Here is a 121,896-nt window from a genome sequence, read left to right as displayed (position 1 = left end):
AAATTATAGTGATTACTTTTTGTGAGATGGATCTCTTATTTGAGTCATCTATGAAAAAATATTATTTGTATGATAAAATATTATTTTTTATTATGAATATCAATAAGATTGACCTATTTAATAGGTAAAAATTCGAAGACCATCACAACAAAATCACCTCTTTGTTAAAACTGTATTTATGGTAACCATATCGTATTTTATAATAATATAATACAAATGAGGTTATAGTACAGAGGAACACAGATATTTTGTCACTTCCAATTACGGGGAGGAGTATGATAGTAACCAGGCTTATGGTTGTGTCCAGGTCCTCCATTCTCAGTGTCACCACTTCAAAAAATCTGTCTTTCAACTCCAAGAAACGCCCCTTGTCCACTCTGAATCCATCGCTTCGATCCCAAGGTTCCAATGACAAAACCCTTTAATAATTATTGAATTTGACAATTATCGATTCCAAGATTGGTTAATCCGTCTAATCCGTGGATCAGGAAAATATCGGGGCGCTTATTTGAATGTTTCAGGGAAAACCAACAGGTTGATATTTGGAATTTTCTCGAGTATCAGGTCCTCAATGAGTTCTTCCATGTCACGGGTTTCATCTGAGAAGCAAGTGGAGAGAATTTTGGAGGCGAAAAACGATGATCATGGAGGTGTGATAGTGGAAATGACCAGTGAGCCCATGGATCCCGGTGTTTTTGCTTCTTTACTCAGAGCTTCGCTTTCCCATTGGAGAAAAGAGGTATATTTGTGCTGAGCTGCTGAGTTTGAGAAATGGAAACAAAATTACTGAATCTTCAATTATTATAATTTTTTTGACGAAGCTTGGAATTTTGATTGATTTGTTACTTGAGTATTCAGTGAAGAGCTACATGTTTGCGTGGATATGTTGTATTACAAACTTCCAATGCGTTGCTTCTTTGTTTCTTTGCGGTGGTAGAATAATGAAGTTTTTCAGGAAGGAAGGATTTTAATGTGAATTTCAATCCTTTTTGTTCATTTATGGACTTAAATAAACATCTGTAGAACCTGATAAAATTATAGTCCCACGTGCTATTTTTGCTGGTATATGCATGCGAATAATTTGAGCACGCGTTTAGTCGATACCTCCAAGAGAACACTGATATGTGCGACGGTGGAATCAAGTTAGTAAATGCAACTATAAATCAAGTTCTTCAGATTTTTGAAAACTTTCTCATATAATTATATGTTCCTGGCAAATATTTCTTCTCCCCAAGTCTGGCTTGAATTCAATTCTTTATTCTTTTGCCCTGTATTTGTAAGTTGTTTGGAGTGGCATTTTGGGGGAGATTGGCAGGTTAAAGTGAAGTGGGACGCAGGAATCAGGATTGACTTCAAAAAGGATAGTGGTTGCCTTGGGGATAGATTGGGTGAACGTGAGGCTACTTTTTTGGTTAGCCATTCAGTACTGAGATCGTGATGCCTCATGCACGACTTAAGTAAATATAACCATTTTGAGATGATGGTTGTTTTCTTAGGTTGTTTTGTTAGATTTTACTTAAAGGGAGAGTTCATTTTCACCCGGAGATTGAATGAATGATATTGCAGGGAAAAAGGGGTGTGTGGATTAAAGTGCCTATTGATCTTGTTAATCTTGTTGAGCCTGCTATAATGGTAAGTTCTTATGTAGTAATAGTTATAATTTTTCTTTCTTTTTCAATTAACAAAACGCTTCATTAATTTTTCCATTCTTTGCTATCATTGACATCTTGTGTTTCAGGAAGGATTCTATTTTCACCATGCAGAACCTAGATATTTGATGCTTGTGCATTGGCTTCCTAGTAGTGCAAATACTCTGCCAGCTAATGCCACACATCGAGTGGGTATTGGTGCATTTGTATTGAATGAAAAGAATGAAGTACGCCATAATATAATGTTACTATAATGATTTTGCTTCGACGCATGATATCATTTCAACTTTTTTGGCACACCATTTACATCTCTTGAATGTATTAACTTGCATTTTTTGAATCAGAAAGGTGCATGTGTATTAGGAATTGTCAATTAGCTTGAAGCAAAGATAATGAATTTTTTACTATAATAATTTTGCTTTGACATGATATTATATCATTACAACTTTTTTGCACACCGGTTAAATCTTTTGAAAGTATTAACGTGCATTTTTTGAATCAGAAAGTGCATGTGTCTTAGGGAGTTGTCACTTAGCTTGAAGCAAAGATAATAATTTTTTTAAAAATCAGATTTTACTTGATTCATTCAAACATATGACTAAATCTGAAGAAAATTTCCTCTTTGCTCCGAGGATGACAAATAGAAATTTGTAAGAAGGAAATCCAAGACTTAATACCTGAGGGGGTTACATGGTGCCGCTTATATGAGTAGCTAGTGGTGCTGATTTTTCATTTTTTCCCTTTGTCCCGTGAACAAATCCTTTTATCATGGCTTATGCTTGTGGGTCGTGGTGTACATTGATTATTTGTTGTACAAAAAGCATTTGTTGCTGCTGCTTGAGTGGTAAAAAAGGTCTCTTTTCTTAAATCTCTGGAACCCAAGTATCGGCATCAAGGGACTTCGTTCAACTTATATGAACAGAACCCAGAAAATGGAAAAACTGGATCTATGATGTTGGCCTTTCATCACATATGAAATATCAGATTGCATGAATGAAATAGGTTTTGCTGTTCTAGACTCACCCTCTTTTAATCTACACACACAATTCTACCCATGCAACATGAAACAAAATATATACACTCTTTTCACACTTAATTGCAATCCTATACAGGTTCTAGTTGTTCAGGAAAAGAATGGCAGATTTCGGGGATCAGGGGTGTGGAAATTCCCAACGGGTGTTGTTGATGAGGTAGGTTCAGATGTCCAGTTTGTCATTTTCTAAAACAGATGACTAAATATGAAACCTCCCGACAAACATTATCAATCTTTCTTATGTTCACAGGGTGAAGATATATGCGATGCTGCAGTCAGAGAAGTAAAAGAAGAAACAGGAGTAAGAACAAATTGGCCTATATCTTTTAAAATGTGATGTTTGACCAATCTTTATACATCTAATTGTCTATGCTCTTCTTCACTCCTATCCTGTTTCAGATTGACTCAAAATTTCTTGAAATTCTAGCATTGAGGTACATCTTTGCTCAAAATTTGTACCACTCTATGATGAATTTTACATATAGGCCACATTTTATTTTAAACATCCCCATGCCAAAAAAATTTATAATTTGATACTGTGCTTGTTGCTGTAATCACTTGTGTGTCTAAACTTCCTCTTCTGTATTCTTGAATATTTTCTATTTTGTGTTGTGTTGCTTTATCTTGTAAATTTTATTCTATGATCCCCCAGACAGAGCCACAAATCATTTTTTGGGAAATCAGATCTTTTCTTCGTTTGCATGATGCAAGCACTCTCATTTGAAATCCAGCCGCAGGAAGCAGAAATAGAGGCAGCACAGGTTTTCTTTGAGTTGTCATCATCCAAGAAACCATTCAGTTATACTAGAAACCATTAAAATATACTGTTCTTATAATCTCTTTAACATGTTCCAGTGGATGCCATACGAAGAATACACAGCTCAACCATTTGTTCAGAAACACGAGCTTCTTAGGTACATTGCTGATATATGCCGACAAAAGAAAGAAAAGGGCGACGAAGGATACTCTGGATTTTCTCCTGTGCCTACGACAACGGGATTTTCTGATAGTAAGGGCTGCTTGTACTTAAACAGGTATGACCTCAAAATTTTATGATATCAGGACTCGACAGCTATATATCTAATTCGTTCAACAGATAGTTTAGTCAAATTTGTAAGAGGGCCTTTGGACTGCAACGAAAAATTCAGTCCTGCGGCATGGTAAAGTTTATATATATATATTTCCGTGCATAAATGTATTCATTGTACTAAAGTGCAACTCAGAAGCTGAATCTAGTGTCGAATGCAAGTCGTCGGAAGAAGTAAGGTTGTGTTTGAGCAGAATAATTTATATTTACCAGAAAGATTTGATAGATAGAGCTCAAATTATTTCCATTTGGGTGGACTTAAATCCAGTATAATGCTTTGAATGTACCCACAAAACATCCAAATAAGCACAAAGGATTTGAAACGTGAAATAGAAATGGTTTGACTCGAAATTGGCTCGATCCAAACGCATCATTACATAATTGGTTGGCTACACAGATGGATGATTTCAAGAAATTCTGAAAGTCGATTAAATGCTTTGAATGTGTCTTATTTGACCTCGTGAAGTAATTCATGCAGTGCATTTAATAACTATCGATATAGTAATTCTTGTGTATTATGATTCATTCTCTATATTTTTGATAAAGTCTTTTTTCCCCCCTCAAGTTTGAAATCAAGGATTCTTTCGGAACCAAGAAAATGGCCATCCATTTGCTAATCTCAAATATTCATGCCTGAAACAATTTTCACTGCTGCATTTATTTGTTACTTTTCATAAAGTTCGAGAGACGTGGATATACGTGATATTCAAGTATAGTTGGATTTTTATTTTTAATTTGACAAACCTCAAAGATGGCGGATGAAATTAACCTTTAGGCAAAAACTTGTGTGAGACTATCTCACGGGTCGTATTTTGTGAGACGGAACTCTTATTTGGGTCATCCATGAAAAAATATTAATTTTTATGTTAAGAATATTATTTTTATTGTATATATTGGTAGAGTTGATCCGTCGACAAATATTCGTGAGACCGTAGAGACCTACTAAAACCTTTATAATTGTATTCTACATGAACTCTTAATACGAGTTTGATAATAACAATAATCGTGATGGGGTTACAATGTTGGTCGGGGTAAGAAGCCAAAACACGCTATCAAGTATTTACAAGCTCCTAATCGTACTCTATAGAAAAACAACAAAAAAGCAATTTCAAACAGTATTTGATGATTAAATTGCGGACCCAAAATAAATGAAAACTTTTGCTCTTTTGGCCCCCACCACTCCATTTTTTTTCCCTTTCCCTAGCCTCCCAATTCCGTCAATCTTTTTTTGTAGCCTTTTCATTGTGACAAAGACATATAACCACCCATTTCACAATCAAAATTTTCACTTCCATCTTTACTTTGCTTGATTTTGGTGGGGTTCGATATTTTAGTAGGAAAAAAAAAGTATCTTAACATTTTTTGAAAAAAAGTATCTTTGATGCTTACATTATGGAGATGAAAGTAAGTCTCGAACTCGAGATGTCTCAGTTTAAGGCACAACATGTCATTTGAGTCAAAAGCTCGCTTATTTCGATATACTTAGTCGGGTTTTTTTAGATCAAATTGCTTGATCGATTCAATATCCGTGGATAAATCGATGGGTAGGTTCAATTATTTAAGATCTTGATGAGGTTTGTTTCATATTCTATAGCCAAAAGCAAAGATAGTTGTAGAAATTCACCTTTATTTCTTGACAAGTACAAGCATCTATAACACCGTAATTTTATTTTTTCCAATCCAAGTGGTCAAGTAATTTTTAATCCAAGAATTGCTCAACCTGTTCCAAAATGACTTTCCACATCTTAATTTCATCGTTTTTTTAAAAAATTGCCTACAAAACATAAGATCTATTTCTATCAGGTCTCAATTTTTTTTTTATTATTTTAGAGATCAGGAAAGTTGTTAGAAATAGATAATTTATTTATTTGAAAATCTCAATAACTTGAGCTTCAAGTTTCTTACAGAAATGGTGTAACTTAATATAATAGTTTATATAAACACACACATATATATACACCTTGTTTCTTCAATTGATATCTAACAAATTACGATCCAAACACTCAATTTTCTCCATTCAAGGGCAATCACGGTAAAAAAAAAATATTTTTTATTGACTTTGTGGACACCGCAAAGACGTCATTTATCTATTTGACATGTCAAAATTGTACGTTTCTCATGTAAACATGAATTGTGAGCATCATATCGAAATCATAATTAATATAATAATTTTGAAAGCATTCGCGAACTTCGTATTTATTGAAATAAAATTTTGAAAAAAAACTGTGATAGAAGTCCATGCCACCCTATTTGATATTAAGATACCAAATTTGAAACGAGATTTTGAACCTAAGACTCGATTATACTATATCAATGGCTTACGTTCATTTGACATCATCATCTCAAGTTTGAAACGAAATATTAATTCGAAAAAACTCTGATTACAACTCTGAATCTTCCAAATTTTTTTTGAAAGAAACTGTCCATAGTCCATACTACTTGTGATGAAAGGAGAGGGAGATGGAATGGTGTGACCTGCATCCCCCATTAAACCCACACGGTCACACCGGTTGGGGCCCTTCTCTTCCTCACCACTCGCCCCACTCTCTTTACTTTCATCATCACAATAATTATTTAATTTTAACAAATGGGCAAACCCAATACTTAACAACGTAACACATCTCCGAACTCACAGGACAAGATTCATTACACTAGAATACATGATTAGATTACAGGAGAAAAAGAGATGATATGATATCACAACCCTTCCTCCACTTTCTTGTGATCAACAATCAAACAAAATACTATTTCGTACCACCAAGATTCCAGTAATTAATCAGGGAGATTCATCAATTAAATCTAGCCTACCCACCCTTTCTGCTTGCCTTCTTTCTCGCTTTCCTTCTCTTCGGCATGTTTTGTACTGGGATTCTGTTGAACTGGTATCCGTGAACATAGATTCTTGTCGGGGGGAGTTCGTGTTCTTCTGTTGTGTTTTTGCAACAAGAAGGATAGCGTAATGGGGAATGCTAATGGAAGGGAAGAGGGTGGAAGTGACGGCCCATCCGAGGTTGAGGATGAGGTTGGTGGTGGTGCGCAGGTTAGCATGGGGGATCAATTTGGTGGGCATGTTGGTGAGTTAATGGGGCAGTCCCCCCCACCAAGTCCTAGGGCTTCACAATCTCCCCTGATGTTTAGACCGCAGGTCCGTATTTTCTCATGGATTATTAACGAAAAAAGAAACCTTTATGTTTCTTGTTATCTCTGAGTTACGAAAACTTGTTCCTATTTGCTCTGCGGAGTATAAAGATTGGATCTTGTGTTTGAATCGAGCAAAATCTGTGATTTTGAGAAATAGTTAGAAATTTTATCTCGTTGGCTATGTTGTGTGGTGTGTTGGTGATTTCCTTCAGCCTCAAATACTAGCTTAGATCTGCAGTCTTTGATGGTTAGAATTTATATATCTTTTCCATCTTGGGTGAATAATTTCTTCAGATTTGTAGTGTTGGATTATTATTATTTTTTATTTTGATAGGCGCTGTGTGTTCATTGAAATTTGATGGAAAATAATAGTCGGCTATTAAGGTTCTTTAATGTTAAAGGTCCTTAATCACGATAGGTCGTTGTTTTGTGCACAGAATTTGGAAGAAAGATTAAGTGAATAACTGGATGTCCTTTCAATCAGTTGTTTTTTTTTGTTTGAAAGTAACTATCCCGTATGAATTTACATCCATCAATTAATGGTTGCATACAATTCTGTCCCAAACTTGCAACTACTGTTCATGATATTTTCAGTCTGTGTTGGTTCTCGCTATGGCAAAGAAATCTCTGTATTTGTTTTCCTTATTCGACGCGACTCCACATATTTCACCCAGCCAAGAATGCTGGTTTATAAATGAAACTATGCGGTGTGCAGCTGTTCAATTTAACTGCACGATGTCTACCTTAAAGAGATATGTCTTATCTGTAATTTCAGATGCCAGTGGTTCCTTTGCAGAGACCTGATGAGTTGCAAATCCCAAATCCTTCATGGATGCAAACTAGCTCAGTGTACGAAGACATGAATAACGATCATGGAATTCCGACTATGATTATGTGGAGCTATGGAGGCAAGGAAGTTGCTGTGGAGGGGTCATGGAATGATTGGAAAACCAGGTTAATTTATTGTCTTGCATATGCATTATTAACTAGATCTTTAATATCTTAAACAAATTCTGAATCCTTGGTCTTTATTCAGGGAGCCATTGCAGAGATCGGGGAAAGATTTCACCATAATGAAAGTACTTCCTTCAGGATTTTATCAGTACAGGTTCATTGTTGATGGGCAATGTAGGTATTCCCCGGAACTGCCATGTGATCAGGATGAATCTGGGAATGCCTATAACACTTTAGATTTGCAGGTAACTACTGTTTTCTTTTATTGACGCAGGCGTTGGAAACTTTTTACTTTCACAAGAACTACATAATTTATGGGAAAGACGTTAGATTAAAAAATGCATAGACTTCTTCCATGAACACGTCTTAGGTATCACTGATGACTGACTTGTGAATACTTTTGGCATCCAATGTGAATGAGCTCTACAAAGATAGACATTGATGGCTGAACTGTTGGATTACCCTCTTCCTTCAGTTGCTTTATTACACGTGTTAGCCTCTTCCGCCCATAATAGGTTACCAAAACCATATAACCTTTTGTCAATCCAAGCACGAAAATTGAACAATTGACTGTATATATTTTAAAGGAGTATATGATGGCGCTTTGTGCTTAGAATTGAAAGTTTTTTAAATATATTTTACTCATTTCCTAACTAGCAGTTCCTTTCCCTTTGGTGAAGAGTGTAGCATTTTTTATTTGGGGCATGAAAACCTGGCTATGGTTAGAATGCACCTCAGAATCTGATCTATACCTTGACCCGGTCATTTCCTCAAGAGATGATGGTAAAAATGAAGTCTAGTTTACAGTCACTGATTTCGTATCATTTTTATATCATGTATTTGCTTCATACATCTAATTTCAAGTTTGAGACTGTTCCAACTTCCAAAGCTACAGGAAATTCTACCCACAAATGGAATATCATGTTAATTTGAGCATGCTTCACTTGGTGGGTTATCTAATGGGACTGCATGCTTAATTCACCGTAATCTGTCAAGTACAAATTGAGGCATGCGTATTTAACTAGTGTCTGTCTAATGGAAGTTCAGAGTTGGTGGAGAATCTAATTGATAATCTGGAGGAACCCCACCATGGTAACTTGTAAATACTAGGAACACTGCTTAAAATGAAGCGCAATTTGTAAATTTGTGTTTCCGCATCTCTGTGACAATGATACTCACCTTCACATGGATGTAGAGCATTTCTTTTCTCTCTGTCCTTGGTCACGCAGAAGAGGAGTGTGTGGTGGCTAGCACAAAAGAATTTAGGAAAATTCTAGTCACTGGGATATTATACCATTTTTTAATACTGCAAGAGATCTGGCCCCCTTCCCACGGCTCCCCCCCCAAGATATTTTGAATTTGCTCTTTTGTTTTGGGGTTTTGTAACGATGTTAATGCTGAATAAATTTCTGAAATATGAAATAAATTATTTCCTGTAGTTTCTTCAAAACAGATGCTTTCCATGACATACCGCCTAACTCAACGATAATCTTCAATCATCGCATCATCTTGTGTTTATGCTTAATTTTATCAATTTATGTGGATTGCCTTGGTTTGTTTATATGGAATCTCCAATGTGCTGCAGGATTATGTCCCAGAAGATATCGATAGCATTTCTGGTTTCGAACTGCCTCAATCCCCAGATGCCAGCTACAACAACGCTCAACTTGGTCAAGAGGATTTTGCGAAGGAACCTCCATTGGTTCCTCCCCATCTAAATCTGACTTTGCTCAACGCTCCATCCCCACAGTTGGAAATTCCACCTCCTTATTCGAGGCCTCAGCATGTGGTGCTGAATCATCTTTATATGCACAGAGACAGAAGCCGGCCATCGGTGGTAGCACTTGGTTCTACAACTAGATTCCTTTCCAAATATGTGACCGTGGTGCTTTACAAATCCATACAGAGGTAAAAATTTCTGTTAAATGGACATCAGTTTTCATCTTTTACTGTAATTGATATAATCGACAGAGATTTGCCAGGCTTATTAGTCATGTTTACTTTGTGAACAGCCATTAGAGGGAACATTAGAAAAAATATGTTTTGACATGCACTTTTTTGGGTCTTAATAGTTTCTCCTTCCTATTCACCCATCTCACTATTCATGTTAATATTCTGATCCCGAAGATGTTCTGCTCTCATAGTTCCTAGTTTATCAAACTTACTGAAACTCTGATGTTTACTTAATTAATTTCGGTGAATCAAAAAATGCCGATTGCCAGTACAAATTATTGACCCATGAATGCACCCAAACCCAAATGACAATGATAGATCACACGACAGAACAATATTTTAAGGTAGCAAGTGTACTCCCTTGTGATACTTGGCCGGCCAACCATCGGTTTTCCTGATGTCATCCTCTTATCATCATCTTCTTCCTTCATTTTGTTATCCTTCAGAATCATTGGTTGTTTACCCTCTCTTATAAACACATTCACCTAGCCATGAAGAATGCATTCCGCAATCATTTGTGATATGTGCTGTCACAGATTCTACCCCTCAATGCGTAGCTGAAGCAAGCTCTACTAATTCAGCATATATTGATCAAGTATTTAGCAGCGTCGGGAGAAACAATTTACCTCGAAATCTGCGCTGCAGTTAAAATTTGACAGAAAAGCTTCAGCTAATTGAGCCCTTGTTAAAGTATATGCCAGACAGTTGAGTTTCAGTGGTGGTTTATCTCCTCCATCTCGAGTCATTGTCTTTGATTGTTTACATACACAATGTAAATTTCCATCTGAGTCATTTCCAGCAAGAGTAAAAAACTTCGAGCTTTGATCCCCTGCAAGTGTAGTTTGAGTTTATCGATCGACTGCTCCGTCAATATAGTTTAGTAATCAAGTTGCTGATTGAGTCGAGCTCGGCGGAGTTGGAGTCGAACTCGGCTCATTCTTTCAAACACGATTAGTTGACAGTAGTGTCAAAGGCAAAGAAGGCCGCCGCAGGCTCATTTCTCTTCTTTCTTTTCCACGTTTACTAATCTGTTGTTATATTTTTTTTATCGATCTTCCGCTCCTCTTCCTCCATGTTTCCTTCTGGTTTCTTCTCCTTATTCTGACGCAAAAAATTAGCTACAGAACTGAATTAGATTAACTATTACCCCAGAAAGAGGAATATGACTCATTTCACCATATCAACCTTTAAAATAATGGGGTGGATTCAAAAGTTTTGAAATCGAACCAAACTGACTTAAACTGTAAAATCAAACCAAACTGCGTGGATCAAACACAATACAACATAATTCGACCCAAAAAGATGATGATTTTAATTTGCAATTCAAAAATGTATGACTAGTTGGGCCTCCAAGTCATAAAAAATTTACCTAGTCCATGCACTGAAATCCTCGGCCAACACCAGCCACTTTTCATATGTTTCGGTTATGTCCTATGATTCACTTTTCTTTTCTTTCTTACATATTCATCCGTACTTGGAAAACAAAGGCATTCTCATATACTTTCCTTACTTAAATTTATTAGAATCATGGTAAATAATAATGTGGACGAAGGACAGTTAAATAAATACGGGCTGGCTGTTCAAGTTGAATTCGGAAATTATTAATATCAGATACATAAATACGGACAAGACTGACATGAACTATGAGAGACAAGTGCCACTAAGTTTATGAAATTTGCGAAGATCCCTACAAATATGGAATACGCCTACAAATCTACAAAAATCATGAAGAATTTAGGAAATCTCCGGATGTATCCGAATCCCTTAAGATCCCATGCGGATAGCTACATAACAAATCATCTATATGAAGAAACCTTCCTAATTAAAGACTTTATCTTACAAGGCAACATGTCCTTCCCATATCTATAAATATCTCTAAATCAGCATTAGTAATTTTCACTCTAAGTATTGCCCGAAACATTGACTTAAGCATCAGACGACGCCTCTTAATTAACTCTTGTCTCCATCCAACCCACGCTGTGAAGAAAAGAGGATTTTGCTCACCGTATAGAATCCAAGGTAACTTTTATTTTCATTTTGATTTTGATTTTGATTTTGATTATATCAAACATCTATTTTTACATTCATGTATCTCGAATAAATGTCTGTTGGATCGAAATTAACTATTTATATGGTTTCAATTTTAAAATTTTCCGGTTTTGATATGAAATTAGAATCAAACCATTGCAATACGATTCCATTTGGTTTGGTTAAATTAATTCAAGTAAAAATTTATTTTTGAAAAATGTCTTGAGTTAATAATGAAATAAAGATATTACTACGAGGCAATCAGAGTTATTAAATTTAATATTTGATAATTACATTACAAAATAGTATACGAATATCCAAGTTTTATTTAAAAAATAAAGATAGGGTTAAATTTAATTTCTATATATTTGAAGCAGTAAAACTTATAATTGATTAATTTATGTTTCCAATGGTTCGATATGATTTCTACTAGTTAATTCGGAATCGAACCCACCCGTAAGCCCTCGATCCATCTTTAGATTTGTCGCCAAATCTAAAGAATCTTAATTTATCTTACAATAAAAAATCATATCACACACAGTATCATTTTATTTCTATTTATTATATTTCTAAATCAATCATTCTTTTTATCGTTTACGTACTAATCATTCGATAATCTCATCCTCATGAGATACTTCATATTTGTATTCCCTCGGATACCATCCACGTCAATTTATTGTGTTTACAACAAGAATTCCTACAAGTTGACTCTCATTGTCTTGGTCGTGGACTCGTATAATTTGGCTGTTGAAAGCGAAGCTCTAAATTATATTCCTTCTTTTTTAATATAATATTTTTTAAATAACTTATCTTTATTCGTGATACAATTTAAACAATTGGGTCGATATCATATCAATTTTTGTGTAACGTGCGACGTGCTCGTACAACACAACTTTATTTTCTCAATTTTATCATCTCTTTTCATTTTGTTCGTATTAATACCGATTTTTATTTCGTGGCTCGCACCTATTTTCTCCGTGTCTGCTGCAGAGGTCTCGGTCAGCTCTAGGATACTTCAGATAGTAGTCAGCCATGGGAGAGAAGGTGTGCAAGTTTTTACCCCCACAGTGCTTGTTTTGCTTGTATAATATAATAATTAATTGAATGTTGATTGATTTTGGATTTACAAGTTGAATGAATTTTGTCCATTAATGGATGATACAGGTGACAACGATGGTACTCACGGTTAATCTCCAGTGCCCTCGCTGCTACAAGGAGATCAAGAAATTCCTCTGCGAATTTCCCCGTAAGTACTATTGTATCGCGCACCTTATTTCTGACGCAAAATTAAATATAATATTGAGATCTGACAAAAGATGATAACCAATCGGAGATCTCCATGGATTTATTAGTTTCATCAAAATTCTGGATTTGTCGGCGGCCGCCGTTGTTAACCATGAGTCTGCTAATTCATTTTTTTTATGCTGAATTCGCAAGTTTCTGATTAGTTGAGGAAAAAAAATTACAGATTTGTTCATAAATTATTTTTTAAAAAAAAGTTCAAATTCCAATTGCAAATCGATTTACGATAAGTTCAAGTCGTTGATCTCCCGGTGTTCTTTGATACTGGCCAAGTTTCTTGAAAATGTGAACCTGAGTTGTTTTACGCTATTGTGAAATTTTGGACAAGAGAAATTCGGAATCAGGTGTACGATGAAAAGGTAAACACAGTTACAGTAACTGTGGTGTGCTGCAGCCCGGAGAAAATCCGGGACAAGTTATCTTACAGAGGTGGTAAAGTCATCGAAAGCATTGAAATCAAAGAGCTCCCAAATCCCGAAAAGAAGAAAAAGCCCGATAAGAAAGAAGCCGGGAAGCCGGAAGTGGTTGTGGTGGAGCCCGAAAATCCGAAGCCCGTTGTTGGAAGGCCCAATAAGCCCAAAGAAGCTCCGAAAGCAAAGGACCCTGAACCGGTGACCGGAATTCCACCGGTTCTTCCCCCGATGGCTTACTACGGACCGAGTTACCACGGATTTGGTGGCGGGGTGCCGTGGTACAGTGGGTACGGAGTTCCGACGCCGCCACAATCGAGTTACGACGTTAATTATGGATACGGGTACCCGAATCAGTATGGCAGTAGGGGCCCCAATTTTAGCAGGTGTGACGACTACTTTAGTGAAGAAAACCCTTCGGCTTGCTCAGTTATGTGATGCTATTAATTATTAATTTTACATATTATTGTTGGTGAATTTGCGATAAATTCTGTACTCGTGTTTCAATTACAATTGAGTATTTATGTATTATTTTTCGTGAATTAATATCTAATAAAATCTTAATTTTAGTTTCAGTTCTGTGTTGAACATTTTTTTTTGTCTTTCTTATATTATTTATACTGATACATAAATATTATACATAAACATCATCACTTAAATAATAATTTTTTCCAATTAATATGAATAATAAAGTTTTAATTTTTATTGAAACTAATAATTATTTGGTTATATATTTAAAACAAATATAATCAAAATAATTGTTTGAATTATTTGTTATTAATAATTTTTTCTTATAATTAATTATATTCTCATCTAATTTTTTTTTATCTCTTTATATTTTTGATTTAATTAATATTTCAGTGAACTACAAAATGTTATATGATGTAACAAAACATTTTGGCAAAGCGTTCAATTCCCAATTCTTTGATGGCCAAGGTGGTCCTAAAAGGAAGGTATTTTAAACGGTTTGATATTATGAAAGCTGAATTGGGTTATAATAAATACTTTTTTTGTTTGGAGAGCTATCTTTTGGAATCGAGATTTTATTGGTAAGGCTTATATTGGAGAGTTGGGATGGTCAGAAGATTCCGGCGAGCTTAATTAGATCCATGGATTCCGGCGAGCTTGGATCCATGGATTCCGGGAATTCAAGCCTTCAACAGTCACTTCAATTCTATTTCTGACCCGAATGTTACAGGTGGCTGATTTTATTACTCCTTCGGGATATTGGGACGAGAATGCTATTGGCAAGAAATTTTCGATTCATGAGGCAGAAGCTATACTTGAGAACTCTTTAAATCGCCATTGTTGTGATGATTTTCGTTATTGGTGTTAGAGTAGGTGTCTGGTAAGTCAACTTGTGGCTCGGGCTTTATTTACTATAATGTAAAACAATCTTTATTTTAATAATATTTTACGATTTATTCGATTATTATATTATACTTTATACGTGTACTCATGCAAGCTGCATAGATAAAGTCTTTGAATGTACAATAGATACCATGAGGTCTGCCTCTCAACGTAAAACCATGAAACCCATTAGGAAGTGTATCGTATATTCTAAACAAGTTTATAGTCGAATCACCACTCTCTCGGGCGTTTTCCTGTGGTAAAGAAGGTGAAACGCTCTTGGACCAAACTTTGTGTTGGGGGAAATCAGGAAATCGGGACTCTCATACATGTTATTTTTTAAAAGAAAAGAGCGTGTGTATTTTACCAATTTGACCATTAAATCTGACCCAAAATTATTTTCAATTAATATCGTATTTTCACAACTAAAATGGTATTTATTTTTGTTTCGATCCTTCGAATACAATATCTTCATGTTTTGATGATATATATATATATATATATGTATATATATATATATATATATTGATACCATAGCCCGGGTTGTGTCCGAGTCATGAACGATTCTTGTGCCCGGGGCATGGACGACCCAGGATACTGGATGGATGGCCAGAATCAGGACAAGTCGGCAGGAAGGGTTCATCAAGAGCCGGGCAAGTGAATGCCCGGGACGTCTCCTCCCCGGGCCACCGGACGCCCGGGCTCTCGTTCAAACTCCCGGGAACTTTCTACCCGGGCCACCTCGATATGAGCACCGCACTCGAGTATACTAGCAGAATAGGATGTGGACGACTGTCTCATCTCTGACAGAATATAGGGTGTGATTAGCCGTCCTACTATAACTAGTAGGTACCACGGAGAACGAGGTCATCATTACTTCTCCTACTATAAATACCAGGTTCTATCTTTACATTTACATTCATTCATTCACACCAATATCACAACCATCACTTGGTTATATTGGTTCTTGGCTTGAATTATTCACTGACTTAAGCATCGGAGTGGTCACGCCGGACACCCCTCCGGCGCCCATCCACGTGGTTACCTTCTTGAGTGCGGGAAATCCTCTCCGCCCGAGGAAGAAGCTTCTGGTTCAGATATCTACATTGCTCTTATTTCCTTCATCATTTTGATAGCAGATCCGGTGGAACACCCGACCCTGCTCACTCATTTTACCAGGATCGCATCATATATATATATTTATTTATTTATTTATCAATATGATAAAAAAGTAGTTGTATATTTAAGTTGATAATTATTTATTATAATGTAATCTTTAAATAAATATAATTTTTTTAAAAATTAATCAATTAAATAAATTAAAGAATTTTGAAAATAAAATGTTACCTAATTAATTCTATTAATGATATTTGGACTTAAAAACAATTTAAGCTAAAAATTAAAATTGACTTAGTTTAATCATGCATCAATTTGTCAATTTATAAATATCTATGTATCAATTAAGTCATTTACAATAATATATGTTGTCAATTATTAATCTACTAAAATTAATTTATTTTTTCAAAAATGGAGTATTTAAACCTATATATTTTGAGGCTAATATAAATCTAATTTTAGGCCTAATGATTTTCTTGGCGTCCGACGCATTTCATCTCTGTCAGCTCAGCTCCTTCAATATGTGTATTTACCGCTTTACTCGTTCAGACACTAAACGCTAATTAATTTGTCGAGTCTCTCTATGTGAACTCATAATTTTAATCACAAACACACACACAGTGTTGGGTGCAATAATTGTCCCTGTTTGATAGAGCGATCGAACCGTGATGCTTGAACTGCTGTGCGGTTTAAAATATTTGAGTTGCACCATTACCATCAGCTATATCTTTTGGTAAAATGGTAAGCACTCGATCCCACACACAGACACACACACACATATATATATATAATTTATTATATTATAATTATAAATATATAACATATATACACAAGTAGGTCGTAAATGTAACAATCTAGTCTGAACAAGTAGGCAAAAAGGATATCTACAATTGCTATCAACAACAATAAATACAAATTCGGGAGCAATTCAGAGCTGCGTCCCAGTTTTCTATACGCATGCTGCTACTATAAATTGGTCATTATCACACCAGAAATTAGCATTTTGGGGAAGATGGTTTGTTGAATCAGACATAACGAACAATATTGTTAAGTGTTAAGAGGAAAGAATTTTGAAGATGAAATGTTTGGTTGCTCTTTCCATTATTGTGTTCTCAGGTACCTATATATGATCATTTCTCTCCTTCTTTCATTATATATCATGCATAATTAATTCTGCCCACCACGTTTTTCTTACAAGACCAGTACTCATTGTTGTCTAATTATACCATGAATTTACAAGAAATTATTACGTCCGTAAAGTTGAGATTTTCCTTGATGGGATGTGTGTTTGGATTGTGATCTTTTGCTATTTCTTCAAAGAAAAAGAAAATCTTCGAACATAGTGTTGTTGCAGTTGTGGGTATTGATGGTGCATTTAAACACTCTGATAATGAAGCTTGCATGCAAGAACCAATCTTGTCCAGTGGAATTCATGACGCAGTCGTGGCCAGAAAGCTAGTCACTGATTACACTGGTAATTAAATATATCACATATATATATAGAAATCAACTTTTTTCCTCGTCAAACTTTATATATTACGGCGCAAATTAAAATGTTCCACATTTAACGACCTTTCATTTGCTTCTTCTTTTAAATTATATTTAATGGAAGGGAATGATGGAGCTGGTACCATAAATCGGGTAGGGGAAGGGGAACCGTCGTGTTCGATGGATGACATCCTCGTTGACCAGGGCGCGACGGAGCCGCTTCCCAATGGTATACCCACGTATACGGTGGAGGTTCAGAATGCTTGTGTGAGTGGTTGCAGCAATATCTCTGACATCCACCTTAGCTGCGGGTGGTTCAGCTCTGCCAGGTTGGTGGATCCGAGCATATTCCGGCGGGTTGGATACGACGATTGCCTTGTCAACGGCGGAGAGCCCCTCAGCCCTGGAGAAGCTCTTTCTTTTCAGTATGCCAATACTTTCATGTATCCTCTTTATGTATCATCCGTAGCTTGTTAACTATATATATATGTGCACGTGCTTTTTAATATATAATCATGATTCAGCTTGTTTCGGTCGTGTTCGTAGAACCAACTCCCCCGACAGGGACGGCTGTTAGCACACATGCGGTCAAGGCTACCCACTTCGGCGGATCTCTAACCCAATTTTTTTTTAAAATCTAACGGTGAAGAAACAACATAGAAAATTGATTGAAAATTCCAAAAGCATCTAACCAACCGCTTGTCTTTACTAGATTAAAAATAAAACTCAATTCGATATTGTAATTACCGAATTGAACTGGATTATAACATAATTTGAATAATATTTTCTAAATATGTCTCTTGTGGGACGGTCTCATGAATCTTTATCTGTGAGATGGGTCAACCATACCGATATTCATAATAAAAAGTAATATTTTTTCATGGATGACCCAAATAAGATATCTGTCTCACAACATACGATCCGTGAGACCGTCTCAGATAAGTTTTTGTCATATATTTTTATATATTTTCCAATAACTATGTATATAAAAGGTTATTTATTTGACAAAGTAATTAAAAATAAATATTTTACTAAATTATGGTTTCAAATTTATTTTCAAGCAACTCAATGGGATTCAACGTATTGATGTAAGATTCAGTTTAGTCATGTGTTAGTCAAACATTTTTGGAGTTAACCAAATAAAATCGGACCAAGTACTCTAGATTGATTTGATCCAATAAGCATCCCTAATTAGTGCAAATAATTTAATTGAAGTTTATACACATTCCTACTCTCTAAGAACCTATTTGCGCCTAAGTTTATTATAGCATTGAATAATAAGTACTCATATTAATGATATTTATGTACAATCAAATTTATATAATAATTTTTGCAACACACAAAATTCAATACAAGAATTTTAATTTATTAAAATCTTGTTAGAAATAACCGATATCAAGAATCATAGTGCACTTCACATGCACTAACAACGAATCTAAGGCTATGAAAACACAAAGAGAATAACGATCTAGTTACGTGGTTCGACTTTGAATAACCTACATTCACAGAAGAATAAAGCAGCGTTCTTGTATTAATATAACCGAGAGTTTAACAAGTATATAACCGAGAGTCAAAGGTGAATTACAATTGAGATTATTCCCTCAACTGCTTCGACTCTCTCCCTCTATGTGGCGTGTCCTCTCTTTGTATCTTTTGTCAAGTGATCACAATGATTAAAGCCGAAGTCCTGAGACTGAAATTTGCGGAAGCTTGTATTCCTCCTTAACATAAAAGATCAGAAAACGATGAGCGCTGATCAAACTAACTGTTAACATTGAAATTTGAACCTTACTCAACCCCAAAAGTTAGCTCAAGAGGAGGATTGTCCAAGTACATATATGCAATTCTCAGAAAATTTATCTAATCGATGTGAGACGACTAACATATACTAGGTCTGCATTAGTTAATGAGGTAAAGACATTTAAAAAAAAGCATGCAAAAAAACCGACTTTCATTTAAAGCAAATGACTAAAAAGAAAATTACAACGAAGACCAGGTTCAACCATGGTCATATATATTATATAGGCAATGGCCCGCCACAAGTATTCTATTCATGATGTGGGGAATTATAAATTTGGTCGGTTATTATTATTATTATTAATAATTAAGGTTATGCTTGTCTAACATTCAAGACAAATGATTAAGGAAATTATTATCAGAAGTGGCAGAATCTTGGAGGCTGGACGCCGTCTTAAAATTTCAAATAAAATATTATAATATGGGACGTGTCTCTCTAATTTTCTTGATGGCCCAATCATGTGTTTGCGATATACCCATACTCCTCCCGTAATGTTATGAAATTTTAGTTGTTTGATTATTAATGTATGGAGTAGGTCTCTTGTGAGACGGTCTCACGAATCTTTATCTGTGAGACGTGTCAACTTGACAGATATTCAAAATAAAAATAATACTCTTAACATAAAAAGTAACACTTTTTCATGGATGACCCAAATATGAGATCCGTCTCACAAAATACGACCCGTGAGACCGTCTCACACAAGTTTTTGCCTAACTGTGCATGAGTTCGTTTTTATTTATTTATTAAAATTTAGTAAGATTTAATGAGGTTAGATTATGATGAGAATTATTCCTCGAAAAAACTAACTCAACATAAATATTTTGGGAGAAAATTTTGAAGAATTGAAATGTATTTGGTTAAGACTATTATTTTGTTGTCAAAATTAATTTAAATTTTGTAAATACTGTAATTTACTTTATAATATAATCGTAGAGACCTACACATATTAAATTTTGAGTTACCATAGTAATTATGTTGGCTTGTGTTAATAAACAATTAAGAATTGTTCTGCATTATATCTTAGATTGTGGTAATCACACCAATTTTTAACCCAGAGAATCAAAATGTATGGGTTGAAATTTGAAAATACTTCTGGAATTAAAAGTTATTTGATGGGTAATGATCCAATTTAATTGTTCAATTCATTGTTGATGTTTAAATTAATTATAAAGGCCCAAACCTATTATGTACTCCAAAAAAATATATAAACAGAGGATGATTCTCATTAACACTCTCGTTATTTTATACTTAGGCTCTTTATCTTTCAGATAATATTTTTAAATTATTTTCTTACTTGAGTGTTAGAGTGTATAGGACAGACAAACCCCGACACTTCTGACTTTTGTTTATGACGCAGGTGATAACCCACAAAATTTTATTTCCTCTAGCTACTTGGATCCGCTTACGAGCTAACTGGAATATCGGTTTACGATTACTTGAATCCGTTTATGAACCTACAGGGTAGTCCGGATAATCATAATTTTTGGTTACCTCATTATTATTATTATATAAATAAAAATAATAATAAAGCTGGATATTTTATGCGAAAAAACGCAGGTGTTTAGTCTGTACTCCATACTCTGTATTGGATTTGGGCCAACAAAAAAAATAGAAGAAAGGAAAAGATCTCAATCTTAAAATCGTGTTTGAATCTCTTCCATATGAAAAGAGCGCTGTCGGTGAAAAACGTCGTTTGATCGACGCTGTCTGCCTAATATTCTAATTTCAAACTAATTAAAAGCGCGAAACCTATTTTGAATTTTCAGACAGCGCCCCAACTAAAATCAAACCTGCTACAAATGTTCTTCTTCCCTAAACTCTTACGCCCTAATCAATTCCCGACTGGATAGATTTCACGAGAATGGCTTCAATCAAGCCTGCAACTCGCTACTCAAATAGCTTGAACAGCTCCACAAAATCCGACCCCTCATCATCTGCCGAATTCCCTTCAACACTTGAAACCTCACGCGCCCTCACAAAGAAAAACAACGATGCTGGGCCGGCCCAGTTTAACATCAGCTCCATGGTTAAAAAATTGTTAGAGAGCAAGAAGGCCAAGAATTTCAGCAGGAACACAAAGTTCGTTGTGGCTGCGGATTTTTTGGCCGATGATTTGAAGAGGAACGCGAAAAGGGATACTGGATTAGGTGGGCTACACAAGAAGTTGTTTAAGGGATCACCATCATCATCATCTGCCGGGGCGAAAAGGGGAGAGCAGAGTTCGAGAAAGGCTTTGACTGAGGTGAAGGAGAATACAAGGACATTGGCGATGGTGCTGAGAAGTGAGAGGGAGCTTTTGAGCTTGAATAAAGAACAGGAACAGCAAATTCGAGAGATTAAGTTGTTGTTCGAAGAGAAAAACCTAGAGGTAAATTTCAGGATGTGATTATTTTCTGTTGAATTGATCGGGATGAGTGTGTTAAAAATTTTAAATTCTTATGGGATATTTGAGATCTCTGTTTTTTATCCAGTGTCAATATTTGGAAGTGAATGCATCACCTCTCATTATATTTAGACTTTTTGATAATAAGGTGATCATGCGCAAGAAATTGCTTTCTTGTTGACCAGAAATGACCTATTTCTCACGGCATTCGGTTTCTTACCTTTTCATGCTCTAAAGCCACACCATTCGTGTTTGATCTACTGGTCTGGGTTCTTCACCCTTTGCAGAAGTTGGTAACTAATCCTTGCTCTATTATTCATGCCCTGGGATTTTGTATGCTCGAATTATTGATATTCGACTTTACTAGTGAAGTTTATTCGTGTTTGGTGATCAAAGAATGGTATGGAGGAGTTTTGGTATCCTAAATGTTTCACCAAGAAATAATCCAGTAACCACTTCGGATGGAGAGTTTTACTAGATTAGGTCCATGGCTTTTCTCTATTTGGAGTTTCCACTTAATAATAATTATGTTCATTATGGTTCTCCGACTCACTTCTATCTGTAGGTGATTGCTATCATGGATTAACTCCATTTGATATTGTGATCCTTTCATGATATTGAGATGGGATTTGTATCTGTTTGCTGTTTTGATATCCTTTCATGATAAGTCTTGTGTTCATCTCATTCATTCATTTTGTTTGGGATTTTTAGACTAATTTCCCCAAGTATCAGAATGACTGCAGCTTTTGTGATGGTAACACAAGGAACGGTTCAAAAACAAAAGACTTTTATGCCTGTAGCGGATGAGTTTCTTTGTTCTACTTGATGTGAATAGGCAATTTCTGAACTCCTGAACACATTTGGAATGTGTAGCATTTTCATTGAGTGAAGATCCTAACACAAAATGAACACTGTATTCTCAAATTGCAATCATTTCAACAATTTCTCATTTGAGTCTTGGACACCTGGTTAATGTTTACTAGAGAATGCTCCTTATGGGATTGAGCTGTTTTATCTTTCAAGTTTAATAAAAGTGTAAATTTCTAGGTTGAAAAGCTGAAAGATTTGTGCTTGAAGCAAAGGGAAGAGATAAAGTATCTGAAGAATACAGTTCTTTTCACCGATGTCACAAATTCTCAGCTTCATGGCCTTTTGGAGAAACAGGGTACGGAACTTAAACAGGCAAAACAACTCATTCCAAGTCTTCAGAGGCAGATTACTTCACTAACTGGACAACTGCAATATCTTGCCGAGGATCTCGCCGAGGTAGCCTTAAGCCTTTGTGTTCTTGTTCTAACAAATGTCAAAGACAAAAGTTTATCTCCCCTGATCATAATTTTGTCATTGATTTTGGAGAAAAGTTTCGGTAGTTTCAAAGGACTGATCCTTATCTAGTGGTGTCTAAATTATTTTTACTACCATGGTGTAACCTTTTCGTCCTTAAAGTCTTCTGATGCCGTGTTTGATGCGTACACACCTTTGTTGTAGAAACAGATAAATTTTGCTTCTATATTGTGGATAATGCTTCACTTGTAATTTCTTCTGGTCGTAGGTGAAGATGAACAAATATTCTTTGCAAGGATTAAGTGATGATTATTTCAGTTCTCCCAGGACTCCGTCATATGATCAAGAAGAGACAACTAATTATCTGGTAAAAACCATTATTTAACTATTGAATCCAAATTAGAAAGTAATGATCCCTATTCAAGAACATCATAAATGATAGAAGTTATGAATCTACCATTGTTTTCTTGATTATTGGAACGTTACTGCAAGGCGAGGTTTTTCTATTATTTCTTGGATATACTAACCAAGGCCTGGCAGCTGGCATAGAGAATACTGCAGTCCATAGTTTTTTTTAAATTTGACAAGCTATCCTCCATTGACCAGTTCGATCAAGAATTTAGTTCTGGGGATTATACAACACCACAGAGTCTAGATGGCATGTTTTTGGAGGATATAAATCCCTGCCTCACCCCTTGTTATTCCAAGACAAAGTCCAAGGTATCCTACCGACTGTACCACAAAAGTTTGGCTTCATAATTTTATGGCTTTTCTTTTTTTATGCTTAAACTAGAAAATGATTGAATCTCTTGTAGGAATTAGATATTACAGATTCCCCTGAACGTAGCTTATCTAAACAAAAGGTCCAAACGTCTCACCAAACTGGTTTTGTTACTTGTGCAACAAAGCTTTACAAAAGTTCCGAATGTTGCCAATCATCCAAGACTGGAAATGGTTCAATCCGTACAGCTCGGAGGTCTGATGAAAGTAAAGGCATTTATGGGAAGCAAATGCATCAGAAACTTTTCTGATCTGATTCTGCAGAATTTTGGTGGTGCAATTAAATCCGGCTGCTGGTATTGTGTCATGCTTCGAATTCTTGAACCTTCTCTACATTGGCAGAACATAAAAACCATTTGTGTGTAATGAAATATACTGGCAATCATACAGAAGAAAATGGTTCTGATGTATGTCATTTTTGCGTATATAAGACTACATATATAATAAAGTACTATACTTGATATATTGTGGCGTATGTACTCGGTTTATACTTCCAATTTTCCTTCAATTTTTTTTTGTTGAGTTTGTGTTTTGAGAAGTAGAAGGTTGCTTTTATAGATCTAACAAGGCTCGATCCCCAACTCGTAGTTGGCTGAATAAGTCTTACATGGTTCCAAAGCTGTACTAAATAGGCTGCATCAATCGATTAATATCTCTCATTGAAAAGTTTATTCATAATCTGATGATTCTTGAATTGTAATATTGGCAAATCTTAAAATGTATGTCAAGTTGTTTTTATAAAAACCAGTGCCTTCATAAATAGAAAAATTAAAAATTTTAAATTTATTAATTAGTGATGTATATTATACTAATATTTCTTTAATGTAATCTGATGATATCTATTAAAGGTTGTGACTTGATTTATGGTGTGTGTGTGTGTGTGTGTGTGTATATATATATATATATATATATATATATATATATATATGTTATTAGCACACGCATCCGCCAGATTTGACTAGGATTCCACCAATCATACTTGATTTTATTACAAAAAGAACAATAAAGGACAAAAACAATGCAAGTTGAAGTTGTTCCCACAAGAAAAAGTCGATCTTTAACATCGTTGATAATAAAAGTAAGAACATTTTGTATCTACCGCATGTAAAAGAATTCATCTCGAGTTGTTTAAAACAAACAGCAGTCCAAAATATAGATTTGGTATAAAATATGTATCTTGTGATACAAATGTATTTTAAAAAACAGTGAATTTTATTATAAAAAACAAGACAATTTGATAAGTAACCAATAATTTGTGGTGGTACCATAGTTTTGAATTAATTCGTCCTATTTTTGCATTCAATTTCCCATTAAAAAGGTTAAGAAGAATTTGGTTATCATCTCCTTTCTTTTTCTTTTTCCATCCAAAGAATTTCGATAAATTTTAGAGATGGTTTTATTTTTATTTTTTTAATGATAGCCTGTGAAGACTTTCATGCCCGTAGCATAAAAAACGTGCGCACAATTGTGTAGCTTCATGGAAGCCGATATAAAGACGACTCTACTCCAACATTCCACAATTTTTGGCAAACGCGGGTTTTCCAACTCAACAACTTTAAGCTAATTTTTCCATGTTCTCACTCTCTCTCTGCCTAAGAACGCCTCTCTCACGCGCGCGCTCTCAGAGTCAAAGAGTCCGAGGAAGTTTTTGGGTATGTGAGGGATTATCTCTGTGTATCAATATTGTTTTTTTAATCTTTTTGTACTGAGTTAAGGAAGCATGTGATTTTTAGTCATATCTCCCAATTAGGCTAATTTTTGTACTAAGGTAAGGAAGGAAGCACGTGATTCTTGGAAGCATGTGATTTATAGTTATATCTGGTGGGTTTAATTTAGGAATTAATAATTGTTTGCCTTTAATTTGATTTATTTGTCTCACCAAAGTTTTGCAGTTACGGATATACTCACCACTTCAACCTGAAGAAGCTGTTTGCAATTATTTTTCTTTTCTTTTGATTTTTCAGGTTTTTATCTTTCTTGGTTTCTGTTAAGATTGCTTGCTAAGCAAAGCATAAATATGATGCACAAGCTCTGAAAAATGTTTCTACACTTAACACTAATATTTATGCCTTGCAGGTGTATTGATACCTTGTTTTTTTGAAGCAGATTTAGCATCCACTCTCACTCGTTGATAGTGGAGGTGGCTAAATGAGATATTTTGTTTGTCAAAATGGTATCTCACTTCTAAATGAGATTCTTCAACTCCATAAACCTTGTTCAAGTCACTGATGCAAAATAAAGTTTTGATTTGAAGTTTCTGGGAATGAAGGAGTCCCGGGCACTTCAAGCATCAGCCAATATCTCTAAAGTCAACAATCAATCTATGGAGAAAGTCAAGCCATCACGAGTTTCAAATTTTCAGGTTTTGAACAATGATTCGACTCAGAGCAAATACGGGGGAACTGATGTTTCATCTCCAGCTTACACTGAAGAATTCTTCACTTTGGAATCAACACCAGTGACTGGAGATTCTGTCTACAATTCGTCTTCAGTTGTAAGCGTGTCATCCTACAGAAGTCCCTTTTCTCCCCATTGTTCTCAATCATATGCTTCTGATCTCCTTCAGCATCACTCTTGTGATTATACTTGTGATTCATCGTTTAACGGGTCCTCTGTGCTTTACAATGAAGAGAAATTGGTGCATGCACCGTGGATGTTGAAGAATGATTTGATAGGACCTGAGTCTGCTGATGGTGATGATATTGGCTCCTTCAGTGGTATGGCGACACAACCTTTGTCCTCCACAAGGTACGATAAAATCCTGGAAATGGCTGTCCTCATGGACCTGAAACAATTGCTTGTCACCTGTGCTGAGAGGGTATCAGAAGCTGACTCAAACTCCATGTACGAAAGAAGATTGGCTGTATCAGCTGCAGAAGCTCTCATGGGCATGTTAGGAAGAAGGGTGTCGGTATCGGGTGACCCTTTACAGAGACTTGGTGCATACTTATTGGAAGGTCTCAAGGCAAGATTGTTGTCCTCCGGAAGCATAATTTACAAAAAGTTGAAGTGCAATGAGCCGGCAAGTTCTGAATTGATGTCATACATGCACGTGCTTTATGAAATCTGTCCCTACTACAAGTTTGCCTATGTATATGCTAATGCTGTGATTCGGGAAGCAATGGAAAATGAAAGTAGGATTCATGTCATCGATTTTCAGATTGCACAGGGAAGTCAGTGGGTTTCTTTCATTCTATCTCTTTCTAGACGGCCTGGGGGACCTCCTTATTTACGCATTACAGGTGTTGATGATTCTCAATCAGCTCATGCTCGAGGTGGAGGACTCGAGCTAGTCTGTCAGAGGTTAGCAAGTGTAGCTGAAGCATGTAGAGTACCATTTGAGTTCCATGGTGCAGGTATATCTGGATGTGAGGTCCAGTTCGAGAATCTTCAGGTTCGGCAGGGGGAATCTTTGGCCGTGATCTTTCCTTACATCTTGCACCACATGCCAGATGAAAGTGTTAGCACTACAAATCATAGGGACCGCCTCCTCAGACTAGTTAAGAGCCTTTCACCCAAAGTCGTCACCCTTTCTGAACAAGAATCCAACACCAACACTTCCTTATTCTTCCAACGATTTCTCGAAACTCTAGATTATTACTCAGCAATTTTTGAGTCCATTGATGCTGTACACTCCCGAGATGACAGACAACGGATTAGTACCGAAGAACATTGTGTGGGGAGGGATATTGTCAACATAATTGCTTGCGAGGGAATCGACAGGATGGAAAGGCACGAGCTTCTCGGTAAGTGGAGAATGAGACTTTCTATGGCTGGATTTTCTCCAGTCCCGTTGAGTTCTTCAGTTAGCACCGCCACAAGGGAATTGTTGAGGGATTATAGCACAAATTACAGGATAGCGGAAGCCAATGATGCTTTGTATCTAGGATGGAAGAACAGAGCATTATACACTTCTTCTGCATGGAGGTAGTAAAATAATGCAGCAATTAAGTATCTGTATTTGTACTGTTCTGTCTATTTTCCAATGTTTTTCCTGGGAATTAAACCATGTGCTGTTTTCTATTTACTAGAAATGGGGGACATGCGATTCTTCATGTGTAATACATTGTACACACCAATAACGATGATATATCTGTGTAACATAAATTGTAATTTAGCACTGAGATTAATCAACATCTGGTTGACAATGTAATTTATCGTGAATCCCATTTCTGTAAAGAATAGAGCTCTACAGTACAGATTCCATATCCATTATTACTTCTAATTTTGTTCCCATTTTTCAAATGATGAACAATGACATAAGTAGAGGTGACATTTGGTGTGAGGATAGAGAGAGAGCATTTAACCAAAGACTCATGCCTTGCCTCCAAAATCATGTTTAGTTATATTATATAAACTTTTTACAAAAAACATCCCAACTTATTTTTTCATGATCTTAAATAATCCTTTTACTTCTAAAGCGTATGCGCAACATTGTGACATTGCCCTCTCGTTGAATCAAGCTTTGCTAGCATGACTCGAATGATTGGGAGAGTAGAGGCCACCGATTTCGTAGTGTTTTTTTTAGCATAGTTTCATAAATAGTTTAAACTCAATAATTGTAGATAATTTTTTCAAGGAAGAGTATCAAGATAGAGTCTACAATTTGAGTTTAAAAAATAAAAATAAAAAACCCAATATATATATGTATGCATATATTAGAGTTGAAATTCATGATGGTGCATATGCATCAAATTTATTATAAATTTGTTCTTGGCGATGACACAACTTGCGTGCCAAGGATACATACGATAGACAGGAGCATCCTTCTATTTACAGCCATAAATGAATATTGACCATTTTCTAGCAACTACCAATGTTTCACCGAACTAGATCTGAATTTTGGTCTTCTGTTTTTTTTAAAAAAAATTTAACTACTGTGACATATGAAATGCCAACAAAATCATATTTTGAATTATGTTTCCAAGCTGCACGAATTATAAAATGAGAGATCAATTGATATTAAAACATGATAACACCATTCTCACCTATTTTTAGGATGTGAAGAATCAATCTCCGCAGCCAACACAACCTTTCTTTTTTTCTCTTTCACACCACATTACTAAATATATTTTTATCTTTGGCAATTCCATCAAAGACTGAATTTTGGTGAACAAAGCAAACGAAAAAGAGAAGAAAAGAGAGGGCCATTAGCCCTCTGCTTCTCTATCTATGCATCCTATCAGATCTTGAATTCAACAAACTTTTCTTCTGGTATTTGTTGTTTGGGATTTTAAGTTCATATTTTCCGAGGCGTTGATCTTTTTTAGTCGTTCATAGTCAAAAGTTTGAATCTTGAATGAATTTTCAGGGGTTCTGGATTGTGTGTGCTGTTGGTTATCGATCTGTTTGAGATTAGATGGTCTCCGTCTGAATCAAAATACACCCATTTGAAGTCGGGGAATTGCCGGGTTTCTGTTGTAATTTGTTTTCTTGAGGTCTGTTCGTTATTCAATCTACATTTTCTTGTTTGTATTAATTGGACTTCATTGCTTTGATGGCCGATTCTATATGGAGCTAGATATATGAGATACCGTAGCTGGATTGTAATATGAAATAGGACGGTGTCTAAATTTACTACACTTTCTCGTATATCCATTACTCGCTCTTAACTTTGTACTGAGTGCTACGGTTTTGGCAGTGATTCTTTTTGGTGATATTGATGATACTTAATTAGATGTTTTATGTTGCTTGGGTTCAATTTAATGAGTTGTGGATTGATTGAGCGGAATATTGTATGCAGGTGCGTAGAAAATGGAAATGGATTCCGGAAAACTGTTCATTGGTGGGATCTCTTGGGAAACCACTGAAGAGCGTCTGACAGATTATTTCCAAACTTTTGGTGAGGTGGCGCAAGCTGTGATAATGAAAGACCGGATCACAGGTCGTTCCCGTGGTTTTGGCTTTATCGTGTTTGCCAGTGCTTCTGTTGCTGAAAGAGTTTTAAAGGGAAGGCATATCATAGATGGCAGAGCTGTAAGTCATGTATCTTCACATTTGGTATAGCATTTGTGAATTGAATATTGTGTTGCAATTCATGGTATTAGTTTTGCTGAGCTTTATCAATGTTCATCAGGCAAGCACATAACCTGTATAGGTTTGTACTTTATGAAAAAATTGTGTGCCAATCTGAGTCAAGAGTGGAATTCTTATAAAGTAGCATTTCGTATCAGTAGATTGGTGAATATGTGAATTCGTCAATTACTATAATATTTTAAATTCATTAGATGATTCACGAAATTCACAAGTGAGATATACAGCTTAATTACCTCTTGGTACAAAGATGGATTCTTTTTATACAACACTTGGTGATTGGTGGTGCTCAACTCTTCATAGAACTTCTATATAATGAATTTAATCACTAGGAACTTTGTATGTTCTGTGATATAAATGGAACTTTGTATATATTGTGATATAGACGAAGTTTTGAGTGCACGAATCTTGGTGAAGTTAGTTGTTTGGGAAAAGAAGCTCTAAAAGCCTTTGGCATCAATTGTTGCTTTATTTTCTTCGCTTTCTTTTTGGTTTTCTCAGTTCTTTGGGCAACTAGTTAACAGTTGTTTCTTACCGATAATGATTCCATTATATGGTTCATTAAAGCATGATTTGAAGTGTAACGAGAATTAATGATGGAAATTAATTGTATTAGCACTGATTCAACATCCATCAGAATCAAATTTTTATGGTGTCATTTAATATTTTGATGAGTAGTGTTATTTGCATTTTGTTTGTGTTATATGCACCCTACTCATAAAGTGGATTTATTCTTATATTCCTCATAAAAGAGGAGTGTGAATAGTACCAAATGAAGTACAATTAACATTAGTTTTTTTTGACACCACTAAATTTATGTTCTTGTTTTCATTCATCAGGTAGAAGCTAAAAGGGCCGTACCTAGGGATGATAATCAAAATTCTACAAGAAACAATAGTGGGGCTGTTCAGAGTTCACCTAGTCCTGCCCGCACTAGAAAGATTTTTGTTGGAGGTCTCGCTTCGACCATCACAGAAATTGAGTTCAAAAGGTACTTTGACAAATTTGGAACAACAACAGATGTCGTGGTGATGTATGATCACAACACAGGTAGACCTCGAGGATTTGGTTTTGTTACTTACGATTCAGAGGAAGCAGCGGATAAAGTTTTGGCTAACACCTTTCATGAACTCAATGGAAAAATGGTTGAGGTTAAACGGGCAGTTCCTAAAGAGTTATCTCCTGGATCAACACGTAGTCAACCAAGTGGCTATAACTATGGCCTCAATAGGCTGAGCAGTTTCCTCAATGCTCATACACAAGGCTACAATTCAAACTCTGCAGGAGGCTATGGTATGAGAATGGATGGTCGGTTTAGTCCTGCGACAGTGGGCCGAAATGTGTATCATCCACATAGCCCATCAAAATATGACATAGACCTGAATTTAGACATGGGGTTTGGTTCGAACTATGGGGCAATAGGAGATTCTGTTAATGGCCATGGACGTGGAGTGCTCTCTCATTATACTGGAAACTCAGACAGATTCAGTAACTCCATCGGTGGAAACGTTGGAATTTTTGGGGATATGTGGGATTTTTCTCATGTTTCAACACAAGTTGAAGGAACTGGTTCTTTGATAACTGGAAATTTGGGTTATGGAAGTGGAGAGAGAAATTTTGTTGGCAGAGAAACCAACATTAGAAACAATGGAGGTTATACGGACTCGACGCAGTCATATTTTGTCACCAATAATTTTCGCGAGGCAGGGTTGGAGAATATATATGAGGGGGATTCATTTTTTGGAGACCGGGGTGGGCGTTTGTTACCCTTAGAGCTCGAGGGTTCTAGCTCATTTAATTATGGATTCGAGACTAAAGCTCCAAATGTTACACCTAAGAATTCAATTGGTTATGTCGGGGATTACATTGGTGCTAATCGCGCAACTAGATCAAATAGAGGTACTTGTTCCCTTTTTTAAAATAAACTCCTATATCTGCTATGCCGTTGCACTTTTCTTGTTCACTCCATTTTACTGACAACTATATTTGGAACTATTCCATATTCATTGGAATGAAAACGGTATATTCGATATGAATTGGAAAAACTACAGCTTTATATTTCTCGACCTGCAGAATGTAGCTGAAACTGTGGTTTTGTGGCTTACGGATGGTGTTTCATTTTTAAACAGGAATTGCAGCCTAGGGAAAACATCGAATGGATATCTTTTTCGGTGTAAGATAAATACAAGATAAGCAAAGTAGAGGAACAAGGGTTGCACCTGTTCCTGGGTGACATACAGGACACTGTTTTTCTATATGAGAATTCATCATCAGCTTTCTGCTAAAGATTTTGTGCTGAGATCCAAAACTCGAGCTTTCCATATAGTTTTTATTTGTTGTGAATTTAGTTTGAAATGTAAAATTGAATTGTGGAATACATCCTACTGGTTAGCTAAGTTTGCAGTCTATGCCACTGCCAGGTTTCTTGTCTATTATTTCTACGTAGGTGAGGAGTATTCCGATTTCTTGATTGCTCTGTCTCTGCAGTACAATGTTTTTCGCCGAACGACTTTGATTTTGACATATAGCAACTGAATGATGTGCATAACAGAGATGCAGTTCACTCCCTAATTAAAATTTTGGGTCCTTCCAATTCATGAAAATGTAGGCTAATCTTCTGCTACACAAATGCAAGTTTACACGTTTCCCAAACAAGTGGGATGGGATCTAAGGGTTTCCACCACCCGGGGAGCATAGAAGATTCCCTCGTCCTCTGTATAAACATCGCCATTGTGAACCACGCTAGGAAAGCCAATAAACTTGAAGATTGAGACCTCGAATTCCTCGTCAACTGTATTTTTCGCATTCAGAAGGTTTTTTCTGGGCGAGATGTAGAATTACTGCATTCTGGTCATATTTTTAAGTACACAACTTAAATCATAATGGCGTTTGCATGAAGAATACTAAACCCCCGTTGCTGAAAACCTTGATTACTTGTTCATTCTCCAACAAAATTTATCCCTCATCTCGTGAATTATAACTCAGCACTAGCATGAATCCCACAATGACGCGAATTCTCGACTCCAGGGGCAATCTCCAATGCAGAACAACATTTGAATCATTATTGTGTCTACAGTTAAGTCAATGAAATATATCAAAATTATATGAGTGTGAGTGTCATATTAGCGATATTTACGAAGACGAGCTATATACATAAAGATGAGTATAATTGGTGGCGGCATATCAAAATTCAAAAATAAAAAATAATTAATATAATCTGAAAGAAATTTAAAAACCCCTTTCTTCTCAAAGATGTCTTTGTATCGTTTTCCATCTATGCGCACTTCCATTCAAAAATTTCGAACATATCCAATTGCTGCCAAAATCAAGCGAGGCTAGTAAAATATCCAGCGATTGTGTTCTCACCTTGGCGCAGATCGTGAAGATGACTTTCAATTTCAAAGATCTCAGATATATTTTCTCGGGAAGAGTAGGTATCCCCGTTGAATACCAATTTTCTTTCCCCGAGGTATAGAGTAAGAAATTTTGCCAATTTCAGCGGTCATTGAGTTAATTAACCAAGACATGACCAGATTATTTCGGCATTCCACGCTTTGAATTTTGGATCAGATGTATCAGGACACTTCGATTCACCCGAAAGAAGATGATCTTTGCCCTTGCCATATCTGAACATCATGACGGACTGAGACCATGCAAGGTAATTTTGCCCGTTTAATTTATGATTGGTGATGGCGATTAGATTCGGCGCCAAAAGTGAAGAGGGTGAGGCATCGGAGGAAGGAGCTGTCATGCCGTATTTATTCATGAGTTTTATGTGTTTTTCTTTGTGTGTGACTCAATTTGCTGACAGATCGAATTTGCTTCATTGAGTGTATTTGGGACGAAACAAATGTTGTAAATAATCAAATAAATGGATATCATTCGAGGGAGTGATTGACCTTGCTGCCTACCAGTGCTCTAGATTTATTTTACGGAATTTGTTCGCTTATGTAAATTTAATGCTCAATCTATTCGTATAGAATCAGATTATCAAGCTGGGATTGGAATTGAGGTGGGAGTTATTAAACCAGATAAAACAGAGTTCACAGAATGCTGGCGAACAACCTGGGAAACACCTTACATTATGAGGCTTGCTTTATCAGCAGGCATCGGAGGGCTATTGTTTGGTTACGACACGGGTGTAGAACATTTCTATCAAATCATTTTGTTTTACTTCTGTGAATTATTTCACCTGTTCAATTCGTTGGAGTACAGATTTTGTTCTAGTGTAATTATATGTGAAATGATGAGAATAATGGTGCTTATTAGGTGTTATTTCTGGTGCCCTTCTCTACAATCGGGATGACTATAAATCTGTTGAGAGACATGGTTGCAGGTACATGACCAGTGGTCTTGCAATCCTGAGTTCCATACACTCCATGTACGAGATCCATGACCCTTTTCTATGTAGGAAAAAATAGTGAGCATGGCTGTGGCAGGAGCTATCATTGCTGCTGCTTTTGGTGGTTTGATCAACGACAAGTATGGTCGAGAGAAATTCATTTTTTTGGCTGATATCCTTTTTTTTGTTGGTGCAATTGTCATGGCTGCAGCTGTGGCCCCTTGATGATAATCCTTGGACGAATCTTTGTTGGCCTAGGTGTTGGAATGGCTTCTATGACAGCCCCACTTTATATCTCAGGAGCATCTCCTGCTAGAATCAGGGGAGCGTTCGTTAGCACAAATGGTTTGTTGATTACAGGAGGACAACTCTTGGCATGTCTTATCAACTTAGCATGTACTGAGGTAATTTTATGACTTTTCCAGCTTCAAGCTTTGGATGGTTAATTTCCTTTAAGTGTGATTGGTTTTTTTGTGTGGTAAAAGGCCCCTGGAACATGCAGTTGGATGCTCAGAGTAGCAGGCGTTCCAGCTGCTGTTCAGTTCGTGTTAATGCTGTCACTTCCCGAGTCTCCAAGATGGTTATATAGGCAGGTAACAATATCTTCAGATATTTGTACCACAACCCACATTGCTACTTTGATTTTTTTAACGTCTGTTAGGAAAACTATGTTTGAAAATCTGCCAAATTTTATCTTTAATCTCGCAGGATAAGGTAAAAGAAGCTGGGGCCGTTCTAGAGAAAATATAACCTGAAAATGAAGTTGAAGAAGAAATGAAAGCTTTACAGTCCTCCATTGAAGCCAAGAAATCCGATGAAGGGTCTATAGGGAAGGACTTTTTCTCATAACTAAAGAATATATATGGGGAAACATCGTTGTTCGTCGAGGCCTTTATGCAGGTATCACCGTACAAGTTGCTCAACAATTTGTCAGAATAAACACTGTCATGTACTACAGTCCTACAATCGTGCAGCTTGCTGGATTCGCGTCTAACAAGACATCCTTGGCACTGTCTCTTATTACTTATGGTCTAAATGCTGTTGGCTCTGTTGTTAGCATGTTTTTTGTCGACGGATATGGGAGGCGAAGGCTGATGATTATATCTATGTCTGGTATCATCATCTTCATTGTTGCATTATCTATCCTGTTTTACCAAGCCTCTGACCATACCCCACCAGTCGGCAGTTTTGAATCCCCCATTTTGGTAGAAACTCGACATGTAAAAAAAAATTTGCGAGCCTCGAATCAATCATCCTGGAATTGCAAGTTGTGTCTGATATCATCCTCGGATTGTGCTTTCTGTTCGAATGGGGACAACAAAGTAAGATTTTCTTGAATTTCATTTCCTACTAGTGCTGCTTTACATAATACACTTGCACTGCTCTGATTTCTGTTCATCTTTCTTGGTAGTATCTTCCTTGGGCCTATTTGGCTGTTACGGATGACTTAAAGGGTTTCTGTCAAGGAGAACATCGTACCTGGTACACAAAGGGTTGTCCGAGCAAATTCTGATTTTTTGCAGTCCTGCTTCTTGGGTTGTACATCATATCTTACTCTCCAGGAATGGGGACTGCACCGTGGATTGTGAATTCTGAGATTTATCCTTTGAGGTAGAAAGGCATGGGGGGAGGAATCATTGCAGTTTTCAACTGGGTTTCGAATCTTATAGCGAGCGAGACATTCTTAACTCTTATGGAAGCAATCGGTTCTTTGGGCACATTTCTTTGTTTGCTGGATTTTCCATTATTGGGCTTGTGATAATATATATATATGTACTTGTAACAGAAACAAAGGGATGGCAGTTTGAGGAGCTGGAGAAGGGCTTCAGACCAAGATTATTTTGCAAGAAAAAAGGCATTGATACTATGTACATACTATATCTCCAACAAAGTGTGTTCTCTCTTGGCTGTGCTCGTATGATTGGTCTCTGAGTGCTAAAACACCATAACTCAAATTGTTATAATTCACATGACATCCAAACCACCCTTAGAAGACGATCAATGGCAAACTGTTGGAATACTAGTTAGAAGACGATCAATGGCAAACTGTTGGAATACTAGTTAGCCACCATCACATTCTGGTAGTCGAATATCGGCTTTCGAGCAAGTATTACATCATAGTTAGTCCTTCCCTTGTCCAGTCCTAGATAATCGTCACGAGTAAATAAAACACGAGTTGTAGCAAGCAATGTCACAACTCTAGTCTTCTTATTGTTGCAACGCACTGGAGTTGGAAATAATCCTGGGTTGATCACTTTATCTCAAATTGCATTTATACCCTTCGTGGAGCTTGAAATATTTTATTCCTAGAAAGAGAACACTTTCCAAATTATTATATCGAAAATATTATTTAAGTGAAAAACAAATTATAAAAAAAGCCCTCCAGAAATATTTTTTCTTATATAAAACCAGTGACATCATAATTAGTGTTTTACACCTTGGAAGTTGGAACAGCATATGGAGGTTTTTTTGAGAATTACAATATTTTCACTGAAAATATCTTAATCCGATTTAAAAATTTCCCTCGCTGGTTCTTACTATGTAAGGCATCCGCATTTGTTAATGTTATAACACCCATCACCTCAGCAAAAATCGTAGGGTCCACATGTAATTTAAATGGAAACTTAACTTTATCCATCTTGGTTAAATAATATTTATTTAATTATTAAAATACATTATTAAATTAAATAATATACATATATATAAAATATTAATACATGTAATTAATGCTTAGTCCACCCCATTCACTCTCTTTAAAAAAATAATAATAAAATAATATATAAAAAAGGTAATGAATGTCCACATTACAATGCACAAGTGGGTGGATGTTTAACAAACACCCACAATGGGTTTGAACATCAATGTGGGTGCCCTAATGAAGAGTATTTCGAGAAAATATATTTCCAAATAATCGATATAATTAAAATTACGATAAAACACATGACACGAACTCACTTCTTAAATAAAATATTATGAAAAAAATCTAATGACAAATAATTCAAATTTAACATTTTAAAACATTCATATATTCCAGTTTTTCTCACTTTGATATTAATATCATACATATATTAAAATTTTAAGAAATGATATTTATATTCTATTTCTTGTTATTTGCATTTCTCATTAAAATTTGAATTTTATAATTATAATAATAAATTAAACCACTTAAATGTGATCATTTGTACACATCATAGCAGTTGAAAGAAGAATCAAAATAGGAAAGGAAGCGTCAATAAAAACCGGTGTGAAAACCATTAATTCACAAGTATATCTGGAAATAGATACCAACTGGGATTTTTTTATTATTACAACATTGCCATGAATTGTAAATACAACGAATGGAGCAAAAAATTAATCACGTTCTTTGGGCTCAAGTGCAGAAATTTCTTTGACAACTTGTGCTTTATCGGCTTCAAATTGTTCATCCTCTGCATCGCAAGGAGCGAAAACCGAGTTAAAACTTTCATTACATATATAATGATCAAGCATTTGCATTTTCATTCATCAATCATACCTTTCTCGGTCTTAAAATCAGCAAAAAGGCGTAGAAGCTTGCTTCTGTTCGTCACTAGGATACCGACAATATCTGGGGGCTTGTTCTGATTAGCCACGAATAACTGCACATATGTGATGCAAAATGAATGGCTTGCTTGAATTAGCTTAAGGGAGGATACACAAATCGTACCTTGAAGACATGAAACGCTTCTATCTGAATGCTCTTACTCGACTCCTGACAGAAGAAAGAATCCTCAGAATCAGAACATGATAATCAAATAAATATAAGACAGATTCTCTGCTGAGAAGATCACGAATGTCACAAGGATGAGACAGGATTCCAATTCTTTCAGTAACTCTTTCAGTAACTTTTGAGGGGCATTGTTGCATATTCTAATCTAGCATCAAAGAATTCGTCCTGTTTGGGTTCTTGATGCCATTTTAAATAAACTTTGTCGTTTAGTTTATTAATTCATTTTTTCAGCTTTAAAATCTACCATCAATTTTTTTTTTTCATTCCTATTTTTACAAACACAAGGCCAGGTTTAGTTTCCAAAACCATAAGAAGCAATCTTACTCTGAGAAGATTCATGAGGATCCTTAAGTTGTCCCGCGAGCTAACATATCGGATCATCACAGTTGAATTTGAACGATCCAATAGGATATCACCCAACAGCTGAAAAGAATACATCATACGGATCAGAATTCACTAAGCAAGTAATAAAATCAACTGCGGGAAAAAGATGCCCAGTAGGTATAGTGGTATAGTATCCAGCAATTATTCAGTTGAAACGCTTTACTAATTTTGTTTTCATTTGTTCTTGATTGCTTCAAGGGGTTTATGGAGGAGGGTTTGTCGTGTGAAATTGTCACATATAAACCAAACGAATAAATAATATATTGAAAAAGCATTACCTTGATAGCCTGCCTTCTGGTGATATAGTTGGTAGATTCAAGAAGCTTAAAGTTATATTCTGCAAAGAACTACAGTAAAAGCAACCAGAAGATCAAAAGTGGAGCATATCAAAAGCCCAGGAAAACATTGTTTGTTCCCAATGTCAGTGTAAAAAATCGGATTTAAACACAAATCGAGCACCACTATTTACAAAAGCGGAACCGTTTGAAATTATTACGAGAAAAGTAAGCTTTACAAACTAAACCATAGCCTCAAAATCAAATTACAATGTTTAATGAATGCAGCATTTTCTCAACTACATACTGCTAGTGGAGATGCATGTAAAACATGGGCGGTCAAACAAAGCCAAAATCACTAACCCATTCATAATTCTTGGAAAGAAATTCGGACACAGTCGACTTATGCCTAGTTAATAGTTCCTGTAACAAGATATATGAGTTGACACATGTTAGTTATACATCAATACCAGAATGACAGTACATTGTGAGAGAGAATAAAGAAAAATATTCGATCTTTCATCCCACATCTCATGTTTGCACTCTATTTTGCCGACCAAAAAAGACACACAAACACACAAAGCCACAGGTTCAAGGTGTTACTTTACATAGTGCTTCTGTCATACATCAAGAGAATAAGGAACCGAGCATTAGCAAAACATTTCAGAGCACAGTTATACATCCATTTCTTCATCTGATCCTAGGATTAAGGTGCATCAGAAAACTAATAATCGCTTTCACAGAGGGAGGGCCCCTTATCAAATGCTGTGCCATTTTAATTCAATTAGAAAGAAGATTCCACACCCACAAATATAGCTACAGGATCTTTGAAAAGCAGAGAAGTTGATCAGTTGAAAAGTACTACAAAGAATTCTTTGTCTTGGGTCTTGTGGAGCAAGATTTGCAAAATTTCAAAATGATGGTATGAGGCTGAATAAAGACTTGAAATAAACATGGTGCAGACAATGCAATTGCAAGCTACTAACCTAATATCCCCTTGTCTACTTCAGACCATTGGGTAATGTAGCATGCAGAACATCAACCAACAAATGTGAGTATAAAAGAGTTGATGAACTAAATTAACCTTGAAAGTGGCAGCAGCATCAGAAGCAATGTCAAAATTTGGAAGTTGTATAAAATAAAAAAAATTCTTCATTCGTTCTGATTCCAAAACATACCTGCAAACGAAAGCTCGCCCTTGAACACAAACATCAAATTTCTACAAATGCAAGCATCAACGACCAAATTTCATATTCTACAGGATACATACTAAATGATGCACAATGGCCTTCAATAATTATTTGTATTCAGAAAAAAGTAAATTACTTTTTTTTAAATGACTGCAGTTTCCCAAAAAAGACTGGATGTTTGTGAAGCAGTATATCCATTTAGTTCAAAAATAAGTAATAAGCTAGAGCCGAAGTACATAGCTTGAGACGTCAGGGGTGCAACAAGGGAAACACGGTAAAGTGAGCTGAACTAAATTCCATATCATATGACATTTCAAGGAATAATAATATCAAATAATTTTTTTATCACTATGAAAAAGATGATGTGACTAGCTGGAAAAATACTTGACACAAAGTAGTTAGAAAAGATATCATGTTTTGTTCGTTAAGATAATATAAAACACAAAAGAGTAGCCCATCAAAATCTGATAAATGCATCTCAGCATAAACTGCCATACCTTGAAATGGTAATAATCTAGATTGACGTGAATGAACCAATATAATAAACAGAGAAGCTACTACACAATATTTTTTCCTTTCAAAACCATTTCACAGAAGTAGATTTTTACAAGAGCAAGCGAAACGAAGCAAATCACTCACCTTGCAACACTTTGGTGGCGTATGCACTCCCTCAACATTGCACCATAGTGTAATGCCATATCAGTATTTTCATAACTAACAGGAACAGAAAAGTAAAGTCAATCATTGTGATGGTATAAATTTTCAAAAGAAGAAGAAAAATAACGAAACCCCACTCTTTCACCACATGCTTTCAAAGAAATGAATATTGAAAAATATTCAAACTAGATGTTTCCAATCGGGTAAGATACAGAGCAAGGATAATGCAAGTGGAACCTTTCTCTGATATGAAATATAAAAAATGTGCAACGGAAAAAATCATACTATCTAATTTAATTTGAGATTCCTATTTACAAGTTCCAACTTCCAACTCAGAAAATTTCGTTTATCAAACTACGGTCTAGTGAATTTTTCCTATGCTAGCTTACCCTGAAATCAACACATCCATCAAATCTACGTTCTTTTCCAAGTAATCACAAGCAATCAACCTCGACTGAACCTGCTGCCTCTGCAGATTCGCAACAACCTGTGTTGCATCTTTGCGGGTCTGCAAAAGTTAATCTTATTGAGAACACAGATCTCTATAGTCATCTGGCCAAGTAAATAGATGGGATAACAGTTATGCCACAGTGCAGAGCCAAAAACAATGATCAGTATTTTTGTACTTTCCAGATCAAGTTCACCAATCAGATTTTTAAATAAAAAAAAAGAATAGAGCTAATGAAGATGGACAAAAAATAACCTGTTTATTCATTGCATTCAAACTAAACCATTTGGAAATTACCTCCAAGTTCAGCTGGGGAAGACATGTGATTAGTAGGCGTAGAGAGTTCTCCCTGAAAAACTCCTGTGTCAACTGCGTACAAGCTTCGGCTACAGGCTCAGTTTCACTATCACCATAAAGAATCACCTTCAAATCTCGCATAAGTTTGCTTAATTCCATCATCTGGACAAAGTGAAACGAGAAAAAGGAAAGAGACAACCTTGTCAATAAAAAGAAGACTACAGTCGCAGAAGGCTATAGGAGCAACAAGGGCAAATTAGAATAAATTTGGTCCAGAACACTACTGTGTTTTGGCCATCAGGGGCCAAAGTTCAATCTTTATAAAACCAATAAAATAAATTCCGAACGATTTCAATTTGAGCGTTACTGCTGGCACCCCAGGTGTACCTGGTCATCCTGGGAAAGCAACCCAAAGATGGAGAATAAAGCGATGACGAATCACCGAAGTAACAGTATCCATTAAAATTTAATCAAGATGCTCTTACAACACCACCAAAAAACAAATAAACGAATGAAAGCAGACAAGCGAAAAACCAAAACCAAATTAACGAAAACATAGATATATTTATACACCTTTTCGTCGCGTTTGCTCTCCTTAGTGTCAACAACACCACGATCGACAAAGACGAGCAGATCGCGTGTCTGGCGCACGAGGTCGGCTGGGGTCTTGGACTTGGACTTAGGGACGACAGCCTTCAACTTGGCATTATCAGCGCCACCCCCATCGTTAATGTCCGGTAGCGAAGGCCTCCGGACGACCGCCGGAGGAGCCGAGGGCCGCTGCGCCGCCGGCCGGCCTCCGCTTGACAAACACCCTCCTATTTTTTCTGAATTTTATATCCCCCAACGTTACTTTTGACAATCGACAGCTGCAAAAAAGGGTCAACTTTCCGATCTTTGAGAAGGGTTTTCGATTCAGCACGGATATTCTGGGAATATCTACCCAAATTCTCGGGGTTATCGAAGATTAACGAGGAATCGTGGGTGTTTGAATTTGGTGCTTATACATGTGGGATAATCCATCTCTTGAATGCTACTTGTCGATGATATCACGCTCATCTACAAAAATTTATGCTCCGATGAGACTGGATATTTCATCAAATCAAATACGGCCACAAGTGGTGATCAATAATAAATTTCCGTTGGGAACAAATGAAATTTTTTTGGAGAACACAACACAGCTCTTGAACACGTATCTCGGGCTTCTATTTCTTTTAAACGTATATAATATTTATTGTTCTTTATATCGCTATCAAGCAAATACATTTTATCTTCGGGCAATTTGATATTGACGTTATCGGATTTGAATCTTCTGCTATGAGTATAATATTGATGATATATATTTTTTATACGAGATAATGATAGACTTCACATAATATCATATAAATTTGAAAAAAGTTTCAGACAAAACGAGATGATCAGGTGTTGTGTTTCATCTACAAGCACAACATCAGATGCTGTGTTTCAGCCATAATAGAAAATACAAATCCCTCACTATCAAAAAAATTAACTTTCTCCTCAGTCTCTATTCTTCCAAATATTTGGTTTGGTTCCCTAATCATTTAAAATTTTCAAAAATATCATCAATCTTCATAATTGTGGTATGTGAAATTGTTATACTTATCGAGTCTGTTCTTAAAATCATATAGCCCAAACACTTGCAGCTACACAAAATTTTCAGACAGTCGCAACATATGGTTCCTGACGCAGATTGCTTCAACACCATCTAATACAACCATGTTTCGTTTTCTACCTCAGGTGCATAGTAAAGTGATTCAATTTAAAATAATACATGAGAAAGACAGCAAGTTTTGATCTTTTTATTCAAACATATAATTTATTAATACATAGTAACCTCGTGTAAATGATGTCTTCATCTTCCTTATGCCTAGATATTTATAAAAGTCACGTTAGATTTGAAATTAGACTTAAAATATTGTGAATCATTCTGCATTTGTGGTCGACATCATCTTATGAGTGGTGGTCTTTTCAACCACTAGTTAGAGGCTTGTCATTACTGGTGGTTAAGTGGTCAATCTTCCACTAGTTAGTAGAATCGTCTTTTAGTGGTGGTTCATCTTCCACTGATAGAGTGCTTGAATCACATGCATACTTTATCTTTGTCGGGGAACTTCTACTTTTGTATGGTCCCGAGGAAATTATTTTTTTGCGTGGTCCCTCACCACGTGATCTTTTTCTGCAAAATGATTTCGGTTCGTTCTGGGTCGAAAGCCTTTACCGAATTTTGGCTCGTTTTGGTTAAGGCATTCTGGGTAGATACTTTCTGACCATCTTCCCACATGAGTCATATTACTGAATTTCCAGCGAGTTTCTTTGCTCTCTGATAGCTTCCTATTCCAAATAAGATTTTTTTTCAAATAGGTTTTCTGCAAAACCTATTGTTTTTCTTTTTATAGTGTTTAACAGAAAAGATCTATTTACAGAACTCTGATGTAACTTAAATGGAAACTTGACTTTGTCCATATTGGTTAGACAGACCCATAGACCTCATGCTCTTCTAGTAGAGATGACATCTTTAGTTAATGAAGCTAAGGCTTCGCGTGAGTCTTTTAAGTTTGAAAATTTATCGTCAATTTACCCTTTATATTTATATCATAAATATTATAATAATTGAGACCATTTGTCGATTTTTCACAACAATTTTTTCTCTATTTTTGCGTTGATGTTATATTTAATATGTAAACATTTTTTTCCGCACGATTATTGTCTCAAGCATTGTTACACTTTATGGAGGTGTAATAATGATTGGTCAAGAGACTCTCTCTCGCGCACACAGGCGTAGGGGGTGCATATCCCCCACATGAATGAGAATTTAAAGTTATACGAAAGGATTCCACTGATAAAGTTCAACAGTTGAGTCTTGCATAGGATAGGTAGGTGTTACCCTTTGAACCTTTCTTTGTGAAAGCATATTAATTCACTGGTTGACAGTAGACATGATGTCTTTGAATTGTACATCCGTTTGTGTGAATTGTGATATACTTCACACAAGACTCTCCCTGATATTATTAAGTTCTCATGATTGTGTTCTTTTTGGCCATGAACACACGCCTGGTTCTGCAAGAGTGTCTAGAATTGAGCCACGTAATTCCTTCGAAGCGGCCACACTTCTCTCTCACATAGATGATTCTATATTGCTTTTTATCAGAATCATTAAAAGCCGTAAGCTTATCCTCAACATTCACTGTTTCATAATAGGAATGGACTAGGGATAACCCCCACAGTGCTTCTCCAAATTAGTGCGATTAGGTTGTCCCATTGAACCTAGTTCTTGGGATCTCCAGTCAGCGTAGGTTGGGTTTTCCTTCGCACCAATTTATTCTATAGGCTTGAGCCCCATTCCCCTTGACGATTTCGCAACTAACTCTCTGTTTAACCCTTTGGTCAGCGGATCCGCAATATTATCCTTTGACTTTACATAGTCAACAGAGATAACTACAGTTGAGAGTAGTTGTCTAATAGTATTATGTCTACGACGTAAATGCCTAACTTACCATTATACGTTTTATTTTGTGCCCTTCCAATCGCAGATTGGCTATTACAATGTATGCATATAGCCGGCACTGGTTTTTCCCATCATGAAACATCTTCTAAGAAGTGACGCAGTCATTCAGCCTCTTCAGCACTTTTTTCAAGAGCTATAAACTCATATTCCATTGTGGATCTTGCTATTACAGTTTGTTTAGAAGATTTTCCACGCAATTGATGCACCTCCTAAAGTGAATACAAATCCACTTATAGATTTTGAGTCTTTCGTATCAGATATCCAATTTGCATCGCTGTATCCCTCAATAACAGCAGGATAATGATCACGAGTGTAACTTAAGTATCTTAGCAATCTGATAATTGCTTTCCAGTGTTCAGCTCCTGGATTACTCGTGAATCTACTCAATTTGCTCACTGCATAAGCTATGTCTGGTCTTGTACAACTCATTAAGTACATCAGACTTCCAATGACTCGAGAGTACTCTAATTGAGACATACTTTCACCTCGATTCTTTGATAGATGCTGACTGGTATCTATCGGAGTTTTAGCCAATGCAGAGTCATCATTGTTGAATTTCTCAATTATTTTGTCAACATAATGTGACTGACTTAGGACTAGCCCTTCTGATGTTTTATGGATTTTAATTCCAAGGATTACATCGGTTAAACCCAAATCTTTCATGTCAAATCTTGAGTTCAATAACTTTTTGGTGGATTTGATCATCTTATCATTACTACCACTGATAAGTATGTCATCTACGTAAAGACATAAAATGACATATCCATTTTCAGTGTTTTTTATGTATACACATTTGTCACAATCACTGAATTTAAATCCACTTTCCAACATGGCCTTATCAAATTTTCGTGCCATTGTTTTGGTGCTTGTTTTAAGCCATACAGAGGCTTCACCAGTTTACAAACCTTATTTTCTTGACCAGTCGCAGAAAATCCCTCAGGTTGTTCCATGTAAATTTCTTCTTCTAAATCTTCATTTAGAAAAGCTGTCTTTACGTCCATTTGGTGTACTTCAAGATTCCGCAAGGCGGCAATCGCAAGTATCACACGAATAGAGGTTATTTTCGATACAGGAGAATATGTGTCAAAGTAATCAAGCTCTTCTCATTGATGGTAACCTTTAATTATCAATCTGGCTTTATACTTATCTATGGTTCCATCTGATTTCATTTTCCTTTTGAAAACCCATTTACAGCCTAGTGGTTTGCTTCCTGGATGAAGATTTACTAATTCCCAAGTATGATTTTGTAAAATGGATTCCATTTTGGAATTGATAGCCTCTTTCCATAGAGGTCTCTCAGATGAACTGATTGCTTCCTTGAAGCTTTGAGGTTCACTTTCCATCATAAAAGTGATGAAATCCGGACCAAAGGATTTCTCAGTCCGCTCTCTTGCTACGTCTAGGTTCAATGTCTTGATCAAGCTCTTGTTCTTCATCAATTGTTTCATATAATCTTTTGGATGAACTTGGTTCTTCCTTAGATTTGCCTGGAAACATGTGTTCAAAGAATGAAGCATTTCTTGATTCCATTATCGTATTCTTGTGAATATCAGGTATTTGATATTCATGTACAAGAAAACGATAAGCGCTACTGTTTTGAGCATATCCAATGAAAATGCAATCAATAGTTTTTGGTCCTATCTTTACTTTCTTTGGAGTGGGTACTGCTACCTTAGCAAGACACCCCCACACTCGCAAGTATTGGTAGGAAGGACTTCTACCTTTCCATAACTTATATGGACTATTATCTTGCTTCTTTCAGGGTACCTTATTTAAAAGGTAATTTGCTGTTAGAGCATCTTCCCCCCACATGTTCTGTGGTAAAACAGAACTTAATAACAACGCATTCATCATTTCTTTCAATGTGCGATTCTTTCTCTCTGCAATGCCATTTTGCTGAGGAGAATAAGGTGCAGTTCTTTCGTGTTTGATACCGTGTTGAGCACGAAACTCAGCAAATGGTGATTTATATTCACCTTCACGATCACTTCTTAGCACCTTAATTTTCTTGGTAAGTTGGTTTTCAACTTCACTCTTATATTGGACAAATTTGTCAATAGCTTCATCCTTACTTTTGAGGAGATATACATAACAAAATTTTGTGCTATCGTCAACAAAAGTGATGAAGTATTTATTTCCACCACGAGTTTGCACACTTTTTAGGTCACATATATCACTGTGAATTAGATCAAGTGGTTCACTATTTCTTTCAATAGTTCGAAAAAATGAACTTGTTAGTTTTGCCTCAACACAAGTTTCACATTTGTGTTGTTTATCAATTTGGAATGCATGAATGCTTTTCATGTTAATTAGTCTACGAATTGTATCGTAATTAACGTGTCCAAGTCTACCATGCCATAAACAAGAAGACTCAAGCAAGTAAGCAAAAGTATTAACTTTATTCATCACAGGCTTAACAGCCATAACATTGAGTTTGAATAACCCATTACAAACATAACCTTTGCCAATAAACATTCCACTTTTCGACAAAACCACTTTATCTGACTCGAATACAATGCGGAAACCATGCTTCTTCAGAAGCGACCCTGACACCAAGTTCTTGTGGATGTCAGGCACATACAGCACATTGTTCAAAGTCAGTTCTTTTTCAGATGTCATCTTTAGACTTTAGGACAACTTTCCCTTGACCCTTGATCTCGGAAGTGGCGGAATTTCCCATGAATAGCTTTTCACCATTCATAGATTCCTCAAGAGTAGCAAACATCTCCTTGTCGGAGCAAACATGGCGAGTGGCACAAGTGTCGATCCACCACTCCCTTGGGTTAGAACCCACCAGATTAACTTATGATATTACAGCACAGAGATTCATGTTCGAAACCTCTTGAGATATGTTCTCCACCATATTCACCTCTCAGTTTCTCTTTGGCTTCTTACATTCAGATGCCTTGTGACCCATGCTATTACAGTTATAGCATTTTCCATAGAACTTCTTCTTTGAAACACCTCCTTTGGGTCTGAGGTTCAACTTCTTGTTGGATGGAGAGAAGTTTCTCTTTTTCAAGTTTTGGCCATGCTCGACAACATTTGCCTTAGCGGCAACAGGAGAAAACAATCGTCTTTCCGAACTTTTGTTGTCTTCCTCGATGCGAAGTCTAACAATGAGCTTTTCAACGTTCATCTCCTTTCGCCTGTATTTCAAGTAGTTTTTGAAATCCTTCCAAGCTGGTGGTAGCTTCTCAACTATAGCAGCCACTTAGAAAGATTCGCTCAACATCATCCCCTCGGCGTGGATCTCGTGAAGAATCACTTGGATTTCTTGAACTTGACTGATAACCGGCTTAAAATCCACCATTTTAAAATCCAGAAAGCGGCCTACAAGAAACTTCTTGGCCCCGACATCCTCGATTTTGTACTTTCTGTCAAGGGATTCCCATAGCTCTTTGGCTGTCTTCTTTTCGCAGTACACATTGTACAGCGAGTCTGCCAATCCATTCAGCACATATTTTCGGCATAGGAAATCAGAATGATTCCAAGCCTCCAGTGCACCGACGGATTCAACATCTCCCTCGCCCTCTTTCAGGTTAGGAGCATCCTCAAATAGGAATCTAGCTAGGTTCAATGTTGTCAAATAAAAAAGCATTTTCTGTTGCCACCTCTTGAAATCCACACCAGTGAACTTCTCAGGTTTTTCACCATGGCTGGCAGGGACAGTAACTGCAGCAGCACGTGGGACAACTTGAGTAGGTACAACATGGACAACATGACCAGTTTCCCTTTGCACGCTGATTTCAGTAGCCATATCTGAACTTTATCACGTAATGAGTAAAATCTGTTTTAAGTTTGTTGTTCAAAATATATGAAAAAACATGACATATAGCTATGTGTAAAACCAGCAAATCAGTATAGTGAATCAAAACAGTAGTATAATGCTTAATTAAATCAAACCGAGGCCTGTAGTTTGTACAGTTTCCTTAAAACAGATTCGCCCCTCCGGTATGTGCTACGAAGATTCAGCGGACGTCTGTTTCCCAGGATACAACGGGTAAACCAGCAGAGTTGCAGCACAAAGCACTATGCTAGCGAACAAAAGCAGTACCTGAACTTTATCAGGGAATGGAGTAGAAGCAGAACAAGCAGAAGTAGTACTGTAGCAGCAGAAGCAGCACTGCAGAACAAGCAGAAGTACTGTAGCAGAACAGAAGTACTGTAGCAGAAGCAGAACGAGCAGCAGTACTGTAGTAGAAGAAGCAGAAGAACTGTAGCAGCAGGAGAAAGTGGATTTTTCGGTCTCTTGCCAAAGGTTGTCATAAAGATGCCTTTAAGATGGTAGATGAAGCACCGACAGTCATGCCATGCGAAAGATCTGAAGGGCATGTGAAAGGTCTCAACTGAAAAAAAATTAACAAAAGATGGCATAGACTGCTAGGCGATTTTTTGCCTTGATCGATCGGTCCGACATTCGACGCACCCAGGTCGCGCTCGTACTTGCACACAAGTCAAGCCTTTTTTTCACTGCAAATCAGGCCCATGATTTGGGTCCCCCTGCGCCTGTGTGCGGGAGAGAGAGCCTCTTGACTAATCATTGTTACACCTCCATAAAGTGTAACACAATATAAACTTATCTATACCACTTCATTTTTTCAATGTGGGACAAATCTACCTTTCCAAATTTCTATTCACTTACATGGAAAGCCCATAAACCTAAAAGCCCACCTTTTAATCCAACAAGCATAGCATTGGAACGTCACTAGGAGAAAGACTATTGTGTAGAAATATCTTCGAAGACCTACTTCAATTAAATATCCTAACAAGCATTTTTTAAAAAATAAAATAAAATTTATATAAAGTATTCTAAAATATTTGAAAATTAAGTATATAATGCAAGACAAAAATTTGTGTGAGACGGTTTCACCAGTCGTATTTTGTGAGACAGATCTCTTATTTGGATCATCCATTAAGAAATATTATTTTTTATGATAAGAGTATTACTTTTTATTGTGAATATCGATAGAGTTTACTCGTTTCACAGATAAAGATTCGTGATATCGTCTCACAAAAGACCTACTCTATGTATTAATATAGAGATTTGAAGATAATATATATTCTTATATTTATGCATCATAAAAGAATCGCTCATTCAATTCACCACTGTACTATTTTTTAAAACAAATTTTAATAAAATCCAATTGCAGAACTTATGAACTATTTTTCTTAATAGTTTGGAAGGATAAATTGGCGATAATCTATTAAAAAACTCACATGATATAATTTCGTGAATAAATTTATAAGATGAGATTTCAAAACGATTCGATTCATTAAAGTTATATTATATTTTATATCAAATATATTATTTTTTATTTTAAATATGAATCAAATTGACTTGTTATGAAAAAATTGATTATCTATCCAACTTCTCAAAACTACAATAATATACTTGAGTATGTATCTTGTGAGACGGTCTCACGAATCCTTATCTGTGAGACAAGTCGACTCTACAGATATTCACAATAAAAAGTAATACTCTTTGCATAAAAAAGTAATACTTTTCATGGATAACTCAAATAAGAAATCCGTCTTACAAAATATGATCGTGAGATCGTCTCACATGAGTTTTTGTTTATATACTTTGACCCACTCGAAAAATGAGTCGAATTTCAACTCATGACCTTGTATGTATGGTAGGCTAAAATTTAGTCGAAGGAGTCATATTTGCGTGCAATCCACGATCAATTCTCCCCGTGATTTTGGGATCAGGTTAGTCTAAAATTATCAAACTTAAATCAATTTTAGTATGTCTATATTTTTCGAAAATTTAATTCAATAAATTTGCATTTCTTAAATTATTGATTTGCATATATTTAAATCAAACAAATTTCCATGATCGAGTCATGATTTAAATCCTTGCAAGGATTAAGAAACTGAAAAAATTAATTCAAACTTAATTTTATATATGAATACAAAATATTTTATTTTCAATTTTCAAATAAAAATAATACAAAATATATTTTGTAAGTAATTAATAAACTGAATATGTCTATGCATGTCAATGGGTACTGCAAAACAATCTGAATTGATGAACACCACCAATACTTCAAAGAGTAGTTCTTTTGCGAGACAGTCTCACGAATTTTTATCTGTGAAATGGCTCAATCCTATCGATATTCATAAACACAAAAGTAATACTCTTAGCATAAAAATTACATTTTTTTATGGATGACCCAAATAAGATATTTGTCTCACCAAATACAACCCATAAGATCGTCTCACACAAGTTTTTACATACTTTAAAATTATTCATTCAAGCTATCCTTGAGATAATATTCCATTTTTTCCCCCAAGATTGTAATACCCTAAGTTTTAATCTCATGTAAAAATGCTATATATATCTTTCGTGTGGACCAATGTATTGCTATGTTCTTGTGATACACGAAAATTCAAGTAAGACAATCTTATATGCCAATTTTGTAAGGGTAAAAATTTGTGTAAGACGATCTCACGGATAGTATTTGTGAGACATATCTCTTATTTGGGTCATCTATTAAAAAGTATTACTTTTTATGCTAAGAGTATTACTTTTTATTGCGAATATGGGTAGAGTTGACCCGTATCACAGATTAAGATCCGTGAGACGGTCTCACATGAGACACACTCTTTTGTAAGACGGATATCCGATCCGATTAATTAAAAATAGGCAAAAACTTGTGTGAGACGGTCTCACGGGTAATATTTGTGAGACGATCTCATTGGTCATATTTGTGAGACAGATATCTTATTTGGGTCATCCATGAAAAAGTATTACTTTTTATGTTAAGAGTATTACTTTTTATTGCGAATATGAGTATAGTTGACCCGTCTCACAGATTGAGACGATCTCACATGAGACACACTTAAAAATAATACTTTTTTAAAAAAAATATTCTTTTCACTTTAAATATAAAAAAAACGTGCATAAAAATTTCACAATTCAAGACTTGATAAAATGGAATGTGGTCATTAATATCAAGCTTGCAAACAAATAAAATCGAATATAATAACATCTGAATTCTCATGTTAAAGCTCTCGATTTCCCTACCACATGTAACAACCATATTCAATTTATGGATTTGCTTGAATTTATTAATCAAATAATCATAACCCGGAGGATTAAAAAATTCTGAAACAATCAGATGTTTTCTCGTTCATTGGATCCCCGTGAATTGATTATTGAAAATTTGAAATATAGCACTTGAAATTACACACAAGCAACTTCCGATCTTTAAACAAAGAAGAAAATAAACCAAGCCAAACGGTAAGTTTCATCGTTTACAAAGGCGGACAAAAGTTCATCAAACATATTATGGCGATATTTCAGCCCTAAAAATCATTTAATTTCAACGAAAGAAGTGAGTTGCCTGAATTTCTGCCAGGGCTTCACCCAAACAACCGCCTCATAATTCTTCAGCGCCGAGGCCCCAATATCCTTAGCGGAGATAACCAGCCTGTAATTCGTTCCGGAAACAACTTGCGTCCCTCCCTTGATCACCTTTACAAACTTCAATTCTGCCCCGTCCTGCTTGTTGTGCTCCTCCACGGCGAATTTAGCGATCTCCAGCACCCGAGGGTCTTGGGGGTTCTTGATCTGCTGCCACCGTCCGATTCGTCCGCCTCCCAAAGCGGCGGAGACTTCATAAGAAATAGAAGCCACCAAAATCGGTAGGATTGCGAGGATAAGCGAGCGAGATTTGAGCGCCATGTTTTCGTGTAACGATTAACTTTATGAATGATCTGCGGTAGGATTTATTTATATTGGAAACCTGGGAACGGGGAACGGTTGGGGCACGAGGAAAACTGCATTTACTGTCACGTGTGTGAACAAGACATATACCCATTTATTTGGTATTTTTATTTATAATATAATTTTAATTTTCTAAGGGAACCGAGGCCCCTTTATTTTTCAAATTAAATTATATTTTTTTAATTATTAATAAAATACAATAAATTTTATTGTTTAAAAACAACTATTATTCATTTATACACACAGGGAATAAATAAATTAAAGTATGACTATTAATAAATAAAGAAATAATAATATTAATATTAATAATACTGATACCAATATGTGATATATATCGTGAATATGCGATGAAAATAATGTTGATTCGGGTTTGCTCGTTGAACACTTTGAAAAGTTTTTATATTCGAGACTATCACGACTAGTGGAAGTTTTAGATGGAATTAATTAAGGGGAGGATGATTGAATGTAATTAATGAATAATTCAAATCTTTGATTTGAGAGTTAATTTCATTTAATTTACCAAGCAAAAATCCTATATGCTGTTGATCCGAAATAGTTTTTGTACATCTTTGTTTTTTTTCTAATGACGATGAGATTTGTAATCGCTATCTTTTGTTGTGCACAGTTAAAAGCATACTTATTTGTATATCTTTGTTTCTGTTAGTGGTCGACAAATGCCATAATTTAGTGTGTTCACGAGCAACATATTGTGAATGATCAATGATCCACGTGAACGTTTTGTCTTTTCACAGAAAAAATAACAAATTTCTTAGAAAATTGATTTATGAGTAAATTTTCAGAACATTTTATTAATCCATTCCTCAAACACCCACACATAGCGATAGCCATTTTGCCTCGCAAGCGTCATCACCTTCTGAATAGCGAGGAGCTCCGCCGCTAACACTGATTAGTTGGATTTTGAGTTACAACAACAATACGAGCTATCCGGAATAAATCAAGCAGAGGAGAAACACATTCAATCTTAATCGAATGGTTCTGATGCTTTGAATTATGTTACAATCTGCAGATATATTTCCAAACTGCCCAAGCATACATAACAAATAGCTCAAAAGCTGGTTTAGACGGACTGTCTCTCAAATAAAAAACCGCAAAACATAAAGGACAACTTACAACAATTTTTCAAGTGATACCAGAAATCAGAACGTTTCCATACATCTCGAACTTGAGGGCAGAAAAGGAGGCAATGGCTGATGGAGGCTTTCGGTGCACCACAGAAAAATAAACAACCCTTTTCAAGAATACGACGCTGATGCAGACTAAGTTACGTGGGGATGAACTCATTGTTGGAAATTTGAATCAAAATTATGTCTCGTGAATGTGGGAGTGCCTTTTGGCTATCCACATTCTTGAGTTAGTTGTGACTCATTATTGTGGACGTGTCTTTTGACTTTCCACATTCTTGAGTTAATTGAAGAGTTTTGGCTCTTCATATTCTTGAGTTAACGAGAAAATTAATTGAGTTAATTAATCATGGATGACTATTGCAATACGTGCATTTTGGGGCTTATAAATAGTGTGTTCATTTCACCATTTCAAACATATGAAAATTTTATCTCTTTCAAGCACTCTCTTGCATTTCATATTGTTATCTTTCCAATTGACCTCCGTTAAATCTCGGTGATAAAGTAAATGTACGTTTTCAGTTCGTCGTAGTAGTGTCTCGTGCTAAGTCACTGCTGGTTGTTCCGTTGTATCTTGGGAAACAGACGTCTGCTGAAACCTCGAAGCACATACCGGAGATGACGAATCTGTTTTAAGGAAACTGTCTCGGTTTGGTTTTGCTTTCTTTTATACAATAGTCATACTATAAACATCACACTTATTTCGGTTATTGTTTTATCTCTACAAGTTTGTTTTTATGCTACTGTTGTTAACAATTATTCAAACACTTATTACTCTCTCGAAAAAAAAAAGAAAACCAACTTTTTGAGGGATATGAAGTTTCCAAAACAGATTCCACCATTTATCCAGATTGTAAGCTGATTGCGAAGTAGGCGCCTCAAGAAGGTATCCGGACTTAACCGAGTATTGTCCATTAATTCCCCATTTCCAGTACCAAATGTCTACCTAGTTTTGCCTGCTTAATGGAATATCAAGGATATAATATACTTCAAAGCAAGGAAATAACGCATGTACCTCGTCCTCTTTCCATGCTCGGGATGGAGAGATTAAATCTTTCACCATTGTCCTATTCAGATCACATAAGGAACTCATCCCACTAGCCCGACGCATAATCCAGGGACGAACCTATGCTTGGCCCGTTTTAGGCTGTAGCCCAGTCCAATTTTTTTTTTACAACAAGTTATAGAGATTTGAGCCAATTCTAATATTTTTTTTGTAAATATATATAGAGATTTAAGTACAGTCTAAATTTTTAAAAGATATCACGGTGCAAATAAGTCATAAAAGTTAATATTTAGAATACTTATTTAACTTTCACAGTGAATAAATGTAGATTTTCGATATTTCAAAAGGAGTTTGGTGCAAATAACTCATAAAAGTGATAAATTTATTTTATGAATTTTTTTATTTAATAGAATTTAATTTTGAAAGTACATTTAAAATATATTAAAAATAGTTTTAAAATGTAAATTTTGAATCTAAGTGAAATTTGTCTTATATTACACGAGTTATATATTAATTTAAATAATATATAAATTTTGAAAAATGATATTGATTAAACTTCTTTTTTGAAAATTAACTCTCCTATTTCGAATACGCTAAGAACAATAGGTTTTTTTTTTTAAAAAAAACCAAAGTCATTTTGCTAACTATTTTCATATTAATATCTCATATTTGATTATATATATATATATATATATATATATATATATTAACTTATTATATTAAGTTCAAGCTCACCTCAACTTTAATTTCTGGATCCGTCCCTGGCATAATCCATCTATCAGACAAAGCCTAATCTGATGACCGTTTCCCACCCTCCTCCTTGTTCCTTTTTGGATAAGATCTCGACTCCACACTACGGTAAAATTAGAAATCCAAACTAATGAAATATTACCTTTTAAGACTCTGAGAGATGCAAGTCATGCTTTATTCATTTTAGTAAAGGTATTTGAATAGTAATTAATCAGAATTTTAAAAGTTAGTAAAGTAATATTAAGTTTTTAATATTTTTCTTTGATATACTAACTTTATTTTTGTTTTCGGTCAGTCTTGTTCTGTAAGAGTTCTAACGTAAAAATGAAAAATATTGATGCGACATCGAAAACATAATGATGTGATATATAAGATTGTTACTTTGTTTTATATCACGTTAGTAATATGACCAAAAAGACTAAAATTTAAAAGTTACATTATATTAAAACTAGACTTTGAAATTAAATTTACCATTTTTAGAAATACGAAGGGTTTATTAGCTATATCAACATGTGCATGACAATAGACAAGCACTTATCATTCAAATAAGTCCAATTCTTGATGATCTCTCTCAACGAAAAATTTAAAGAGGGAGTGGGGAAGTTGGCCTTCAGTGACACATGAAATTTGTAATTGTGATTGCTAAGAAACTTGATTCGTCTTTGTCGAAATAAATTTTGAATGTTATAAACGAATAGACACTTGTTGGGAGAGCTTCTTTAGTAAACAAATCAGTGTAAAAAAAAACAGAGGGAATCAATTAGAGTTGTTAAAAACGATAATCGGCTCGCGACCTGTAACTACTTGTCATTTGGCATAGAGAGACGAGCATCTCGTCATTTGGGCGGATTGAGATATTGTCAATCCAAAGCAGTCAATTTGACGGGCCGGACCAACTTGCCAAATTTAAGTTACATTTGGTAGGTTGGGAGTGGTTGACCCGCACCCCATCATTTGGCAAGAGTGGATCAGAATATTATTAACTCAACCCACTTATTTGTCGACGTGGTCAGACTCGTTTAACAACTCTAAAAACAATTAAAAGCATAATTATGGCTTATTTGGATTGAGCACTCTTGAATTTGCAAGAGGCATAAAACTCTTTCGAATTAAATTAATATGGTAATATATATTCAAAATTTCAAATTTCAAGCTGAAAACACATCGAGTCGAGAAATATTTATCTGTAGTTTTTTTCCCTTCTTCACATAAATTCACCCAAATGTTCTTAAACTCTCTTTATAGCCTTTTTTTAACTTTATTTACAAAATGTTTTAAGCTACTAAGTAGTATATATTAAATTTAACAATAATTTTTTAAAAAGTTTTAACAATTATTATTTTTAAATTTGGAGACATAAATTAAGATATGGGTGTAGTGGGTCGTCCAAACAAATTTTAAATAGAAAATTATTTTTAAATTTTAAATTATTTAAATAGAATCTTAAAATATAAAAAGTACTTCTATAAATAAAGTGAAAAAAAAGGACTAGCAAGTAAGTTTAATGGCTACTAACTGGAAATTACCCGCATTATTCTATTAAAATTAACATCCTTAAATATGATGCGAACAGTGACGAAGCCAGGAATATAGCTATGCTTGGACTAGAATTTTAAATTTTAAAATCTTTTAATATTTTAAATTGATTTAGTCGGGCTAATATCATATTATTCCAAAATCATACAAAATTTAAATATAATTTTTTTAAAAAAAAATTGGACCACCCGGGCTTTAGTACATCCGCCTCTGGATACGAGAGTCATTTTCTTATGTTTGATTTTATTATATTGATATGATTATAGCATTTTTATTTTTGAGTCAAGGAAACGTTTCAAACTCGATATTCAATCTCAAATATAGTCAGTTTAGATACAAAAATTGTAACTTTAAAACATTTAAATAAATCAAGTTTTTTTTTTTAAAAAAAATTTCCTTAAAAATGCAGAAACGGTTTTGAGTTTGGATAAATGTTAAATATTACTTTGGTTTTTATTTTTAAATAGAAGTAGAAATAAAATACCAGAACTCTGAAAATCTGATTTCTAAAAAAACATTTAGATAAGTGTTTTTTTAAAAGAATTTTTGTAATCAAATAATATTAAATTTTTAAAAAAATATTTTTATAAAAAATGTTTTTGATCATTTAGCTTCTCCAACATAACACGTGTGTTAAATTTGGAATAATAAGTTATAGACTACGAATAATGCTACGGTACAATCAATATGTGTCTTGTGAGACGATATCAAGGATCTTTATTTGTGAGATGTGTCTAACTTTATCGATATTTACAATAAAAAGTAATACATGGATTATCCAAATAAGAGATCTGTTTCACAAAATACGACCTGTGAAACCGTATCACACAAATTTTTGTCAATATGTGGATATATTTATATTTATAAAAATTATGTTGCGAAATTTTGTTATTAATTCAGGAGAATTTGTTTTGAATTTTTTATAAGATTTTGATACATAATTTATGTATTGAAATTTTATATCGTAAAAACCTCGTTGTATTTGTAACATAGCATGAATCATTCATTATAAATAGATCTTTTGTAAGATAGTCTCACGAATTTTTGTCTATGAGACGATCAATTTTTTATATATTTAAAATAAAAATAATATTTTTTTAATGAATAATCAAATAAAATACATGTATCATATAAATTATCGATCTATAAAATCATCTCACGTACATTTTTCGTCTTATTTTCCACTATCGCCGTGACTCACCAAGTGGCTTCTGTCACACGGTTTCCTTTTGATAATTCAAGCAGTCAAAAGTGTGCGCGTGGGGACCATTTGTTTCGCTTCATATTCGCATTTGTTTGGTTAAAATAATGGAATTTTTGCATTACTTGGTAACTGAAAGCCAATCTCTCTTCAGTCTTCTCCCACTTTGATCCCAACACTACCTCGTTGTTGTAATGCTAATTGCTACCAACCCAACACTGAAGCGCAAATCTCCATTAAATCCTCGATTTTTTTTGATTCAGAGAAAAATTAAAGGCCGCGATTCTTGATCCGTTTTCGTGTCTAAATCCATGTGAAAGTTTCTTATTCAAACGGTAAGATTTTATCTTGCACAGTCCCCTGTATTGCATTGTTTCCAGTCTTACTGAGTGAAAGAGAGGGATCTTTGAAGAAACTGTAATATATTTGAAATTTTTTGAAGAAAGTGAAGTAAAGTTTCTCCAAAAGATGTAGTCAAGAAAAGCGCGTGCAAGAATCTTTTAACAGAGCTAGAACGACTAACAAGCAGTAAGAAAATAGGAGCAAAAAATGTCAACTCTTCCGTTTGTTATATTAGAAGACATCCTCTGCCGCCTCCCTGTGAAGTCCCTTAAGCGATTCCGTTGTGTTGCGAAATCGTGGTGTTTCTTGATAGACAGTGAATATTTTATAAAACTGCACTTGCGTCGATCTATGATTACGAATTCCAATCGTAATCTGATTCTTGGTGGCCTAGGTCTGTATTCAGTCGATTTGGATTCTCTCGACAAGGCCCAAGTTATCAGACCCCCGTTTTACTACAAGAGTGTTGATATTATCACCAATTCTTGCAATGGTTTGGTGGTTGTGATGAGTCAGCCTCCGGTTTTGTGGAACCCCTTTTCAAGAAGCTACAAGATTTTGCCCGATTCTGTGGTTGAATACCCTACCGAGCTGGAATCTTACTCCAAGACGGCATATGGGTTTGGTTATGATTCAACAAACGATGATTATAAGGTTGTCAAAGTTGTAGAATTTAGGAATAAGATTAGTCATGTGTGGATGTGCTCTGAAACAAAGATCTACAGCACGAAATCGAATTCGTGGAAAAGGATAGAGGGCTTTCCTTATTCCCTTCCCTTCTTAAGGGTGCATTGGCGCGTGCATGTCAATGGGGCTTTGTATACGCTGGTGGAGGATCCTGAGCGCATACATTCGGGTGAATTTTTGAAAATACTGGCTTTCAGTGTTGAGACTGAGACACATTTTGAAGAGCCGATGCCGCCCGGAATTCGGCTCAGGGATGTTGGTGTGAATTTGGATGTGATTGGAGGGTGTCTCTCTGTTGTGTGCTCTAGAATATCACAGGTGACAATTTGGGTGATGAAAGAGTATGGTGTGAAGGAATCATGGACTACTTTGATATCAATCAAATCTCCCTTAATTGACCCTCATGATTTTATGAAGCCATTGGTGTATTCGAGGGACGGAAATAAGATTCTTTTGAATTGTGATGATAAAAGACTTGTTTTGTATGATTTAAGAAACAAAACTCTTGAAAATGTTAATGTAGATGGCTTGCCTTTTGTGTTCTATGCTGAGGTTTGTGTTGAGAGCCTCTTGTTTCTATTGATGCACCGGACGAAGTCAAGAAACATGGACCGAGGAAAAAGATGACAAGAAGGAGCTCCAATAAAAGGTAAAAGCAGCTGAAATTATGAGCATCAGTCACTTGGCTTGGGATAGATGCCATTCACTCATGGATTGTGTATGCCCTTGGGAGTTTTTACATACTTAAATTATATATGTTTTCTCCCAACTTTAATTCGTTTATTTTATGGGTTACTTGGAGAAGTTTCTTCCATGTAGGTGGCATCAATGCCAAAGATGATCTGTGTTTTTATGATATCATGGTCGGAGAGCAATTTAAATTTCTTAGATCCTAGAAAATATGGCATTCAAATCATCAACTTTATTGGACCTGAATTTTACCTCTCCTCTTTTCTCAGCGATGATTTCTTGGCCGAAGGATTCAAGTTGGTGCTCTGAGGGAAAAAAAAAACCTTAGTGGATCGTGCAAAATAGGTAAGGTAACGATTTTCCTACATTACCTTCATCTTACTAGTTGTTTATAATTCTAGAAGAAGCTACGATGATATCTCGTTTGAATGCCTTCTATTTTCTTCTAACGAGGAATTGATATTTTATTGAGATGGATGATAAGCGTTTGAATTTAAGTGCAGGGTAGTCAGAGGTCTCGAGGATATCTGGGAAGCTCACTCTAATCTTCTGTCAAACACGAATTTTTTTGTGATACTTTCACATGCGAATACTGGTTGTTTAACGAGCGTCAAGGAACAATACAGGTAAACTCAAGCTAGTAGCACAGCAGGCTGTGTGGTGTAAGTCGTCGTGAACATTTTGAAAGGAAATGAGCTTTTTCACCTGAAGCCGGAGACTCTCTTGATTGGTAATATACTATACTTGATGCCTCATGGGCTGCTACTCAAAGAAGTATACATGCAGCCAGCAAAAGCCGGCGAAGACGGAGATTGGAGGTACCAAAAAATATGCACGACCTCTTTGAATCCTCGTTTAAGAATTGAATCTGATTTGATACCGTGCTTTAGATTTACTGTGGAATGACTCTCTGTTGTTATATATGTACGTACATGGTGCGGAAGTTTGATTGTGCTCATAGGTTTGTTAGGGAAATACAAGTATATATAAATGATAATTTTATAATTTTAATTCAATGATTTGATTCATGTGGAATACATGATGATTTGATCAACGTCGGATAAAAATTCAATAATAAAATTTCAAAGAATTACAAATAAATCATGGATAAAAACTATTGATAAATTTTATGGACGCCAGATTTCGGTCCAAACCTAAGTGGTGTCTTGACCGCCTGGCCCATCCAACATGAGACATGTTCCATGGGAATATGATATCCAAGGTAAAAGCAAAGATGTGAGCGACCTAATCGCTCAGAACGTAATATATTATGAATATACAAATATATATGTACATGCATGATCATTGATCATTGAATATATAAATATATATGTACATGCATGAAACCAACCTTCGATCTTCTCATATTTTAATAAATTTTTATTAATAATTGAACTTGAGTCATGACAACCTTAGTCATGATTTTAATTTTTTTTTCGAAACATGTTACTTTGTATAATAAAAATCCAAAAAATAATATATTATGACTTAGAATTTTCTGTTACGATTTGACAGAAATACAAATCACATGTGGATCACAAAAGCAATATAATATCTGGATTCATTAATCCATGCTATCTGTCATCACATTCCATCAGATAAGAGTACCGGACAGCTTTCACTGAAGGCGGCTTCAGTTGAGTTCAAGTTGCGCTCGTTAAAAGTCTGTTTATATATTTTTTATTGCAATAATTGCAATCTCTACCCAAAAAAAAAAAAAGAAGGTAATTTTAAGAATTATTTTTCACACATTTGCAAAGAAAAAATCTAAGAATCATCCAAAAAAGTTGCAAACACAAACAAATATGATCTAAGAAGTATATGGACTCAAATTCAATGGAAAACTCTGCACTCTTAACTCAAATTTAACTTTAACCACAATATATTTATATGATAAAAGCCCAATACAACTCATAAGATATACTCATTCCACATGATTTTGGCTTCAAAACACCAATACTAGAACCCTTTCGACATTATTAATATCAAGCCACAATCATACAAACAAAAATACAGACAAACAAATAGACACCAGATCACTCTGACTCTGGTACGCAGCTTACAGATCCCAAAAGAAGTCGAACACTGCGTGAACCTTCTTTACTCACTCCTCGCTTTCCTTAGCTGGAACTTCTTCAACCACCGCCGGTTCGGCCTCTTCCGGTGCAGGAGCCGCTGGTTCGTCGGTGGTGGCTTCTTCTGTTTGAGTCTCTTCGACAGCAGCAGGCTCTTCTGAGACCTCCACCTCAGTGGCTTCTACTTCTGGCTTTGGTTCCTCTGCAGGCTCTTCAGCATCAACTACTTCAGCTGGTTCTTCTGTCGGGTCTTCCTCGGGCTCGTTTTCTGGTGGTGGTACTTCCACCTCTTCAGCCGCTACTGGCTCCTCCGGAGCAGGTGGCGTGATCTCCACCTCCTCCACATTTTCTGGGATGGTTTGCTCTACTGTCTCTGCCACTGGTGTTGGAAATGTTACCTACGATTTACAAACGTTTATCATCTCCCAAGGTTGTTAAGTTGCGCAGTTATTCTATTATTTTGATATGCCCATCCAAGAATCGGGTTGGCGTGAGTGAGATGATGGACTTAATTTGAAGTGAAGCTCGATTTTTTAAACGCATAAAATTTTAGTTCTTTGTTATAATTAATCCGGGAACAGATCAAACAGCGATCGTTCTTGAAATACAGTGGAAAATAAAGGAAATCAAACATAAAGACGTATATATACTTCGATCTAGAAAGCCATCAAATCTTGATTGGTGATATATATATGATCAAACACTCATACTTCAAGATTATCATGCAGATAAAATATATTCATGCAATAATTAGTTTGATACATCGCTTAGCGTCACAAGATGCAAACTTTATCATCCCAAACTCCATTATTTCCATCCACTAATCAAGATCTGAAAAGTTTCAAAATAAAGAAGTTTAATAACTTTCAAGAACTTGATCAAGCTAGAAACCATATATATATAATAATGGTTACCTCAGCTGTGGCCATAGTGTTTTGGAAAATGAGAGAGAACCAAATGAAGAAGAGAGTACTGAAAGTGAGGTGAAAACTAGAGAAAAAAGAAGAGAAATAAAGTAATGTTTTGCAAAGGAGTGAAGAGAAATGATCATTTGTAGGGGTATTTATAGGGAAGAAAAACCATTAGTGTGAAAATAATAAATAAATAGGGCACAAATTTTGGAAGCGATAAACATCATTAGCGGAGAAGATCAGGGATGTAAAGTTTAGGTGGACCAAGAGTTGCCTACTAATTTGGACAAAATATTCATTCAATTTACGTGTAATGCGTAAAAATTTCATTTTTTCAAATACTTTTTTAAATCACAAAATATTTCTACGAGACAATCTCATCGATCAACATATGAAAAGTATTACTAGTTAGATTAAAAGTATTATTTTTCATTACATATATGAATCGGATATAAATCAGACCTATTCTTTTTAAATATATTCATATATGATATAATTACATGTGACCCTTTCATGTCTTCAAGTTGATCTTGAGGTCTCTATGTCAATAAATGTCTGGTTGTAAATGGTTAAATTTAACTATCAATCGTGTCTATATTTTTCATATGATGTGTACAATTTGTGATCGTTGTATGTATATATATATATCATTTGGCCTCCACCATGTGTCTTTGCCTGTTCAAAAACCCTTTCTTTTTTTGATTCAATTCATCCAAATTAAAGAGTAAATTTTGAATGAATTTCATCCTCGGAAAAACACCGAAAGTTTGTAACCTTCTCCGGGTAAAACACAAGGAGGATACTCAGAATATCATGGTTTCGCACTCATTAAGTGGTTTGCACCCAAATTTACGTAACTAATTCTAGAAGACAAAGTGTCGTAATTGATATGACCTCGAACGTCTATCTTGCGCGTGTATATAAAATGTGACCATACCTAGGTTTACATCATGGATCAAAAAATGACCTTCTCCCGGTATCAGTTGCGCAAAGCCGTGATAAGTTGAACTTGAGTTATTATCTATCTGTGAGACAGATCAACCTTACCGATATTTACAATAAAAAGTAATATTCTTATAATAAAAAGTAATACTTTTTCATAGATGACCCAAATAAGATATCTATCTCACAAAATACGACCCGTGAGACCATGTGTCTTTGCCTGTTCAAAAACCCTTTCTTTTTTTGATTCAATTCATCCAAATTGAAAAGGAAAAAATAGAGAGAAAAGAGAGCATTCGAGAATACTCTTTAATTTGGATGAATTGAATCAAAAAAAGAAAGGGTTTTTGAACAGGCAAATACACATGGTGGAGGCCAAATTTAATCTGCCTGTGGTTCTTTTCTTGATGGCCTGTTCTGTACTGCTGTTGAATGCAGGAGCAAGTGGCGACTACTCTTTCATCACACTTCCATATGTGGTGACAATTTTATATTAAAATTAAAAGTACTTCAAGTCCTAATGACTTTATTCCATCTTTACGCGTGATTTACATGCTACTGTATTAAGAGAATTTGTATATTAATGAACATCAAGAAATAGCAGTTATGAGTTTCATCTCATAAAAAAATAAAACAATCATAAAATTACACCACATTCTATGTTATGACGAAATTAGATATATATGATTTGATATCACTAAGGTAATATATTCTTATTTGACATAATATTCATTTTCTAAGATCCATAAATAACTCAAATATAAAAAATTAAAGTTTAAACACTTGACAAATTAATCTAAAATACCAAAAGTAAATATTATTAAATACTAAATATTTGAAAATAAAATCATAAGAGAGACCAGACCAACCACCCCATCTGTATATTAAATTCAAAATATATATTATATATATCTGTATATTATATTTTGAATTTAATATACAGATGGGGTATATATATATATATACATATATATATCATTTTGGACAAATATTGAGAATGAAACAATATGTATTACACAAAAACTCGTGTGAGACGGTTTAACAGATCAATTTCGTGGTTCAAATATCTTATTTATGTCATTCATAAAAAATATTACATTTTATGCTAAGAATATAATTTTTTATTGTGAATATCGGTATGATTGATTCGTCTCTACAGATAAAGATCCATGAGATCGTCTCACAAAATACATTCTCCATGTATTAACTCACTGTTGATTCCCGTGGCATCCATTCAAAACTGGAATCACCATCTTGCTGGATATTGAATCAAGGCGGGGCCCATATTAGATGCTTTCACTCGAGAATGGGGCCCATTTACATAGGCCACGCTGGATCTTACTCATCACTGCTGGACAAGCAATTCTGTCCTATTTATTTTTTATTATTATTTCTTTTGGAATCTTTTGAGTAATAAATAGTTGTGAGTGACATTTTATAATATGAACCATTGCATAACCAACATACATATCGCTATTGTAACTACTTCAAATACTAAATTTACTTCAAGCTTTCTGTTCTAAAAAAATTCATAATATAAAATTTTGAATGAATTTCATCCTCGGAAAAACACCGAAAGTTTGTAACCTTCTTCGGGTAAAACACAAGGAGGATACTCAGAATATTATGGTTTCGCACTCATTAGTGGTTTGCACCCAAATTTACGTAACTAATTCTAGAAGACAAAGTGTCGTAATTGATATGACCTCGAACGTCTATCTTGCGCGTGTATATAAAATGTGACCATACCTAGGTTTACATGATGGATCAAAAAATGACCTTCTCCCGGTATCAGTTGCGCAAAGCCGTGATAAGTTGAACTTGAGTTATCGGTAATATATATATATATATATTTTTATATATATTATATATATATATATATATATAAAACGAGAAAATATGCATTTTCATGCAGAGGAAAAAGTTGATTGAATCCTTAAAAGAAGAAGAAGAAGGTTTTTGATTGAAGGGTTTGTTTAGGCGGTGGAGGGAATCCCGACCAAGGTGGGGTCGGTATTTCCGTGGACCATTAGGAAAAAGACACGTGTGATAGAATTGCGATATTTGAAGAATAAAGAAGCAAAGCCATCCACTCGTACCGTGTTCTTTCAATTTCAGTGTGTGTGTGTCATTGACGGTCTGACGTGCCAAGATTGAATTTGTTATCTACAATATTAATATTTAGATTAAGACCTCCGCAGACTGGATTTATAGTTTTTATATTAATTGGTGTATATAAATTAAATTTTTTTTAAAATAAATTTATTTGAAAATTTTAGAAATCATATTAAAATAAAACTTTATAATACTTTTATGTTATGAATGATTTAATAATCTAAATATTAAAAAATAAAGATAAAGAAATATTTTATTATGATAGATGACATGTATTTACTAAAAATATATTTTTATGATGTATTTTATTAAATAAAATGGAATATGATTTACCAATAATAAATGGGAATATATAAGAATATTTTACTTTTATTATTGCATGCTAGAAATTATATAACGTAGGCATACCGTGTACAATGCTACATATCCTCAAGTCTCAATTAACCAATGAGTAGACAAAAACTTGTGTGAGACGGTCTCATGGGTCGTATTTGTGAGACAGATCTCTTATTTGGATCATCCATGAAAAAGTATTACTTTTTATGCTAAGAGTACTATTTTTTATTGTGAATATCAGTAGGGTTGACCCGTCTCACATATTATGATCCGTGAGACGGTCTCACATATTAGGATCCGTGAGACGGTCTCACATGAGACTCACTCCCAACGAGTATGTCTCTTATTAGACGATCTTACGAATTTTTATCTGTGAGACAGATCAACCTTATCGATATTTACAATAAAAAGTAATATTCTTATAATAAAAAGTAATACTTTTTCATGGATGATCCAAATAAGATATCTATCTCACAAAATACGACCCGTGAGACCGTCTCATACAAGTTTTTGCCTTAACTAACGTATCAATATAAATATCCATTCTTAAATGAATGATTGAATTATATTTCAAGAGTTGTTTATGGTTGTACAGTTGTTCTTTCACGTTATTCATATATATTGTATCACAGGAAAAAAAAAAATACGACTCGTGATGGATAGATTACCCAAGTTACACATATCCAGTCTCTAATTATTTACCTTTCTATAGTTATTTTTTCTTTACCATTTATTTAATTTTAAATGGGTACGGTGAAATGTAAGTATTTGCGGACTGTCATGGGATAATTATTTACCATAAAAATGATTTTACAAATATTCATATTAAAAAGTTGAAGTTAAAACCAAGCCAAGGTGAGACCTGATAGTTTTTTTTTATTTACATCCAGTGAAGAAGCTCTGTGCATTTTTGAAATCACTACAAGTACGACAGGCATGCATCATTTTGTCGAGGCAGAGCATCAAGAGCTGTCACAGAATTAACAAAAGGCAATTATTCTTTAAATCAGACTTTTAAGAGTTTTTCTAAAAACAAATTACTCTCTTGACGTAACTTTTACCTCAAAGAAGGCAATTCTTCGGATCAGACTGGAGTATGAAAATTTACTAGAAAAAGAGTAGCTTAAAACCAAAAGATTAGCTTCAAGAAACAGTGATAGAATCAGATTGGTGTAACTAAGAACCTAGGCCGATTTTCGTGAATGATCCATAATTCGAGGGACAATAGAGGAGTCCAAGGTTGTCACAATCTGGTGAGACCATTCTTTCATCTCAAAAATATTTCAAGGGATTGAAAACGACCTTACACCCGTGGTCTACAATCCAAGTGTAGAACATACGTGGCATTCGTATTCACCTATCTCATTAATTCTTAACATGCGTATTTTGATAGCACCAATTAGCTTAATTGTAGGCAAAGAACACTTTCTTTCACTTCAGCTCGTTTACTGCTTCCATGCTACTATGTTATTATACAATACGAAACAGTTTACTTTTAAGAGAAGGAATGGTGTTGATTACTAATGTTCAAAGAAATAATCCTTCACAAGGCCTGCCTCACCCCAAGCTTAATCTTTAAATGTATGGTTCAATCGGGGCGGTAAAAGGCTCTTAAGCTTGATCTGATGAACGCGATTAAGTAATTAATAAAACATAACAATAGAAGGGAACACATGCAATAAGATTTTGGAAGTTTAGATGCTTAAAAAATTTAATCAACTCGCAGCAGCTGCACCAACTAAATTAAAAGCTGCAACAAAGCAATACTACCTGTTCGTAACGCAAAGCCTACTCTAATTCTTTCTCAGCTGACGAGCTTCTTCAAAACAGCTTCTGCTCGTTGCTCAAATTTTGGTAGGGCCCATTCATGCTGAACAATGACTAAGTTATCTTTCTCTGCACCCAAACTCTGAGCCAATACGCAAAAATAATAAATCAAAGATACAATTGTATGAATCTACATTGACTAAGATAATCACATTAATTTATGGTGATCACTGTATTAAGCTACATGAAAAAAATTGGGGAACAACCAGACAGAAAATTAAAGGTGTACCCTTGTGGGATCGAATCCAAAACCACTAATTTGCATACGTTGTGTATCATCAGTTGCTGATCAAAATCAAATACTTGTGTTAATTCACCATCATACCCAAAGAAAACATAGAACCGGCCACAAACAATTTTTACATTACAGAGAAGTAAGCAACAAAAAGCATGAAAATTAGAATGAATTACAGTTCCAGAAAAACTGACCATTATCTTCTCCCAGTATAAGACTGAAGAGACCTCTAAGCCCGAATAGGTTGAGAAAATACCTGGAAGCATGAAAATTTAAACATCAGATCCGCTAAGCAGCGTAAGAATCTAGAGCACCAGCTGGCTACAGTCTGTGTTTCGTAGGTGATATGAAAGATCATAGCAAGTTAAAGGGATACCAGGAACGACCGCTAACATAGCTGACATCAACAGAGCTCAAGTCTATACCATTTTGCAGCATTGCCCTGAATCTTTGTGTTAGTGGAAAAGGAATCTTTGCTGTGAAACAAGACATGCAATTACTTATGTTAGTAATATGCATGACAAGATGAGAAAAAGAACATGCTAGTCGATGTCACGTGAAATTAGTTCTTTTTTATTTCTTGAAAGTTGAAACCACAAGAAAATGACTCTTATTATTAGAAGTTTTAAAACAATTGAATCCAAATATTCTAAATAGAAAAATGGAGCACATAAAGCTTACAATCGGAGTTAAAGCACGAAATGAAAGAAAATGTACAATTTTGCAAGATTCAATTAAGTGAGAAGAGAAAAAGAAAATAAAAAGAGAAAGCAACCTGCCACAAATCCGGAGAAGAAAAAATTAACCCATGCAAAAGTCAGTGTCTGTTAATATGACCATAAATACAGTAAGAAAGATAAATCTTGCCACCTAGAAATTGACAGAATTCAGATAGAAGTATGTAGGAACCAAACCTGTGGTATAAACATTGAAAGATTTTTCTTCATCACATCCATCGCCATATTTGGATCAGAAAACATCTGAGCCTGCGGATTCTGAGCTTGACCCTTAGGCACGTGTAATAATCCATTATCCTGTGATGCAAATCATATTTTTACCTTCCAAAAGAATAAATAAATAAACACAACCCATTGCCATCTAGCAATAAGATTTCTTCCTACGAACTGAACTCTCGTAAACAAAAGTACTATAGTGGCGGTTTACATACAAAACATCTAGGCCTCGCTCCTTCCCCGCAAACAATTTTGCTTGGGGGAGGTTTAAACTATAAGAAAGCAACCAGGAAACAGTTTTTTTGGCATCTCACATAAAAACAAAAGTTTTCTCGGGTATTCATTTTTTTATCACAATTAAACTGGTCATTCAGCATAGCATCATAATAGACATTTCAATGTACTATTGGTCTATTCCTTGAATTCTAAGGAAGGGCAACTTCTAGTTCCCATCCTATTAACTTGTTTTCACATGATTATATGAATGCTTATTTCTTACCATATTCTATATTAAAAAAAAACAATCTTTTCAGTTTATCTTCTTAAATAAACGAGACAAGTGAGGAAGCATAAAGGCGATACTTTGATGACAGAAAAACAGCAAAAATCAACACAAAGACAGTTCCCAAGTCAAAATTCTTAGTTCCTCACCTCGTTGCTGAAATAAAACCTGCGAGCACGAAACGATTTCGCGGGAATAAAATTCGCTGCTGCCCTAAGGTTCCTTGCCCTGATTATCACTTGCCTGATGATACAAACCAAAACAAAGAGCTGATAAATCTAAATTCACCACACATTGTTATCTATCTAACCGTGAAATACTCAAATGAATTCAAGCAATAGTACCCTTCTTTGACCATTTTGATGTCTGGAACTTGATCGGAACGCATCATCTTTGAGGCGAATTTACGGAGGATCCCGATGAGGACCATAACTACTGATAGTGGTACCAATACCCAATTTCTGATCGCCGTGTCCAGAACCAAATCTTCCGCCATTGATTCTCACTTTCAGATCTGTTGTCCAACTAGGAGTCACCATAGAACTAGGAGTCACGATAGAACTAACTGGGCTTATTGGGCTGTTCAAAAACGGGCTCAAGAAAATGGCTGTTTTTTTTCCAAATGGGTCGGACTACTAAAACCATGACATGTAGGATTTGTAATGTCAATTTTAAATTTATTTATTTCAATTTTTTTTGTTTACTTGAATGCACAAAATTGTAGTTAGTATCATAACAATTGCTGTGGACTTCAAATTTTTTCTCAAATCAAATCACTATCTTCAAATCAAATTCATCAATCCAAACGTAACTTAACCAGAATTCACGATATCTTTTCTTTTTTAAAATAAAATCATGTTATCTTTCTTAAAAAAAAATTATTTAAAAAATATGTACTTGTATTTATGGATGAAAATTTAGACAAGTAAAACTACGTTACACAATTAGGTGATTGCAAGATCTTTTGTTGACGAGTAGATCTCTTGTGAGACGGTCTCACGAATCTTTATCTGTGAGACGAGTCAACCTATTCAAAATAAAAAGTAATACTCTTAACATAAAAAGTAATATTTTTTTTATGGATGACCAGAATAAGAGATCCGTCTAACAAAATACGACCCGTGAGACCGTCTCAAACAATTTTTTACCTTTGTTCATTATCAAAATTAGGAATTAAAAAACAATGTTTTAAAATGGCTAATTAAAACTTCATATTTTACGAGTTCTTCAACTATAATACTCGTGTGAATGAAAATATTCTAAGCTTGCAACGAAGATCGTAGCTTAATAGTATTCCTTACACAATCACAATATTCTTTCTTTCATTCAAATGCTTCATTTCATTTATTCATGATGTTTACTTCCGATCGATTCTAAGTTAAATCTTCTTGAATGGGCTCCATTTCCTTTTCCATTCCCTCTGCCACCCCTATACGGTTCAAACCACTACCAAATCACCTTAACATTACACTATATAAATCAAGAATTGGCATTCACAGCAATTATGGTCCAGAATTGAAATCGAAACTTGAAAAAAATTCATCGAGCCTTTTGGGTTCCAAGAGAAGCATTAGCATAGGGGGCTCATGCGCGGTGGTGGTGTGCAATGCCAAAGACTCGTCGGGATCTCCGGAGGAACACAAAGCTTTGGAAACTGTCCTTAAGCTGTATGATGCATTGAAGAACAAAAACGACTGCATGATTTCAGATGTGATCTCGGAAGAATGCTTTTGCGTTTCAAATTTTGTTTCTGCCTTCCAATCTTTTCATGGGAAGAAGGTACGACGTTACAAATATAGGAAAAACATATAAATTCACGTGGCCACTGAAAATCGAAAAGAAAATTTGCGTCTGAATAAGTTTATGTTCTTTTTTTTCTTTTTCTTTTTCCCTTTGGTCATTTCAATATTTATATGTGTTGGTGAGTTCTATTTTCCTTTGTAGCAAGTGCTTGCTTTCTTCTTATCGGTAATGAAAACCTTGGGGAATAACATAGAATTCGTGGTGCAACCCACTGTGGAAGATGGAATGATCGTTGGGGTATCTTGGAAACTAGGTTCGTTTTATCCCCCCCCCCCCCCCCCCCCCATTCACTTTCAAGATTTTCAGTGTGTCCGATGGACATAAGCAAATCTATTCGGGTGGAATATATATTATATAAGATTTCACGTCCAATAAATAAATGTCATCTAATCGGTGCTCACATAAGTATACGCAGTGGGTGTGCAGCATACAGTTTTGATATGCTACACAACCACCGTGCATATTTATGTGAGCATCGATGAGATGACACTCGAGCAGACCCCAAAAAAAATTTTGAGTCCATAACTTAGGCCTTTTTTTAGTGGAAATGCAAAAACTTCTATTTCAAGAAAAAAAATTGATTTTTGAATATTTTTATTTAAAAGGATTGAGGAAGGAAATAATAGTGTTTACTTTAAGATGATGTTTTGTACATTTTTGTAGAATGGGACAAGGTTCCTTTACCTTTGGGAAAAGGTTTCAGCTTCTACACTTGCCATATCTATCAAGGAAAGATCATGATAAAGTAAGACTTCATCCTAACTCAGAAATACATAATTGAGATTATAAGATAGAAATGATCAAATATATATGATGTAAAGAAAATAAATCAATATATACATAAAACACGATGATTTATGACTCTAGTATTTTGTAAAACATGAGTTAAACGTTGAATAAAAGACAGAAGGTAATCGACTAATACATCATTATATATATTATTAGCTTTTCATTGTGATCCAGGAATGTGGAGATTTTCATGGAGCCACTTATACATTTGGAACCCTTTAGACTAGTAAGCCTCTATTCCCTCTGTTTATGTCATTCAAACATGGAAAAACAACTTAAATGGGGATTTTGATTTTGTGGGCAGAGAATTATTAATTCGGTGATGAATGCGATGGAAAAGTTGAATTCTCAGGTTCTGTCGAGGAGAAGGGCTGTAAATATTTTGTTCATTGTTCTAATTTTCTGGGCAGCGATGGCCTTCTTTCTTTTTTAGTAGTGCGCTTTCACATTCTAAGATTAGCATCATGTTTAATTCAAATTTTCATTTCTTTTCGAAATATTATATTTCAATACTATTTAGTTTAAGTTTTCGAGTATTTATATTAAATTAATATTTAAACAACTAGTAATGATACAATCTAAACGCTACAATAAATTTTGCATTGTTAAAAAAACAGAATTAAACATATGTATATTCCCAAAATATTTTTTAAAAAAAAATTATTTACTCAAAAGTTACTGAAATGGAAAACTAGCATACCCGAAGATTTTAAGGATTTCTGAACTTGAGTCCAGCCTTCCTATACTTTCTTGTCTCGAAATCTTTATTTCGCCAGTATTCCCTCTCATTGTTTTGATAATGTTGACTAGTTCACGAGCCCTATGTTAGACATTAATTCATCAAAAACTTGCAACTTAGAGTTAGAAATTGACAGATCACGATATAATGAAAAAAGCTGATCCTCATTCGATTTATAGGCTCGCAACATGAAATCTAAAATCAATCGGATTAAGATATAAATTATTTTTTTACTCTAAATGTGCATTAAGTACAAATTTTTCATAACAGAACCCGTTTCGACTTTAAAAGGCTTTGTACAAATAATTTTAATAAACCGCTCAAAAATGCATCATCTCTAAAAATGGGCAAAAAAAAAGACATTGTACATGGTATCAATATAGAACTCAACCTAAAAACTACAACGTTTTATGTAAATAGACGTACAATTCTTTTCTGTCACTTGTGTCGAAAATCTAAAGAGTCTTGCCCTGATTTCTTGAACGACAGACGTTTTGCTTGGTGTCAGCCCAAACAGAGGAAGTGGCATCTTTTACTTCTTTCAAAAAATCTCAAGTGAATTGATCCATGAATTTCAAACATTCAGTGGCCTCATTTTTTTTCTCCGTCAACAGTCGAAAGCTTTTCTTCTAATTCTTCAAGCAAATCATGGTATTCAGCAAATGGTGTGTGTGCCTAATAACATTGCACATGATAAAGACACCGTGAGTCCATGACGAAGATTGGTGTCCCAGCCAAAATGTATGACCAAACACTTGCCTGTATGGTTATGCTGTATGCTTTCCAAAGTCGTACATCATGTCTAAACAAATCAAAGAGGACCTGATGTACATTCAATAATTGAATTATGCATCAAAAGAAGGAATTTATCGCTTTTGACAGGTGATACTTAAGTGCAGGTCATATTTTTTCTCGAGTTAGATCACAGAACCAGAGAAACCGCCAGTTGAAAAGCAATTTTCTTGCCATCTAGACAGTATAAAAACACAACTTTCCTACCAGAATGACATGCATGAACCATCATCCACTGAAAGTGATCATCATCAGTGTGCTAAGTCATAAGAAAGTGTCACATAAGGTCACTCATCCCTTATCAGGTAAATAGATTAAGGTGCTTTACAAGGTAAGCATTAGATGCTACTGGGCAACACCAATCAGGGTACTGCAACTGATATCTCCAAAACAAAACAAAGATTCATTAAATTAGCAAAAAGATTAACTGCACCTCGGAACGCCTCAATAGTGTAGCCAAGACCACTATCCATTCTTTAAACTTGACTGAGCACATGTGTGCCAGCAGAAATTCTGCATCCAAACGGTTTTGCAATGTTCCCATTTGAAGCTACATAAAAGTATAGAAACAAATCAAAGAATAAAATTACAATGTTACATTCACAGTTCCGAAATCAGTAATCGAATTGACACGCTGCATTCATCTGTGTTTTGCAGTTTTATTTTGCCACAAAATATAATTCGATCTCTGACAACCGACCTTTCCAAGAGTCCTTAGAAATGATGTTACACTTTAGGATAGCCACCATAAGAAACAATTTCAACCCATCTAGAGCAAAAAATGAGGATCAAAATACGAAGTTCTACGATCTTCAGCCTCCGCACATATATGATTTTCAGTAGTAGAAATAAGCAAGTCAAACTGAAGTCAAATGGTAGTATATATACATTATATCAATTAAACAGATCAAAAGGTTAAATGCAGCATGGTGTTGAAGATAGCTGGATAGTGCAATGTAGTTACATACTATCGCAAGGAATTACACGATACTAGCTATTAAACAATTAGAAGCAAAATTCCCCAAAAGAAATTATACCACACCAGTTATGAAAGAAATTATTATGAGACCAGCTTTTAAAAAATTTAAGAAATTCCAAACCAAGAATATAACAGATCTATCAAGATACTCGTACCTTCTGCCCAATCATTTCAAGACCAGAAGCAAAATTCTCCAAAAGAGCACTTCCATACCTTTCACGTTGCAGATACTCCTGTAGTAAGTTATATCAACCATATAAATCTCAGAGGAGGGTAAACAAGTACATAAAACAAGTATAGAGGGGGATTCTCTACCACTAGATCAAATTGAGTGCCTTTGACAAATGCTACAAGCTTTGAGAGCTCTTTTCCAGACATCAAATAGCTCGCATGGCTTTCTAAAATATTTTTCACAGAAGCAACATGCGCATTCTGTTCTTTGAATGAAGTGCTGCCACAGATTCGTCAACATGCATCAATAGAAATAGCATGAGCAAAAATATACGCTTATGCAAAATCAGTCAGTTAAGGGATAGGCTCACCTTTTGACATCCTGAGGTTGCTTCATAAAAGTGGAAGGGAAAAGAAAATAGCCCAAGAATCTTGGAGAAAGGCTTTCATGATCAGTATTAGTAGGTTCATATTCTCTTCCAGATCTTAATAGAAACCTTACCTAATAAAACCAGAAATTGCAGAAGAAAAAAGTTGCAAATGCAAGGAAATTAGAAGATCAGCCATTTCACGGAGAAGTACAAAGGGTTGTGGATTTGTACCAGCTCTCCAGCTAGTTCATAAAGAGATTCATCAAGCGTTGCCTAAACAATGGAGAGGTCAGAGTGAGAATGTATGGCTAATATTAAATAAACAAGAAAAAGCATAAGAAACACCAGTGAGAAACTTGGTGGCATGAGATTTATTTACAAAGTCATAATATATCGACCGAGTTGTTTGACAGAGGCATCACATTTATAATTATGCAGCAGATGGTAAATACCATTACATTTCTCAAAGTAAAAATGTGAAAAAATTCCCCCAAAGATGGATTTGATTAACAAAAACCCTCTGAGCTGGGATCCGGACAAGTATAAAGTATGACAGAAGAAAAATTGTGCTTTACAGCAAATAGTACTCCAGATATCAGCAATTCAACCAAACCATAGCGTAGCATGATTTATAGCCCTTTTCATAACAAAACTTCATTAAAAAGCTAACTTACACAAAATTCTAAGTAATAATGATTGGGATTTGTGCAGGAGCTTCAGTGATTGCACATATGCATTTGAAAAAGACTATATATCAGCCGTGAGTTTAAGAAGAGAAAAGAAGCCAATAATCACCTGCAATAAACGCAAGGCACAATATTGACTCACAGCAGAACCTTCAAGCTTAGCAATGACCTGTGGCAAAACAATCAAGAGTACATCAATCAGGATACAAGAATCAATTCTAGCAAAATAAGTTCCATAATTCCAATTTGAATGATAATGATATAAATACATAATATCGTATATCAAACAAAGTGTTGAAGATGTAGAAACTATTAACTCATTAAGAAACATGTCACCACTCAATCTTGTTTCAGAGGACAAGAATGTTTAAATCACCAGCCAAAAGAAACTTGTACTTGCAGCCAAACATACATTTTCCAACTGTTGACATTTAACCATCATGTATGAGAAAACATTAGCAATCACTGGCTTTTTTCCTTATCATTCAACTCTTGAGGGAATGCCACTTATAATGATTAGAAATTGATCCAAGTAAAAGCTTTTGGTATTCAAACCATAGGAAGAAAATAAAATCACGAATACCGTCACCATAGTAATCAACTCAAAAGGCATAATAGGTACCAAAAGCTGAACGCCACTTACTAATATATAGCAGGCTGCAGTACGATACCATCTTCGTTGGAAGCATTCTTCAAACAACCTAAAAGTAAGATGATTAATTTCTCAGAGGAAAATTAAGAATCTCCTCAATTCCTGAAGACCTCACATCAAGTTAGGACTGATGATAGAATAAATGAAATTGTGCATGATTATCATACTTGATAACCCTTCACTGGAAGAAAGTACAGTTTTGGGATAGAAGGGTACGTCAAAATGACTTAACTTGTTAAGAAAATCATTTCGATTGACGGATTCATGGTTTGGTGGATGATTCTATAGCAGTGATGGATGCTTGGTTTGATAGAAAGAATGATTTGTATAAAGCCTATAGATTTTTTGCACAAATTATGGAAACTGGCCTTGGAAGCCCCTAGTATGGAAGAATTGCCTCATACCAAAGCATAAATTCTATTTTTGGTTGTTTGCTCATCGGAAGTTTCTGACTAGAGATAGACAACCTTATGTGGTGGAGAATAAATGTATTCTTGAGGTGACTATAATGAATGTTTTGATCATATGTTCTTCCGTTGCCACTTCTCAAAATCTCTTTGGATGAAAATTCGAGAATGGCTAGGAATGAACAAACTCATGAGCTCACATCAAGCACTGTTAAAAGCTTTCAAAGGGGTCTATAGAGTTAGTTCTTCCCTGGTAAAGATGTGGTTCATGGCTAGGGAAACTTCCATTTTTCATATTTGGAGTGCAAGGAATTGTTGGCTCTTTGATAATGAAGAACAGAACACAGGGTGGATGACATCTTTTGTAAAATACAGATTTGTGTACAACGTGGTATGAGGTTTTGAGTAATATTTGCATGGTTAGTGGTCAGGTGTTACTCGAAAGAGTTGATGTTCTTATGATTTCCAGGGCATTCCCAGTGTATTTATACCATTACTTTTTTTATCTTAATTATATGTTCTTTTGACATATAAAAGAAAAAGAAAAAGAGAGTAGAATTAGATTCCCTTTTGACACAAGTATTTGTGATACTTTCGAGAAAAGCAGAGAATTGAGTCACATACTCAGTTGATCTGCCAGCAGCCGAAAACAAATCTGCCCAATGTCGACCATCAGTTTTCCGAGCAACACTAACTACAACATCATAATATTCAGGAAAGTTTTTTATCAGATCACAGGTCTTCTCCAGCAGAGACGAATCAGTAGAATGATTGGCAAATGCCGCCTGGTTTTTGCGCAAATTTTGTCTGTAGAACAGGGTTGGATACATTAAATTTGGTGTTGCACCCATTTTGTCAGATTTCTACATAAACATAGAGCAAAGTGAAATGATATACAAATGTCTCCACCACAGAACTTGTTCCAGAACAGAATGACGCATAGGCACAAAATAGAGTGAGGCAGAAGAAATTATGCAACAAATTCACCTAGCGAACATTTTCCTCATAGTTAAGAAACAGATTACTTCCCATCAAATTGACTAAATAAGAAATCTAAAAATACATACTACACTGGAAAAAAATTGGTCAACTCATCATCAAATTTATGGTTATATCTGTTTAATTACATAATATGATGAGCACTGTCTTTGCTTGCAATTAGAGGAAATGTCAACAGCTATATTCAATTGTGCATTGTCTTCACATACTCAAATATCTAGTCTCGGTTATGGCGGTCAAGGACTTCTCTTGATAATTTGGAAGTGCTTTACTTAATTTAATGTGTTAGAAAGAATTCTCACTCATAAGCAGAATTGACATGAATACCAAAAACAATAGAATTCAAATACATAACTAAGAAGCTGTTTTGTTGTGTCTGATAATCAAACATGGTTTTCAATTCGGTCCTCAATATAAGAGTAATGTGATTTTGGATGGATGAGGAGAAAAAAGAGGATAATTAATCATATGTTTGCATAAAAATTACCTGGAAATTTCAGCATCAAAAACAGTAAATAAAAGCCATTCCAGGCAATGAGAAAAATGTGGCTTCTCTGCTGATATGTGTGCTAGTCTCAGAGCTTCTTCCCTCTTGTCTCTCTGAAAGACTCATTATCAGAAGCTTGCAATTACAAAAGTCATAATAAAGCAAGAAATCCTTGGTACATCTTTCAAGAACACAAAGCCTGACTTAAACAAACATGAACTAACGTTAATCATGTGGAACATTCAGAGAACCTAACCATGTATCTTTTACTCCAATAGCCTTCCATAAAATTGAAAAGTCTCCAATCCTCAAACTCTTTATGAGTAGATATATTAGCAGATCCGCTGCTAGAGATAACAGCAAGTACTTTGTGGCTTTCCATTTGAATTCCTACTCCAGGAGCCCAAATTCCGGAGAAGATCTCAACCCTCAAATTCTTTATCACAACTCCATACTTACCTCAAATTATCAATCGCTATTCACATTCCCAAAAAGACCTTATGGATTTCCTTACGTAATTGTAAAATAGGTTACCGATTGTACCACCCACATATTGGTTGAAGCTGTCTCCTCTACCACCTCAAACTTGATTCTTAATGATCGTGAGTTCCGTTCCCACTTGTTATATCCCCGCCCCATCAAAAAAAAAAAATATGTTAGAAATGCTTGGCACCCATTGCTGAGTTTCTTTTTTGCAATCAGCCATTAAATTCAAACTCCAATATTCGCAATTAATGCTGCCAGTTTTCTTCTAGATTTCAATGTTAAATGGTGATTACAGTGTAGGGGAAGTCAATGGTCATTCAATAACGAGAAGATGAAATCTTATGGAAATCCGTCTTCTCGGAAAAGCTCTCAATTGCGTAAAGCCGTCTCATTCAATAAATGACCAAGAAAAATCTCATTCTATTTCTCTTGTCAACCAGTGATGAATATAGGCTAGCAACAGCACAAAGTTGAGTCATTCAACAAAGAGCATTTCTACATAAATCATACAGCATGTTAAACTAGGATAGTACCACAAAGATGAATGCAATTCGAAGAAATTCTCAGTGGAGACCAATTGAAAACTTGCTTCATACTCATTTGCTGCCTAGCAATCTGAGATGGATGGGAATTCTACTGTCCTAAGTCAGTTATGGATTGATAAATTTCAGATAACTGCAAAATGCCTTGAGCTCAGGCTGCGATGAGTAAACCAGTAGAGTAACATATTCTGTTCCATTTAACAAAACAGCAATAAATCAAATGTAGCGTGCGGCGCAAGTCAATGGTGTTTCAAATATGTACTGGTTCCATCTTTGGATAGAGTACAACTGAAATGTCATCAAAAGAATAATCTCATGACAGCACAAAATAGGGTGATGTACCTGAAGAAGATGCCGAAGTAAACAATGCAATATGGTTTGTGCTTGAGGAGATGGCTCAAAACATGGGAACTCTGTACATGTCGAAAACGACATTCTCTGGGAAACACCAACAACTACACCAGCATTTGGAAGTAGACCAAGTGGGTACACTTCACGATCAAATTCCAGCTCAGGGTCCAACTAAGATATCATATCAAACCATGTAACTCAGACAACATAAACAACTGAATGAACAAAAGATCTAAAAATTTTGCGACATAAAATAAACATGCTATTACATGCATTATTCAAACTACTCAACTTAAGACAATGCAATTACTAAGTGAAATGAAAATATGCATAGTCAAAATCAATGTTCAAAGCATAGCACTTGGAGTTAAGTAACGTGAAGTGTGATTAATAGATACTTGAAGCCTTTGGAAGGATTATCGGAGGACAGCTTTAACTAATACATGTTTTATCTCATACTACACAACTCGGTACTTGAACATGGATAGCTCAGTAGATAACCTATCATGGAAAACAAGATAAACATGTAAGAAATTTCATACAGAGATGGCATATAAATAAAAAAAATCAAACGAATTGGAATACCTGCAAAAAACCTTCCTGCTTGAAAGGATCTACACCTGGAGATGGATACCAAACCTGTACATGAGCTTCAACCAGCACTTTCGTCAGAAATGTTAAGTGGAGTGACAAACAAAATTTGGGACAGATTATGATCACAGAAACTGTCACCTGCATCCCTCGGTGACCATAATCTAACCAGGAAACTTCCTCGATCAAGTTACTTTTCTCCTCTGATTGACCACAAGTAACCCAGAACAACTCAACAGAATCTGTCAGTTCTCTTTCCCGTCCTTCATCCAAATCAAGCAGTGAAAGCTCCCCATTCATCCTCAATATTAAACATCTAAAAGGCACATGCAGTCAATCATTTGCAAAAACCCTGAAGAGCTGACTGTTAGCTAAAGTTACATATCAGCGCATACCTGGCAGGTTCTCGGGATAACAAATCAGAAGAGATTTTACTGCTCAAGACATATTCTCGTGGAATCTGATCAGGGATGAATCGCATTGCCACAGGATGGCTCTTTGCTGTCATGATTGAGAGCTCTCGTACTGTAGAAAGCTGTTTGTCATTTTATCACTTAAAATGCATGGTGAAAAACATGTACTATCCAACATTTTGATTAAGAAAGAAATATTGATACACCTCACATTGTTAGTAGAACTGTAAAAAGGTTGTATCACCCAACCAATTCAACAAGTGTATCCACTTTAAAGCATTTTATTACCTCTAAATCTGGGGTACTAGAAAGAGACAAGTCACCAGATAATTTCACATGGTATATATGAACATCAAACGGGCGATAAGTGACAAGTAAATAATCTTGATAAACATCCATGACTATTGGCTTTGCTAGTAATGTCTTCCGATGAAGAAGTGAACTTTGATCAAGGTGATATCTAGGGTAGAAAAGCAATTCATACCTGCAATCACCAATCATTCTGATGAAATGGGGAGTAAAAATCAAGTGACACATGAATTGGCATTAACTTGCTTAGCTGCCAAAAAAAACAAATATAAAATCTAGAAAAAACTATGAAAAAGTGTACATAGAAGAAGAAAAATCGCACCATAGATAAAAGATAAGTTCGACGTGAGGAACTATCAAATTCATTCTTATTTTCCAGCAATATACATAAGTCATTATAGTCATTCAAACCACCTTATTTCAACAATGCTTCCAAGTCATTTGATACAACGCTTTGCAAAAAAATACACACATCGTGGATATTTGGAACTCATCCACACACTCCTAATTGTCACACACATGTAAAGAAATACTTTCCACCGAAATATGGGCTCAACTACAACTTCCACAAAAATTTATGAAACATAGACACAAATAATTTAGTATTAATTTCCTCACGTCATTTCTATTTTTCAATTTCTGCCACGACATGTCCGTCTAAAAATTTAAAGTTGAATCCATCACTATGACTTTCATTTCAGCTTCCACAACATTTCATATTACTGAGAAGAACTGGTAAACTAGATAAAGCTATGCTTACAATTTATTTAACAACAAATATTACAGAATGGAATGGTAACCAAGCAAGAGAATTAGAATCACTAGAAGCAAACAAATAACACGAGTATTATAGCAAGGACACCACAACCAAGTTTAGTTCCAATCTGAAGGCCCATGTTTCGGTGGAAAAAGTAATTCACCTACTCCAGGATATTATTTAATCTGTTTGTCGAAGTTTTTCAGTAGAAGATAAACTACTGGGCTTCAATACTAAAATACAAAAAGGAGTGACGTGGTGGAGAATCATTCTTCATAAAAATGAAAAATGTTTCTAAAAAAATATCTCACCAGAAAATTCTCAATAAAAATGCATTTTCATCTCAATCATGTTTAGTAGATTCTAAGCAACAAGCATTGGCAATTGCTAACTTTAGAGAGACGTTTTAACAACAAATCCATATAAACAGACACTGAAGAAAATCTTCAGTGCGTTAATTTCTCACATATCGGAAGAGTCCACATAATTGCAGACCACGATAATTTTCCCGAGCCATAACAACCCTCTGCACTGAATTCTTTGTTCTTGAGTAATATCTCCAAATACTTTCCACCGCTTCAGGCGTATGTCATACAAGATTAAGCCATGATGCCCTGCTACTGCCAAGTACATTCCATCCCTACTAGCAGCAACATGTAGAACAGGCCAGTTTTGGGAAATGTAAGAAACCTGGTATAATGCATAGTCAATCAGAAGCAACAAATAAAGGCATGGAGGAAAAGGCGTCTATTTGATACATAACTGGAAGATTGAGGTGAAAGATCTTCAGTTCATCAGTATCTTCTGACTGCACAAGAAGCAAGCGGTCTTCACCATAGATAATTTGCCGTACATAGGTTGTAACAGAAACACCTCTGTTAAGGCAGCATTTCCCAAAAGAGAACACGATAATTCTCTCTGATGATCTTTCCTCAATTGAATATAATCTATATCCATACTCATCCCATTGCATCAGCGTGGTGCCGCCCATCATGGGTTCATACTTGAAATCCTGATTTGGCTTAACCACGGGAGACGAAACAGAACTCATACCTATTTGACTGATTGTAGACATCAAACGACAACCAGAAACAGACCAAACTGTAAGTCCTCTTAACTTCCATCCAACGGCAAACACAGAGTTATCAGGGGTCCATGCAATACAATTGACAGGACCAGTATCTTCCACTGAATATCTGCGATAAGACCACATGAAGACATTCAGCTCATTCTGTATGGTTCAAAAGTGGACTTAAATCATAATATTAGGCCGATGATACTGAAATTTTAGGAATAGAAACTTGATGAACTTTGAGCTAATCATATGTCTGATCTTCATAAACTTCTAGCAGTACACTAAAGGTGGCAACCATAACATATACTAAAAATCTGTTTAAATTAGAATGACGATAATAAGTTCTATGGGAGACCTTTAAACAGACATGCATTAACTTCAAGCAGTACACTAAAGGTGGCAACCATAACATATACTAAAAGTCTATTTAAAATAGAATGTTGACTGTAAGTTCTCTGGAAGACCTTTAAACAGACATGAATCAAAACCTTTTAAGCATATATATATATGCTCCCTTCACTATTAGCTAGAAATATCGGACCACATACGCCTGCAATATTTATACAATCTTTAACAAGTTTAACATCAAATTTGACCACATATTTCTAACACATTAACCAATTTATCTATAAAGAAAATTCGATTTTTAGATTTGAATTTTGATAATCGTGTAGATTAGCAAGTCTTCTAATCACTAAGTTTTCAGTCATCCACAGTCCAGATCTTTAATCTATCACTTAGAAGTGTGTATCATGCACATGATTATCTCTTAAACAAAGCAAAAATTCTATCATACACTCAAAGTAAATAGGTTGAAGACCCATTAAATTGCTTATACAAGAAATACACCACATCAACTAGTTGGAGTAGGTGAAAATTTAAAGTTTAATCCGAAGAATCCAGGAAATAAGAGGTAATGGCCAGATGACAAGCATGCGTAATACGTTCCAATTCCGGCAAGCTATTAAAAAGGCTTACCCCCAATCGGATAAAGAAACAGAGCGAATCAGTGAGGCTGAATCTGCAAGGTCGTACAGATCAACGACGCCTTTTCTAGTTCCAGCAGCGAGAATCTGTTGCTCTGTAGCCATTGATGCACATACAATATCACCAGAAGGCAACCTTCTTTCCACTCTGATAGATTCAGTATGTCTAAGACCTTTCTTGCTCACAGAGCATAGCACGAGTTCACCATCAGAAAACAACACAGTTAGCAACCTAAAAGATGTGGAATATTCAAGTTGAATTACAGCAGATTTCTGCAAGACGGGATTGTTCATATGGTTGGAGCCATGAATGCCTTGAGTTTCACAAGAAGCCTGAACATTGCCCAAGGGATAAGATAATGTATTGGCAGCAACATTATCATTCAGCCGTGTGTCGAGATAAAATGCACCACCAAACTGTATAAATAATGAGCAATTTTATTTGGTTTTCTAAAGGTTTAACTCAAGGTAAGAAAAATTAGTTAAGAATAATTACAGAAGAAAAAAAATTAGAATATGCACACTGTAATTAGATTATTGTGGTAATAAAGTATTTAAGGATATTTGCTTAAAACATCTAGAGAGACATGAAAAAATATCATGCCAAATCACATACCTCACCCTTCCAAGATATGTTATACAATGCTCCATCAGAGAGTCCGATCAGTATGTGTTTGCTATCACAAATAATGTTGCTCCTAACATTCATATATGGAAAAAAAATAAAAAAATAATGAAGATAAGAAAGGAAGGGTTTATCACTTCTAATCCTAATACTATATTTTAAAATATTTAAACATATTCTATACCATTAAAATAACTAAAATATGGGTTCATATGTAGTTGAAATATTTTCCTTCGAGAAAAATAGAAAATAAACCCAACAAATGTGACGTCCTTCAATTAAATATCCCAAAAATACTTATTGAAAATGTTTTCACAAAATTCTCAAAATCACCATTAAGCACTACCTAAGAGCTTTCTCTCTTTAATATATTTCTTTTAACTTTTGAAATCATAAAAGAAAGTTGCTTGAATAGGATAACCATAGTGTTAGTTACGGAAAACAGATATATGCAGCTGTATATGGATCAAAAAATACATATACAACCAAATCAAATTGGATAACAATGGCACATGTATCAAATATTCCATCCATGTGCACCCATTAGCAAAACAAACAAATTATGCGAACAAGCACATTGTTCCCAAGGGTATAGTAATATTTAAAACATTAGTTTGATTTTTGGACTAGAACTACAGAGCATAGAACATATCATCCAAAGATGTCTGTTATGCATGAACCTAGTTTTTGTTTGGAGGCAGAAATAATTAATTAGACTTTGTGCTTACACTGTCAAATTCTTATTAACAAAGGGGACTTGCTCACTGAGAAGTAATGATATATTCACAAGAAATAAACCAGTTGGTTGCTTCCCACCAATATGTATTTTCTTTTCTGTGATCTGAACCTTAAATATGTGAAGATAGAAGAACGAAGTCTGCAAAAAGGGAGCAGAAGTTAAGTGATCAACAACCACTAAACATGATACAATTATCAGTCCATTTATGTTTTCCTAAATTTACACTATATAAACTTAGTAAAATAAAAGAATTTCAATTTAAAATACAACATACCTATTCCACCGTATCATTTTAATCTAATGACAAATGGTTCCATCATCTTAACAACTACAGTATCCAAGCTCCACTATAGCATCCAAGCACCACTAAGCACCGAAAATGAATGATTTACAGATAGTATTGGGGAACCAAATTTATTATGGGTAAGCAGATTGCCATGAGGTATAGCAGAGTAACCTTTATTTATGAAGCTGCATCAGTCGCATTAATTAGGCTACAGCTACTCAACCTAAAGTTCATTTTCATTAAACCAGGCAACAATCATTATCCCAACTCAAACATAAGCAATTTTGTAAAAGGTATTCTCATTTTTAACTTTAAAGATAGGTATCACCTCATGATACAGATTTTTAATTACCACAAAAGAAAAATTTCCTCCAATTCAAGAAATCAGGACACCAAATCTCTGACTTGCCATCTTTAGGTTGCCCTCTCTCGGTCTTTTTTCTAGATTACAAATAGCTCAATCGAGAATCACGAGATGAACTGATAATCTATTTGTCAGTTCGCAGTTGGTTAGACAAGTAATTACACAACATGGCACTCCCTAGTGTGACAGGAAGCATTCAATTACATAAAAATTACTTACAACATTCATGGATCACCATAACAAATGATCACATCATTTTGTGAAACAGATTAAAATTTAATTCAGTAAGTGATCCGACACTTACAATAATGGCAATGAGCTTCGTATCTTGGCTCCAAACAGCTTGCAAGTTCTCCCCCTCTCTCCGAACTGAATCCGCGTCTCTCGTGTACTTCCCCAACCTCACTCTATGCTGAGAATTTAAAATAAAAAACAAATAAAATTAAACCCAACCAATATCCAACCCAATGGAAGGAAGAAAAAAAAATTAAATCAAACACACACAAACGAATGAAAAATACCTGAGATGAAGACCAGAGCTCGAGGTGAGTTGGGGAGACGACGAGAAGCAAGCGATTGACCACTTTGAGGTAAACGATCCGTTTTGTGGAGGGGCAATCTGGTAGTTGCAGGGGGATGACCTGCGGCCATCCGTATGCCATATACATCTTCGAGATGGAGAATTTTCAGTGTACTGTTGAATGCATCGACGGAGGAGAGGCGACTGGACTGAATCTGCGTTTCGGTTTCAGAAATCGTAAATAAAATTAAATGGAGATCGGATCTAGTTTATGGGTATGGTGGCATACAAGTACCGGGTGTGCACGGCCGGTTGGTTTGGACCCGATTCTTCTTGAACACAGGGATGTTCGTGTACTAAATCAATATTTAAAATATATATATATATATAATATAAAAACGTGGTTACTCCAAAAAAAAACTTGGCAAAAAATAAGAATAAAAATAGTTGATGATTATTATAAGAGATAATTGTGTATATACATTTTTTATGTAAAGATAATTGAAAATATTAAGGAAGTGTTAGTAATTTTTTCGATATGTGTTTGAGTCCATGGATTGAGAAGAAGTAAGAAAAATCGAAAATGAATAGTATTTAAAAATAAAAGTGAATATCAATATTTTTCAAAGTTAGAGCGTTTGGTAAATTATTTATTATAATACTAATTTTTTAACAAAATGCCAAAAATATTCTTATTGAATGGTTTGCAAAACATATGGTTTGATTGTTATTGTGAACATGAATGAGATTTGTAATTTTGGATCAGACAAAAATATTGAGGGTAAAAGTGTACAGAAATTTTCAATTAATTTATCTAAATATCATAATCACTTTTGAAAAATCAAAACCGGCAAGAAACAAGTTTATGGGTTTGAACGAGCAAAAGATGTAACAAAATTTGAAGTTAGAAATAATAAACTCAAATTTTCAAGTGAGTAAATAATATATATTTTTTTTGCGGTTTGAAACATTTTATGTGTCACTCTATTTCTCGCACTCTTTTACGGTCTTCCACGTGTCCATGCTTGAACGCCTAATTCTTGTGTACATTTTTCCACATATCATGTGCAACGGCTAAAACATTAGCGTTACTTTGATCACTAGCCCGATTTTTCAAAAAATTGTTGTATCATCCCAAAAAATTACCAAGATTTGGCATAACCTAATAGTAATTTGACTTTATCATCGTCCATTCTCTCGCAGGCCAAATATCGTTGTAGTAGGTGGTTGTGGTTTGCAAGAAATGCTTATTATTTTTTACATTTACCCACTATAGGATTTGGGTCGTTGATAGTAGAACACAAGCTCTTGCAAGACATCTCCTCCTCGGTTCACCACATCAATTTCATTTTTATTGCGAGGGACATTATTTTCTTTGCTATCATCTTCACCATCCTCGAGGTAAATATTCTTTTATCCCGAGTGTTGTCGAACGCGGTGGAAATGGAGAGCTAGGTATTGAAAATGATGTTGTGGGCTCTCTATCGGATCCAGATCCTCCCAAACTCGCATGCCTAGCTTCGCTTGATGGCATGCTCCGTGGTGGAGTAGAAAATACTCGAGACGGAGGTGACATCATATAATAGCCACCCATTGAAGCATAATAATAGGGCGACAACATGAAAAACAGAGCATTAGGGACCAAATTCAAACCTGTGAGAATATTGTGGAAATTGACTTGCATAATCAAAGTGAGAAGGGTGGGGACTGAGATCGAGATTGAGAATTTTGAGAGCTTGCATTTCTTTCGATATTTGGAAAACCCAAATTTTTTTTGAACGAACCATGGAATTTATACGCCATTTATAATAAGAAGATGTGGATATAGTCTTGAGAAATGGTGGAGAAAATTTTTGATAGTGTGGGGGACGACAACTGCCCGGACAGAGGGTCTTGCATCACACCCTTTGTCCGAGAGAGTGTTGAACTTTTTTTAATACCTCCTTGAAAGAGGAAGAGGCAAGTCCAACCCAAGCAATAAGCATTAGGGTGTCCACAACGATATATATATAAATCGATCTTGTTGCTTGAACTTTTTTTATATACCATATGTTGCTTGTATGATCATGAACTAGAGACTGTATAATTTTTTAGATAAACATTTAGGAATGGAAAATTGAATTAGATTCTCTTGTTTTTTAACTCGAACTCTTTGATCGTCTACGTTGCTTTTTGTTGCACAAATGCTAGAATTTACTCTTGAATTCCTTTTAGCATGCCATCTGCTTGAGCTTTATCCCCCTTCAGCATATTCTATCTGCACCAAAGCAATATTGGGGTCTATATTTCGTCTAATTTGACTTCTTTTTTTCAACGAATTGTACAATTTGACTTTGGATGTTGTTAATATGAGGAACACGTTGGGTGTCTTTTCTTTTTCAGTCTGTGTAAAATATACTTGATTTTTCACCATGGTTTGTTTGCATATATATATTTGGACTTGTCACTATGACATCTCATCTTGCTTGAACTGTATGATCTTACATATTAGTGTATATTTCCTTCGACAACTTATAGAGTTCGAGCTAATCTGTCATTTAAATTATCGTGTCTAGGTTCCACTTCTCAACATGTGACTATCCTGAAAGTAGTATGAGCTGTCAGATTTTACAATGTCAGAGAGCAGTGCATGGACACCATCTCGTCATGAGTAACAGTTGGGCACTAAAAACAAAGTCATCGTTGATTTTTCTCCTCTAAATATCATATATGCTTGACAATAATAGATTCAGATATTATTGTAATAAATGTGCATATTCTCTATACATTCTCCAAAGATAAAATGTTTGAACTGATTTGAGCGTCGGAGTAGTTACGACAGAGAATCTTCCGACGCTCCACTAACGTTCTCCATTCTCTTAAGTGTGCAGATATTTCAAGCCCGGACATTTTCGCCCGAGCTACCACATATTAGAACAGAAATCAACCCGATCCGGTATAATTATCCACCAAACTCATATCCAATACATCCGGACATCATCGATGAATTAGGAACATAATGTTCGAATTCGACTCCACTTGCTACCTAGAGCTCAAATTTAAGCAGAATTCATTCCATTCGAAATTAATTATTGAGTTCCATAAAGTCAAGTGATCTAACTTTGAAACAAAATAATTAAAGTAAAATTCAGCCCAAATTAAATAATATTTGTAATGCATTCGCATGCCAAACATAATGATTTTTACAGACATGGTCGAGATCAAGTTCTTTTTGGCATTCGAATGTATTACGTTACATTGATCGAATACATATAAATCCAATTTGTTAACAAAATTCATATGTACCTAAAAGAGGATACATATAAAAATAGCAATAATTTGTTTCTTCTTCATGCAAATCATAGGGATATATACTGAATATTCGATTGTGGGATGAAAGATTCATTGTATCAGGACGGTATTCAGGTTCATTGAACCTGGTCATCCTTATTAACCGACGGCATCGAGTCTCCACGTCTATGGCCCAAGTAGCAAATTAGAAATTAAATAAATAAAAATTTAGAGGAATATTACCATTTTACAACCTAGGTGGCCGCCATGAGTTAGATTATCAAATTGAGCACCAAATTATTTTTAAAATAAGACTTCACATAATATAAACTCAGCTTATAAGATATATGAGTTACAAATTATTTTAAATAAATTTAATCATATACCCTCTTATTTATAAATAAACAAGATTATTTTTGCATGAAATTTTACTATAATCAGAATAAAGTTCGTTATGTTATAATTTGACATTTTGTAAATTCACATCTTCTAGCAAGATTGTAAATTCATACTTAGAAACTAGAAAGATGTACCATGCACTGCTTTACAATTGATATTATTGGTAATACAATGAAAAATAATATGTTTGCTGCAATAGTTTTTTATGCAAGATAGAGTAATCGAAACGTGGTGTTTGAGTTTCTGTACGATTTTAAATATTTGAGTTACGCTATTAACACCAACTATAGTTTTTGGTAAAACGATAAGCGTTCGGTCCCCTACGATTGATATCAGAGTCAATGTTGCATGTTTGATTCTCGTTTATCACAAGAAGTGGAAATTTTTTTGATGAAGATAGTTGGGTGCAATGATTGTCTTTGTTGGGTAGAACAATCGAAATATGGTACTTGAGCTGCTGTATGGTTTAAAATATTTGAATTGTAGTGTTAGCATCAACTATAACTTTTGAGAATATGGCTTCGTACGATAAGATTGTCAGATAGTTAAAATTAATATATATACAATGATCAATATTTTTTTTATATTGTTGTGATTTGAGAGATCAAAAGCTAGTATTTTTCAAATTATTTTGTAAATGATAAATAGCTAAACTATTTAGCTTGCGAGTAAAGAGTATTTGCCTATAAAGAAAATAAATAAAAACAACCCAAAAAGTAAATATTGTGATATTGGTTTGGTTTATTAATTTTACTAATTAAAATATCCGTTTGTCTTTTACATTCACTAATATTGACACTTTTAATTTATTTACTTCATTTATTTGACATTTTTTTGTTATTGTAAATATTATATCATTTATTATTATACCAATCTATATTATAAAAACATTTTTACATAAATAAAATGGGATTCCACACTCTATCTAAGTAAAATAAATAAATTTATCTTTGATAAATTTTAATTTGAAATCAATATTAACCAAAAATGCTCTAACAAAAGATAACTTTAACGTCGATAATTCATAACACATCTAACATCAAAATCTAAAATTTATGATAAATTTTCGAGTTTTACTCAATTGTAATAAACTCCCATCCCCTTTCAATTATTAAAAAAGACGATAACTTTAATAAATTTTAAAAAATGACATATTTGTAAAACACTCTTTACCAAAGGCTGTATTGATATTGCTATAATAATACGCAGATACAGAGACAATTTTTATTACCAAATCTCACTTTTAATTTTAGTAAAAAAATGTTAGTTTGTCTTATTATAAAGTAAACTTGGGTGTACGCCACTTCTTGAATTTCTTATATGATGTTGAACTAGAGCGGATACTCGGATCAGATTAACTACCGAACGAGGCCTGTTTTCGTTCCAGGTTCATTGTCAGAAAACAAGAAGGCGTGCATTAATTTTGCGGCGTAAGCTCAATGTGATATATAATTAATTATACACTAGCATTAACGCAGTATATATTTATATATGCATTATATTATATAATATATTAATTTTAAATTATTAGAGGGAAGTAAAATATTTGTTTTTGAAAATATAAAAATATATTATATATAGAAATAAAATAAAAGACATCAGAGGATTAAAATAGTTACTAAATATGATTCATGTATAATATATACTAGTACACTGACGCACGCGTTGCATGCTTGTATAATATTTTTTATAATTCATTTGATTTATATTTAAATGATGATCAAAATATAATTACAAGACATAATGAGGGAGTACACTATATTTTTTATATATAAATTAAAAAAAATTGAAAAGTAAAAGAATTAAAAAATGACTTCAGTAAGAATTGAACCTATAACTTAAACCCCAAATAACAATGACTCTATCAACTTAGCTACATATAACTTATATTAAAATTTTAACATTTAATTAATATATATAATTAATAAAATAGACAATGACATCAAAGTTAGTTACTCTCAAATTTAATATATATATATATATATATATATATATATTATATAAACGCCACAATGTCTTCATTCATTCACTCCAATGACTCCATGAACCATTCACCGAAGGTTTATACCAACAAGTGTTCACACCATTTCGCCATAATCGCAACATAATTACGAGATTTCTGAACATTGATTGGTATTTGATTTTCATCTCTGTATATAATTGTGAGTGACGATACGGGCATTTATCCATTCGATCAATACTGTCACTCGAGCAATACGGAAAGGGGAATTCGATGCTTGCGATGGTGAATATTCCGGTGAAATTCAGAAGGGTTGCAGCCGCCTTCGATGAGCTGGTTAAGGCCGGGAGGTCCTGCGAGAGCAGTGGCAGCGAGCACTCGGCGGATTTGTCTGATATGGTGTATTCTTATTTAGAGAGGGAAATCATGGAGTACGGAGAAAGTGAGGAGGTAAAAGATCAAGAGGAAGGAGACGGAGATGGAGAGGAGATCGTTAATGATGACGAATCATCGGAAACAAATTCTCATGATTCTGAGTTGGAAGATTCTTTGAAGAATTTGCTGTTTGATCGTGAAAATGATGACGGAGGTGTCAAAAGGAGGATTCTTGAAGAGGTGGAAGCGGCGATCAGAGAATTTGATAGCAACGGAAGTTCGTCGCCGGATTTCAAACGGAGAGTAATGGCGCTGTTGCGGAATCGAGGCTTTGATGCCGGTGAGTTTCTGGCTTCTGTGAAGTTTATGGAGTTGATATAATTTTGATATTTTTCTCGCAAATACATAGTATAAAAGTGCAATATTTGCTATATTTACTATTTTCAATATCATTTTCAGTACATTTCAATTTATTTTTATCTTTCAGTCAAGTGGATAAGCACGACAGAGTTACATTTCCTATATTCAATGTAGTTAGGCGAGTATGTTTCCCATTAATATAAGCATTTATCTAAGACTTTTTCGATTCATCAAAAAATACAGGTCTTTGCAAATCGAAGTGGGAAAAAAAAGGCCGGTGTCCCTCCGGAGACTACGAATACATTGACGTGAACACCGGAAGCAGCCGCTACATAGTCGAAATTTTCATCGCCGGAGAGTTCACCATCGCTCGTCCGACTGGCTGCTATCCCTCATTACTCAAACTTCTTCCACAAATTTTCGTCGGGAGACCCGACCAGCTCAAGCAGGTTGTGAGGCTTATGTCCAATGCAATAAGAAAATCAATGGGAAGTGCTGGCATTCACGTGCCACCTTGGCGACGCATCACTTACATGCAGGCTAAGTGGTTTGATTCCTACAAACGAACCCAAAACGAAGTTGCAAGCAGGAATACGGCATTTTCCAGCGAGGTCTTGGCCGGAAGTAGGTCGACGGGGTTTCGACCGGTGCCCGTGCAGACAATGTACTATTGCAGGCAGGATTTTGCAGCTAAAGCAGGTGTTAGAACTGGAAACTTAGCTGCAGCTCTTAATTAGTATGCTTTATGTGATGGAATCAGAATCCAATGTTTTTATCGGTCTCGTTCAAAAGCTCAAGTTTGCATATATTTTCCTTATTTCTCATCATTGAGACGGAGACTAGACCATCGCCAGAATTATAAAACTAGGAAATAAATTGGTTTTTATAGGCAGAACATTTAAAGTCGAGTAAGAGCAAGACCAGCCAAGATCTTCGTTGTTGTTGGATCCGGATGCCAAATTGTGTGGCACTTCAGAAAATGTAAACTTGGTTTATGATGTAGTTTATTAAGTGTAGTAGTAATGGGTTTATCCTTTTGTTCAATTGAAGCCAAGAAAAGTACTAAAGGTGCGTGAAATCTTGGATTCTTGGCATATTTTTTGTAAATGTTAATGATTATATCATATAACATATATTTCGAATTTGTCCACGGTAATGGTTCTTTATGCAAAAAATTGCCTTTGTTGAACTGAATCTCAGAGCTCTACCACGTGCATGGAAACACATGGAGACATCGCTTGATATGAATTATTTTGTATATTTATAATTAAAATGATTATAAGATTGGATGAACCTTTGAGAACTTGAAAACTTGTTGAAATTATAAGATTCCGTGGTCAAGAGTTAAGTATAAATATTCTAATGATACTTTAAATGTACTCAATTGTAAATGAGTAGATCTCTTGTGAGTAACTCTACTGATATTCACAATAAAAAAAATACTCTTAGCATAAAAAATAATATTTTTTCAAAAATAACCCAAATAAGATATCCGCCTCACAAAATATGACCGTTAAACCGTCTTACGAAAGTTTTTACCTTTATAAATATTGATTAACAAATATCCATAGTTTTGATTTTCCAAGTATAATAAAAAAGCATGTTTTTTTTAAGACAACGTCTCGAATTTTTTTATAAAAAAAGTCAATCATGTTTATATATATATATATATACCTAAAAAAATAATATTTTCTAAATCGAATTATTTTCGATAATAAAGGTATAATTTTGCACACAATCTTATATGGATCGTAGGCTAATTTTAATCGAGAATTTCTAGTCAGTCATTCACATCTTAAAAGTGCCCTGGACTCTGGTTAAAAAAGACATCTAGAAAATCTCAGAAAGCTCAGCTCTCTTTTCTCCACTTTCCTACACGCCCAGCCAGATCGACAAAAAGAAGACATCTTCAAAAAATGTAGAAACTAATAAAGGGGGGAATTTAAGAAGTTCGGTAAGCAGATTTGTCGACAAGAAAACAACAACCGGCCAGTAAACTTCTCCATTTTCAAATATGGCTACAGCCGCTTGCGGCATATCAAGATCAAAGGGTATATATATTTCTATTCACCCTTGCTTGGAGTACATGTAGCCCCTTTCTTTTCTTTTCTAAAAGAAATCCAAAAGATGAAAACATCGAAAAACAAATTTGGGAGAGGAGATTTGGTGGCTCTGGCGTGATGTTGTAACCACGGAACCCTATGTTATGCATAAATAGATAGTAGATATGGGCCTTATGAATGGGCTTTCATGGTGTGAGTGAAATACGGGCTTTTCTCGTAAAACGGATCCAATACGCCAAAAGACAAAAGCCCTTCCCGCTCAAGTCAACTAACAAATAAGGTTCTCGATCAATTAGGTTATAATGAAAATTGGTTTAAAATACTTGTCATGATTTCGAAGAATTATTTGATAATAATTTTGCTAATTAATAAGTGGCATTTGCGTATAATATAGTTTATTTATAAACTTTATATGATAGATGTAAAATCCTTTTAATATGATTATTAACATTAAACTTTTTTAAAAAAGCTAAAACAGTTGACTAAATAACGGTTGATACCACGGATTGAGGATGGGCTCGGTCCACTCTCGATAGCCCATCTAGTTGAGAACTCGGCATTCAGGGAAGCGCGGAAGATCATCTGGGAGGTCGGCTGGAGGTCATCCCAGCCGACCTCCCATAACAGCAGTTCCGTCGGTCAAGGAGGTCAGCCGAGCTCTCACACCGAGCTCCCATGCCAACCTCCCAAGATGATGCCAAGCCGACCTCCCAAATTATGATATCGGTGTGATTGGAAACATCTCGGCCGAGCTCCTGTAAGGTCCAGACTTCAGGTAGGCTCGTACCTACGAGAGTTCTTACTCAAGCATTAACGCGTAGCCCACAGAAATCAAAGCCCATTAAAAATCTAACCAAATCTGGCACAATAACTAACCAAATTTGGCACAATATATACTCAAATCTTTCAAGATTATGAGGATCTAAACCTACCAAATCAGGACTCTATCGTTCCCCTATAAATACCAGGTTTTGTTCACTGTTTATGCATTCATATATTCACATTCTCTCAGCACACACATTACTTTCTCTCAGTTTTCTGTTCTCTGACTTGAGCGTCGGAGGGCTACGCCGGAACAACCTTCCGGCCCCCTTCTAACACTCCTGTTTGTGTTTCCAGATTTCGAAGGTCCGATCCGAGCTCCTCAAGTGAAGATCCGACCTCTCAGCTACCTTTCGAAGGTCCGATCCGAGCTCCTCAAGCGAAGATCCGACCTCCCAGCTACCATCGCAGATTTCAGCAACATCAATTGGCGCTGTCTGTGGGAACACTGAGCAAAGACGTAGACGTGAGAATGCAAAAGAAAATTGGGTGGAAGATCTCCCAAGTGTGCTATGGTCGTACATGACCACTCCAACGATTGGCATCGGGGAGACGCCTTTCAGCTTAGTTTATGGAAATGAGGCAGTGCTCCCAGCAGAGATCGACGAAGAGACCTCCCGAGTAATATTCTGTGATGAGCGAAACAGTGAGAGGCGAGCAGCGGACTTAGATTTCTTTGAAGAAAAGAGCGAAGCCGCGGCCATAAGGATGGAAGCTTACGAGAGACGCACGGCCCAATCGTACAATAAGAAGGTCATTCAGATGAGCTTTCAAGTGGGAGACTTAGTTTGGAAGAAGGTTCAAGATGTGGACGTGGGAAAGTTAGATCCAAGATGGGAAGGACCATTCAAGGTAGTGGAGAAGCTTAGCTCGGGTGCCTACTACTTGGAAGATCTGGCAGTGAAGAAATTGAAGAGGCCATAGAATGCTTACCACCTCCGCAAATATTATGCTTAGATATTATACCTTTAGTTTCTTTTATTCTGTAAGTTACTTTTCTAGGAAGGACCTAAGTATTCGATGCTATATTCAGTTATATTATTAAAATTACACATTTTCATTCAAAATTATTGAAGCTTATAAGGGTTTTCACCATGTCTTAATGCAGGAGCCCCGGAGCTCACCTCATCTTGGTTACGCCAAGTTTATAAGGTTTTTCACCCTAAGTCAGTTCAGAAGCCTAGAGCTCACTTCATCTTGGTTACGCCAATGTTATAAGGGTTTTCACCCTCAGTCAGTTTAGGAGCCCATAGCTCACCTCATCTTGGTTACGCCAAGTTTACAAAGGTTTTCACCCGATCTCAGTTCAGGAGCCCAGAGCTCACCTCATCTTGGTTACGCCAAGTTTACAAGGGTTTTCACCCGATCTCAGTTCAGGAGCCCAGAGCTCACCTCATCTTGGTTACGCCAAGTTTCAAGGATTTTCACCCTCAGTCAGTTCAGGAGCCCAGAGCTCATCTCATCTTGGTTACGCCAAGTTTACAAGTGTTTTCACCCGATCTCAGTTCAGGAGCCCAGAGCTCACTTCATCTTGGTTATGCCAAGGTTAGAAAGGTTTTCACCCTCAGTAAGTTCAGGAGCCCAGAGCTCACCTCATCTTGGTTACGCTAAGTTTATAAGGGTTTTCACCCGATCTCAGTTCAGGAGCCCTTGACTCATCTCATCTTGGTTACGCCAAGGTTATAAGGGTTTTCACCCTCAGTCAGTTCAGGAGCCCAGAGCTCACCTCATCTTGGTTACGCCAAGTTTACAAGGGTTTTCACTCGATCTCAGTTCAGGAGCCCATGGCTCATCTCATCTTGGTTACGTCAAGGTTATAAGGGTTTTCACCCTCAGTCTGTTCAGGAGCCCAGAGCTCACCTCATCTTGGTTATGCAAAATTTACAAGGGTTTTCACCCGATCTCAGTTCAGGAGCCCAGAGCTCACCTCATCTTTGTTACGCCAAGGTTATAAGGGTTTTCACCCTCAGTCACTTCAGGAGCCCAGAGCTCACCTCATCTTGGTTACGCCAAGTTTACAAGGGTTTTCACCCGATCTCAGTTCAGGAGCCCAGGGCTCACCTCATCTTGGTTACGCCAAGGTTATAAAGGTTTTCACCCTCAGTCAGTTCAGGAGCCCAGAGCTCACCTCATCTTGGTTACGCCAAGTTTACAAGGGTTTTCACCCGATCTCAGTTCAGGAGCCCAGAGCTCACTTCATCTTGGTTACTCCTAGGTTATAAGGGTTTTTCAACCTCAGTCAGTTCAGGAGCCCAGAGCTCACTTCATCTTGGTTACTCCTAGGTTATAAGGGTTTTTCAACCTCAGTCATTTCAGGAGCCCCAGAGCTCACCTCATCTTGGTTACGCCAAGTTTACAGGGGTTTTCACCCTTAGTCAGTTCAGAAGCCCAGAGCTCACCTCATCTTGGTTACGCCAAGTTTACAAGGGCTTTAACCCGATCTCAGTTCAGGAGCCCATAGCTCACCTCATCTTGGTTACGCCAAGGTTATAATGGTTTTCACCCTCAGTCAGTTCAGGAGCCCAGAGCTCACCTCATCTTGGTTACGCCAAGTTTATAAAGGTTTTTCACCCTAAGTTAGTTCAAGAGCCTCAGAGCTCGCCGAAATCATGAGGGGCATATGTATCCGAACCTCAGATCGGCAGAAACTTTACGGTTTACCGTCATCATTTTATTAAAAAGTTCAGCCGACCTCACATGGCCGAGCTTACCTCCCACGTCATGATCTTACCGAGTTATTATTTTGTCAAGGGGTGTGCCGACCTCTCATGGCCGAGCTTACCTCCCACGGCATGATCTTACCGAGTTATTATTTTATTAAAAAGTTCAGCCAACCTCCTATGGCCGAGCTTACCTCCCACGGCATGATCTTACAGAGTTATTATTTTGTCAAGGGTTGTGCCGACCTCCCATGGCCGAGCTTACCTCCCATGGCATGATCTTACTGAGTTATTATTTTATTAAAAAGTTCAGCCGACCTCCTATTGCCGAGCTTACCTCCCATGACATGATCTTACCGAGTTATTATTTTGTCAAGGGTTCAGCCGACCTCCCATGGCCGAGCTTACCTCCCACGGCATGATCTTACAGAGTTATTATTTTGTCAATGGGTGTGCCGACCTCCCATGGCCGAGCTTACCTCCCACGACATGATCTTAGCGAGTTATTATTTTTCACAGGTTGTGCCGACCTCCCATGACCGAGCTTACCTCCCACGGCATGATCTTACCGAGTTATTATTTTTTCAAGGGTTGTGCCGACCTCCAATAGACGAGCCTACCTCCCGCGGCGTGATCACACCGGGTTATTTTGTTAGTGTTGTGCCGAGCTTCCATGGAGCTCCCGGTCGACCTTCCTCATGATGACCTCTTCGGGTTATTATTTTATGAAGTGTTGGGCCGAGCTCCCGGTCGACCTCTCTTGGGATGACCTCTTCAGGTTATTACTCTATGAAGTGTTGGGCCGAGCTCCTGGTCGACTTCCCTCGGGATGACCTCCTCCGGTTATTACTTTATGAAGTGTTGGGCCGAGCTCCCAGCCGACCTCCCTCGAGATGACCTCCTCGGGTTATCATCTAAGTGTTGGGCCGAGCTCCCGTAGCCCGGTCGACCTCTCTCGGGATGACTTCCCCGGGTTATTACTTTATGAAGTGTTGGGCCGAGCTCCCAGCCGACCTCCCTCGGGATGACCTCCTCGGGCTATCATCTAAGTGTTGGGCCGAGCTCCCATAGCTCGGCCGACCTCTCTCGGGATGACCTCCTCGGATTATTGCTTTATGAAGTGTTGGGCCGAGCTCCCAGCCGACCTCCCTCGGGATGACCTCCTCGGGTTATCATCTAAGTGTTGGGCCGAGCTCCCATAGCCCGGCCGACCTCTCTCGGGATGATCTCCTCGGATTATTACTTTATGAAGTGTTGGGCCGAGCTCCCGGTCGACCTCCCTCGGGATGACCTCCTCGGGTTATTATTTTATGGGACCGACCTCCCAGCCGACCTCCCTGAGGATGACCTCCTCGGGTTATTATCTATCAATTGTTGGGCCGAGCTCCCATAGTCCGGCCGACCTCACCCACTGGGACCCCATCGGGTCATTATCTTATTAAGTGTTGGACCGGGCTCCCAAAGGCTGGCCGACCTCTCTCAGTGTGACCTCATCAGGTTACTATTTAAATTAGGTGTGTGGCCGACCTCACCCAGTGGGACTCCATCGGGTCATTATCTTATTAAGCATTGGACCGAGCTCCCAAAGGCTGGTCGACCTCTCTGTGTGACCTCATCAGGTTACTATTTTATTTAGGTGTGTGGCCGACCTCCCAAAGTAGGCCAACCTCACCCAGCGGGACCCATCGGGTCATTATCTTATTAAGTGTTGGGCCGAGCTCCGAGAGCCCAACCGACCTCTCTCAGGATGACCTCGGGTTATTGTTTATCAGGTGTTTGGCCGAGCTCCAAGAGCCCGGTCGACCTCTCTCAGTATGACCTCATCATGTTATTATTTAGTGTTTGCCGAGCTCCAAGTGCCTGGCCGACCTATCTCAGGACAGCCCATGGGCCACCGAGAGCTCAAACCACAACGAGCTTTTGGTCTACAACGTCAGCTCGACTTGAGGGGGGGACTCGTGATACCCCCGGTTGAGGATGGGCTCGGCCCACTCTCGGTAGCCCATCTAGTTGAGAACTCGGCATTCAGGGAAGCGCGGAAGGTCATCTGGGAGGTCATCCCAGCCGACCTCCCATAACAACAGTTCCGTCGATCGGGGAGGTCAGCCGAACTCCTACACCGAGCTCTCATGGCGACCTCCCAAGATGATGCCAAGCCGACCTCCCAAATTATGATATCGGTGTGATTGGAAACATCTCGGCCGAGCTCCCGTGAGGTCCAGACTTCAGGTAGGCTCGTACCTACGAGAGTTTTTACTCAAGCATTAACGCGTAGCCCACAGAAATCAAAGCCCATTAAAAATCTAACCAAATTTGGCACAATATCTAACCAAATTTGGCACAATATATACTCAAATCTTTCAAGATTATGAGGATCTAAATCTACCAAATCAGGACTCTATCGTTCCCCTATAAATATCAGGTTTCGTTCACTGTTTATGCATTCATATATTCACATTCTCTCAGCACACACATTACTTTTTCTCAGTTTTCTGTTATCTAATTTGAGCGTCGGAGGGGCTACGTCGGAACAATCTTCTGGCCCCCTTCTAACACTCATGTTTGTGTTTCCAGATTTTGAAGGTCCGATCCGAGCTCCCCAAGTGAAGATCCGACCTCTCAGCTACCTTTCGAAGGTCTGATCCGAGCTCCCCAAGCGAAGATCCGACCTCTCAGCTACCATTGCGGATTTCAGCAACATCAATGGTTTTAAATTCACAAATTAAGTTGTTTATTTTCTTTGATTTCATTTGGAAAAATAAAAAAAATACTATTAATTTAAAGAGAGTCGGAGAATTTGTGGATACAGTCCATACAACATTTGGACTTTGATACCTCGTAGATGGGCCAATTAAAATCAAGCCCAAATTATCGGCTCATCCCTAACTCATGTGGAGAGCCCATGAAATGCTCATGTATTTTCTTATAAATACCAGTTTTGAGCGTACGATTGATGAAATCACTATATTATTTTTCAAAATCACCTTATATTCCCAGTCTCTGATTTGAGCCGGGGGATACGTCAGGACACTCTCCTGACCCCCTTTTAACGATCTTATTCGTGATTTCAGGTTCAGGACAATTTCGAAACATACGTCGGACTAATGACATTTGCTGGAATCGGATCCTAAATTTCACGTGAGTATCATACTTATATCGATATATTTTAATTTTTTGGATTTTCGATTAATTTTATAGTATATAATAAAAAGTAAATTAGATATTAAATTTATATTTTTATATTTTATATTTAATAATATAAAATAGTATATTGACGTGGGATATGAATTTAAAGCTCAAAAAACGTCAAAAGATGATGAAATTTTTTTAAAAAATCTATTCTTTTCTAAGGACTAAATTGCGCAACGATCCTTCCAAGTGAACCACCTAGCAATTCCGCACGTTTGATTTAAGCAATGGAGGGAGTTGGGGCTAGGCTTGGCCGATCCTCGACTCGATACGGTCCTACAACTGTATTTGCGGGGCCGGTTCGCAGGTGGAAGAAGAAGTGGGTTCCCATTACTCCGTCAAACTCCAACCACCACAACGCGGCGGCGGCGGGTGGAAACAGAGCGGTTAACGGAAGCAACGCATCCCCCCACCTGTTGCTTTATCAGTGGACGCCGATCAATCTTATCCAGAACAAGGATAATGGCAATAATAACGGCAATGCGGACTCGAAGAATTCTAATAAAGACGAAGCCGACGCAGTGGAGGAGCAGCCCAAGAAAAAATTCAAGTATATACCGGTGAGTTTCTCTGATTTTACTTGAGATTATTAGTGTTGGAATTGCGTGTTTACTGTTTTGCACGCTGGTGGGTTGCGTGGATGGGTCATTTTGGAAGGATGGATTCAAGTGTAGGATTGTATTACTTGGGTTATTTGTGGCATTCATCATGAGAAATTGGAAGTTAGGGTTCAGATGATGTGGGTTTCTTTTCTTTTTTTGGAAACCGGGGTCAGTGATTCAGTGTTAAATGGATTTTCGAGGATTATATCCTAAACCTGGAGTGCTCTACTGTGGTCAAACTAGCCTTTGCATCATCAGCATCAATATGTATGTATAACTTCTATAAAATTTGAGGACCCGCGTGATAAACTTGTGTAGAATAGAATAAACCGATTTCCAAAAATACGGATGCCTGAGTTTGCGCGTAGAGAGTGGGCATGGAAATTGCTAGTTTTTAGGCGACTTCCACGGGGAGGAGTCAGGGTGTGATATTTGCTTTTGTCCGGTTTTATTTTGGAAGTGTATTTGTTTTCGAGTGGATATTTTTGAAACTGTGGATACATAGTAAGGTTCAACTGTAGTGGTTATTTTACGGAAAGAGTTGCAATCATTATCAAGTTTAAGGAAATGAAATCTGCTACACAAAGTTCTTTTAATTTTGCTGTTAGTGCCAAATGTCTTGCTTGTCAAACTGTCCAGAAATCATTTTCTTACCATTTCTCCTTGGTCACTCGTTCAGTTTCGTGGACAATATCGGGGATGTTGGTCAACCTCTTCTTTCTCTTGTTCCACGCGCACATTCCTAGATAAGTGATGACTATTCTTGAAACAAATTAAAAAAATATTTTATCAACATGTCTGTGAAATTACACGTGCATTGAAATGGAAATGAGTTTCGGAACTAACCATCTGAAATATAAAGTATGGATTGTTTCTTGTTTGGCTTTTAAACTTCAAGCTTGAGACTTGAATTACTTTTAAAAGTTCAAAGCCCAAAATATATTTTAATTTAAGTAAATCTTGATTGATCCTGCATCTCTTTTATGGAATTTTATTTGAGCTTTAATTGACATTCCAAACTATAGCTTAAAGTGGTGTACCGCTTTCGAAATTTTGATCTCATTTTAAGTGAAACCTGAAGAACCATTAAAGCAAAAACATGAAGCGCCAGTTCTTGGACAAACTGTATTCCTCTTAATTCATGGACACAAGCATTGTTGAAGGACCATTAATGTGCCGATTCATGAATAAGGGTCATTGTTCATTAACATGTAAATATGTGGTCCATTCATGAAATTAGACTAAGAGTCTATCTCTTGGTGTTTATAAATTGTGTCCTTCTAATGTTGCATGATTGAATTGAATGAAACATGGAAATTAGGTGATTCCTGGAACTGATGTGTCCTCGATGACAAAAAGAAGTCGGCTGTTTCAAGAACAGACACTCATTATGAAATGCTAGAATACATTCTGAAGTTCTTATTCTTATGTGGTAGTGTCTCCTTGACAAGTAGTTAACATTTGTCTTTGTTTCTGTAAAATCTGATAGATTATTGTTTTCGAAGAAGAGAAGAATGAGTCGTACGAACTGACTGAGGATGAAACTATGCCATTTGAAATTGACTCAGTCGAGGCAACCTCGAAGGGTGACGAGTACAATGAAAAGCCTGACATTAATGATGTGCCAATAGACGAAAACCAGGTTGTTTTCTTACGAAAATTCTCTTTTCATCTATTTTCATAATTGGAGTTTGGATCCCAGGGTCGAATGTTATTAGCCTTTGTTCTTGTTATCGTCACTGATGAGATTTTGAATTTCTGGCCGTCTTTAAACCTAGGATAATATGCTTTTGATTCAACCATCCGTGTCTTGTAACTTTCTGTTTGAGAAAATGATTACTTCTTTGGCACATTTCTTGCACCTGGCTATTTCAATTTCTTGTTTATCCATTTGCCAGTTCCATCACCCAAATTTGGACTCTAGATTGCCCTCGAGTCACCTGTTGAGAGAGATTTTTTACTGTTTAATGCACACAAAGATTTGCTCTGCCTTTTTGTTGTATGTTAAGGGGTATATGTGTCATGTGTGTGTGTGTTATTTATGTTTTAACTATCTGAATAAGCAGCTGCCTGAGTTGGAACATATATTTTTCATAAACGTGTTTGAGTGTGCTCTTTTATAGGCTCTACAGAATACTTCTCTACAACGTCAAGATCTGAACGAAAGCACGTTGGACTTGAGTTTGGGGTAGAAAGGTCGGGACAATCAAATGAATTTGGTCCAAAATCAAATCAAATTTAAGGGCCGTCGGTTGGAGTTGGGAGATATGGCTCCTACTTCCTCCAAGAAAATAATGGACATTAAAAGAGCATTTTCCCATGGTTTATAGAGCCTTAGTTTGTTCAGAACAACAAATTCAAACAACGTTTGCATGTTCTTTACTGTTTACTTGAATTTTTTATTTTTATTTTTTATGGAAATTGAGATCATAGCAATTTGTATCGGAACCTCCCTGTGGAGATGTATTTTTTATGCATCTTATTATAAATTATAAATTAACAGATCGCACTGGAGAGCTCCATTTTTGTGCTAGATAGCTAATTCCAATGTTGTGTACAGTTTTGAGTGTTTGATTCTACCTAGTTGGTCCATAAGTTCGTGCCATTGTCTCCAGCTTCTAAAATTTCTTAGTTGACAAATTTATCCATGTTGATTTCTTTCCTTATATAACAAGATTTTGATTTGAAATTCAAATCATAAATGTATTATTTTTCATTTTACCAACTAGAATTTTTATGTTCTAAAAAATTTTCATATTTTTTTTATCGTCTATAAATCAAATATTAAATATTATTCTTAAAATTTAAGATTTTATATATTAACCCAAGCTTTTTAAAGAGTATAAAAAATATTCTTCAATTAATTTTACAAATACATAAATAATGTCGGGATGTACAAAATTTTGATTTACCAATATGTTGTTAGATTTTAGGATAAAATAAAAAAATATTAAAATATTTTTGTTATTTTATATCAATTTGAAATTATTAGAACATAAAAAATTAATTTGTACTATACTCGTTTCCGTAAACATGCACTAAATTAAAATTAACTCATATATTGTTTGTTTTATATTCTGAAATTATTTATATACAAACTAATTATAAATTTGATACATAATATTTTATTTTGAAATAAAAACTTATTAGCATTGATATTTATTTTTATAAGATATATTAACAAAATAAATTAAAATTTTAAGCCACAATTAAAATAATATGATATGGAATAGAATATTCAAAACACAAAAATGTCTTTATTTAGACAAGTATTTATAAAAGTTTTTTTAAAAATATTTTTACAAAAAAAATTAAAAATTGTTTTAAGAACAAAAAAATGTTTAAACAAATATTCTATAGAAACGATTTTACAGTTTATTTTTAAAAAAAAATTCTAAAAACATAAAAAAATACCTCTATCTATTATTTGAAGAGCATACTTTGAGAACAGACTTAAAAACTTTTTTTAAATTCTTGTTCAAACACGAATTTAATTTTTTCATGTATAAATAAACAATAAAATTATTTAAAAGAACTGATGAGCTGTGATTTTCTGAAGCAGATAGACACAGGTGTCGGTTTTTGAAAAAAGGGCTGCCGTTTTCAACTTAAGAATTTCTGATCTGGCTACAGTTATAATTTAATCTCTTCATACGTTGTGTCATGTAACTAAAGCAGAGAAATTTCTTCTAATATCTGCATAATTGTGTCACTGAACATAATTTCAGCTGAATTGTCCACACCAAAAGAGGGAAAACATACTATTGAAAATCATGGATCTGAACATGGACAAGAAGTTCATTAAATTTTCCAGGCTCGTTTGTTCCAAGATCAATAATGCCTCGATTATTAAACATGTATGAAATGAGAAAATTAAGAACCAAAAAAAAAAAAAAAAACAGCCCTGGAAATAGCTTGCAGAGGTACAAAAATCAGGTGAATCGACCATTTTCGTCATCATTCTTTGGCCACGGCTGCCTGCTCCTTGTTTGAATAATCGTGCCTGTAAACACAGGCCAACAAAAATGATCCAAAACAACACGAAGCTAATCATATGAAATCACATGAAACTTACATTATCTTTCGTGAAAGCTGGTAAATGCCTGTGCCCGCCATCACAACGTTTACACTAAACAGATTCCAGTTCTTCTGCAGTCCAGATTTGAAATCTCTCATACGTCAGAACAAACAACTAAAGAATGCTCGGACATACAGCATGATACATAGTATAAATAAGCACTCGGTCTCTGAATAAACAATGAAAACTGGATTATACTGTAAAATATGACAGACAGAGCGATGCATGATGGATAAAAAACAAAGGGGTAGGCATGAATAAAAGAGAGAGAGAGGAGGCATGTCATATAAAGAATTGGACTTACCGGGGTAATAACAGTGCTATAACGTGACCAGATAAGTCCAGTTGCTGTAACAGCTGCACAAAAGTGGAAACAAGAGTTAGCAAACTTGGTTTCTTAAGAGCCTAAAACGAATAATATTAGAAGAGGCAGAACAAAGAATCTTAACTAGTACAGAGAGTAATGAATGCAAGACATGATTGATCATCACTCACCTATCTGCTGGGGATACGAAACCTTCTCCGGTGGTTTAGTAGAGTCGGCAAGATTGGCTATGCTAATGCCCCATTTGAAGGTTGGTGCCCAGAAATGAACTGCAACATATTACAATAAATCAAGTAAAAAGCCTAAACTAAATTGAATTTTGTAGATAATGAATAGCAAACAAAATCAGTGGGAAGGAGATTCCAAATTCATACATACAAATTCCAATGATTTAATCCAGTCGATGTGGTACATCTAACACATAACTCTCGTACACAAAAATAATCCACCAGAACGTGAAGTTTACAAAATATTAGCGGGTAGCTCATACGACAGTCCAACACATGAACATGAATTTGAGTTCTGACACCATGTTAAGTATGTGACTTGCACCTGACTCCCTCCAAAAGTTATATCAAGAGGGAAGATTGTTTATGTCCATATATACTAATGTCAAATACTTAATTCAACCGACGTGGGACATTTAACTTACTTTAATGCATAGTTTAGTTCGGATAATGAGATGATGAAGGTATGTAATAATGGATGATAAATTCATGTATATGTATAAGATAATGATGTAAAACTCTCTACTCTTCCTAGAACTTGAACAAAATGTGGATGAAACAAATATACTTAATCAATTAATGTCTTATCTACACACCTAAAGGTGGCTATTCATTGATTGGTCGAATACCAGCGAAAGGGATGTAAGGAAAGAATGAACCCGTTTACCATCTATGAAGAAGCAACTCCATCCCTTTAAAGTGAGTGGAGTTTATGTAGATAAGAAAAAACAGCAGTGATTTACCACATTTATACACTACATATAAGACCGAAAGTACGATAAATTAAATAAAAAACTGGCACATCTGAAAAACTCCCACATGGTTTAACATACTGCGTGAGCGATGATTCTGGTTGAGAATTCGCTACCTTACACTTCCTCCCAAAACAGCATCGTCGTGCAATCAAATTACACTAAATAAACAAGCCCAAGTAAAAAAAGACGGGAAAAAGGTTTCCGTCCAACCTCAATAAAACTGAGGATTGAAACAAGTCAACAGAGACAGTAAACCATTTACCAATAAAGAGACCAAAAGAAAAGATCGATTCTTTATTTTTTTTTTTAAGGGTCGATTCTGTACAGTGATGAAAATATTTATGTTTCCAGTGATTTTACGATTGAAAGGACCCATCTGAGATATCAAACCTAAAATGACACCATTTCATCAAACCGTTCAAAATTTGATATATATGAAATCTTGATACCTAGAGCATACAGAATACGTGCAGCTATGGGAAAGAGATAGTAGAAGATAAAGAATCTGACTCGTTTTAGGGCCAGCGGGGTGATTCCATAGGGCTTGGAACTTGGAGGCCGCCATTAAATCTAGCTTCGGTCTTCTGTGTATCGGTCCTTTTTGTTGAAGGAACGATGAAGAAAGAAAGCTGCTTTCCTGATCCACCAAATCTAATTTTATTTTATAATTAAATATTTTATAAGAAAATATTTCTGGTAAAAATATACACAGATTTTTTTTTAAAACGATACCACGAAACAATAAGTTATTGAGTAGATTTTTTGTGAGACAGTCTCACGAATTTTTATTTGTGAGACGGGTCAATCCTACCGATATTCAAAATAAAAAATAATACTCTTAACATAAAAATTAATACTTTTTCATGGATAACCCAAATAAGTGATCAATCTCACAAAATACGACCCGTGACCGTCTCACACAAATTTTTATCTAAGTTATATCTCTAATTTCAATCATCCAAAAAAAATTTACTTGTTATTATAAACAAATTAACTCAGAAAAATATGTGAGACCATGACCACATGAAAATAAAATATGGTCTAATTTTTTTAAAATCATCATCAATTTAATTTATCAATGGAGTGTATGATAATCTAAACTTTTTATCTTTTTAAAATTACAAAAATTAAATTGTTAAACTATAAATAAAAACTATACACTAAATATGGAGAAAATAACTGCATATTTTATTTACCTTTGTTATTTTTTATAATCATATTTATGAAAAATAATTTATAGTGAATTTTATATAAATTTACATAATATAATACGGAATAAATTAGAGTTACCATTAAATATATAATGTGTATGATATATTATTTTATCATGTTTAATAATGAAAAATATATTATTCCAAAATACTGAAAGAGTTTTTGCCGTGATTTATTTGGAATAACACGAGTAGAGAAGATAATGGAACAAGGTGAAATATATATCATCGTCCATATTTATAGATCAATAATTTTAGGGCCTGACTGAATTCAAAGTTGGGCCTACCACACAGAGAGCCCAACGTCGTTTTCAGTATGTTCATACAAAAAAACAAAATGAACTCCAAGAGAAATCCAAAAAGAAAATTAATTTCAACTGTAGGGGTGAAATCGTAAATCTACATCAGGATTCTTTCAAGATAAGATTGCAATTAGATTTGAGAGGACAAAACAAGTTATTAATGATTGAGGTGTTCAGGTTAACACCATAACCACGTTTAAATATTGTATTTAAATCTCAGTCTTAATCAATGTCTTATTTTAAAGAAAATTCAAAACAAACTATTCAGGTGATTTACTTTGTAGATATTTTAATGACATTTATTCAAGAGTAAATTTAGATGGTCTCACGGATCTATATTCATGAAACTGGTTGATCTGATTTATATTTACAATGAAAAATAATATTTTTGATATAAAAATTAATATTTATTTAATAATAAATCCCAATGCAAACTTGTTTAAAGCACAAAATGGGGATACTATAATTTATAGAGTAAGTCTGTCGTGAGACGATCTCACGAATCTTTATTTGTGAGACGGGTCAATCCTACCGATATTCACAATAAAAAGTAATATTCTTAGCATAAAAAGTAATATTCTTTCATGGATGACCCAAATAAGATATATGTCTCACAAAATACGATCACTGAGATCATCTCACACAAATTTTTGTGAAATTTTTATTAGTGTCGTTTAACACGCGAGCAAGAATCTGTTCGAATGTTGAAATATGACTGAAAGAAGGAGATTAGATTGAGTATTATCATAGACTACCGAAATTAGGTCTTGTTTTTCAGAATCCTAACATTAAACCAATCTGTTCCCCAAACAGACAGACAAAGGGCATAGACGTCATTTGAACCCCAGCCCCCAGTCCCTTTCTTGTCATTTCACCCGCACCTCCATCACCTTCTCTCTCAAAAACACTTCACTCACACTAAAAGCTTTTCCCTTGTTCCTGCGACCCACAGAGCTCCCCAATTCTTTCTCGCTGTAGAAGCTTCAAATGGGTACTCGAACCGGCTCGCACCAGTTAAGCAATGGCTTGTTTGTTTCGGGTCGCCCGGAGCAGCAGTCCAAGGAACGGCAGCCGACTATGGCTTCACGCGCCGTCCCATACACCGGTGGTGACGTGAAGAAATCCGGCGAGCTTGGGAAAATGTATGGCGTCGGAGAACACCCGCACACTCCGACGGGTCCGCCGAAGCTTCCGTCCCGTCCTCCGTCATCTTCTCAGCATAACAGTGGATCTGCCAGATCCGGGCCAAATTCCGGCCCCATGCCGCCGAAGCTGTCCAACTCCGGGCCGATGAATAAGAAGTCATCTTCCTCTTCATTCTCGGGTCCTCTGACGCCTATTCAGCCCACGGGCCTCATCACATCGGGCCCGTTGGGCTCTTCTAACTCCAATCGCCGCTCAGGCCAGCTCGACGCGCCTTTAGCACCGAGCTCGTTCAATAAAAACATGTACGGTTCCGCTGTTACTAGCTTGGGGAGGAGGTGAAGCTAGGGTACAGGTTTTCGAGGGTTGTGATGTGGGTATCCTTGGTGGTGGTTGTTATGGGGCTGGTGGTTGGAGCTTTTCTCCTGGCGTCGGTGAAGAAGGCGGTGGTTTTGGTGGCTGCGGTTGCCGCTTTAGTGGCTGCCTTGATTATTATAATTTGGAATTTCGCGTATAAAAAATATGGGGTTTTACAGTTTTTAAGTAAGTATCCTGATGCTGAGCTGAGGGGCGCCATCGATGGACAGTACGTCAAGGTCACTGGGGTAATTTTTTTACACCAAATTTTTACAGTTTTTGTGATATTTTCATGATTTCTTATGGTATAAATTGTTTGTTGTTATCTTTAAGCAGCTGAGATTAATTGATATTTTTTGAGGTGTTTAAGTTGGTGCATAGTCTGAATCTAAATGCGGAAGGAACTCAATTTGTGGACCATTTTGAAATTTCTTGAAATCAGTTATCTTTACATCATTTGTTCAACATCCTGGATGTTGTGTAATATTCAATTAGCGAGTATACTGGTTCATCCATATTAAATTGAATCATAATTCTATCTTGAGGTCATCCACTTCCATAAGTAAAAAACGTCCACTTATCGGTCATACAAACAATGTATTATTCAGTTGAAAACTCGAAATGGTACAAGGACATGACTTCTTTTGTAGTAAAGGGGAGGAAAGTTATTACCTTTATAATGCTTATTTCAAGATGATTCTATATAACATGAAAGGAAGGGACAGCTTCTAATTTCTTTGAATTTGTGAAAATCTGGTTCAATCTTGGTACTTGCTGCTATGGTTATTGAAATCTTAGATTATGACTCTAGACCTGCGAATCAGAATACATTTGTTTTGGTTCTAGTGGCCGATTGCATTAATAAATAAAATAGTAATATGCAAAAGCAATAGTCAATCTTTTGTCACATGATGACGATGAACAAATGGATTGATTAATACATATAATCCTTTTGGTCGTTAGCTGTCTTCAACGTTATTTGAACACTTTCTCCGCGTGGCGAAATATTTTGGTACCGAATATACTCATTAAGATTGTTTAGTTCATGTCACATACTTTCTTCCTGAATACCTTCACCATTCATTAGCATGTGATACCTCATTTTTCCTAAAGATGTTAGTTCGAGATGCATTGCATTAAATTCCAGGAGATCTCTCTAAGTCTTCTGTCTCATCAATGTTAAGTATGTGGAATTTTAAAAGATCGAAGCCTTTTCAATATTTGTAAAAGAAAGTCGATGCACGACAGAGGTATGGTGGATAATATTCTGGTGTGATTTGAATTTTTAATTTCCAAATCAATAAGTACATCTGTCTTTAAACTTTAGAGGAATGGAAACATATCAGCCCGAATAATACTGACTTATCCAATGTAGGTGGCATCGATTTTTGTTGTCGGTGATTTAATGACCTATTAATAATACTGCGTACAAATTGTTGTGTGTGTCTTAAGTTATTTATATGACCTAAAAAATTGAAACACAAGATATTAGTTAAATAATGATATAGCACGAAGAAGGAACAAAAGAGACACACTAAAGAGACCAGGAGTGATTACACCGATGGGCTTTCTTGTAATATAATTACTGAATATACCCATGCCATCTGGCACTCCGAGCAGACAATTATGCGGTTGTTAATAAACTGGTAAAGTTGAAAAGTGCAGAGATTTGTCCAATTTGGATCTTCTTGTGATCCAGTACCCGTTAGCCAGTATTTAGGTGTCCATCATCTACAGTAGCACGTTACCCCCGTTACCATATTTTTCCCATCCGGCCTTTCTCTTTTTCTGATTTGTCGGCAGTTATTTTATTTTGAATCCTGTTACATGATTCAACCTTTTCTTTTCATTTGTTCGTTTTCTTTACTACTTCGTTTGATGGCAATTATTTATATTTTGAAGTGGGTCACATACATTGGAGTTCATGTTTTTGGACATCACTTGGATTATGATACACAGATACAGTAGTAACCAAGATTCAAAACTAATAAAATTCATAAAGGTTTGAAACAAATCAGCAAGAGAACATTCCTTGTGAGAAAAAGGTTACTTATAAGAAGTATTCTAAAAAGCGGGCAGCGTTAAGTGGGCGGCCACCCACCACCTGGCGTCTAGGCGCTTAGGCGGCCATATGGTCGGTCACTATGCGATTTTTCTTTTTTACATAAATATTTAATTTTTTTTGTTCATTTCCATATTTATCCAATAATTCAGCAGTATCGGATTCAAACACAAATTCAATGACATATTATTCCTCTTTATCTACTACAAATTGATTGAAAATATGCATAACAATCTTTTTTTTTTAAATCTAATTATTAAATTAGGCGACTAGACAGCTTAGGCGGTCATTTTTTTTAACAGCGCCCCAGTTACATCGTCTTTCTTAAATGGGGGCGAGGCGGTGTCTTTTAAAACACTGCATATAAACAATTCTTCATACAGAAAACAATTACTGTTATGGGATATCACCAGTTTCAATTTGTTTTTTGGCTCTTCCAGTCATTATATGTTGTAGAAAAAGTTATTTTTAATTTTGTCACTATAATTGCTTTTGCATTATGTGCTACTCAACCCAACTCCTTGATTTTCCATGATTATACGCACAGGTTGTAACTTGTGGTAGTGTACCTCTTGAAACTTCATTCCAGAAGATACCAAGATGTGTGTATGCTTCCTCGGAATTATATGAATACAGAGGCTGTGGCGCAAAACCGCGGAATCCTAAACAGCGTTTCTTCTCTTGGAGATGCAGTCATTCAGAGGTCAGATGTCAAGTTATATTATAAATTTAAAAGTAATACAGAGTGAAACTATGAATGATTGCATTTTCAATGACATGTTGACATTTTCACTTTTATCGGATATTTAGAGTATAATTGTATATGGAGCTTTCTATAACAAAAATACTTGTATGTGGAATTTGAATGTGTGAGCTTTCGTATTATTGACTACGACAATCTTTCAGCTTTGTGATTCATCGCGTTTTTGTGCCAATCACAGAAATATGTGGCAGATTTTTATATATCAGACTTCCAATCAGGGTTAAGAGCTCTAGTAAAAGCAGGTTACGGTGCTAAGGTTGCGCCTTTTGTCAAACCAGCTACAGTTGTCGATGTAACCAAAGATAACAAAGATTTGTCTCCAAACTTTCTGCACTGGCTTTCTGACAGAGGTTTGTCAAGTGATGACCATGTACTGCGCCTTAAAGAAGGGTAATAAATTTTGTGTGCATATGATTAGTATTTATATATATGCCGGAGCAGCACATTACATCTGATTTCTATTTCTGCTTTTATAACGTTCTCTCTATTCAATTTCCAGTTACCCTATGATATTAGACATTTTACACTCCGAAAGATAACTAATCAAATATTCTTCTTCTATGTATGGGCTGGAAACTGAAACCTAACTTGAATCAACACATCCTTACTTGGAGATGATACTATATTTTGTTAATACTGAATACCGTAGTTTCGTCCGAGTATTGTTAGAAATTACTTTTTCTCACATGTTCAAAACCATGAAAGGCGATCGATCTAATGATGATTTTAAATAGTAACGCACCGCTCACATTTTAAATGGAAATAGGGAAATATATGTCCAGTATATTATAGAAGTGTGCATGTACAAGTCCATATTTCCTACATTTGTTACCCAAAAGGTACAACCCTGGTCTAACTTGATTAATTATTTAAGGCGATGCTTAGGTAGCTTCAAAACTTGTGATCTCCTATTCTGACGCGATGTTAAAAAACTTTTTTCTCTAAGATTCAAGCTCATGAGAGATTACCAATCAGTACTTTTATATATGTTTAACAATTATCAAAAAGCGCGTCTTAGAATCTTGAGTTAATAACCTTGTCAAACGTGTATCTAACATTGTCGTTTTAATTTTCTTTGCAGCTGTATCAAAGAAGGAAGTACTGTAAGTGTAATGGGGGTTGTTAGACGCCACGACAATGTGCTCATGATCGTTCCACCTGCCGAGCCTATCTCAACAGGCTGCCGCTGGCTCTGTTTCCTTCTCCCAACCTACATCGAAGGCCTTATATTAACATGCGAAGAAAGACAAAATGGCGAGGCGATCCCTGTATAGAAGCACCACTTCTTTACTCAATCTACACCCCGAGTGAATATTAGAATCACCTGGTGGTGGAAGGAAGAATCCCACCAACCGCTGTGTATTCCTTCCTGCATGAAGAAGAGCAAGTTCTTGTAAAAGTGTCCATGTACTATATATATATATATATATATATACGTACATTGTATCGTAGAGGTGTACGCGAGGAAACGAGTTCTTTCCTGAGCAGATAGGTAACTCTGTATTATGCCAGTTTGGTTTCTGTAATTTATCTTTGTTTTTGTCAGTCGTTGTACAGGAGTAGTTAAGGCTGCCCTGGCCTTGTCCCCAATTATTTGCATGGTGTTATCTTTTAAATGAATCGTAAATAGAGTGAAAATTATATCAACACACTGTTGCCTTACTAAATATTTCTGGGAAAAGTAGAGGAAAATCTATTCGGTGGTCGATCTATGGTGTACAAGGTTCTATGGAATAACATATTTTCGGTGATGTACTGCCACTCGGGGTGTGAATGAATTGAATTGAGTCGAAATTTAATAAAATTTAAGATTCGAATTCGAAGTATATTTGAGTTTAATTATTTAATAAAATTTAAGATTCGAATTCGATTTGAAATAATTATATCTGAGTTTAATTTGAAATCCGAAAATTTTAAATTTTATGGTTTGAGTTAGATTCAAAATGTTGAAATCTATTCTTGAGTCATTCAAACTAGTGCTTGAACGTTAACACTCGAGAATTAAAGGTCGAAATATATATATATATATATATATAATAACATTATATCAATAAAATATCAAAACTCGTGAACTAAAAAATAGGTGTGGCTCGAATTCAGCTTAAAAGAAAATTGAACGTGTCCGATTTCGATAACTTTAAATACAAAAAAAAATATTTATTGAGTTCGTTTACAACCCTAGTGCCACCAACATTTCAAAAACTTCTTGCTTGTTCTCTTACTTGCAACAAATTGAGGTTGAGCTAGATAAATGGTAGATTTTGAGCTCGATTAGGTCCACATCGGAGTCGGTGAATCTTGTAAGCACCAATCCAGCTAAAGTTTGACGTCAAATAGACTTGTTGCCACAAGTATTTGTCTAAAGATTGAGGATACTTAAAGATCATTCGAATGACATTAAAAATGAAGAAGAATACAAATAATTTGAGCACATGTAATAGCTATACAATAAGACATAGTTTGGCACACTTGATAACTAAATGATTAATAAGTTATCATCTTCATCCCATGTTTGGTTCATTTTTTAACAGCCCATAAAAATTGGATGGGCCCGTGATAATGCTGGTCCACTATGGAGTAGACATCCCTCTAATGTGTTGGGATATCTCCATGATAAATAATAAATTCTGTGAAATGACATTATTGACTCCATTTCTCAAGCATTGAGATTTAAATTAGTTTTAGATATTCTTTCGAAAAAAATTGCTATTTATATTGTGTTAGAGCATACATAATTTATTAAATTTTAAAAATATATTTTTGTTATTAAAATTTAAAACTAAAGAGTTAGTATTAAAACTAATCTATACTATTTACTAAACTTGAGATATTTCAAAATGTCGCCAATATTTATTTTAAAATATCCATAATAAAATTATGGAGTCATGAAACAATAAAAAATATTAAAACGTAAAACATAAATAAAATAAATATATAAAAAAGTGAAAAACGAACCAACGTATATCGCACACAACAAATTTAAAATTTAAAATATATAAGATTATTTGATAAATACTTTATTTATAATTGTTTTATGACAATGAAACACATATATACATACACACACATACATATCGTAATTTAAGAATTGAGATATGCAAGTGCATGATCTCGATAACAATGAAAAATAAAGTTTTTATGATAAGGTTAATTTTGTCATTACAATCCAATATATAAATTTAATCACTCTTGTTAAAATCATATCAAACATTCAATATATTATCTTACCATCATACTTATCTTTGATTTATCCTTATATTATATATATCATACTTATCATATTATGTGTACCAAACTATGACTAAACGTAAAATGTACTCGCGTATGATTTCATTGAAGTATTTGCTTGCAACACTAATCTTATGATAAACAAATTTTAATCACATGCAAGTGGTTTATTCAATGATTATGGTGGACTCACCAAGAACCAAATGAGTATTCCTTCTTCAAAACAAGCCGCAACATTTCTGCACATTCCAAAACTGGTGGAGAATTGTCTCCTATGATTATGTATAGAGACTTAAATGTGAAAACTACACATATTTGATGCTTACAACACAAAACATTCTCTTATGTATATTTCACTTAAAAATAGGCCAAGAAGGGCAAATAAACGTATTCCCTACGGTGTTGATAGCAACAGATACGCCAATTATACAACACACTCAAGAAATCCCGATCGTCTTGTTCAATATCCACAATGTAAGAGAAAGCTGGATCGCAAATATCGTGTGTAACAACGTCCTGTCTAGCATAAAGCCGCACACGGTGATTCCAGCTGTGTTGTGCTCGAAATATGTCACTGAAACACAAATAGCCCGTTAGACATACGTTCTCGTTGAATGCTGAGTTCAACAAGTTTAGCAGTTACTTACCTAGTGCTTGCCTTTTCTGGTAAGATACAGTGTGTGCAAAAATCGGCACCAAGTTTGTGTTGTCCAACACGCTATCTCCATCTCCTACTTCATTATCGGAATCCGGCCAGTTGGCAGTAGTAATCGGATAGTGTGCCACTTCAGCTGAAACAATCTGAGTCGTTGGGATGTCATCAGTTAGAGCATCTAACGGGTCGATTGTGGCACAGGCATGCCATTTAGCCGCCAGAGATGTAACCGCCTGAGCTCTATGTGTTATCTTTGCTGCACTTCGCAAGCAGATCAGAAGCCCAGTTACCAGAGTTACGGAACACAACTGCATGACCACAAGTCTAGAACTTTATTACATTTTTCTTGAATGTCACGTGAAATAGATTAAACAGGTGGCGATGAGGGATTACCGTGAGTTCTCCAGCTGTTGGGATGATGACTCTGGAGCTCGGTTCAGTTGTAACGAGCAAGGAAACAAACTGGCTTATTGTTACTAAGATTAATGTCGACAAAATGAATACTCTAAACCGATGACTTATGATCCGAAGATTTCTTCTGATCCTAAGATGTTCGATCAAGATTGAAGCAACATCGGATTCGTGTTCAAAGACTTTAGCAAAGTCCTCTAACCTTAGTATTTGAAGGTAACACGTAAGGCGGAAGAGTACACAGACGAGGAAACATATCAAGGTACGATAGAGCCACGAGCACAGCAGTAGCATGCATCCGATGATTTTGAACGGAATCGTGTTGTATGGGTAGGGCATTTTGTTTCCTCCGGAGGCGAACCACCATATCTGGTACATGCAGTTGGCAAGGAAACAGGGGAGAACAAACGCTGAAAGCAGCTTCATTGATCTCTGCGTCAACAAGTAGACTTAGAATTGGATAACGATCTAGCATGAATCGTGTTTTTATTCAAGACTAGACCATACAATGAAAAGGCAGAAACGTACTCGAAGCTGCAGCGCATATCCCTGTCGAACCTTCTCGCTTTCATCACGCAATTTATCGAGAAACAGAAACCTCCGAAGCCCATATTTACGCCCGAAAGAAGTTAGACAGATGAAAGAAAGTGCAGCAAATAGCGAAAGTGAAGACTGGACGATTACATTATAAGGCCTCTGGTGGATCACATCACAGTCCGGACAAAAAAATATAAAGTGGGAGACAATTGGAACAGCAATATTTAGTATAAAAAATATGGACCAAGAAAGCCCAGTTCTCCACATACTAGAATAATCAAGAAAAACCCATTTCAGGATAGAGCTCAGGTAACTCGTTAACTCCAAGTTGTATTCGTGGAATGAATGACTTGGTGAAATCGACTTGTTTCCTTCAAATAAAGCCTCTTTGGCCGATTCTTCCATTTGGTACGTACTGTTGTTTTTTTATATAAAAAAAGTAGTTCTGCAAATGCTGGTTTAGGATTATATTGGAAATATTATGGGGGCAGATTGTGACTGATGAACCATGAACGATTACTCAAGCTTTGTGAAATTTTGAGCATTTTAATCGTGAAGGGTTGACGGTGATTGCTTGTGGGCTTGTGAGTGGGAGCAAAATAGTTGGTTCGCAGGTGGCAAATCATTTTTTGATAAAGATCCTACGTTAACCTTTTATACTGTTCAAATACATCTAACATAAATATCAACTTACAATTCATTTAAAAAATCGGACCTTCAAGAAAAGAAAACTAGTGAGCCCTTTCTCCGGAAGTTATGGAGATGGAAAAAGGCCAAAAAGCTCACGGATTGCATGGAGACAGATAGCCACGGTCAACGTGTAACCTGCTGGAAAGTTACCATCAATGCAATCTCCTTCACGAGATATGAAAATACGGTGTGTGTGTGTGTGGGATGGCAACGCGACCGGATGAGGGCGGGTTTCTCACCCCATTTCCGTCCCGTCGCCATCTCTATTTTCAGGGTTCGAGTAATTTTCGAATCGGGATCAAATCTCCGTTCTCATCTTCTCTTCGAAAATAATAACAAGGCAGGACCAGTTTGAAGAACCTGAATCTATTATTACTATTATTATTATTAATATTATTATTATCGAGACGAGTTTGAAGATATTGACATTATTTTGCGCTCTCTATGTTTCGGGATTTTCCTGCAGAGGGAGCCCTGGGGGAAAATTGTCATGTGTGCTTGAGATTTAACAAGTTCTCCGCTCATACTCAAAGAAAAATCATATTTTTATTTTAGACAAAAACTTGTACGAGACGGTCTCATATGTCGTATTTTTTGAGACAGATCTCTTATTTGGGTCATCAATGAAAAAGTATTATTTTTTATGCTAAAAGTATTACTTTTTATTGCGAATATCGGTAAGATTAACTCGTATAACAAATAAAAATTCGTGAAACTGTATTAGAAAAAACATACTATTTATTTTAATGGTCCCATTAATTTGTGGATAAACAGAAATAGACCCTTGTGTGTGTCCCATCACCCATGAGAATCTCAGGTCCCCCCAGAATTTTCTTGCAACTTATCGAAGAAGTGTAGGCCCACTAATACTTCGAGAAACCCGTCTCCCTCTAGTTGGGTGCCATTTAAAAGCTAAGCCCATACTGAATAGGCCCATTTGGCCCACATTGGATAGAGATATATCATCATCCTCATCGTCAAAACGTGCCCCTAATAAATTGCAACAGACCCAAGCATGGTACGCTAAGGTTATCTAATCCAAATTATAATATATTTGATGAATTGATATAAAAATATTTTAAATCATGCAATCACGGTTAAGCCTTTTTAAAAACGTGTGTTTGGTACGCGCATCACAAACTTTTTACGAAATGTTCTTTTGATGTTCCAGAAGATATTTACCGACGAACATTCTACGAAAATAATATGTATTTTCAATATAGGAGTCTTAAATTTTCTTTTCAAGTAAATAAAAAGATAATATTGGCCAGTGGCGGTGCCACATGCATGTAAGCCCCGGGTAATCCAATGTTTTTAAAAAATTTATATGTAAATTTTGTATAATTTTGGAATAACATGATATTAGCCCGGGTAGATCAATTTAAAATATTAAAAAATTCTATAGTTTAAAATTCTAGTCCGAACAGAGCAATACTTCTGATTCCGCCACTGATATTAGCTAAACCATGTGTTTATATTATCTTGCATGTTGCATTTATAAGGGCACCCACATTGGTTGGTTAATGGGTGTTAATAACACCCATTAATTTTCGCCCACCAATGTGGGCGCAAGAATTAATAATCTTGGCTGACATGGCAGCCAAGAAATTCATTAGAATGAACGGCGTTATTTCGAAATTTGCGACGGTTTTTCGTAAACCATCGCAACTTTGCGACGGTTTTTCGTAAACCGTCGCAAAGTGAAAAGCGTCTGTTTTTTTTAAAAAAAGGTCGCTATTTGCGACGGTCTTTTAACACCCGTCGCTATGTGCGACGGTTTTTGAAAAACCGTCGCTAATTATCACCAACGGCTATTTTCAAACGGCAAAATTATGCACCAACGGCTATATTCGATTATCGTAATTCGTTTTCTTTGTATTTTGTGTTTTTTTAAAGAGATTGTGTTGAATAATATTTTAAATAAAAGAGTCCAATTTTTTTTTTATTTTTTAATAATATTTTAATGTATATTGGAATTAAGTTATTTTTAAAATAATAATACTATTTATTTTTAGTAATATTTGTTGTAAAATTTTAAAAATATTAGAAAGATATTGACATATTAAAAAAAAAAAAAGTAAGTGGACAGTGGGACCCATAAATAATGAAAGTTGAAATTAAATGAATGTGAGTGTGTGTTAATAATGGGGAAGTGTTAATGTAATGAATATGTGGCTCGTGGACCCCATCATTTTTAATGAGATGGAGATTTATTAACATTGATTAATTCCGACGGATGAGGATGCCCTAAGTGTAAAATAAACGTTGCTCCTAGCTGGTATTAAATAATTTACATGATTGTTTAACAATTATACTTATAAAAAAAAAAATCAATTATCCGACAGATTTTATCAATACATTAAATGCTAAATACACATCTATAGAATACCCACACAACCAAATAAACATCAAAATAAATGAGAAAATTGAAATTGGTGGATGCATACAGTCACATTATTACAATATTGTACTATTTTAAATATATGCTATATATAAATAAATCAGATTACTATTGAATTTCATAATATTTTATTTTGTGCGAGGCATCAAATAAACCAAGTATAAATATAATAATATATATTGGTAATTATTATATTAAAAAAATCAATTTTTATTTTATGATACGTAGTAGCCACTAATGGTGCATAGTAATGTGGTTACCAACTAGCCACGACTGCTCCAACTCAGTTGATTTCCTTAATTAATTAGCGTCATATCTTTTTAATCAATCGTTCAATGAATAAATATCATTTAATCAGTGATTAAATAAATATATATTATAAATATATATTCACCGTATCAAAACTATATATTAATTAATTTTACATTACATTGAATAACGAATAATAATCAGAATATCGATGGATTTAAATACGTATATAATTTAATCCC

The 121,896-nt window shown here is 35.5% G+C and overlaps 19 protein-coding genes, 2 non-coding genes and 1 pseudogene across 31 annotated transcripts; 14 read left to right on the top strand and 8 right to left on the bottom strand.

The window, feature by feature from the left end:
- Nucleotides 1-245: 245 nt before the first annotated feature.
- LOC142542686 (nudix hydrolase 2-like) lies at nucleotides 246-3,985 on the top strand. Of its 2 annotated transcripts, none has more exons than XM_075649451.1 (9): nucleotides 246-402; nucleotides 489-739; nucleotides 1,567-1,632; nucleotides 1,739-1,876; nucleotides 2,762-2,839; nucleotides 2,933-2,983; nucleotides 3,082-3,116; nucleotides 3,335-3,443; nucleotides 3,538-3,985. In XM_075649451.1, the coding sequence occupies exons 1-9, from the start codon at nucleotides 276-278 to the stop codon at nucleotides 3,736-3,738; spliced, it is 1,056 nt and encodes a 351-aa protein (XP_075505566.1). In that variant the 5' UTR covers nucleotides 246-275; the 3' UTR covers nucleotides 3,739-3,985. The 2 variants fall into 2 exon arrangements, with proteins under 2 accessions (XP_075505566.1, XP_075505567.1); XM_075649452.1 differs by having other exon boundaries at nucleotides 247-402; nucleotides 1,739-1,837.
- A 2,380-nt stretch (nucleotides 3,986-6,365) lies between these two features.
- LOC142542684 (SNF1-related protein kinase regulatory subunit beta-2-like) lies at nucleotides 6,366-9,953 on the top strand. Its single transcript, XM_075649450.1, has 4 exons — nucleotides 6,366-6,914; nucleotides 7,686-7,864; nucleotides 7,947-8,109; nucleotides 9,450-9,953. Exons 1-4 carry the CDS (start codon nucleotides 6,729-6,731, stop codon nucleotides 9,774-9,776), a joined length of 855 nt encoding a protein of 284 aa, XP_075505565.1. The 5' UTR covers nucleotides 6,366-6,728; the 3' UTR covers nucleotides 9,777-9,953.
- Nucleotides 9,954-12,729: 2,776 nt separating this feature from the next.
- Nucleotides 12,730-14,132, top strand: LOC142542683 (uncharacterized). Its single transcript, XM_075649449.1, has 3 exons — nucleotides 12,730-12,889; nucleotides 13,010-13,091; nucleotides 13,478-14,132. The coding sequence occupies exons 1-3, from the start codon at nucleotides 12,878-12,880 to the stop codon at nucleotides 13,993-13,995; spliced, it is 612 nt and encodes a 203-aa protein (XP_075505564.1). The 5' UTR covers nucleotides 12,730-12,877; the 3' UTR covers nucleotides 13,996-14,132.
- Nucleotides 14,133-17,030: 2,898 nt separating this feature from the next.
- Nucleotides 17,031-17,988, top strand: LOC142541472 (TPD1 protein homolog 1-like). Its single transcript, XM_075648003.1, has 3 exons — nucleotides 17,031-17,139; nucleotides 17,378-17,497; nucleotides 17,636-17,988. Exons 1-3 carry the CDS (start codon nucleotides 17,100-17,102, stop codon nucleotides 17,986-17,988), a joined length of 513 nt encoding a protein of 170 aa, XP_075504118.1. The 5' UTR covers nucleotides 17,031-17,099.
- A 59-nt stretch (nucleotides 17,989-18,047) lies between these two features.
- Nucleotides 18,048-18,141, top strand: LOC142544050 (U6atac minor spliceosomal RNA). Its single transcript, XR_012820017.1, has one exon. It is a non-coding gene; the product is annotated as a U6atac minor spliceosomal RNA (small nuclear RNA).
- A 2,911-nt stretch (nucleotides 18,142-21,052) lies between these two features.
- LOC142542682 (uncharacterized) lies at nucleotides 21,053-24,244 on the top strand. Its single transcript, XM_075649448.1, has 5 exons — nucleotides 21,053-21,677; nucleotides 22,740-22,958; nucleotides 23,245-23,343; nucleotides 23,583-23,696; nucleotides 23,792-24,244. Exons 1-5 carry the CDS (start codon nucleotides 21,171-21,173, stop codon nucleotides 24,005-24,007), a joined length of 1,155 nt encoding a protein of 384 aa, XP_075505563.1. The 5' UTR covers nucleotides 21,053-21,170; the 3' UTR covers nucleotides 24,008-24,244.
- Nucleotides 24,245-25,260: 1,016 nt separating this feature from the next.
- LOC142542681 (scarecrow-like protein 21) lies at nucleotides 25,261-27,964 on the top strand. 4 transcript variants are annotated; one of them, XM_075649444.1, is made up of 2 exons: nucleotides 25,261-25,408; nucleotides 25,833-27,964. In XM_075649444.1, exon 2 carries the CDS (start codon nucleotides 26,020-26,022, stop codon nucleotides 27,685-27,687), a length of 1,668 nt encoding a protein of 555 aa, XP_075505559.1. In that variant the 5' UTR covers nucleotides 25,261-25,408; nucleotides 25,833-26,019; the 3' UTR covers nucleotides 27,688-27,964. The 4 variants fall into 4 exon arrangements, with proteins under 4 accessions (XP_075505559.1, XP_075505562.1, XP_075505560.1 ...); XM_075649447.1 differs by having other exon boundaries at nucleotides 25,274-25,408; nucleotides 25,863-27,964; XM_075649445.1 differs by lacking the exon at nucleotides 25,261-25,408 and adding an exon at nucleotides 25,601-25,720.
- Nucleotides 27,965-28,727: 763 nt separating this feature from the next.
- Nucleotides 28,728-32,110, top strand: LOC142542680 (heterogeneous nuclear ribonucleoprotein 1-like). Of its 2 annotated transcripts, XM_075649441.1 has the most exons (5): nucleotides 28,729-28,970; nucleotides 29,068-29,194; nucleotides 29,500-29,732; nucleotides 30,629-31,688; nucleotides 31,919-32,110. In XM_075649441.1, exons 3-5 carry the CDS (start codon nucleotides 29,511-29,513, stop codon nucleotides 31,930-31,932), a joined length of 1,296 nt encoding a protein of 431 aa, XP_075505556.1. In that variant the 5' UTR covers nucleotides 28,729-28,970; nucleotides 29,068-29,194; nucleotides 29,500-29,510; the 3' UTR covers nucleotides 31,933-32,110. The 2 variants fall into 2 exon arrangements, with proteins under 2 accessions (XP_075505558.1, XP_075505556.1); XM_075649443.1 differs by lacking the exon at nucleotides 29,068-29,194 and having other exon boundaries at nucleotides 28,728-28,970.
- Nucleotides 32,111-32,988: 878 nt separating this feature from the next.
- LOC142542679 (inositol transporter 4-like) lies at nucleotides 32,989-36,106 on the top strand (annotated as a pseudogene).
- A 1,237-nt stretch (nucleotides 36,107-37,343) lies between these two features.
- LOC142542678 (putative MO25-like protein At5g47540) lies at nucleotides 37,344-42,351 on the bottom strand. 2 transcript variants are annotated; one of them, XM_075649439.1, is made up of 11 exons: nucleotides 41,704-42,351; nucleotides 41,131-41,292; nucleotides 40,775-40,893; nucleotides 40,368-40,442; nucleotides 39,623-39,716; nucleotides 38,902-38,961; nucleotides 38,542-38,610; nucleotides 38,204-38,302; nucleotides 37,817-37,861; nucleotides 37,646-37,748; nucleotides 37,344-37,559 (listed from the first exon to the last, which is right to left on the bottom strand). In XM_075649439.1, exons 2-11 carry the CDS (start codon nucleotides 41,290-41,292, stop codon nucleotides 37,483-37,485), a joined length of 903 nt encoding a protein of 300 aa, XP_075505554.1. In that variant the 5' UTR covers nucleotides 41,704-42,351; the 3' UTR covers nucleotides 37,344-37,482. The 2 variants fall into 2 exon arrangements, with proteins under 2 accessions (XP_075505554.1, XP_075505555.1); XM_075649440.1 differs by lacking the exon at nucleotides 41,704-42,351 and adding an exon at nucleotides 41,518-41,651.
- Nucleotides 42,352-51,803: 9,452 nt separating this feature from the next.
- On the bottom strand, nucleotides 51,804-52,437 carry LOC142541471 (cysteine proteinase inhibitor 5-like). The gene has a single exon (XM_075648002.1). The coding sequence runs from the start codon at nucleotides 52,347-52,349 to the stop codon at nucleotides 51,978-51,980; it is 372 nt and encodes a 123-aa protein (XP_075504117.1). The 5' UTR covers nucleotides 52,350-52,437; the 3' UTR covers nucleotides 51,804-51,977.
- Nucleotides 52,438-58,142: 5,705 nt separating this feature from the next.
- On the top strand, nucleotides 58,143-60,761 carry LOC142542676 (F-box protein CPR1-like). The gene is given in 4 exon segments (XM_075649438.1): nucleotides 58,143-59,622; nucleotides 59,625-59,704; nucleotides 60,015-60,090; nucleotides 60,249-60,761. Coding segments are annotated over 3 exon segments (1,167 nt in total). The 5' UTR covers nucleotides 58,143-58,575; the 3' UTR covers nucleotides 60,055-60,090; nucleotides 60,249-60,761.
- Nucleotides 60,762-61,604: 843 nt separating this feature from the next.
- Nucleotides 61,605-62,937, bottom strand: LOC142542675 (uncharacterized). The gene is made up of 2 exons (XM_075649437.1): nucleotides 62,735-62,937; nucleotides 61,605-62,218 (listed from the first exon to the last, which is right to left on the bottom strand). The coding sequence occupies exons 1-2, from the start codon at nucleotides 62,747-62,749 to the stop codon at nucleotides 61,850-61,852; spliced, it is 384 nt and encodes a 127-aa protein (XP_075505552.1). The 5' UTR covers nucleotides 62,750-62,937; the 3' UTR covers nucleotides 61,605-61,849.
- Nucleotides 62,938-67,125: 4,188 nt separating this feature from the next.
- On the bottom strand, nucleotides 67,126-70,235 carry LOC142542674 (uncharacterized). 4 transcript variants are annotated; one of them, XM_075649434.1, is made up of 9 exons: nucleotides 69,986-70,235; nucleotides 69,791-69,884; nucleotides 69,101-69,220; nucleotides 68,962-69,010; nucleotides 68,563-68,662; nucleotides 68,381-68,442; nucleotides 68,181-68,236; nucleotides 67,895-68,033; nucleotides 67,126-67,746 (listed from the first exon to the last, which is right to left on the bottom strand). In XM_075649434.1, the coding sequence occupies exons 1-8, from the start codon at nucleotides 70,135-70,137 to the stop codon at nucleotides 67,929-67,931; spliced, it is 738 nt and encodes a 245-aa protein (XP_075505549.1). In that variant the 5' UTR covers nucleotides 70,138-70,235; the 3' UTR covers nucleotides 67,126-67,746; nucleotides 67,895-67,928. The 4 variants fall into 4 exon arrangements, with proteins under 4 accessions (XP_075505549.1, XP_075505550.1, XP_075505551.1 ...); XM_075649435.1 differs by having other exon boundaries at nucleotides 67,128-67,586; XM_075649436.1 differs by having other exon boundaries at nucleotides 67,128-67,572.
- A 712-nt stretch (nucleotides 70,236-70,947) lies between these two features.
- LOC142542673 (uncharacterized) lies at nucleotides 70,948-73,168 on the top strand. Its single transcript, XM_075649432.1, has 5 exons — nucleotides 70,948-71,420; nucleotides 71,586-71,697; nucleotides 72,108-72,189; nucleotides 72,408-72,459; nucleotides 72,538-73,168. Exons 1-5 carry the CDS (start codon nucleotides 71,034-71,036, stop codon nucleotides 72,664-72,666), a joined length of 762 nt encoding a protein of 253 aa, XP_075505547.1. The 5' UTR covers nucleotides 70,948-71,033; the 3' UTR covers nucleotides 72,667-73,168.
- Nucleotides 73,169-73,214: 46 nt separating this feature from the next.
- On the bottom strand, nucleotides 73,215-86,876 carry LOC142542672 (uncharacterized). Its single transcript, XM_075649431.1, has 23 exons — nucleotides 86,562-86,876; nucleotides 86,345-86,452; nucleotides 85,380-85,528; nucleotides 84,643-84,724; nucleotides 84,019-84,443; nucleotides 82,729-83,161; nucleotides 82,432-82,655; nucleotides 81,188-81,383; nucleotides 80,882-81,021; nucleotides 80,628-80,802; nucleotides 80,481-80,534; nucleotides 79,887-80,066; nucleotides 78,517-78,629; nucleotides 77,655-77,837; nucleotides 76,615-76,672; nucleotides 76,081-76,140; nucleotides 75,517-75,558; nucleotides 75,286-75,416; nucleotides 75,059-75,194; nucleotides 74,899-74,976; nucleotides 74,198-74,314; nucleotides 73,732-73,794; nucleotides 73,215-73,647 (listed from the first exon to the last, which is right to left on the bottom strand). The coding sequence occupies exons 1-23, from the start codon at nucleotides 86,706-86,708 to the stop codon at nucleotides 73,564-73,566; spliced, it is 3,378 nt and encodes a 1,125-aa protein (XP_075505546.1). The 5' UTR covers nucleotides 86,709-86,876; the 3' UTR covers nucleotides 73,215-73,563.
- Nucleotides 86,877-92,264: 5,388 nt separating this feature from the next.
- Nucleotides 92,265-93,997, top strand: LOC142541470 (uncharacterized). The gene is made up of 2 exons (XM_075648001.1): nucleotides 92,265-92,904; nucleotides 93,168-93,997. Exons 1-2 carry the CDS (start codon nucleotides 92,463-92,465, stop codon nucleotides 93,659-93,661), a joined length of 936 nt encoding a protein of 311 aa, XP_075504116.1. The 5' UTR covers nucleotides 92,265-92,462; the 3' UTR covers nucleotides 93,662-93,997.
- Nucleotides 93,998-94,862: 865 nt separating this feature from the next.
- On the bottom strand, nucleotides 94,863-94,951 carry LOC142544052 (small nucleolar RNA snoR109). Its single transcript, XR_012820019.1, has one exon. It is a non-coding gene; the product is annotated as a small nucleolar RNA snoR109 (small nucleolar RNA).
- Nucleotides 94,952-101,792: 6,841 nt separating this feature from the next.
- LOC142542671 (uncharacterized) lies at nucleotides 101,793-104,667 on the top strand. Its single transcript, XM_075649430.1, has 3 exons — nucleotides 101,793-102,218; nucleotides 103,750-103,902; nucleotides 104,384-104,667. Exons 1-3 carry the CDS (start codon nucleotides 101,886-101,888, stop codon nucleotides 104,450-104,452), a joined length of 555 nt encoding a protein of 184 aa, XP_075505545.1. The 5' UTR covers nucleotides 101,793-101,885; the 3' UTR covers nucleotides 104,453-104,667.
- Nucleotides 104,668-106,040: 1,373 nt separating this feature from the next.
- Nucleotides 106,041-108,316, bottom strand: LOC142542670 (mitochondrial pyruvate carrier 4-like). The gene is made up of 5 exons (XM_075649429.1): nucleotides 108,156-108,316; nucleotides 106,834-106,932; nucleotides 106,643-106,695; nucleotides 106,336-106,409; nucleotides 106,041-106,263 (listed from the first exon to the last, which is right to left on the bottom strand). The coding sequence occupies exons 1-5, from the start codon at nucleotides 108,208-108,210 to the stop codon at nucleotides 106,218-106,220; spliced, it is 327 nt and encodes a 108-aa protein (XP_075505544.1). The 5' UTR covers nucleotides 108,211-108,316; the 3' UTR covers nucleotides 106,041-106,217.
- A 1,743-nt stretch (nucleotides 108,317-110,059) lies between these two features.
- Nucleotides 110,060-115,099, top strand: LOC142542669 (putative membrane protein At1g16860). Its single transcript, XM_075649428.1, is given in 5 exon segments — nucleotides 110,060-110,629; nucleotides 110,632-110,906; nucleotides 113,268-113,423; nucleotides 113,662-113,873; nucleotides 114,565-115,099. Coding segments are annotated over 5 exon segments (1,320 nt in total). The 5' UTR covers nucleotides 110,060-110,145; the 3' UTR covers nucleotides 114,758-115,099.
- Nucleotides 115,100-115,686: 587 nt separating this feature from the next.
- Nucleotides 115,687-119,318, bottom strand: LOC142541469 (uncharacterized). Of its 2 annotated transcripts, XR_012819343.1 has the most exons (5): nucleotides 118,306-119,318; nucleotides 117,760-118,209; nucleotides 117,359-117,674; nucleotides 116,905-117,285; nucleotides 115,687-115,842 (listed from the first exon to the last, which is right to left on the bottom strand). XR_012819343.1 is itself a non-coding variant. In XM_075648000.1 (4 exons), the coding sequence occupies exons 1-4, from the start codon at nucleotides 118,717-118,719 to the stop codon at nucleotides 117,149-117,151; spliced, it is 1,317 nt and encodes a 438-aa protein (XP_075504115.1). In that variant the 5' UTR covers nucleotides 118,720-119,318; the 3' UTR covers nucleotides 116,792-117,148. The 2 variants fall into 2 exon arrangements, 1 of the variants encoding a protein (XP_075504115.1); XM_075648000.1 differs by lacking the exon at nucleotides 115,687-115,842 and having other exon boundaries at nucleotides 116,792-117,285.
- Nucleotides 119,319-121,896: the final 2,578 nt, after the last annotated feature.

The sequence above is a fragment of the Primulina tabacum genome, chromosome 4 (genome assembly GCF_025594145.1).
Source record: "Primulina tabacum isolate GXHZ01 chromosome 4, ASM2559414v2, whole genome shotgun sequence".
In the NCBI taxonomy this organism is placed as follows: domain Eukaryota; kingdom Viridiplantae; phylum Streptophyta; class Magnoliopsida; order Lamiales; family Gesneriaceae; genus Primulina; species Primulina tabacum.
This window is presented reverse-complemented; position numbering and strand designations above follow the sequence as displayed.

Coding starts and splice junctions, on each gene's coding strand:
- LOC142542686 (XM_075649451.1), top strand. CDS start 276: ATGATAGTAACCAGGCTTATGGTTGTGTCCAGGTCCTCCATTCTCAGT. Junction 403..488: donor TCCATCGCTTCGATCCCAAG/GTTCCAATGACA, acceptor TCCGTGGATCAG/GAAAATATCGGGGCGCTTAT. Junction 740..1,566: donor TTTCCCATTGGAGAAAAGAG/GTATATTTGTGC, acceptor ATGATATTGCAG/GGAAAAAGGGGTGTGTGGAT.
- LOC142542684 (XM_075649450.1), top strand. CDS start 6,729: ATGGGGAATGCTAATGGAAGGGAAGAGGGTGGAAGTGACGGCCCATCC. Junction 7,865..7,946: donor TGGAATGATTGGAAAACCAG/GTTAATTTATTG, acceptor GTCTTTATTCAG/GGAGCCATTGCAGAGATCGG. Junction 8,110..9,449: donor ATAACACTTTAGATTTGCAG/GTAACTACTGTT, acceptor AATGTGCTGCAG/GATTATGTCCCAGAAGATAT.
- LOC142542683 (XM_075649449.1), top strand. Junction 13,092..13,477: donor ATTCCTCTGCGAATTTCCCC/GTAAGTACTATT, acceptor TTTGGACAAGAG/AAATTCGGAATCAGGTGTAC.
- LOC142541472 (XM_075648003.1), top strand. CDS start 17,100: ATGAAATGTTTGGTTGCTCTTTCCATTATTGTGTTCTCAG. Junction 17,140..17,377: donor TTCCATTATTGTGTTCTCAG/GTACCTATATAT, acceptor GTGTTGTTGCAG/TTGTGGGTATTGATGGTGCA. Junction 17,498..17,635: donor GCTAGTCACTGATTACACTG/GTAATTAAATAT, acceptor ATTTAATGGAAG/GGAATGATGGAGCTGGTACC.
- LOC142542682 (XM_075649448.1), top strand. CDS start 21,171: ATGGCTTCAATCAAGCCTGCAACTCGCTACTCAAATAGCTTGAACAGC. Junction 21,678..22,739: donor TCGAAGAGAAAAACCTAGAG/GTAAATTTCAGG, acceptor GTAAATTTCTAG/GTTGAAAAGCTGAAAGATTT. Junction 23,697..23,791: donor ATTCCAAGACAAAGTCCAAG/GTATCCTACCGA, acceptor AATCTCTTGTAG/GAATTAGATATTACAGATTC.
- LOC142542681 (XM_075649444.1), top strand. CDS start 26,020: ATGAAGGAGTCCCGGGCACTTCAAGCATCAGCCAATATCTCTAAAGTC.
- LOC142542680 (XM_075649443.1), top strand. CDS start 29,511: ATGGAAATGGATTCCGGAAAACTGTTCATTGGTGGGATCTCTTGGGAA. Junction 29,733..30,628: donor ATATCATAGATGGCAGAGCT/GTAAGTCATGTA, acceptor TTCATTCATCAG/GTAGAAGCTAAAAGGGCCGT.
- LOC142542678 (XM_075649439.1), bottom strand. CDS start 41,292: ATGATGGAATTAAGCAAACTTATGCGAGATTTGAAGGTGATTCTTTAT. Junction 39,717..40,367: donor CGCCACCAAAGTGTTGCAAG/GTGAGTGATTTG, acceptor TTTCGTTTGCAG/GTATGTTTTGGAATCAGAAC. Junction 37,862..38,203: donor TCCTCATGAATCTTCTCAGA/GTAAGATTGCTT, acceptor TTCTTCTGTCAG/GAGTCGAGTAAGAGCATTCA.
- LOC142541471 (XM_075648002.1), bottom strand. CDS start 52,349: ATGGCGCTCAAATCTCGCTCGCTTATCCTCGCAATCCTACCGATTTTG.
- LOC142542674 (XM_075649434.1), bottom strand. CDS start 70,137: ATGGCGGAAGATTTGGTTCTGGACACGGCGATCAGAAATTGGGTATTG. Junction 68,237..68,380: donor TATACTGGGAGAAGATAATG/GTCAGTTTTTCT, acceptor GATTTTGATCAG/CAACTGATGATACACAACGT. Junction 68,034..68,180: donor TTGGATTCGATCCCACAAGG/GTACACCTTTAA, acceptor GTATTGGCTCAG/AGTTTGGGTGCAGAGAAAGA.
- LOC142542673 (XM_075649432.1), top strand. CDS start 71,034: ATGGGCTCCATTTCCTTTTCCATTCCCTCTGCCACCCCTATACGGTTC. Junction 71,421..71,585: donor AATCTTTTCATGGGAAGAAG/GTACGACGTTAC, acceptor TTTCCTTTGTAG/CAAGTGCTTGCTTTCTTCTT. Junction 72,460..72,537: donor ATTTGGAACCCTTTAGACTA/GTAAGCCTCTAT, acceptor TTTTGTGGGCAG/AGAATTATTAATTCGGTGAT.
- LOC142542672 (XM_075649431.1), bottom strand. CDS start 86,708: ATGTATATGGCATACGGATGGCCGCAGGTCATCCCCCTGCAACTACCA. Junction 85,529..86,344: donor CGAAGCTCATTGCCATTATT/GTAAGTGTCGGA, acceptor CCCTTTTTGCAG/ACTTCGTTCTTCTATCTTCA. Junction 80,535..80,627: donor ATGGTCACCGAGGGATGCAG/GTGACAGTTTCT, acceptor GCTCATGTACAG/GTTTGGTATCCATCTCCAGG.
- LOC142541470 (XM_075648001.1), top strand. CDS start 92,463: ATGCTTGCGATGGTGAATATTCCGGTGAAATTCAGAAGGGTTGCAGCC. Junction 92,905..93,167: donor GAATCGAGGCTTTGATGCCG/GTGAGTTTCTGG, acceptor CAAAAAATACAG/GTCTTTGCAAATCGAAGTGG.
- LOC142542671 (XM_075649430.1), top strand. CDS start 101,886: ATGGAGGGAGTTGGGGCTAGGCTTGGCCGATCCTCGACTCGATACGGT. Junction 102,219..103,749: donor AAAAATTCAAGTATATACCG/GTGAGTTTCTCT, acceptor AAAATCTGATAG/ATTATTGTTTTCGAAGAAGA. Junction 103,903..104,383: donor TGCCAATAGACGAAAACCAG/GTTGTTTTCTTA, acceptor GCTCTTTTATAG/GCTCTACAGAATACTTCTCT.
- LOC142542670 (XM_075649429.1), bottom strand. CDS start 108,210: ATGGCGGCCTCCAAGTTCCAAGCCCTATGGAATCACCCCGCTGGCCCT. Junction 106,410..106,642: donor ATAGCACTGTTATTACCCCG/GTAAGTCCAATT, acceptor TCTGGACTGCAG/AAGAACTGGAATCTGTTTAG. Junction 106,264..106,335: donor CAGCTTTCACGAAAGATAAT/GTAAGTTTCATG, acceptor CTGTGTTTACAG/GCACGATTATTCAAACAAGG.
- LOC142541469 (XM_075648000.1), bottom strand. CDS start 118,719: ATGGAAGAATCGGCCAAAGAGGCTTTATTTGAAGGAAACAAGTCGATT. Junction 117,675..117,759: donor CAACAGCTGGAGAACTCACG/GTAATCCCTCAT, acceptor GTGGTCATGCAG/TTGTGTTCCGTAACTCTGGT. Junction 117,286..117,358: donor CCAGAAAAGGCAAGCACTAG/GTAAGTAACTGC, acceptor TTTGTGTTTCAG/TGACATATTTCGAGCACAAC.